This window comes from Mytilus californianus, unplaced genomic scaffold (genome assembly GCF_021869535.1).
Source record: "Mytilus californianus isolate M0D057914Y unplaced genomic scaffold, xbMytCali1.0.p SCAF_7, whole genome shotgun sequence".
Classification (NCBI taxonomy): domain Eukaryota; kingdom Metazoa; phylum Mollusca; class Bivalvia; order Mytilida; family Mytilidae; genus Mytilus; species Mytilus californianus.
Genome location: NW_026262723.1, coordinates 90,294,087 through 90,431,682, shown reverse-complemented (window position 1 = coordinate 90,431,682; position 137,596 = coordinate 90,294,087). Strand labels below are relative to the sequence as shown.

Here is a 137,596-nt window from a genome sequence, read left to right as displayed (position 1 = left end):
AAAAAGGGGGATTTTCCAGTTTTCTGACAGTAACTAAAAAATGCTTTCAGCAGTTCTCATGAAACTTTGGTGAATTGTTTATATCTGTTGATGTAAGCTCCCTTTAGAATTTTATAAATTTTAGATTTTAAATTTCTGAGTTATAGGATTTTATTCATTAAAAAAGGGGGGATTTTCCAGTTTTTCGACAATAACTCAAAAATGCTTTCATCAGTTCTCATGAAACTTTGGTGAATTATTTATAGCTATTGATGTAATCTCCCTATTGATTTTCATAAATTTCAAATATGACATTGAGAAGAAATTGAACTTTATTTGTTTAAAGTCTGACATCAGATTTACTTAGTATTGCACTACAGCACAGTGTATTGCACAACAGCAAGAAATCTTTAATTGAATATAAATTCAATTATTCGTCATGAAGGTACCCCCATACACCTTATTGCTATTTGGAAATCTGCGCCGGTTGACCCGACAATCTGCCCCCCTTGAACTTTTGATGTCATACAACAATCACTTTTCCATTGTGGCGTCAGATATTTTCTGTTGTGACGTCAAAATTTTACGGGAACCTTTGTGATGTCCAGTAATGGCAGACAAATAGCGATAAGGTGTTTTACAACCCTCGAGTATGGAACCAATAATTCGTTGCCGTCAATCATTCATGAAACATTTCAGAAAATGACCATTTGACGCCTGACGGAAAAGGGCATTCCTACCCTCGTACTTTTGTGTAAAAACATTAAATGAAAAACAAAATATTATTACCAACAGCAAATCAGTGGTTCACGATTTGGGTCAAGCACATACAGAAAATGAACGGGTTTGAAATGTTAACAAGTGCTCAAAACCCAATCCCTGACCTGAGACAAATCTGCATTGGATATATTCAGCATTTTTCAATATATGTTTATATCATATACAGTTATACCAAATATGGTATCAATAAGCTACAATGAACAAAGTGTCAATATAAAGCACCTGAACCTGATCTGGGTAAAAATAAAGATAAATCATAAAGAAAAAAAAATCAAATACATAATAAAATGTGGCTGGAACATGCTCTCTGCTTAAACTACATGCTAACTTAAACCTGGATGAAGTAACAAGGGGGGCAAATCTAGTACAAGGCGTTATCAATAAGGTACAATGAGAGTTGCCTCCCATTGTACGCAATTGACAACCAATAGTGTTTGGCAAAAGGTGCTTTATTATAATAATGCAATCATATACAGTTATACCAAACATGGTATCAATAAGCTACAATGAACAAAGTGTCAATATGAAGCACCTGAACCCATCACACATCGTTGTCAATATAATGGAATTTTATTCGACTGTCATACAAGTGAGAGGTTTAGCTAGCTATAAAACCAGGTTTAATCCACCATTTTTACATAAGAAAATGCCTGTACCAAGTCAGGAATATGACAGTTGTTATCAATTCGTTTGATGTGTTTGAGCTTTTGATTTTGCCATTTGATTATGAAACAAGAGAAGATGCTCTTGGTCCCTTGCTTTTTAATATTATGGTAAGCAATTTAATATGAGAAGTTCAATTTGAAAATTTATTTACAATAAAAGTTGGTAATGTTGAAGATAATATTTGAATGTATGCAGATGACATTATCATATTGTCAGAAAATAGTGAGAGACTTCAAAAATGCTTGGATAAATTATATAATGTTTGCTCTTCCTGAAATTTGCAAGTAAAAGAGGATAAATCAAATGTTGTTGTTTTCAACTCCAATGGAAAAACTTTCGTAAATGTTTTTTTTGTCTTGCCTGTGACAAAAGTCGCAGAATGTGAGACATAGGGATTACAATCTGGCGATGGCGTAAACTATTTTTTAAAGCTTTATATTTCAGAAGGTAGAAGACCTGGATGCTCTATACCTTGTATGCAGATGCCTTGTGTTACAAAGTTTCCATCTGTCATATGTCCATTGTCCTTGACCTCATTTTCATGGTTCAGCAACTGCTTGAAAAAAAAAAGTAGTTTTTTTTGTCATGTTAATTTCTCACTTATTATGGCTAATAGGATAACTATATTTGGAATATGGTTTCTTGCAAGGTCTGGCAAGGTCTGCATGTTTGTCAGACAGGGTTCACTTGACCTCAACCTCATTACTTGGATCAATGATCAAGGTTAAGGTGTTATACCACCAAATCATAGTACGTCACATCCGGTTGCATACGAAAAATTCCTTTGAATTTGACAGTTGTAGGAAATTAATCCTACATTTCATTGCAGTAAGAAAAATTTTATTTGGTGTTTCTATAGAAAATTTTTGGAAACTTGAGGTAACATGGTTACTAAAGCTTGTACACAGGAAAAAAAGGGGTGAAAATTTGATTGGTTAACTTCCAGTGATGGTTATTTTCTTATATGCAATAAAATGTTATGTGAAATTTTGTCTATAGTACTGGACAGGATAAAACTTTACTCATGCCAAGTATTTCTTTATTTGAAACAAAGATAAATTCTGCACAATTTTTTTGAAAAGTGCAAATTTAACAAAGACTTATAGGGGAAATCAATGGTGGTATTACACCTATTATGGGAAGCTGCACATGCACCTTTGACCTTATGTGTACTCTCATTTGTTAAAATTTCATGCTATTTAAGTGAAATATTACAAAAATGATATATTCTGAGTGGATTGAGACTCAAAAACACATTTTATGAGAAAATTGCCTTGAAATAGGACTCTACCATGAATATTAGTAGACAGAGCAAGCCATACTCAGTGTTTTGAGGAGCTTTTTCTGACTTTTTCTCCTAATTTCTTATGTGTTGCTATAATAGAAAACTTTTTCCCAAGTAATACTTTAATAAATATATAGTTATTAGAAAATGAAATTATTTTTGAAGCAGTAACAACAAATTATTCTCTAAAAGGGAAGCTTTTTATGTCCCTCTCTGGAACGCGGCATAAATTTAAGTTTTGCGTAAGGACTTATTGAAACCTCCATGGAGTCAGTAAACTTTTATATGGATAGTTCATTCAGCTTGAATACTTCAGTTACTCATTTATTATCACATTTCTTTCATAAATGAGTGAAAGTTACCCCAAAATTTTTATTTATTGGCCTAAAAAGTAGAAATTTTGAGGAAATAAGAGGTATAAATGGACCAAAAGGGTCCTTATAATGAAGACAAAGAGGTCCATTAGTGGTATTTATCATCCTAGAGTCACCTTTTGTATCATATTCAACTGTTTGTAGGCCGATGAGATAAATATTTCATCATTTATTGGTCCACACTATATTCTATCATGATGCGGCTTGATTTGGATTTTTCGAAGAAATTTTGCTCGAATCGCTGTAGATGTCGTCTTACATTATAATAGATTTTTCTCAAACTATTGAACTAATTATGACAAAACTTGACAGTAATGCTTAAAATAACAAGTATTACAAAGGAAAAAATCACATTCAGTTTATTCAACAAAAAAGTCTTCTTTAGGTGTAATACCACCAACTCATAGTACGTCACATTCGGTTGCATACGAAAAAGGGTCGAAAAAAATATTCCCTTGAATTTGACAGTTGTAGGAAATTAATCCTACATTTCATTGCAGTAAAAAATTTCTGAGTCATAAACATATATCTTGGGTGTTTCAAAGCACCCTTATTTTTTTATTTGGTGTTTCTATAGAATATTTTGGAAACTTGAGGTAATATGGTTACTAAAGCTTGTACACAGAAAAAAAAGGGGTGAAAATTTGATTGGTTAACTTCCAGTGATGGTTATTTTCTTATATGCAAAGAAATGTTATGTGAAATTTTGTCTATAGTACTGGACAGGATAAAACTTTACTCATGCCAAGTATTTCTTTATTTGAAATAAAGATAAATTCTCCACAATTTTTTGAAAAGTGCAAAGTTAACAAAGACTAATAGGGGAAAATCAATGGTGGTATTACATCTTAAGTCTATGTGGTCAAGTCTGTATTTCAGATATTATATGCAATAGGTCAACTATGATTGGCATATGGAATGATTGTAATAACTTCATATCTGACTGGCTGGTTTCATCTGACCTTGGCATCGTTTTCATGGTTCAATGGTGAATGTTAATTTTTCTGATTTTTTCTGTTTGTCAGATACTATAGCTATAAGCAATAGGTCAACTATATTTGGTGTATAGAATGATTGTAACATGTATATGTCTGTCTGGTAGGATTCATCTGACCTTGACCTCATTTTCATGGTTCATTGGTCAATGTTAAGTTTTCATGGTTTTGTCTGTTTTTTAGATACTGTAAAGCAATAGGTCTACTATATTTGGTGTATGGAATGATTGCATGGTGTAAATGTCTGTCGGACATGGTTCATCTGACCTTGACCTTGACCTCATTTGCATGATTCAAGTTATTAACATCAATTCCCTAATAATAAAAAAATAGCTTCCTCGTTAATAAAAAAAAATGCCTTGATGGAAGAACAAACTCAATGTAAAAGTTGTTGGAACTTATAGAAATTCTAAAAGAAAATGCCTTGATGGAAGAACAAACTCAATGTAAAAGTTGTTGGAACTTATAGAAATTCTAAAAGAAAATTGATGTATTTTTTTTTTATATTTTTATGCAAAAAATAAACATCAATTATAAGTTGCTCAAATATTATATTACAATGCAAGATCATGTAATTGATGAACTATTATCTATAAGATTTTATCAAGGAATTTAAATATACAATTCCTTGATTTTATGTACTATGTAATATTGTTATTTGAGGACCATTTCATTAAAAAAAAAATCATTCATTCAGGACCAGGGAGACAAATTGTTACTAATGAGCCACTTTAAATAAAGATTATTTATTTATACCATACTTTATGAGTTTTTGAGAGGGTGCAGCATAAACACAAACCACGCCCCCTTTTCGATAATACCACGTGGTGAAAGCATTGTTGTTGCTAACGATAACATCTTGAAAACGTCCGCGTATACTAATGAAACAATATAGTTCTAAAGATCTGTTTGACAACCCTTTTAATTTTGTGAAGTCAGAAATACGAGTAATAGTCATATAATATTTTTTTTATTCTGATTATAAAGACGAGCGCCTATACATAATGGAAAATACAGCATGACTTTTATTAAGAACGTAAACCGGAAGTTAAAGCGCAGTAATATTTCACACAACATGGTTTCCAGCGGTGTACACAAACTGGTCTAAGACAGAAAAAAAATGGAATAACTTCTAAACATGTAATTTTCTGTATGTGTCAGTGAGAAAATCAAAAAAGAAAATGCCTTCGACAAAGGTTAACCTTTCCCAAATGGTCGATCTGGCCTTGGGATCACCAGAAGTAGGGTCTGTAAATTTCAATGTTCTTCACACATTACTACATGCTATGCTTAAACGTCTAAATATTGTAGACGTACAAGCGGATATAAATGAATTTGATCGGGATTTTTTGTCAGCATCTAAAGCTAGAGAGTTATCAGTGCTAAGTGATGTCGATAGCGGTCGTGGAGAGGATACAGAAGACACTCTTAGTGAGAGGTCGTCCGCAATGCCTACTCCTAGTACAGGGAGAAAGACACCTTATCATCATCTGGAAGTCAAAGTTGCTAAATTACAGGAACAACTTGATAACATTACATCAGTTCCATCAAATCAAGACTTGTTTGAAAAGACAAAAACACAATATGCAGAAAAACCGATTGGTGAAATGTGGATGAATATGCAACTGATGAGCCGCGTGGAAACCAATGAAAAAGGAATAGCAAAGGTACACATGTATATGAACTTTTGAGAGTAAAAATATGGCTTCATTGTACAAAAAGGAAGGGTTTATATATAAATAAGAAGGTCTGGTATGATTGCCAATGAGGCAATTCTTCACCAGAGATCAAATGAAGTCAAAGGTTAGCAACTATGGGGGGGGGCGTACCTTTATCGGGACTCTGGGATCGGGTGTTTTTAAGCTCTGGATTTCGGGATTGATCCTTTCGGGATCCAGGAATTCTTTTTTCGAATTTCGGGATGTCGGGATTTAAATTTCTTTAAATTCGGGACCTCAGGATTTCATGTTTTTAAGCCGGGGATCAGGACCCCTCTGACCCCCCCCCCCCCCCCAAAAAAAAACTATAGCAAGGACACCTTACTGCCTTCAATAATGAACAAAACCCATGCTGCATACATGTAGCAAGCTATAAAATATAAAATGCCCAGAAATTATGTGTGTATCAATTCAAAAGAGAAAGTCTGATTTCTGTACAAAAACAAAAAAAAAACAAATATGATATACATGTACTGCAACATATGACAACCACTGAGTTACAGGCTCCAGACTTTTGTTCTATTTTCCTTGCATATAAATTAACAGTTTTTTGCTTATGCATTTCAAGAGCTGTAATTTACGAATTTCACATTCATGCATTTTCCCTAACATTTCCTATCAGAAAATTCAGACATTAGGGGATGATTGTTTTATGATGTCATTAACATTTACGCTGATTGACATCAGGTCAACTGGGAACTCATTCATAAAAAAAAATAATTTGAAATTGGTCCATTAAATAGGTACATATACACCAGCTTTTCTTGATAGACTATCATGACTATGAGAAAAAAGTAAAAAGGGAAATGAGTTTATGAAATATATGTACTGTTTTGTTTATCAATGTCATATAGACAAAAATTCACTTGACCTGTAGTTGATTTACAAATGTATAAGAAGAAAAACTAATCAAGAATGTCAGCAACTGAATTAAACATTTGATAAAACAATCCTAAAAAGTTGACTAGACTTTTTTAGATTTTGGTCATAAAGATGTTGCTGGGATTTGAAATAAAAATGTAATATTAGAAAATATACTTGTACATGTAACTGACAACCCATATTCACACTGGTATTAAACTGCATATACACGAAATTAGTTTTTAGTCTGTGGTTAGTAGTATATAAATGACTTAAAAGGCAACATTTCCTGCTACTGTTTGCTTTATGATTTATTTTTTTTTACCTATTTATTTGTCTTCTATTTTTGTACTCTGTTGCAACACAGTGCAGACTTCAGAGGACCTAGAAATACAAGGTTGGGAATTGCTTTTAAAATCTTACCTGCCATCTTTACAAATGTCTATATTTGTTTTGTAAAATGTGGGTTAAGATATTCTGATGGTAATTCAAAACTATGTGGTATGTTGTCAACTTCCAACTTGAGAATTAAATTTAAATTTTAGTGAAGGATTAATTTTATCTCTAAGTATTTTTTTTACTACCAGTACTTTAGTTTTATTAAAATCTAGTTTCACTCTTCAAATTTTGGTACTAAAAGATGCTAGTAGCTATTTTGCAATGACATAAAATCAAGAACTTAAAAGTATTTCATGCAAGATATGACCTTGCATTTCCCAAAAAATGTCAGAAATGGAATTTGAAAGAGAATGCAAAGCCTCATGTTATAGGTCGAAGTTAAATCTGAGGTGTAGCTTACAATTTTCTATTAACAAGTTCAAGTTATTATACCAAGAAATGTGTATTTACAACATTAATTTTACATGTGTGGTCTAATTAGATTGTCTAAATGAAGTAATTTGGGCCTTGTCATGCATGTCGTTTATTTCAGATATTTATCAGATTAAGTAATTTTACTTATTAACACATAAATAACACAACAAATTTATTTCTGCATGTTTGTAGATTTGTAATTATATAAAACTAAAATTGTCTTAAGATACCAAAAAAATAGACAGCATGCACCCATGTAAAATGATCCCTTACATGCTTTTGTACATGTAAAATGATCCCTTACATGCTTTTGTACATGTAAAATGATGCCTTACATGCTTTTGTACATGTTAAATGATCCCTTACATGCTTTTGCTTTAATGTAACTCCATTGATTTAAAAAAGTAAAAGGTTGTCCTGTGACAATTAAAGTAAACTGGGAAATTTTTACTTATTTTTTTGAATATACATTTAAAAAGATAAGTATGATTGCCAATGAAACTATTCATGATTTGTAACCTACATGCATGTACATAAAGGAGATGTACATGTATGTTCTCTCTGTAAATTGTAATAGTGAAATGGATTATATAATGTACATCATTCTCAAAACTCCATAGAGGGAAAAAGTTTGGACCTCATTTCCTTTGTGAAAGCGACATTCCTCTGTCTGTTGAATTACACATATATGATTGATCAGGTCTTTTAACTGAATGCCGGGTTAAATATATTGATATATAAAACATTGAATGTGTAGTCAGTGTGAATTTTTCATGTGAAATTGATAAATTGATAAACTTTTCTGATAGATTTTTTATAGTATGATAAAAGACTATTGTTCAGATGTGTCCAGTAGGATTGTTTTTCACAGACTGTTATTGTATATACCATACATTTGATTTTGTTTTTATCACATTTTAAAAGGATATCCAGTTTATGAAGTGATACACCCATAATGACTCAAATATTTACATAGATTTTACTGTACTTTGTTACAAAGCATGTGTGTGACATTTGATAATATTGGTAGATCTTTTTTAGATACTGCTTGAACTTGAAGACAGTTGGTATTACTGTTATTATATAAAAAAGCAACTACATGTACTTTAAATCTATCCTTTCTTTCATTGATATTCAAAATCTGAAAAAGAAGAATGAATGATTGAATGAATGTATGGGTTATCAATGAAAAATAGTCCAAAACACTAGCTTAAAAAAGGTCATTCCCCACATGCTTAGAGATCCCAGGTTTTCTTTTTTTTACCAATGTAAAACCAATGAAATGTATTTTTACATAATTTTTAGAATGACCACAAGGTTGTAATTTGTTATTCTTAATTTTGTCTTGTCAACCAAGCTGGACACTTTGATTTGAATTATTGATAAACTTACGTTACTTCATGTTTAATAGATTTAATTTTGACAAGAGGTTAAATGCTTACAGACTTTTTCTAATCTAATGAAAAAATTATTAGTAAATAATTATCAAATCTTTGTCAATTAATTTTTACTAGATTGTCCAGTTTCAAAAGTTCATGTATAGGATGAGTAGTTAATGAAATTTGAAATTTAACTAAAATGTATTTAAGCTTTAATTTATTTATATTTATAAGAATATTATATAGTTAGCATTACTGAAAATAGAAAATTTTATGAGAGAAAATGACTAAATTATTTATAAATTTTCAAAACTGTTTTATATATTAAATATAAACTGGAAATTTCAAAATATATATCTACATGTATAACATCTCCTAGATTTAACTGATAAATTTGAAATTTCCAATTTACAAAATAGATAAATACAAAATGAATAGTTTCAACTTATATTCTTCTTCAATTGTATTTAATATCATTTCAATGATAAAATATATTTATTTTCTATTGTTCAATCATAAAAGTATTGGAAATTATGAACAGGGTTTTTATATGAAGCTTTTACAAATACCATTGTATTCCAAGTTTCTTTAATTGGACCTTTAAATATTGACTGTAGACATATACCTATATGTCGCTATAGTTTAATCTCTAAAAAAGATTTTCACATAATGTTTATAAACACATGAATCTAAGGGTATTTTGTTTGACCATTGGGTTGTGTATAATACATATACAACAGGGTATAACAATGGACAAAATTACATGTATTACTGTAACAATGAATTGGCAATAATTACCATTTAGGGTTTAATTATGCATAAGTATTCTTAGACTGTCACTCTAGAAGGACATGAAGTGTAGTTCAACAAAGAAGATTTCTTTTTTGTGTCAAAGCCAGGCATGACAACGTTTAGTACTAACTGAATGCTTTTTGTGCAGTTGTCAGCTGGACTGTGGAACTAAAAGGAGAAGGAAACCAAATTATAATGTTTTTATTTACAGAATTTATTCTTATTAAAGTAGTAATAAAACATCTCTCCCTGTTGAAATAATTCCAAAAGGTCATGAATTTGGAATATTTTGATAAATCTTTTTAAATATCCCCTCTGCAAAGGCATCTGTCATTTTTCTTAAACTCGATATCACTACTACCATTCTATTTACATTCAGCATCAGTATAAAAATAACTCTCTTATTCATCACTCAAACAAACAAAAACTTTGTAGAGTTTTGATGGAGAGGGAATCAGATAAATAAAGGTTAAGATTCTAAATGAATTAGAACCAAAATATAAGGCTGAGGAAAGTAAGTTGCTATTCCATAGCAGCGTCAGTATAACTGTCATCACATCAGTTAGCTATTAATTAGAAAGAATGTAGCAATTTTGGAAATTGTCAGTAAATGCTGAAAACCGTTATAACAGAGGAATATGTACATATACAAATTCATCCACCAAATCTGCATGTTTCTCTTGTTGCAATGTACTAAATATTGCCCATGATATTTATGGGCTAAATTGTGTTAATCCAACATCAAAAGTTCAAAGAGAGCTAGCTTAATTTAGTTGTGATGTGTTATTGTAAATAAATAATGAAGATCAATTAATGCTGTTAACACCATTTTCATGTATCATGGAAAGACATAAATAGTCCATTGATCCACTGTGCTCAACAAGTCAACTCATGACAAATAATTGGTTTGACATATTAAAATTGAGAATGGAAATGGGGAATATGTCAAAGAGACACCAACCCTACCAAAAAGCAGGAAACAGCCCAAGGCCACTAATGGGTCTTCAATGCAGCGAGAAAATCCTGCACACGGAGGTGGTCCTCAGCTGGCCCCTAACTAAAATTGTGCGCTAGTTCAGTGAAAATGGACGTCACACTAAACTCCAAAACATATAAATGAACTAAAATTAAAAAACATACTAGACTAACAAAGGCCAGAGGCTCCTGACTTGGGACAGGCGCAAAAATGTGGCAGGGTTAAACATGTTTTGTGAGATCTCAACCCTCCCCCTATACCTCTAGCCAATGTAGAATAAAGAAACACATACTAGTAGCAATACGCACAGTAAAACTCAGTTTAAAAGAAGTCCCAGTCCGATGTCAAAATAGGTAACAAAAGAAATTAAGCAAAATGACAATGATACATAAATGAACAAAGGACTACTAGCAGTTACTGACATGCCAGCTCCAGACCTCAATTAAACTGATTGAAAGATTATGTCTTCATCATATTGTATAGACATCTGTCTGTTTTCGAAGACTATATGTTGTCCTGTACATGTTGATGTCTTTTTGTTATTCATTGTGTATACCCCACATCTCCTTAAATTCATATTCTATGGGCCGACTTTAAACACATGAATACAGTTTTACTCTTGTCCCTCTTACTGAAATATATCAATGGCTTAGACTAATGACAGACTAAGTTTAAGTTGTACCATTCACTTTTGAAAGAACTACTGTTCTTTGAATCTATTTTAATAAATTTAAAGAAAACTGAACTAGTTCATACTTTCAGTGCCATCCTTTTATTTCTAGTGCCATGAATTAGTACAAAAAAATGTATTCAGTTTTATCCAAAAGTATTAAATACAAGCTGTTAAGGTAGATAGGGTGTCTTCCTCCATCTTGGATTTTGAAATACCAAAAAACAATCGGTCTAGATCTTTAAGAAAATGTGCAAATTTTGAGAATAGTAGTTAATTCATGTGTAAGAATTTTCATTTCAATATAGAAAATGACATGTTTTATCATATTTATGGTTGTATTTTACAAAAAACAGAATACTTTTGTTTGATTCAATTTTTTCCAACTTTGCCACATAAGGGGAGGCAACTCAAATGTAAGGGCAGATAATTCAGATAAAGTTACTTTTACAATAGAATGTGTTAGGAATTTACCTATTTTATTATGTAGCAAGAAAAAGGGTCCCGTGACCCCATTTTTTCTTTTTCTTATCTGAAAGCATAAAAATAGAGCTATCTTCTCATATTTTATCTCAAAATTCTATGGTGTAGTTTTCGTTTTATAGCAGAAAATTGGGTTTTCCATGCATAATCTATACAAAATCTGTCAATTTTGTACAACCTGTAGTGTGAAAATAAGCCCCGTGACCCATTCTTTTTATTATTTTTTTTAAAAAAGCTTGATATTAACTACATTTTGGCAAATTATTAAAAAATTCTATGGATTATAATTTACACACCCCATCTACCTTAATAGTAAGCAATGAAATTGTTTTAAAATATTCCGTATTATTGGGCAAATTATATAAAGTTGATAAAGTATAAGTTTAAAGTGCTTTTCTTCCATTTAAGAAGACATTTCAGAATGGCAATATGAAATTTGGAAAGTAAGCAAGTGTATTTACTAGATATAAGAATAGTAATACTGTCTGTATAAACCCTGTACAACAGAAATTTTTGTTGGATTAATCTTATATAACCAAGAAATCTATATATTTTTTTAAAACAAAATTAAAGTATTAATTTTTTATATATTGTAAATTTGTTATTGCCATAAAACAAAAAATACAACACAGTCATTTGTATTTGAAAAATCTATTGACCCCACATTTAGTCCTCCTTTGATTGCTGTCGATACTATTAACATTTATATAAAGTACCTTTCATTTCCCATGGAGTTCTTATGAACTTTTTTTTATAATGTACGAATCAAATGTGATTTTTTTTCTAAATAATAATTACAAGCCATTTGGAACTGTGTGAAGTCCATAAAATATTTGCTGATGTTAAAAAAATAAAATGAAAGTTCTTTAAATAAAATGGTTTATAATAACTTCAAATCATTTGGAAAGAAGCACAAATAAATTTAATTATCCGTTACAAATTTTAACCACCTTAACATCTTTCAAGTTTTAACATTCTTCCCTAATGTGTAGATCAATTGAAAATTCTGGATACATTTATGGTATTATGCAATTATTTTTTTTAATTTTTTATGTATTTAACTATTTATGATTGTAAATTTATATAGAATTGTCATTTTGGTAAAAGCTCAAATGATCCTTTAAAATTTTTAATTTGGTAAAAGTATAAAATATGACAGTGTCGAATGTAAAATAGAAGATAAATACAATAATAACAGTCTGAAGAGCAACATATTTTTTGTTTGAAATAGGGTATTCAATAAAACAGTACTCTTTGTAGTATTGATCACAGTGATAGAAAGTGATTACTTATCTTTTGTCAATTCTATTGATTATAAGCATCAGCTCCAGAACTATTCTTCTAAAATCACCAGCAGAAATGATTCAATTTTATGACCTTGTCATCTTAAGCAAGAGTATACATGTATGAGAAATAGATTTATTAAGTCTGTGGTCTGCATGATCATATTTTAGTTTTTCCTAAGTTTGTCATAAAAAATGTGTCCATTTCATACTGAAAATCATAGTTATAAAAGAGAAAATATACTATGCAAAACAATGGATAGCTCTCTTATATGACAAGTCTAATGCATAGATTTGTGTACATAAATGTTTGACCCCACCAAATTGTGTGTCTGTACCAAGTCAGGCTATAGATCTGTACCTCATTTCTTCTTGTTTGTCTTTGTTGGTACATTTATTTATCAGAAGAATTGAGCGTTGTTGGGTTCTGATGTACTATGTAATATGTTTAGTGATTCCTATTATCATTATAATGTGTTCTAAGCATTCTACCTAAATGAACAATATAAATGTTAATATTCAGTTGAAAGCTACAAAATGTACATGTATGTGTATAATGGGAAGTTTTCACTTATTTTGCATGAGGTTTCCTTATGTGAACACTTCACTGTCCATTTAAAAGCATTGAACAAGGCCATGATACGCAAATAATGAACACAGCGTAAATTAAACTGTCCCATCTAAGGCCAAAACCTGTAAAATAACCTAATATAAGGTATTTAGCCAAATTGCAGCAGGGAATATGTTGAAATTTTTTTTTATTTATTCACAGTGTATGTCAATGATTGAAGATATGATGAAAGAAATGCAGTCATTGAAAGATGCTAACAAAAGTCTTATGGATAAAGTAAAAGGGGTGAGTAAAATTAGAACTAGAAAGATGTTATCTAAATGTACAAAGGGGATGAGTTAGATTTGAATTAGAAAGATACTAACAAAAGTCTTATGGATAAAGTTCAGGGGTGAGGAATATTAGAACCTAATAGATGCTGACAAAAGTCTTATGGATAAAGTACACAGGCTGAGTAAAATTGGAACCATGCTGATGTGACGTAGGTATTCTAAGGTTAAGGAGTAGTAGAACCTGACTGGAATCTGTGTTACTCAGGTATTTCAACTGAAAATAGTACAATTTACAAAAGAAAGTCGAAAGCTCTGAAATCTGTTACTCTGGTATTCACATTGAATATAATACATGTACTAAGAGTGAGTAGGACCATGCTGAAAATGTTACTCAGGAATTTAGAAAAGTTTTAGTGTGCAAGAAATGAGTATCATTAGAAATATACTGGTATCTGGTACACAGAAATTCTGAATGATTACAATACTAGGAGTAATGCTATTCTTTATCAGGGTCCATTAGCAAGAATGTATAAAGTTGGTTTTCCAAAGTTATGGTTTCCTTTCCTTTCTCATATATATGTTTTCTCCATTTCAGTTGAACCTTGATGATTTGATGAAGAGATTAAAAGATTTAGAATCCAAAATGGTAAGAAATTGTACATTAATTTTAAGATATATTTTAAATTAATTGTGGATTGTGTACTTTGTGACACCAGGTATGTAGTGTGGATTGCCATTGATGCAATGATAGCAAACATATTTTTAAAATAAAATTTTCAGCTAGGTTTTCAACTTTAAGATTGATAAACCACAACATCCACACAATTTTATATCCATGAATAGATGTTTTGAATGAAAGAAAAATAATGAAAACCAATTACAGTATTAAAAAAAAGGAAGGTACAGTTTCTGGTTTTTTTTTTATTTACATGTATGTCCTGAATATGAATAAAATATATCAATGTTTGAAAGAGTGCAAACTTGTTGATTGCATATATTTTTCCTTGATCTTGTCAAGGAAGTTTCTAGTTGCCAAAGTTCACAAAAATTTTTAATTGATTTTTTTAGAATGATGTGAATGACAGATTTAACTTGTTGCCTTCGCCTGATGACTTTGCCCAGTTTGTAACATGGGCAGGACTAGAGGATGCTCTTAGTGGTATTAAAAAAGACTGGGAAAACATGCAGCAACCAACAGAACGAGTTGTTATAGAAATGTCTAGTCAAACAGAAGCTGTAAGTATTTCCCCCGATCATATCTATAGTATACTCTGGGCAGAGACTCCACAGGTAGCTTCCTTGTTTGGATTTCCAATTAGTGTTACCCCCATCCTCCCCTCTCCAAAATTTTTTTTTTTATTTGTTAATATGATGAAAAGAGCAAAGATCTTCTGGTCACATGTAATACGATTGAAATTTAATTGTATATCTAATAGGTTTAATGTAAGTCATTTCTCATATTCTGTGCTTTATTTCTCAGTTCATTCCAACTTTGAAACTACTGATTTTAGATGAGGTCTGCAGGTATTGAGTCTAGTAATAAAAACAAATCAGTATATCAACAGAATCAGATGAAGGATTCAGACTATCATGATTTGCACACCAATGATCACAGTATTCAGACTATGGATTCACACCATAGTAATCAGTGTGAAGATTCACACTGTAATCAGTCCAAGGATTCACATTATAGTAATCAGTCACATGGTTCACACAGTGGTAATTGGTTTTCACCTAATAATAATAAGATGAAAGATGAACAATGCAATAATCAACCTGCTTCACAAAACAAGAGTCAGTCAAAAAGTTTAGACACCACTGATCAGTCTAGTCAAATGAAGTCTTCATCAAGTAGTCAAATGAAGGGGTTACACCATAATGACCTTCCCAAGGTCGTCCACTACAGCAATCAAACAAAACCATACAGTGAGGTTGCCAAGGTATACACTCTGGTGTCCTGTTTTGTTTTCACCTATCTTTTCCGGTATGGAAACATGCATGGATAGACACTTCCAATTATGATTTATTGGACTGAAGCAAATTTTGCATGGTGTGTCTTTTTGTTTGTTTGTCACTTATTTTATTGATGAAGTTATTTTGATAAAAAATATTGAAACCCCATTGACTTTTTAAGGTGAAGATATATTTAAAAATTAGTTAAAATGATACAATAAAAAGGTTTAATGAAAAGTTAGTACCTATTACCACAAAGACACCTAAATCAAATAAAAAAGTAAGCACAGAGGAAAAATACAAAAAAAATCACTAACATATAAATGTTGGTTGAAGACAATCATAAAAAAACTACCATTTTTTGTAATTTGGTTGAACTTGAGGACAAACAATCATTACAGCTCACAATTATTTTTTTAATATTATGTGCTGACAGTCAAACACAACGAGCCAGCCGTAAAATCATCAGGAAAACACTATCAATTCAATCGATTAATCTTACATACATATACACTGTTAAAATATATCATTACATCTGATCCATTCATAAGCCAGAAAGGGATTTTTGAATGTTTATTAAAATATTTCTCTTGACGTCTGTAAACAGAGAAATTTGATTGTCTGTTTATTTTTGTTTGTAAGACAATACACAGAACAGCTTTCATCATGAGATATTGGATATAAATCTTGTTTACTTTTTGATAAGGAGGTATTATTATTTGTAAATATAGGAGAGACAATATAAATAGTTTTATGATTTTGACATTTGATCAAGTGTAAATTCATTGCTGTTGTTTTAGTCAGTATATCATAGATCATATAAAGATTAGAAAAATCAAACAATGCACATTATATTGTAGATCTCCATTTCATGATGATTTGTGATTAGTTTTAAGGGTACATATGGAACACAGTTCTGTAAATTTTAACTCTTTGTGTAACCTTGTGTTACTTCAATAGGGAGTGGGGAATCTGTAATGTTTTCGAACGCTGCAATGATGTTATTTTAATCTTTATTTTTAAGCAATTAAGAATGGTTAGTATAACATATAATTGGTTAATGGATGCACATATATGCATAGAGGGGAGAAGCTAGAAGTTAACATATTTTGTGATTTGTTTTTATGTAGCTTTTTGTCAAATAACTGGTTAACCATTGCTTCATAAACGGTAAAAAAGGTTTCTGGTTTTTCGTTTTGTAAAACTTTATAATTATAAAGAAAACAGACAGCCATATGTACTGTAGATTTTTGTTTCATCCCTGTGTTAATGCTAAAGATCATATGGTTTCAAGGATGGAAGCCAAAATGACTTCAATAAATTGGTCCTATTCAAAAGAATATTGAGTAAAACATATTATAAAGTTCAAATTTGCTAGCAGCTGGTCCGAGTACACAGTTATCGTCCTTTGATTTTCGTTGTCCACGAATAAAGTCCCTAGTGTGGACAGTGTGTTGCTTGCCAATTTTTTTAGTACCCCTTCCAAATGTATTCCTTCATGTTTTATGCCTCAAATAGCAAGTAGGGGGATGAAATTACACTGTAAAAAAATTTGGGTCATGAATTGTAAAGTTAAGTAGTGATTTGGTCCAGCTGAAAAAGGTTAAAAATTAGCACTTCGGAAGCTGTCAAAAGATTTCAAGACCCCCTTAACATAGAATTGTCCATATTTTGAGTTAGAGCCGATGAAGTTTTCTATAATTTTGATATGATTTGTCCCAAAAGTAGTACAACACACTGTAAAAATATTATTGAGAAAGCGCAGGTGGGATTTTTTTTATTTTCATTTATTGTCTAAAAGAAATGCACTACGAAATAACTGTACTCGGACCAGCTCACCTACTTGTTAAAATGGCAATTACTGATTTTTTTGTACCAAACTATGAATAAATATAAATGTGAATACTATTGATTGCATGCATACATCACATTTTTTGGCAAGCCTTAGTTTTATTTATTCGATATCTCACAAATTCATCAAGGTTTATAAGTGATATTTTCCGTTTACAAACTTCTTTTAAAGTACATGACCTATATGATATGTTTTCTTATTTAGGCCTCCGTTTTAATTACCCATAGTGCCATTTGAAGGGTTTTGTCACTGCAGTATTATTTAAATAGCGAACATAGTTCATCAACATTTGAATCTTCCTGACCTACATTTTACAGATGAGTGACTCTAGTTATGTTTCATTTGTTGACAAGTGGTTGGTCTTTCAACGATTTTTATTGTTGAGCATCTTGCATGCAGACATATTTTCTACTTAGATCAAGAAATGATAGTAATGTTAGTTAATTTGATATTTAACCTGGCTACAATAATGCAGTTACTTATAAGTCCCGACCGTGCAAGGGCTGTATAGCCAGTCAAGGTCGTTAAAAACTTCCATTTGTACTTATAAGTCAGACAGACCTTGGCAAAAGTCCAGAAAAGTATGGCTCAGTTGTTAGATGACATGAATGACTAATATGGTTAGAATACCTTCACATTTTATTTATTAAAAGAATAGCCCTAAGTGTATTCAAGAACCTTTTGATCCAGATTAAACTGCTGCTTTCTCAGACCGAATTATGTTAAATTATGAGGACCTTTGTAATCTCATCAAAAATAGTATAAAATTTGTAATTTGAAAAGATAATTATTGAAATGAAAAATGAATATGTTGGCCATAACTGTTTGAATAGGAGTGTAATATACAAAGCAAACAAGATAGCAATTGTTAAAACACTTGAACAATATACCACATCAAGGTTATGTTTTTAAACAGATGACATTTTCTATGTTATAAATTTTAATTTTGGTTTTATAGTATCAAAAGAGAGCTTGTTTTAAACCTTTTCTTTGAGATAATTGAACATTGAAAACTTTAAAATTTGTTATATAAGGTGATAGTCTTGCCGTAAGTAAAATTTAAAATCACTTTGATGAGATGAAATATTTGATTTATAGACGTGCCGTTATTAAAAAGAAAATATGTTAAAGTCACAAAGTTCAGAAAATGAAAATAGGCTTTCAGTATTAGATTCAGGTAAAATAAACACTATCAATAAAGTTTATATTATATTGATGTGAACCTGATGGCAATTATATGGATACTCCCCAAACTTAATAGCCTAATATATAAGTCAGGCCTCAAATTGGATTAATGTCTATATAAACACATTATGTTAAATCTGTGTGCTGTCACCTTGGGGATTTAAAGAAGTTTCTTTTTACATGATTTGGTGCAAATAATTATAATTAAGGTGCAACATATAATTTTGTATGCAGGACAAGTTTTACTGAGATGATGCTTTATATTTGTGAATTTAAAATTGCATGTTTAAGTTTAATAGTTGATAAAATTTCCTCTTGTTACCTCACATTTAAGAAGTGGCTAAACTTATCAATTAAATGGACTAAACATGCATTATATTATGTGACTTAGGGAAAATTTTAAAAGCCTTTGTATTGTAATAAAATCCCCCTTGTTCAGACGGCTGTTTAAATTTTTAATTATATTATATATATATAAAAAGTTTTTTTCACAGATTAAACATTTGACAAGGTTAACAATCTATACACTTATGATTTGTGTTGGAAATCTTTCTGTTGCCAACAAAGTTCTTTTGGTACAGATATGATTGTCAGAATATAATTTATATATTGAGATCCTTGTATGGTTATTATTTTTTGAGAATATGACACATTTTTCTCTGTTGAGATATATTCATTGTGTTAAACTTTTAAAATGAAACTTTCAATTGTTACAATAAGAATGTTTTCATCAGTGTCTTGGTTTTGACGGCATTTCCCAAAATGAAAAGAGCTGTTATTCGCTTTGTTAAAGAATAAAGAAGTATTACTAAATCAAATATTATATCTATATGATATACATGTAATTAAATTTATTCACACAAGGTAACTTTGCTGACTTCATTGAGTCCCTTTTGTGTCTACATTTTAAAGAAGACTGGTTTTAATTCATAATCCAATCTCAGTTGTTTTCCGAACTTATCATGTCAGTCATATAGAATTATCCTTGCATTTGGCTGTCAATTTGTTGTCTCGCTTGACGGAGTCAAAAAGCGAGACATAGGTATGCTTTTTCCGGCATCGGCAGCGTCAACAATGTATTAGTTTGTGATAAGGTCTAGTTTGTGGTGAACCACAAGTTGTAGGTCAATCATATTTGGCATACAGTTGTATTAGCATTGGCACATCTCATTTCCATGGAGATTATTTGGCCCTGCCCCCTCAGTCATGGTCTATTGACTTTGAAACTTTTGCTTATTTTACATGTATTAGTTTGTGATTAGGTCAGTTTATGGAGAACTATTAGTGGTAGGTCAATGATATTTGGTATACAGTTGTATTAGCATTGGCACATCTCATTTCCATGAAGATTATTTGGCCCTGCCCCCTCAGTCATGGTCTATTGACTTTGAAACTTTTGCTTATTTTACATGTATTAGTTTGTGATTACATGTAGTTCAGTTTATGAGGAACCATTAGTGGTAGGTCAATGATATTTGGTATGCAGTTGTATAAGCATTGCATATCTCATTTCCATGGAGATTATTTAGCTCAGCCCCCTTAGTCATGGTCTATTGACTTTGAAAATTTTGCTTAGTTAACATGTATTAGTTTGTGATTAGGTCAGATCAAGGGGAACCATTAGTGGTAGGCCAATGTTAATTGGTATTCAATTGTATAAGCATTACCACATCTCATTTCAATGGAGAATATTTGGCCCCATCCCCTCAGTCATGGCCTATTGACTTTGAAGCTTTTGCTTAGTTTACATGTATTAGTTTGTGATAAGATCAGTTTAAGATGAACTGCTAATGTTAAGTCAATGATATTTGGTATGCAAATTTATTTGCATTTGTAAGTATCTTTTCCATGGAGATTATATAGCTCCACCCCCTCTTCATGGTTCATTGACTTTGAAACTTTTACATAGTTTACAAGTTAATGTTTGTGTTAAGTTTTTTAAAGGGAACAACTTAGAATAAGTCAATGATATTTGGTATGCAGTTGTATTAGCATTGGCACATCTCATTTACATGGAGATGGTTTAGCCATGTACCTCAGTCATGGTTCATTGACTTTGAATATTAGCCTAACTTGTTAAGTATTGCCATTTTAATTTCAAAATTTGCATAATCAAAATTATAAAAAAGCGAGACATATCTCTGTGATAACAGTTTATATAACAATTTGCATTTAGGTCTATTTTTAAAAATTAATAGTACTATATCAATTCAATTCAAAATTTTATTGGCATATAAATCAACTAATATGATTTTTGACAAAATAAACAAAACACAGAGGGGCGGAAGGACCTTTTTTCTGGACGTCAGGATAAGGTTTTTATTTTAGCAGGAAATCGAGATTGAGCCTTTATTTTTCCCAGAAATTCAGGATTTACCCTTATCAAGACTTTGGAATTAATAATTAATTTTTTGGGATCCAAGAAAAAATGCTTTATTTTTTTTGGGAATTCAATACCGTTAAGATTATGCTTTGATCAACATTTCAATTTAGATTTACCTGGATATTAAAAAGTTTGACATTTAATGAAACATAAAAAGGATATCAGGCTAAAAATATGTTGTGTTTTTTTTTCCTCAGTAATATATATTAGACAACACTGTACACTAATATTTAAGCTACCTCATAGATTTTATAGTTGGATCATGCATGTCTTACAGACATAGACCAGGTAACCAAGTAAAGTAAGGTTCTATTATTAATTTATATTAGTATTTGACAAACAGTAGGTAATTCTGAAAGTGAAAGAAAATGAAAGTAAAACACCCTTTGAATTGAAAATTAAACATCTGACCCTAAATAAGGTTCTTTTAACTTGTTAAATACTTCAACAAAAATTAAGCTTGAAGTTTGTTTTTACACTCCAAGTCTTGGACAAACAGAAAATATTTCCATTTTTTTACCTTTTACAGGTGAAGTGTACTTTTGCAGTGATGTTTAAATTGAAGAAATAATCAATTCATCCTTCACATATTTGACCAAACCCAAACATGTTTTAATTGTTCATACAAAATGTATATTTCATAGTTTAAACGCTTTCTGTCTGTTAAATATTTTAATATTTGTTTTTGACAGAAAGTTTCACCCACAAAACTGACGTCATTGTCATTCAACTTTTCTTGGACGTCATTTTTATCTTAAAGTATGAAAGTTATAATTACTTAGATAAGAGTACAAGTTAAATACAAAAATTATATTTCATTATGTTAGATCTATGACATTTGTATATTAAAAGTAGACCAAAAGTTTAAATCATTTTCTATTGTAAATATATCAAAATTAAAAAGTTTGTACTAAATAAATGTTTCATATGTTATATTTATGACTATTTGTCAGGGATATTAGAATATTATATTTTAAAATTGGTTGAAATTATTTTAAATGTCTAGTTAGCGATTCTAATTGATGTTATTTCAACATGACTTTTTTCCACAGAAACGACAATTTAAGGTTTGTACAACGCATGGTCAGACACCATATTTGCATGAGTGACTTTGTTTCCATGGCTTTCTGTTGCTATCAAGATGAATATTTGTTTATGATCTATCAGATGAGCTTGTCATTAAAGGATATATGTAATCAATATTTCTGCATCATTAATTGTAACCTATCTTATAGAAGTACAAGCGGAAATATCATATCTTTTTTGGCAAGATAATGTCACAGAAAGTCAATTTTTATTTCAAACTATATTATGCTTAAGTTCAACAGTACCTGGAAGTACAAAATGTATGGTGATGGTAATTATATACAGTGGTATGTGACAAATGTATGGCATGTTCTGAGGGATTCACAAAACATAATGCATTCACACAAGCTAATCCATAAATAACTAGCACAGCATACAGGTATAATGCATAGTTACGTCAGAAAAAATCTAATTTTGAATAGATACACTTGCTTGAATCTATCAACTCTCCAAACTTAAAGATTGGATATGTTACATAAAATATAGAATGTGTTAAGGCTGAATTTTACATGAGGTTTTACAAAGTTTGTTCTGTAGTGAGGACTGATTTTGATGTGAGCTGAAAACATCCCAGTGGTGTGTTTGTCTATGTTTTTAATTTTGTTATAGCTCACTAACCAAACCAGAAAGATTATTTGTTTTGTGAAGAGTTTATGTAGTATTTCATGGCTGTTATGTAAAAAATATGTTTGTATGAAATGTATCTTTTGTGATCTGTCCTATGTACTTAATTTGAAATGATATTTATGTATAAAAACATTGAACATTCCAATATCTTCGATCATCTAAGTTTGTTTGGATAGAAATTTTTACCGAACCAAATGACCATTTTAACAGTTAAGGAACTTGTTACATGTATTAACAAAAAGTGACTTTTCCAAGTGTCTTTCATAAAAGGAGTTTGCTATGATAAATTTCCTGGAATCTTTATATAGTCTTAAAATAACTGAAAGAGCATGGGCTCCCTTTTGATTTTCTCTTTTGCTATTCCAGAAATATGGGCCTTTATACTTTGTATATTTTACCTATTTGTTTTGACTATAAAATGATGCACAATCTTTAGATAGTTTGTTTAATCAATTTTCTCTGATAGGGACTACATTCCAACTTACAAGTATGTCCCATATATACAGGATATGTTCATAGAACTAACAAGTTATTTTCCTAATCGTTAAAAAAATCATAGAATCCCAATTGAATTGATGAAATTTTTTTTCCATATCGAACTTGTTTTGTACAGACTTCAATCACCTTGTTGAGGGATTACATAATGTTTAAAATATGGACCAAAGTCTTGAGATTATCAATTTTGGTTTTTTTTTGTTCTATATTTTTTTTTTTAAACTCCATTTATGAAACAAAATTTAAACTTATTTTTGGATTTTTAAAGAACAGGACCTAAAACTTAACATTGTCCACAACTTATCTGTTTAAAGTTAATCAATAAATTTCTAAATTTTATTTAAGATATGAATAGAAAATAGATAAAATAAAATTGTGACGGAGGTGTGAAAAAACAATTTAAAATTCCAGTTAACTTTTATGATAATTATCAGTTAATTTTTATTTATTCAAATTTTGTTTGTGGCTGTTTTCTCCAATCTTTTCTTTTTTCAAAATTGAAATTTTCATGTAAGCACATACATATTAGACAGAGCTGAAACCAATTCCATCCTACTCAATGGAATGTATAGGAATATCATTTTCTAAGGCAAATTTGACAACATGGTCATGTTACTTTTTATTAGATCAGTATAACAAGCTTTACATTCACACAATGTTTGATGGTTTATCAAATTAATTTTCATTGGGTCTTGCTGCAAAGTTGTTTTTTTTTTGTTTTTTTTTTGGTCTTCAACTCAGTCAACAACCATTTTTTAGATGGTAACAGTTTATTTTTCTAAGCTTTAATTGGTCAGAAGTTTCAGAATTTTTTTCTGTGGGAATGTTGAATTATCAAGTTTCCACACAATATGACATGACAAGATATTATTGATTTTATATGGAAAGAGTCAACATCAAAACATCAAATTTATATTCAACATTTCAAAATTACTCAAAATTACGTAACTTTAGTCAATGTTTTTCCATGTACAAAACTAAATTTGATAAGCTTCACAATATTATATGAATTTAAGGTGTGAAAGTGTAGATATATAGTTTATTATTGGACAATTCAAATAAATATTACAGTTTTATTATTTCCAAATGAAATTGTTACATTACCTTACACATTGTAATCATGAAAAAGAAATTGTTAAAACACAATGTGGTGACAAATTTAAGAACTTTCAATTATCTTCTGTCTGTGTTAGTTTTTAGATAAAAGTACAATAAAACCATGAAATTGGAATTTAATTCCATAATAAACTTTTGTAAAAGAATAAGAATTTCACACTGATGTCAAAAACATGGAAATATTGCACTTAGTGTACACATTTGAATAAGCTTATATAATAAAACCAGCTAATTATATTGTTACTTTAAGTGGACATTTTTTTTGTACTTAATAATGTCAATGGGAAAGTTTGAAATAATGTATGGAATCCTTGTTTGTACTTGTTAAACTTTTCCACATGCTCTTTTAAAAACAATATCTTTTACATTTATTTTCTCTTAGATTTGATAAAAACATTTGGTTAACAGTTAATAAGTTATTATAATTTAAAGCAGTGTATATTTGCTGTTTCTCATATTTGTTTTTCGTTTTTTGTTTTGCATAGTTTGTTCTTGGTTTGTGCCATTACACTACTGTCCCAGGTTAGGGGAGGGTTGGCACCTTCAAACTAGTTTAATCCCGTCACATTCTATATGTGCCTGTCCCAAGTCAGGAGCCTGTAGTTTAGTGGTTGTCGTTGGTTCATGTTTGTCATATTTGTTTTTTCGTAAATTGTTTTGTTATGAATATGCCGTTAGTTTTCTTATTTGAATTGTTTCATATTCTTCATGTCTAGGCCTTTTATGGCCAACTATACAGTATGAGTTTTTCTCATTGTTGAAGGCTGTACTATTGCCTATAATTGGTTACATCCACTTCATTTGAGCTTTGGTGGATAGTTGTCTCATCGGCAATCATACCACATCTCCTTATTTTTGTATTCTTTTTTTTTCCATTTTCAATTCAGACTACTAGGATTCTACTAGAATTTGACCTTTAGCAATATTTTTACAACTCTGGGTATACTTATAGCCCAGTTCAAACCTGTGATAATAAGTGAGGTTAGACAAATTATAATACATTTTTATGCCCTTAATCAAAACCAATGCTTGGGTTTAACCCTAGTTTCAACCTACAGTGCTCAATTGGACCTGGATTGATTGATAGATTGACATTGGAAGTCATGTCAATTTACTCAATCACTTTGTTCTTACCCAAAGCAGACCAGTGTTAGGACACTGTAACCTGCTTAATTTACCCTTAAGGTAATATACTAGTGTTAGGAGTTAAGTTCCAGGTGAAAATGAAACTGATGGTTCAAAGGTGTTCAGTGTATTGTTGAAAATTAATCCTGGTTATCATGAATACAGGAAATTGATAACACAGTTTGATAAGAGAAAATTAGAAAATTTGTCTAAGAGAATCAGGTTGTGGGGAAATGAGTAACTGTTTCTCATACTCATTTATTTAGAGCTCAATTATTTTGTTACTCCTTCTACCAATGTACATTGTTTTATTATTGTATTTAAATGGACGAAAATTGGTAAAAAAAATTCTGACTATTGTAAAAAGTTCAGAAAATGTTTTTGGTTACTATCAATAGATCATCCAAGAAGTTTGTAATTTCAATAAATCTGGTGTAATTAACACAGGAATCAATCCAAGCATAACTATAAAATAGTCATACAATAGTGTTATAATGAATAATAGCGGAATATAAATTCACAGAATCGATTACATCATAACATAAAAAATTTACAGTTCTAATTAAATCTCTGGTTAATGCTAGGCGTCAAATAAATAACACCTTTTTAGGGCAAATGAACTTGATATAACAATATCAACCTGGTACAAACTTTATATACTGCAGGTCTTGCCAAGTTAATTTTAATTCCCCATAAACTTAGTATCCTGTTTCCTTTATCTCAGGGATATGGAATAAGCAATCAGCTTCATTATATTTACTTAGATCTGAATATTTAAACTTCCTAAAGTAATTACCTAAACAGAGATGCATTAAGAAGTTATATACCATAAGTTACGAATAGAAACATCAAAGTATGGGTTTCAAATAATATCTAATCTAAATGTCTTCTATATTTTGCCAAGTTATATAATAAAGCCTTTTCTGTATAAGTCATTGGACTGAAAAGTTGTAAAATTGGTAATATTAGCAAGGCAACATCATCAGTATATTGCACATTCTGATTTAATGTATTTGGGCAGATTTTAACATATCTCAAAGCCTTTCAACATATTATTCAGTAAGGTTTGTTTTCAATATGTAGTAGTATTCCTCCCCCTTAAAAAGACCAGTAATGCATTGCACAATACAACAGATGTCCACTATGATTTAAACAGGGATTTTGGATTATTGCAATAATATAGACACAAAGATTAGGTAGCACTCCACAGTTAGAAAATAAAATTAAAATTGAACCACACAATGTTAAATCATCTTCTATTCCTGGCTCTCTAATACATTAAGCCAACTGTTTGTGTCATACATGTGCATATGTATGTAAGCAGTATCTTCTATAGATTTGATTTTCAAAAGTTAAAATAGTGAAAATAATTCCTATTTGTGTATCCATGGCAACATTCTGCATTTATTTATCATAAAATATTGCAAAAAGGGGCATGAAAATGTCACATATTCCCCCAAAATTTGGTTTAAACTAGAATTTCAATGCCCATGAGAGATACCTTTTCTGAAACTGTTGACATTAATCTACCAAATAATCAAATCAAAATTGGGTGTCTTTCGCCTCATTTTCGCTATATTAATCTTCAGCTATCCAAAAATGAATTTTATTGCACACTAGCTCTCATATTTGAAAAATCCACAGGGGCCAAAATGCGAAACTACACACCTAACTGTGGAGTGCTACCTTATTCATTTTGCCAATCAACGATAACTTTATAAATAGTAGAAACAATTAGCCGGTATTCAACATCATTCCATGCAGATCTGAATTTTGATATTTTAATCTTTAGATATAAGGCAATGTGTAAAAGCTTTTAACTTTTCTTTACCAACGTTCTTAAATTAAAAGATAAACTTTTATATTGTTAAATAATAACATAATTTTTGGAATCCGTGAAGTTTCATTTTATTTTAACAAGTGTGATTTTCTTTACAAGAATAGAAAGCCCATTTACTTGTAAGCTATTCATAATTGGCCCTTAAAATTATAAAACACAATTATATTTTAAGATCACTTAATTGTAAAATCTGCCAACATAGTACACTGTAGGTTTTCAATTGACGTGAATTGATTCTATATGGTGTGAATAATTGAAAGTTAGTCTGTTGTATGATTGTTAGATAAAAGATTAAATTTATGATTGAAACATTATCTCCTGTGTAATTGAATATGTGCATGTGAATATCTCCTTTTATGATTGACGTGAATGTATTACCCACCTGCAAAATTTTTATTGCAGTTGTTATAAACACTTCAAGCTACTTATGAAATCAAAAATATGATAATTTAAAAAAAAAAACACATTCCTGAATATAATTGTTTGCAATAAAGAGTTTTATACAGTTAGTTCAGAGAGAAAAAATTAAAATGTGAAGAGTCCTTTTTATGGCTATGTTAAAACTTTTACCCTGGAATTAAACAATCTCTCAATTCCAGTGAATGAAACAAGATGTTTGCAAAATAAGACTTTTCAGCAATCTTTTAGAGAATAAATAAGTTCAGATTTTGAACACTTTTTGAATTGACACAAGCATATGAATTAAGGAGTCAGTATGGCTGAAATGTCACCCTTCTTGACTAAGCAGGCTTGTTCAGATAAGAAGACGAAATTTCTCCTTGTTGAAATAATGCAAAATATATGTACTTTTCATTTATCATTCAATTCTCATTGATTTAACTGACAGCTTACATACTTAAAAAAATCCAGTTCCTCATAAATATTTTGTTTATTGCTGTCAGGATCCTTCTATAAGCTTCATTAGCTCTCGAAAACTGAATTAATTCTAATCTTTTGATGTATGATTTTTCAGCCATCCAGACCAGCATCTTCTCGTCCAGGTACTCGTATGAGCTCAGGATCCACAGGCCCATCGGAAACACTGCTGGAAATTTTGGAAAAACTAGGCAGACTAAGTGAGAGTCATGATTCATTGACCAAACGAGTGGAGATTTTAGAGGTACAATAAATTGTAATTTATTTGCATGTGTCAACTGACAACTTTAATCTTAAATACATGGGACATTGAATTGGACATAAATATTAAATCGGGACATTGAATTCAAACAGATTGCAAACACAAACAAGCTTCAGGTTTATAAGTCAGTTAGAAATTATTGCTCTGCATCCTATGGTACATTTAATACATTGATAATGAGAGACCTATAACAAATTAACTTGGTTATTATCATGATCAACTTTTCATGGTATTTGGCTGAGTGAGATTTGGAGGTATGTGTCAGTGAGTCATCAACCCAACAACAAGTATTGACTTACAAAACAGATGTTAATAGCCATCACAACAAACTGCACTAGACACCACCAATCATCCTTCAAGACAGAAGAAGAAAAAACAGTTTAAGACAAACAGTATATCCAGTGACATTCAATAAATGAGGTTTTGTACCATCTGTGTAAAGTATTTTTTTGCTAGTATCTTTAGAGTACCTGAACTATTTTGATGATGGTAGATAGTATTGTAAATGTATATTATCAACACAATGTTATAAATTGTTTTATATATGTTAACATTATATTATACTGTATTCAACTTATTAGTTGCTGGACTAATGTCTTGAAAATAGAGACAAATTTGGCTGAAGGATTGATTTTACTTTTTGACTTTTATCCTGATTACAATATTAATCCTGCAGTAAGTTAAAATAAAGATTCCATTAATGTCTTGTTTATGTATGCTTGATATTTGCTTTAATTTTTAGGAGGAAATAAAAAACAAATTAGACAAAGGTGCCTTGGATAACCTCAGTAAGTTTGAACAATTATATAATGTTAATAAGGGAGATTTAATAGCTGATCTCCTACAAATGATCATTTATCTGTCAGGAACCTTATCTTTGGTTGTCTTTTTTATATGTTAAATTTTTTAGTCATTTAGTAACTTTAGTATATGACAGATCTTGGGGAGACTTTTTTTATTTCTTAATTTTTTTTTACAGTCTTGGGAGATTTGGAGCTTGACATATCACATAGACATTTATCTATTGGTGTTTGTATTGTTGCTGTCTCTCATTTGCATATACTTCATATCCCGTTTTGTTCATAGTGTCTCCCAGTCATCTGTGAGTTAATTAGGGACAGAACAGTTCCACTCTATCTCATCTGAGATTTTATCAGGGAGGGTCAACAGTTTAACCCATTATGATCTATGTTGATTGGGGATGGTGAAGCATTCCACCTGATCTCATCTGATTGTTAATAAGGGAAAATGGACAGTTTCACCCAATCTGGTCCCTGTTGATGGGGGTTGTGAACAGTTTCATCTTATCTCATCTGAGTGCTAATCTGGGAAAGTGACCAATTTCACCCAATCTGGTCCCTGTTGATTGAGAATGGTTACCAGTTCCTATTAATTAAGGATAATGAACAGAAATATCAAATCCCATCTGTGTTAATTTGGGGTAGTAACTTCACCAATCAATCCCATTTGTATTAATTAGGGATAGTGACCACTATCCAATTCCAGATGTGTTAATAAGGGATAGTGACATCACCATGCGATCCCATTTGTGTTAATTAGGGATAGTAACTCCACCATCTTATACGTCTGTGTTATTTAGAGATAGTGACCACCATTAAATGACAACTGTGTTAATAAGGGTTGTTCACTCCAACATCCAAAACATGTGTTAATTAGGGATAATGACTCCACCATCCAATACATCTGTGTTAATTAGGGATAGTGACTCCACCATCAATACATCTGTGTTAATTAGGGACAGTGACTTCATCATCCAATCCCATCTTTGTTAATTAGAGATAGTGACTTCACCATGCATCTGCGTTTATTAGGGATAGTTACTTCACCATTCAATCCAACTGTCTTGATTAGGGATAGTGACTCCACCATCCAATGCCATCTGTGTTAATTAGGGATAATGACTTTACCATTCAATCCCATCTGTGTTTATCAGGGATAGTAAACTTTTCCATACAATCCATCTGTGTTAATTTTGGATAGTAAACTTTTCCATCCAATCACAAGGTTGAAGGTTTGGTGTCATCAAACTAAGGGTGTTTAATATTCTGTTAACTTGTGAAAATTGTAAACAGTAAAATTGCTCTTGCAAACATTGAATTATGCAATTAGTGGACACATCACTTCCAATATAGTACTGATATTTCTTAAATTTTCTTCATTTATTAAAATATAAATGATATGAGGTTATTTAACTTGAACGACAATATTCTTTTTTTTTTTATATAATACTGTTAAATGCACAGGATCTCTGAATAATTAGATGTTTTTTTTTCTACAGATGTTTCATCAGACCTTCTGGAACAACTTCAGCAATTAAAACAGGAAGTGGATGCTCTAGCAGCAGCAAGAGAAAAGGTAAAATGAAGATTTGGTTTTGAAAGAGTCACTGTTTGTTTAAGTAAAACATAGAAGTTGTCTAAATAGAAAGTAGTGCTTACTGATATATATAGTATATGCATGAACATTTGCTTATGCATTTTGACTGAAGCAATTGAAATATAATAGAAATATGCTAGTTTATATTTGCTTAAATACTTAAAATAAGCTAACACCTGTTAAAGTTATCCACATTTTACAATCTAGCCAACAGAGAAAGCTTTGTATGAAAATCATAAAGAGGTGATATATTTAATATATGATTCACAGTAGAGTACTGAGTCTTGAGGATAGTATCAAATAAACCAGATTTTAACTCAATTTTGGGTTAAAAATATACCTTTTGAAGAAAATAATAAATAATAAGATATATTTAGATGTTTTGACATTCATAGCCAAAACATAAAACGTTGGATTATTTCAGGATATCAACATAAATGAGGTATAAACATAGATAAGAATAATATCAAAATCTCTACTATTTCGGGGATCTTTTGTTTTTACATACTGATACTACATATTTCTGTCTCTTATGAAATCTTTCATAACCACAAATATATTTCTGACTGGTTCCTGTTGGTTGATTTTGATTGACCAATTAGTTGGTTTTCGTATGCACTCAATTTAAAATTCTTTAAAAAAAACAAAGTAAAAAATTGCAAGACTAAATAAAAAAGTTAACAATCTGAGTATATAGGTTTGTTGGTGGCTGATCTTCCTGTTGTTCCACAGCTTATTATCTTTCTGTTATGAAGCATGTTAAATCAACACATCATTAGAACAACATATTTATAGTGAATTTGTAGTACAGATCACCACATATTAAAAACTATCAAGTATAGCAGGTCAGGGCTAATGGTCATAAAACTTTACTCAGTACTCAGAGTAATAAATTTGTACTGGTAAAACCAATTCTAGTATTTTGATTGGTTGAATTCTGAGTCTGAGTACAATAATCTTACTAAAAAAATTCATGACCCCAATCTTTTTTAGCTCACCTGACCTGAAAGGTCAAGTGAGCTTTTCTCATCACTTTGCGTCCGTCGTCCGTAAACTTTTACAAAAATCTTCTCCTCTGAAACTACTGGGCCAAATGCACCCAAACTTAAACACAATCATCATTCAAGTATCTAGTTTAAAAAATGTGTCCGATGACCCCGCCAACCTACCAAGATGGTCGCCATTGCTAAAAATAGAACATAGGGGTAAAATGCAGTTTTTGGCTTATAACTCAAAAACCAAAGCATTAAGAGCAATCTGACGTGGGGTAAAATTGTTCATCAGGTCAAGATCTATCTGCCCTGAAATTTTCAGATGAATCGAACAACCTGTTATTGGGTTGCTGCCCCTGAATTGGTAATTTTAAGGAAATTTTGCTGTTTTTGGTTATTATCTTGAATATTATTATAGATAGAGATAAACTGTAAACAGCAATAATGTTCAGCAAAGTAAGATTTACAAATAAGTCAATATAACCGAAATGGTCAGTTGACCCCTTTAGGAGTAATTGCCCTTTATAGTCAATTTTTAACCATTTTTCGTAAATCTTAGTAATCTTTTACAAAAATCTTCTCCTCTGAAACAACTGGGCCAAATTAAACCAAACTTGGCCACAATCATCATTGGGGTATTTAGTTTAAAAAATGTGTGGCGTGACCCGGCCAACCAACCAAGATGGCCGCCACAGCTAAAAATAAAACATAGGGGTAAAATGCAGTTTTTGGCTTATAACTCAAAAACCAAAGCATTTCGAGCAAATCTGACATGAAGTAAAATTGTTTATCAGGTCATGATCTATCTGCCCTATAATTTTCAGATGAATCGAACAACCTGTTGTTGGGTTGCTGCCCCTGAATTGGTAATTTTAAGGAAATTTTGCTGTTTTTGGTTATTATCTTGAATATTATTATAGATAGAGATAAACTGTAAACAGCAATAATGTTCAGCAAAGTAAGATTAACAAATAAGTCAACATGACTGAAATGGTCAGTTGACCCCTTTAGGAGTTATTGCCCTTTATAGTCAATTTTTAACAATTTTTCGTAAATCTTAGTAATCTTTTACAAAAATCTTCTCCTCTGAAACTACGTGGCCAAATTAAACCAAACTTGGCCACAATCATCATTTGGTTATCTAGTTTTAAAAATGTGTGGCGTGACCTGGTCAACCTACCAAGATGGCCGCCACGGCTAAAAATAGAACATGGGGGTAAAATTCAGTTTTTGGCTTTTAATTCAAAAACCAAAGCATTTAAAGCAAATCTGACATGTAGTAAAATTGTTCATCATGTCAAGATCTATCTGCCCTGAAATTTTCAGATGAATCGGACAACCCGTTGTTGGGTTGCTGCCCCTGAATTGGTAATTTTAAGGTAATTTTGCTGTTTTTGGTTATTATCTTGAATATTATTATAGATAGAGATAAACTGTAAAAAGCAATAAATGTCGGCAAAATAAGATCTACAAATAAGTCAACATGACCGAAATTGTCAGTTGACCCCTTTAGGAGTTATTGCCCTTTATAGTCAATTTTTAACAATTTTTTCGTAAATCTTAGTAATCTTTTACAAAAATCTTCTCCTCTGAAACTACTGGGCCAAGTTAATTATAGATAGAGATAATTGTAAGCAGGAAAAATGTTCAGTAAATTAAGATGTACAAACACATCACCATCACCAAAACACAATTTTGTCATGAATCCATCTGCGTCCTTTGTTTAATATTCACATAGACCAAGGTGAGCAACACAGGCTCTTTAGAGCCTCTAGTTTTCTTTCTTTTTTTTTTTTCTTTTTTGGCAAAATGTTCCACAACTTCATTTTTATCTATTAATTTATTGTCATCAATTCATTAAAAAGTCCTTGGAATATTCTGTGTAAATCTATATGTATGTATTCATTATCATATTTTGAAAAATGCAATAGTCTCAATAAAACAACAAGGTGCTGGACCATTTACCTATAGTATTTGAGCCCCTGCAAGTCAAACATTGGTCTCTTTAAGTTACTGCATGCATTTAATCAAGGGTAAATTGAAATTAACTATTAGAAGTAGGACATTATATCATGATGTATATATATAAAGAGTAAATCTATGGATACATTTATGTTGTCAGTGATAACTTCAAAGTATTGAATCATAAACGACTTCTTTTCATATTTTCTGGACATTTAATAATGATTTTGTTTTTATTGAAATTTTTGACAATAGAGTCTGACATTAAGTGACTGGGTAACTAGAATATATCAAAATCAATACTGATATAACAATAACTTATGTGAATTGTTTATTTACTGTATTCCCAAAACATGAATGTATTCTATATTTCTCTGAAGAAACAGTAAATAAAAGTTTTAGTAACTCCAATTTGAAGAAATTTGAATGATGCTATTGATTTTAACAGGATTTTAAAAAGGCATTTGTGAAGTCATAAAAATTTGAAAGAAACTTGAATGCAATCATAAAAAGAGTATTGTTGATAAGGATTATTCTACTTCTGAAAGCTGGTTTTCATTTCTGTCTCATATCCTCAGTTAGGGTTTTCTCTTCTTCTCTGTTCTGGTTTTCATTTCTGTCTCATATCCTCAGTTAGGGTTACTCTACTTCTCTGTTCTGGTTTTCATTTCTGTCTCATATCCTCAGTTAGCAGTATATTCTGTTTTCACTGTTATTAGAATGTTAAGTAATCACATACATTATAACCAGAACTCATTGTTATATTAATAGTATGAAGTAAAATGAAGAAACAATAAAGGGATAAGCTTTGTCATGATTTCATTGTTCAACAAGTTAATCATACATTTATCCATTATCATATCTTGTAATAGTTTCCACTGAACAGACATAATCAGTTATCATTCATCAAAAAATGTCCACTCCATTTGTTCAAATCTGTAAAAAGTCATATAAATGCATTCATTTTCCATAATAGAACCAGTATCTGTTGAGCAGATAAGTTTCTATAGGTATCAGATTTTTTTCCACAAAATAGTGTACTGTTGATATGTCTGATGGAAGTATCTTGTATTGCTCAGTTACTAAGTATTCCAATAACCTCTATTCTAATATCTCTGTTAATATTCTATCCTCTATCATTATTCACTGTTTATATACTATCCTCTGTTAATACTGTTGTTACTCGAGTAAAAGTTGGTCCGACTATAAGTCGGATGCCCTTTTCAGCCTTAAAATCTAAGGATTCATTCTTCACCCACATATAATTAGGTCAAAATTTGGCCATTTTTTTTTTGCAGCAGAACTACTGTACTCTATTAATATACTATCCTTTAGTAGTATAATATCTTTTGTTATATACTATCATCTGTTAACATACTATCTTCTGTTAATATACTAACCTCTGTTAATATACTATCCTCTGTTAATATACTATCATCTGTTAATATACTATCCTCTGTTAATATACTATCCTCTATTAACATACTATCCTCTGTTTATATACTATCCTTGGTTAATATACTATCCTCTGTTAAAATACTAACTGCTGTTCCTTTCTTCTCTATTTCTTTTCTAACAATTAGCTCGGTGGAGAATCTGTTGCTAACACAATGTATGCCGTTGTAAAAGCAGCGAAAAAATTTAAAGAAAAAAGACGTGTATCATTTGCAACAGAGAGTAGTGAGGACTCTGGGCTAGAAGCAAAAGGAGCATCGAGTGCTGAACTGCTCTTGATACAACATGAAAAAGAAATGCAGGCAATAGCAATGGAAACACTACAGAGGAGGGTAGAAACATTAGAGGAGAGATTAAAATTGTTCCAGGATATGGTTATACCCGATCCATTAGAAGGTATAATGTCAGAGAGTTCAAGTGAACAACCATCAGTTGAAGCAATAACAAAGATGAGTAAAGAAGAAGAGGAGGATTTTGAACAAGATATGTTGGATATATTTACAAAGGATCCAGGCCATCGTGACAGCTCTGATGGTTCAACTATTATAGTAGGAGATTTAGTTATAAGTAACAACAAGCTGAGGATTTTAGCTTTCATCCTGAATGATCAGCTTCACAATGTTAGAGATAAAATATTCAATCTTGATCAAGAGTTAAAAAAAATGGCAAAGGGAGTAGAGTTTGCTCTTTTAAGAGCTAAAGTAGCAGGAATGGGTGAAATGGTAAGTAAGAAACAGCTGAATCTGAGATTACATTCTTACAGTCATTAGAACGTACATCGACAGCCTCTGGCCCTAATTAAGTTCTCAATTCATATATGTATTCTATATTATTACATTTTTCCTGAACCAAAGTTTTGTTGAATTTGGTTAAAATCTTCACTTTTATTATATGAGTTAGTACATGAGTAGCCTCCAGATTTTTGTAATTTGAATCTCTAGTGTTTTGCAGTTTATGCATTGAAACTCAATAAATGTTATATTTTTGTCATTGTATTATAATTTCTAAACAGTGCTACATCACAAAGGTATGTAATTTGAAAAACTGCACTTATCTGTGTACGAAAAACTTATGGATTTTTATTAATATATATATATATATATATATCGAGCCTAGGTAGTCGAGTGGTCTAGCGCGTAAGGCAATAGTGCAAGGCGATTTGGTGCCACGATATCTCAGTAGCATGAGTTCGAATCCCGGCCAGGGAAGAACAAAAAAATTTGCTTCCGCAAATTTACAGATCTAACATTGTTTGTTTAGACGAATTATTTATATATATATATATATATATTATTGAGAACTTAATTTAAGCCACATTCTATATACATTAACTCTTGTTTTCTCTCAGTAAGATATTGTCTTTTATTAATTTCTTTTCTATTATTACGCATTGCTACAATAAGGATTTGGAGTCAGTATTTTTTCAAAGTCCTCCAGTACTAAGACGATTATCAGAAGTAAACTTTGTTTTGGATCGCCATAGTAACAGGACTTCTAGACCAAACACAGTGCGAGAGGTGGGCGTACATAGATAGCTTTACCTGGCTTTACCTGGCTTCACCTTGATTCACCTTTTATTTCACCTGCATGTCAACCTATTTTTAACTTCCACATATTTACATCTCTAGATTAAATTGCTTCATCATTCGTTGCTTCTGTCCATGTTCAATGGAGAGTATTTAATTTATAATAACATCTTTATTTCATATTAAAACCTATATAATGATTCATAATTAAGACATTCTTTTTAAAGGTGTAACAAACATATACTTGAGTTTACTTAATCAGGTCGAGGAAAGTTTGTTTACTTTGTTACCTATGATATAACAAACATTGAAAGTTATTGATATTGTTGAGATTCACAAACTTGTTATTAAACTAAAGATAAAAAAATCATAACAATCAAAGGAATACAAATAATTTAGTTGTGCTTAATATTTTGAATTAAATTTTATTAATACCAGGCAGATAAAAGAATGTACCATATTTTTGCACTTATGATTTAATGCTAGCTTTTGTGGATGGTTGTACATAATATATTTACTTAGTTATAAGGCTTTTATGGTAGATATGTTATCAACCTAGAACATCATAAATGTTGACCAATGCAGTCATTTTTCCTGTAACTTTTACAGTTGCAACAAATAACATTCCTTGGTTATGCATTTCAGGTACATGTTTTATTGGAGTACTTTAAGGCTCTTTTACATAGTCGACTCACTTCTGTAATTAAAACTGCATTTTCACCAAATGTCATGCTTAATAAAACAGTAAAAAATATGTTGAAAATATACATATAGCAAATTTGCATGAATTTTTAAACGACTGTAAAATTTGTAATGAGGAATGTATAATGCATACTATACTGTATGTCCACATGAAACCTTGAATTTAATTTTAGTTGTTTATATCATTGTCCTTTGGTCTCAGATCAATAGAATTTAGTGTGAATTAATTTAGCTATGATGGGCCAATATAACTTAAATTGGAGAGCCAGCCCAAAAATATGAACTGGCCTTTCTTGTCTATGCAAAATTATGTTTTATTTTGTTAAAGAATACCCAATTCTATTAAAGTGAGTTTATTAGGAAAAAGTAACTTTTTGGTGCATATCTTTATTAATATTTAATATACTAGTAAAGTAAATACAAATGTAGCTCAGATTGTGTATTACTGGTATGATATTTCATGACAAGAAAAGAATGCCATAATAAGCTGCTATCCTATACCTATTCTGGAAAACTAATTTTATCCTATTGTATTTAAAAAAAAATCTAGTATATCCTAAATCCAGGCCGCAGAAGTCAGAAAACTTTCCTATACTATAAATATATAATATATCTTTCTATAGGACAGTGATGCCCTCGGCAGAGCACAGGCAGCAATCCAACAACTCCAGGCTGAAGTAGAGAAACTCCATGGAACAACCAAGGACATCCTTGAGGAAAATGCCAGCAGGGCTAAAGAAATTGAGGTATGTTTATATATCTTCACATTCACATTAGTAGCATACATTGAAGATTTTCCTCCACAAGGTGGGTCTGAAGATCTTCTAAGGTTGTTTGAAATTCCTTCACACAAGTAAAAGATTGCACAAAGCTTGAAGAGATGGATGATTTCTCAATTGATTTTTCTGTTTGTCCACATGAATCATACAAACTAACAAATATTTCAACAAATTTAGATAAAAATAATTCTCTTTGTGTGTGCCAGAAATTTATCTTTTCATTATAAAATATTAGAACACATCCAATTATAAAATTATAATCAAAGCATCAATATGATTTCTCTAATAAGTAAACATTATCTTTAAACACTATCATCAAAAATTGATCAGATGATTTCAGGTAATTTCAAAATCAACAAAAAGATGATAAAGTGCTAAGACTTCATTATATAAATGGGAAATTCAAGTTCAAGTACAAAAATTGTGTCCATAATTGACATTTTAAGTGTTAGTTCTAACAAGAATTCTCGCTTAATTTCACATCTTTATCATAATGAAAACACAAGTTTTATATTCTTCTACATTAGACAACACTTTGGACTTTACATTCATTTTTTTTTTATATTAATTAAAACATAACATAAATATAAATTGCTATACAGTTATGAACACTTATGGTCTTTATGGTCTCACATCCTGTTAATACTTATATTTTGGCATTGCACAAGGGCATGCTTTTCTCAGACTGTTTATGACATCTTTACACTAAATCTATTGGATGTGTACTGAATGATAATTTAGGATTTTTGGTTAACATTGTCTTTTCATGGAAATTGTGCGAAGAATTGCATTAATGACAGGTAGATGGCAAAATGGCACAACAGAATGCCCATTAACAACATAAACTTCTTGTCAAAGTAAAAAATATGGCACCCAACAAATAATATGTTGACAGCAGAATATCGTAAACATGGTAAACATGGAAAACATTTGCTCTGAGGTTACGTTGTTTATTTCTTGATCAAATTCAGTGTCCGAAAATATTGCCCATGCAAATAGTTTTTACAAATCAAGAATTTTAATGTGAAGGGTTATTTTTTTTTCCACTTTCCAATTATACCCATTGCAAAAAGTCTACATTGTAAATCAGGAAAAGAACAATCTGTGAAAATATCCATGGTTACCATATGTTATAGACAATTCATGATGCTTCATATTTTTTCTGTAGCAGGTTAGTTTTTATATGTGAACAACGTGGCCTGTTGTAATTCAATTGATCATATTTTCATATTACTAAATATTTTACAGAAACTGTTTGCCTATTGTGACAGACTTGAAGAGAACAAGGCTGACAAGGAATTTGTCCAATCAGAAATGGATGTTGTAAGTCATAATAGAATTTATTTGTTAATAGTACTCATGGACTGCACAATAAGCTTTTAATCATGCTAGCTAATATGATATTTATGTCCCATCGACCTTAGAAAGTGGGCAATATGATAATTAGTCTTAATCCAGCCATTTGTTCATCTCATGTTTATGAATATGTCAAAATTAATATGTATTCCTACTATTTTCAGAATTTTTTAAATGCAATATTAATTGAAGAATAGTTTTTAAGATTGTAAAGTGGAGTATATGCCGTGACTATAAGTTTGTTAAAGTTTTAACTAAATGGATAGGATACTTAAAATTTAATGACTGATGTTATTCATATTTTTTTTAACAGAAAGCAGACAAGAGGTCACTGGACAACAAGGTCAACCATTCTTTGTTTGATACAACAACTAATGACATCAACAAGATGATTAAAGAAATATTGGATAAACTTGCAGGAAATGTAAGGAGTATATCAAACTGTTCATTTATTACCAATCTTCATGCATCAAATGTTCATTTATGTTCAGGTTATGTAATTATAACTCCACATTGTTCAAATGTCAAATTTAAAGTACTACTAATATCAAAGACCAAAGTGTTCAAATTATAAATTTTTTTAATGGACTTAGTCCAATGTTAAGGCTAAATTATTTGTTATCTAAGTGGTTCAAATATTCAAATTATAGTACGAAGATGTATTACATGTAAAAATTCTTATGGTTAAAATGTTTGAAAACAACCAAAGGAACTTCATCTATCATCTGATTAGATAAGTTTCATAACTGATCATAGGTAGAAAAGAAATAAAGTCATTTAACAGATAACTGCCTTAAAACTGTGTTTTAATTTTTCCAAATCAAGTCTAGAATCAGATATATTTTATGTTGTAATATCTAAAGAGAAAAGGTGTGTTTGAATTAGATCTATTTGTTTATATTCCATAGGAGGAAGCTTGGAACCATCAATGTAAAGTGTTTACTGATGATATTGAAGGGAAACTAGATCGCTTAGAACTAGATCCACTTAAAGAATGGTTAGAAAGTCGTCTGAAGGCATTGAATGAAAAACTGAAGAAACAAAATCAAGCACCTGTAGAATGGTCTGAAGATGATGCTGCTGGAATTAGAAGGTTCGATTAAGTTAACAAATCTTAGCTGGAATTTTTCACACAAAGTATTGTATTTCCCTATATCTGAGTCGTTTGGCTAAGGACTATTCCTGAAAAAAATGTATGGGAAGTTTGGACGCCACATGACATCTTTTCTGTATATAATGGGGTGGAAGCAAATAGGGAGTGGTATCAATTAAAATAAAATTATGGGTGGTTGGGTATAAGAAAAAAAGTTGGGCTTATTCTGAAGGCTTTTGTCATTTTTACCTTGTTTTCACAAATGAGGATCAAATAAGGCACAGACAATTGTAGAACAAACTAAAATATTGCTTAAAGAAAGAGTGTATTTACCTTATTTCAATAGATCTGAGAATAAAGTTTTCTTCATGAGCAAGATATATATGCATCAGAATATAACGGATAAATTGATAAAAAAAAGATTACTATCCACAATCAAGTAACTTACATGTCCATCAGAATATAATTTTCCATTTGTTTGTTTCAGACAACTTATACAGAAATTCCATTGCATATCATGTGATCGGCCAGTAGATATTGTGCCAACAGGGTAAGGAACTCTTATAATGACAATTATGTTGCACTAGTATTGTATATTGTACATTTATCAATGAAATATAGTATGAGAAACATCTGTTTTTACTAGGATTTCAATGAAAATCTATAAGTAGTAATAATTGTCTATTTCAAAATGATGTCCTGTGTCAGAAAGCATTGGTTAACCGCCAAAATACATAACGCTTGGACACTCCATGAACTTAAATTGCATAGTTTACATTAGTATTTCTAATTAATTTCTGTGCCTAATACGAAAATGTGCAAGCAGGACCCTTGCTGATATGTCAGTTTTCTAGTAAGTTCTTTTAATATTTGAATTTGGACATTTAACATATGTTTTTTTGGCAGAGGCATTGACTTTTACCCTTGTCCGTCCGTACGTCCAGAAATTGGTTTCCGTTCTCCACCTTTAGTTTGCCTTAACCAAATTTTATGAAACTGATAAACAATGCTTATTACCACAAAATGCAGATCAAATTTGAATTTGGGTGGTGTCACTTTTACCTTTTATGAGTTTATACCCCTTTACAAATGGAAAAATTGCTCAATTTTTCGTTTCCGTTCTCTAACTTAAGGATGTATTCTTCTGACGTTTCAGTCTCGTTGAAATCTCATTCTGGAATTATTTCCAAAACATGTGATACAAGTGGAAAATAGCAATGAATTTGATAAATATCATAATCAAACTTAACTCTGTGAAAAAATTGTGTATTTACAATTAGTAGTTTTTGAGTAATAAATTTTTCAAATTTTATTACCAATCAAGTCAGTCTTTTTAGCCAAAATTTTGAGAAAAAGGGTGAGGGGTACAGGAAATGATTTTACCAGAAACATGTACATCCCATATCACTTTTTTCTATTTAAATTTCTTAGATATGTATTTTTTCAATCATTTAAACCAAAGAAGTTGAAATAATATGCATTTTGTTCTTAAAACAGAGAAAAATCTCAAATTTACAAAATTGACAGCATGGTGAATTTGACACGAAAAAGCATCAAAATATGATAAAACTTTCTTATATTAACACCTACCTATAGTTTTTTTAAATTGAATTTATTCAAATTGGTCCAATTCATCTTTATTGAAAGTATGAAAAAAAAATTAAGTGTGGAACTGTGATTTTTTTCACGATAATAGCCCAAAAATGGGTTTTATTCTTTGACTCATATGACTTAAGGGACATAGGAGATATAACTGTATTTGACAACTTATGCCATTACTATGAGATGACGATAGGACAGATGCAGCAAGTGATGGCTTTAACCCATTGTAAAGTCTCATTCTATCTTTCTGGTTTACCAATAATTATTCATATACTTTATTTTAGTTGATTCTTGTTTTAAGGTGTTCCTCGTGATTATTTGACTCATGATCATGTTGTTAGAGCTTTTATATCTAGGTGTTGTTTGAAATTCTTTTAGACCTTGTATTTGTAGCTCTCTTGTTTAGGTGTTCCATGTGATCTTTTAAAACCCTGTATTTGTAGCTCTCTTGTTTAGGTGTTCCATGTGATCTTTTAAAACCCTGTATTTGAAGTTCTCTTATTTAGATGTATGTGATGATTTATTTCCATATACCAAATCTGTACTTGAATCATTATTCTTATCATAGTTCTACGGTGTTGCCCAACTACTTGAATGAAATGACTAGACCTTTAGACATACAGTACATACTTTTATGTCACTTTATGGAACCAATACACCAATCCAAGCAACAAAAGGGGGAACTAGACAACCTTGACAATATATATATGACCATCAGATGATTTTTTTCACGATAATAGCCCAAAAAATGGGTAAAAATTGATGAAAAATGGGAAAATCATCAAAATTGGGTACTTTCAAAGGGCCGTAGCAAATAAAGAAGTGCACCACCATATGATTTTTTCTTCACCAATTATTTTTTTACAGTCTTATAAACCCAAAAATCAGGTTAAGAAAAAAAGTTTAATTCTAGAAATTTTTGGCTCCTCAGAGGTGTACATCCTTAAGTTTGCCTCAACCAAATGTTATGACTCTTATACACAATACTTAGTACCACAAAACTCAGATCAATTACGAATTTGGGTAGTATCACTTTTACCGTTCTTGAGTTATGTTCCTTTATAAAGTTATGTGCAAGCAGGGTCATCATTTGTGTCCCATGGACACATTCCCCATTTATTTTTAAAAATACTAATTTTGAAAACTCATCATGAAAATTTAGTTTTATCATCCTGTTCAATTTGATTTCTATTTTCAGGCCAGTACCATCATTACCAACTCATAATGGACTACACCCTACAAGATCACCTAGGCCTTACACTACTTTCGAATTAGACCAGATAAGACAACATGCAAAGAGGTATAAGGCTTTGCTAATATAATTATAATTTTTTGGTGTGAATTCTTTAGTTGCTAAGCTAGAAATTGCTGTGTATACAAATTCTCTAACTTTAATCAGTAAAAGTAGGGAATATAGTAAATTTTATCCTTCAAAATTTTTGAGAGATGTTTTCTTATTAAAAATCAATACAATACCTTTGCAGAGGCAATTGAACTTTGACTTTTTCTTTAAAATTTAAAGTCAAGAAAGATAATGGAATTTTTCTAATTTGCTGCTTATTCCCTACATTTCTGACAAAATACTGTTATAAGTATAATGTAAAACAATTTTCATGAATTGTTTTCTTTTATTTACAGATTATGATTAACACTGTAGTTTAGACCTATTTTATTTCAGTTTACTCCTTGAATATTTAATTAGAATAAAACAAGTAGGACTCACTCAGACACCCTTTTCTTATTTATTCTGTTTATATGATCAGAAACAATGTATGTGCACATCAATTAGATTAATATTATTTTCATTAAATGCATATCTATGGGTACTAAACCGAAAAAAGTACCAAAATGCAGAATGAAAATACCTTGGTTCTGTTCTTCCAGTTTACTATAATTTATGCAATGACAATGCAAAATTTTCTTCAGCATAAAAAAGGAGAGTTTCATATTTTTTCAATTTTGATATTTTGTATATATGTTTTGTCACTGGCAGAAATATTGATTTCAGATCCAAGATGAGTCCCACGTTAAAACGGTACTTAAGTCCTGCCCTGTTTCACCAATTAAATCCTTGCACCTTTTGTCTTGTAGTTCAAGCACATTTTCTTGTCATTAGGTGATTACATGTAACAAGTTAAAACAGAATTAAAAAAACTACAAACTTATTACCAAATAAATGCTGCTTAAGGTTTAATGGTATCTGGCCTCAACCATTTCCTCAAAAGTGCCAAAAGCTTTAAGTACATACATTTTTCCTCAAAATTTGTTTTTTTTATAAAAATCCCTATGTGAAATATGCCATTTAATTTAATGTAGTCTTTAATAGTTCCCATTACACAATAAATCCTTTTGAGGTAAATTCCAAATAGTTCAGATAGCTTTTGGTTGTATGTCAAAAAAATTTTCCTAAACACTTCAGTTTCCAAGCTTAAAGTGGCCCAACTTGAGTTATTTTGAAAAAATGATTTTTCATTGTTTTTTTTTTAATTCCTTATGAAAATCTCTGCTGTGGTTAGTCACTAAGTTTATAGCTCTTATACATTCAAACTTTAAAGGGAAAAAAAAGATGGAAAATATCAATTTCACCTGATACAAATATTTGTACTTTGATCTTTTTTTCGCATACTTCTGAAAGCTCAAATCGAGTTCCTCTCCATTTGAGCTTTCAGAAATAAGCGAAAAAAATACAGGGGATTTGAAAATTTCCGTAGTTGTTTTAAACTATAAAACACAAGTAATAATGTTGTTGAAACTATTCAAATGTTGCTGATGACAAGAAAATGGGCTGTTTTACTCATTACATTGATGAAGGCTAATTAATAAAATTCTTCAAAGAGTAAATCAGATATTAAGTTTTTAGAATAGCCGAAAACTTTCACAACCATGGCACCATATAGTTGGGAATGTTATCCTACACTAAAAATTCCTCTTTATTTGAAAGTAGAAAAAAAAACATTTTAAACACTTCATATTTACTTTAATCAATGTAATAAAAAAGTTAACTATTTTTTTAATTCTTATATTGGAATTTGAACATCTCATCAACCAACACAAACAGTCATTCATATGTAATCTATCTGCATGAATGAATGTTTGTTAGTCATATGTTGTTTAAATTTCCATGTTTGAATTGAAAGAGTGGTTTTTTCAATTATACCTGCATGGTGAATTCCTTTTAGAATCAGTAATATCAGTTATATTTATCAGTTGCCTGAAATCACAAAGACACTTTGAAAAACAGGAATATAGAATAGTAATATGATTTTATTAGCATGCAAACAAGGACTACATTTTTGGTTCTTAAACTGAAAATACAATGTATTCCCCATAAAAAATGTAGTTCTGTGAATGGCTAAATGCATTAATTAGATATTTGACCTGGGAAGCAATCTGTTTGGACCTTTTAAAGTTTATTGTACTGTACAATGTTAAGTCCATTAAGTATGATATTTTTTCCCAATTTTTTGTCTCACCTCAACCAAGTCACAGAAGTGTTAAAATTCAAAATTTGAATTATACTATCGAAATAACACACAGGCAAGACATTTCTCTGTGTCAACAGTTTATTCTAAGTTAAGGCATGTTTTGATAAAGATAAAGGTGTTTGGTATGCTTGTGTAGAATGGGTATGGTATTTATACATGCATGTCTCTTGTTCAGAATTTGATTCAATAGAAACTTGTTAAAAGCAGGTAACATAGTTGTTTAAAGCTCGAGCCAGAGCACATTTTCAATTAAATACCCAAGTTTTAATTTTTTTATATTTTCTTTGGTTTTTTTTTCTCATAATATTTTTGCTTGCAAATTTCTCACATTGATAAATTTACTTTTTAACACATTAATTCTTATTCTAATTTTTCTTGTGGTATTTTTTTTCTCACAATATCATAATTTGGTAGTTTAATATGTTAATTGCTTAATTAGATTAAAATTTGTATTCTTTTTTGTTTTTCTCCTTTAACAGAATGTATGCTGGTATTGACAGACCAGGGTCTCGGTAAATCTATATAAATTCCTTCACTTTTACTAATACTCTCTGCTTGTAGCACCAGCAAATATTAACTGAGTTATCTCCCTTTATAGTACACATCACATTTATCCGTGTTTATTGCAGGTGGTTTGGAGAAGAAACACATTCAGCATGATTTCCTTTAGCACTTTTCAAGTTTGAAATCTCACTCAATTGTGATTGTATTTCTTTCTTTGTAATTATTATTCATCTAAACTACAATACATTGCATGTTTAAGTTTGTTATTTGTGTAGGTTAAATAGGTATTTTATCATGTGACTCATACATCCTAGATGAATGAAAAGTATTTGAAGTTCATTTTCTTGAATTAAGCAATATAAAGTACATTAGTGTTTAAGGACTTTTGTTCGAATGGTTTGAAAAAATATGATGGTTATGTAAATTTCCCCCTAACAGATTTATTGTGTAACAGTAGAGTACATGTGTAACTTCATTTGTATAAAAGCACATTGTTATACAAAATACTCTAAATGAAATCTTTTGTGACAAATGAAACAATTTTATCATTTTTTAGGTTTGTGATCATTATTATTCCAGCCAATTTTTTATTTTCATATAATTTTGATATTTTTATTTTAAGATGTTTTAAGGTAAGCTATTTTATAGGTTTGTATAAAGAGGGAAAAAAGAAGGAAACAGGGTTTTATGTCTGTAAATTTAAAATGATTAACAAAATATTATAGTAATATAATGAAAAAATAGGTTTTACATACTAATTTGGAATGGAAAATTAAGTTATAATTCTGCCAGATAAATAAATGTATTAATCTTCTATTGAAAGGTAAAGAGTACTTTGATATAGACGCAGACATTCAGTAATCCTTAAAGCTAAAATTTAACCATGCATTATTCATGAAGTAAGAAATATGAATATCCTGATGTCTAGAGAACAATTTCATATAAAAAGTACAACTATCTATATTATACATTCATCTAGGAGTGGGGGCTATATTGCATTCACTTTGTCTGTCTGTTTGTCCTTCGGTCCGTTCTTTCAAAAAATTATTCCCTTCACACTTTTATCAGGTACTACTAACCATAATGAATTCATATATGGCCAGTAGCTTGACAGTGACAACTGTAATGTATGAGCACTTTTCAGATCTGTTACCCAGTTTTCTCTAAGACTTAGTTTGTATTGACTAAAATTTCTATTCTTTGTTTTACTCATCTATTTCACTTCTTCAGTTCACATATTTCTGCTCTCATTATCATCATTATTTTTCACTTTTTATTTGATTGTCCCCAAATTATCTTGAATTGCTCGGTGCACCAAAGCTCCACTACTTGTTGGCTCTATTCAAGTTTTTATGTTAATGCTAGTGTGTATTTATCACTACTTTTAAGACATTTATTAGAGCAAAAGTCAGTCCTTTGAAACACTTTTGTCTTCAATATTAAGTGATGATAAGCTTTCCAAGAAAAGTTCTGTTACCTGTAGTCAAATTGATAAAATGCTGTGCATTCTATACAAAAACTTAGCCAACTTCTTTGTAACACAATGATTTTTGGTGTGGTATACATTACACTTACCTGTTCCCTGTGCCTAATTTTCCTTAAGTTATTTGCTGAGTGAGAGAATGTACAAGATTTTAATTAAATTTACTGACTGTGTATTAACAATTTGGTTGTAATAGCAAATCTTTGGTAGACATGTTAGGTTTAGACTCAGGCTATATTACTTGACATAAAGTATGGGCATTTTCCATAGTATTGCTAGGTTGCTGTCTCATTTGAAATAAACCCCACATGTCATTTCATTCATATGATAATGACATTCATTCCCAATAATTCCAGGTCTAATTTCACTTTGTTATAAGCAATGCACAATCACTTTAATATACATAACTTATTGACCCAGTTTATGTAAATATTAATTATATTTTAGCAGTTGAATAATTGATTTAAGATAATAGTGGGGGTCATGCAAGGTTGACCATGTATACTTGTTTGATTTAATATGGTCATATTGATTTATCTTTTGTTTAAAGTCGGCAGATCTAAAGAAAGTATCTTTTTGAAATTATTTCAATGTTTGTTGAATTTTAGTACAAATATTTATGAACATTATTTATGATCTCAGTTTTTTAGTTTGTATATAAGTACATATTGACTGAGCATATTAGAAAAACACTTTAACAATCTAATAAATATTTTGATAAAAACCATAACAAAGGAATTGTCAAAACAGAAATTATAAGCACATTTCCATCAGGAATCTATATGCTTATATACTTCTTTACCTTGTTAAGGGTCCAAAATAGATACTATACAAAACTAAGAAAAAGTCTGCTCCTCCATCTATTTATTTACTTGGATATTTTTCTCTCCTTGGTGAGAAAATAAAGTTTTTGTTGAATGAATGTAGACATTGTATCTTTAAACTTTTGAATTTCTCTGTTCTATCAGTTAATGTTGTTTCAAAATAGATTTCTTTATTATACATCAACCTAAAATTTTGACTTTTTTTTAAAGTTAATTCATCAATTGCTGCTGATTTGTGGTTATGTGCTTCTTTTGACCAATCATCTTGAATTCTTTCCTGTGTTTCATTTGGTCTGGTGTAAATATTTCTTTTCAGTCGAGTGGTATTGCTGATATCTTCCCAAAAAGATTTAGAGTTGGACAAGATTTCTCTTTCATTATTTACATATATACTATTTCATACCTATCTTTTCTTTCTTTTCTCTGTCCTTCTGATCTGTAGACCTCCTGTAGGTAGAAACAACATTAATTTTGAACGTGCATTGGCTGAGAAACAGTTAGCCAGAATGCGTAAATCTGATCTGAAAGCATTTCTAGTTCATTTTGGCCAAGATCTTGAAGCCCTTCAACAACAGAAAGATGCCTTGCTGTGAGTATTTATAGAGAGAAAACCCACTCAGAATGGAAGTAACCAAGAACAAACTCACAGTGAAGAAATACTGTATTTTGAACAAATATACTGAAATTCATGTCATTTATTGAAGGCCTCACAGTGACCTATAGTTGCTAACTTCTACGTCATTTGGTCTCTGGTGGAGAGTTACCTCATTATTTTATACTATACAACCACCTACTGTTATCAGGAATTTTACATTTGTGTCAAATTCTTGAATTATTGATAAATGAAAGGCATTTATTAAAAGAGTAAGATTTTTTTTACCAGTATTCAAAGGTATAGTCAGTTGCCATTGGTTACATGAATACATGATATAACTTACACATTTTATTACTTTGATTACGATCAAAGTCTATCAAAATAAACTGGCATGTTTCATTGGTTATGGTTGCATGTTTCATTACTAACAAACAATGGTTTCATGTGTAGTCCATGCATGTTCATATAGTACATTTGTCCCTTGTAGCATGAAATATTAAAAAGTTGTTCAAAAATAAACATTCTCTTGTTCAAGCCCTGTCAGTTTGCTGTAGAATCTGTATATCAATTATGAAAGTTTCCCTTTTGCCACAAATGACTTAAGTAAAGTTAAGTATGAAGGGTTAAGGGAATTATATATTGTTAGAGGATGTTTATTTTGGAAGGCCTTTTGTTGACCTTAATTAGTAGTCTGATTGCTATCAGTGTTGGTCCTCAAATTATTATTTAAATGATTTTCAGTGCCTATTCTCTCAATGATTATTTTCGCATTTTTCAATCACTTCATTATGAATTCAACTTTTCATACAAGTATATAAAACATCTATGAAATGATGTCTTCATTTTAATTTTTTTCAATGAAATAATTCGTAATTCTTGTCATAAAAAAATTGTATTCATGTCTTTACAGTTATGCAAATTCTGAGATAGCTGACTACTATGCAACAACAAGATCATGTGGTGGTCAACACACAACTACATTCCCACAAAAACGCATTACAAAGTTGTCACACCTGAGGTAGGTAGCTTTGAACAAAGGTCATATGGAAGTCAAAACACAACTACATTCCCACAAAAATACATAACAAAGTTGTCTCATCTAAGGTATGTAACTCCCAAACAAAGTTCATGTGGAGGTCAACACACAACTACATTCCTACAAAAACGCATAACAAAGTTGTCACATCTAAGGTAGGTAATTCCTGAACAAAGGTCATGTGGAGGTCAACATACTACTACATTCCCACAAAAACCCATAACAAAGATCACATCTGAGGTAGGTTACTCTTGAACAAAGGTCATTTAGAGGTCAACACACAACTACATTCCCACAAAAAAATGCATAACAAAGTTGTCACATCTTGGGTAGGTAACTCCTGAACAAAAGTCATGTGAACGTCAACTCACTACAGTTGAAAACAGAATCAAATACCACAAATATTTACTGCTACATAAATGTATGCGGAAAGAAGCACCACAGTACCTACTTCAAAAGTTTCAACTTATATCTGTTAATAATCCTTATGCTTTAAGGGGTGTCACTCAAGGTAATTTGATAGTTCCTAAGCCAAAAACTGAACTGTTTAAAAAATCTTTTGCTTATTCTGGATCAGTATTATGGAACGGACTACCATATGAAATGCGTAAAGTGCAAAACACTTTTTCTTTTAAACAAATTATAAAACAATACTTGAGACAGTCCCAATATTCAGTCTTGAAATGATTGCAACTATTACTCTTTTTTTTTAGAATGTATGATTTTGATTTGTATATAATATCTATTCACTACATGCAATCTGTAACTGTTTTATATGTTCTAATTATGGTACATGTACATTGAACTATCATGTCTATAAGATTGTGTTAATATGTTTTTTCTTTTATTTTTATTTTTTACATGTATTGTATATGAGGGCCTCAGGGAAGATTAGTAATTGTAACTAACTGTGTTTACCCTCTTTAAATAAAGAATTTATTATTATTATTATTATTATTACTACATTCCCAGATTAACAAAGTTGTTATATCTGAAGTGGATGACTCTCAAACAATGGTCATTTGAAGTCAGACAACTACATTTGATTAAGTTGTCATATCGAAGGTAGGCAGTGTCCTTACAAACCAAAATAGAGGGGCAAAGCATGTGAAGGTCAACACACAACTACACTCCCACATTAAAAAGCATAACAAACTTGTTACATATGAGGTAGCTAGAGGTAATGTAAAGGTCACTAATATACATAACAAAAGTGTCACCTATGAGGTAGGTAACTCCAAAACAATGGTCATGTGGAGGTCAACACACAACTATATTCCCACATAAGAATATGACAAAAGAACACATTTGTGGAAGATAACTCCTAAAATTAAGTAAAAGTTACCTTACCAGGATATCACAGATTAAAATTATTATCTTTTCTGTTTAATACCAAACAAAGTCAATTAAAATTGATAGTGAGACATATGAACCAGGAGAATATTGATCAAAATTGGATTTACTTGTACAAGAATGATTTACAGGTTTATTACATTCAAATGAGAATCAGCTAATACAGACTTTATACCAACAGAAAAGCCTCTAACAGGAAGCTGTTCCTACAAAGACCGACTTACAGTGTAAAAATAAGAATAATCAAACTATCAGAGAAATTTTGTTTGTTGTATTTTAACTGTTTACCCTTTTTATTTTCAGCCATTTATTCAGAGAAGAAGAGCAATCTACCAATATTTATCCACTCTACAAGTAAGTTACACATGTATATTATAGTCTCTTAACAAATTGGTTGTTAAATTCACAGTAATATTGATAATGATACAGTGCTTAAAAGTATTCATCGAAGTTATATAGGGAAGTCCTTTACAGAACTATTTTGCCCCCTCACCTCGAGTGAAAGAGTTTGTGGGATCAATCTCCAATCAGATCTTACCAAAGACTGCTTCTCCGCTCAGCATGCAGCATTTAGGAGTAAGAGTACAGACTGGTTGGGCCATAAGCAAAATAGTATGTCCATAAAAGTGTGAAACGTCTTCCTTCAGACTATTACTGTGCATGTTGGTCTAGTACAAAGCAGAGTTCATATTTATATTACATTAACATAATCACATCCTGAATATGCCTTAAATTTGCCACTGGACATTAAAAACAGCCATCCATCATTATCATCATTAAGATGGCAAGTATAGTGCTGGTCATGTAGCCCCCTCCATCCACGTTACTGTTGTTTTCATTATAACTTTACTTGGATTTTTTTCTAGGGAAGAAGTAGATGTACAAGGTGCTGATGGAAACATATATAAAGGAAGGATGGGTCGTATTGAAGCTAAACTACCTGTAATGACAAAGGTTGGTACTATTAGACTAGTTCTATAACATTTATAAGGGAAGGATTAACCTTATTGAAGCTAAACTAAAAGTGAAAAATTTGTTTAAATACAAGACTACATTTTTATGCAACATTCGTAATAGAGAACAATATTTGTGAATTTAAAAGTCACTGTTTGTATATCTCTATTACAGTAAAGATTTCCATACTAACCATTAATTCATATTTAATATAATCATTGCCATATACTATCTAGTTGGGAGTGCTAATATTAATCACCATCTGTCCATCAGCATTTTATATTATAAAAACTGCAGTAAAAACTTCAGATTGTGTTAAAAAATCACAAACTTTCAGAAAGAAAATATTTTGCTAGGATTTCAATGAAAATTTATGTATATGGGTATAATATGCTATTCCAAATCGATTCCCAGGGTCAAAAATCATCCTTAGGCCATCTTTTTTTAAATTGTTGCTGTTCTAATTGTTTCAAATTTTTATGACAATAATATAAGTTATATGGTTCGCTACTGACCCCCTATGGATTCATAGAGGGTTAGTAAAATCCATAGGGGGTGAGGCCAAAGGCCGAATTTCCGGATTTTATTCACCCTCTATGGTCCGTAGGGAGTCAGTAGTGAACCGTATAAAGAATTATCGCACGCAGGACTTTTTCTGCTGCATTTTGTCGAAAAATAAACAATGAAACACAACAACATTAATAGATGACGTCACCATTAACAGTAGATGTGACGTCATGAACCCCCTATGAAATTTACTAACCCCCTACGGATCCATAGGGGGTCACCACGTGACGGCGTTAAACCAATCACAACGTAATAATTTACCCGCGGTGCGATAATAGTTTATAGATATTGAATCCTTAAATTTTGCTATGCAAAATACCTTTGCCTAGTGTTGTCTCACAAAATAAATGACTTAATAGCATCAGTAAATAATAAATATATTATTTAAAAAGCAATACAATAAATTACAGGCACAATAATAATATTTGATGGTGTTAGTAAGATGTTTTTGTATGTGAAAAATAATTACCTATAATATTAGCTAATGAGTTCAAATTCATTTTGCCAGTATCCTCTTTATCACGTCCAAGCACACATAAAATTGCGTGTAAGAAAATAAGTTGCTAATGTTCAAGGTTAATCGTGTATCACTGTCAACACGTACAAAAATATGGCATAACTTTGGAAGTAAGCAGGATTTCATCTGTCTTGACACCGATTAAGTAATATAAAGCAGGTAAATAGCAGTTACTAATGAAATGTAGGATTACCAATAAGTGTTAAAACAAAAGATGTCCTTTGAATGCCACAAGTTGGTGGAACTTCGTAACACAAAATCTTTAACTGTCATTTGCTGGGAACAACATTTTCAACCAAACAAAGCTATCAAAATATAATTAAACATTCATAACAGTCACCATTATGCATATAAACACTTTAAGTGCTCAGATTTCAACAAAACTTTATATCAAGGTAGAACACATTTTAACTTTTTTTTTTTTTTTTTTCTAAATTGATACCTGTTTACATCAGTATTAAATATTTGTTTCTGTACTTTATTCAAAAATGTTTAGGCACACCCCTTGTTGACTTCTAGTTCTGGAAAGAATTTGGTATGATTATGCATGTACCTCATAGTATAATACTATATTTTTTCAGGAGAGAAGCATAGTGCAGAGAATAGACAAAAGTCCACAACCAATGAGACAACAAATAACACGAGTAGTAAGACCAGTTTCTGCAAAACACTCTCCAAGGCCACCATCCAGCAAGGGTGGCTCACGCCCACAATCAGCACATCCATCAGCTTCACAGCATGAAGTACCAGCGAATGAGTCATCACACACCACTCCTGCCCCGTCCCAATCTCCTGTACCCCCAGAGGACATACCACAACAGCAGTCTATAGAAATTCCAGCTGAGAGCTGAAGTGACAAAAGATATTATAGAAGTGTAGTTAACTAATTAGTTATAACTGCTAATTATCATATCAGTTTTATAAGAACTTTTAGAATTTTAACTGAAATGTATGTTCTAATGTGAGTGATGTAGGTCTATGCAAAGTAATAAATTCTTCACCTTTTAGTAATAAACATTCTAGATATAAAAATTTTACAGCTTTTGAGTAAATTTATTATTGTTAAGCACCTTGTTCATTTAATTACTATTTATTTAGAAAATCATTTTAATGATAAGTAATTGACATAGTTTATGTTATGTATATTTTTCTACTATTTGTCTAGGTCTCTCTTGCTGTATTTTATCCTAACACTAAAAGAAGGGCATTCATGGTTATGTGATTACTTTGTTATCAGAGCAGAATCCACCATTGGTATTCAAAGAGTCGGCTAAATTTTGCTGGGTTTAGAGACAATGTCAGGTTTTATTATGGAAATTGATAGTTATTTGATATCATTTTTGAATATTTTCGTAAATTATTAAAATAACATTTTGTGATGAATGATTAAGTGAAGATTTAAGCGTGTGATATGTCGTAGGATTGTGACACAGTTAGGATAAAATACCAAGTCAGCACTCTCACCTATTTATGTGCAATGTGTATACACTGTTTAGCAATATGTATAATACTTTATAATGTCATATGTAGTTGTTATTGTACTATGTTATACTATGGGACATTTAATCGGGTTATGTAATTTTCTGTTGAGATATTGAGACTATATGAGATTTCTATATATATATATATATATATATATTGAAAATGGGAAATCAGTATATTGTAAACAAATGAACAGATAGGAAATCTGAAATTACATATTTCTCACAGAGCCAAACGAGATAGGTTACAGTATAATTTAAGCAGTATTATTAAGTAAATTTGATTTAATTGTTGTTGTAAATTTTTGTTAATTACTTATTAACCACGGTGCACTATTTTTTATTTTTATGTTGATGATCTTTTTCTTTTCAACAAAAAAAACAGATTTATTGTTTGTTTTAGCAAGTTTTCATGTAAAAATATTCTTGATGAAGTACTGTTTTGTGTCCTAAGTCCATAAAAGAAAGTATATTGTGTCTAAAAGTCTTGTTCAATACATTGTTGCCTGTTTTTTAGAAAGTCTATTTTACAAATTGCCTTGGATTTTGTACTATTTCATTTTCACTTAAAAGTATATTTTATAGTCTTTGATCAATTAAATGTAGCATGATATAATTATTTTCATTAAATTTATAAATTAATTTTATACAAACACCTATTTTAATAGAAATGTAAATTAGAAATATTCTCCATGCTGTTTTTTTTCTTGGTGTTTTTGTTTAAAGCTGGAATTTGATATGAAAGAGAAACTTTATTCTTTCAATTTTTAAATGTGATATTTTGTTTTGACCATTCCGTCCTGTTTTTGTTGATTTTGACAGTATATAAGATTTTACGAGATATTTATTGTTTTAATTGAACTGTGATAGTGTTTCAATATATGTAGTTACTGTTATCCTTTTGTTGAAGTTTCTCTGGGCTTTCCTTCTAAGGGAGATAATTACAAATGTACACAATTTTATTCTTTAAATATTTTTTCTTACATTATTAAAGTTAAAATGCTAAATCTGAAGACTAACAATTGTTTTAAAATTAGTTTTTTTTATATTTCAGTATTGAAATTATATAAAATTCATATGTTGTAGCCCTTTTACAGATTTCAATTGTATGAGTTATCTCCCTTCAAATACTCCCCTTTGCTCAAATTTCATGGTGCTGTAAGGATTTATTTTACATCAATGGTTTGTTTACCATTTCCAAGTAGTTCCGGCTACTCCTGCTAAGCGTTACAATTTAAAACTATTCACTACGAAAATTATACTATGTGTGCAGTATTTATACTTGAAACAAACGAACATTTACATCATTTTGTTTTTGGAGGATTGGTGCCACATTGGCAGTCTAAACACATCTCGTATTAATGTTTTTATTGAAGCAATCTTGGTAATGAATATTTATACCAGTAATATAATTTAATTACAATTTTTTCATACCGAAAAAAAACACACAAAAAAACAGAAATTATGATCAGTGTAAAAGAATTAGGGAAAATTTTGATACTGCACTACTTGCTTTTTTGTAGAATTTACACTTTATATACTTTTCATGTATCTTGAATGTTGTTGGTTAAAAGTTTAGTGAAAAGTAATTCTGTCTGTTTCCAGTTGAAAAATCAAAAAATTTAACTCTTTTCATTTTGTAATAAAAATATGCAAATTACAACAAGTGTATTTTACTGATCAGATGTGAAATGATAAATAATAGATCATTGTAGCATAGTGTGACCAAAATGCTATAGATAAAGATGTTTGCCTTACACAATATTATCTTGCACTACTGTTAGAATAGATCATCCTATGATTTGTTAAAATTTCCTGCAAATTAAAATTGATAAAAGCACTTTGATGTTCTGTTTTACTGGTGGCATCTTTTTGAAGTGCTTTCTGAATACCGGGCAATGGTAAAAATATTTTTTGGTAAAAAAATCATAATAGTGCTTGACCATTGCTGAGATCCATATAATCACATAGGTGTCTACTTTGGTTATCTCGTCCCACATCACTTAACTTAGGGTGTTAGACCATTGCTGAAAGCCATATAATCAAGTAGATGTCTACTTTGGTTATCTCGTCCCACATCACTTGACTTAGGGTGTTAGACCATTGCTGAAAGCCATATAATCAAGTAGATGTCTACTTTGGTTATCTCGTCCCACATCACTTGACCTAGGGTGTTAGACCATTGCTGAAAGCCATATAATCAAGTAGATGTCTACTTTGGTTATCTCGTCCCACATCACTTGACTTAGGGTGTTAGACCATTGCTGAAAGCCATATAATCAAGTAGATGTCTACTTTGGTTATCTCGTCCCACATCACTTGACTTAGGGTGTTAGACCATTGCTGAAAGCCATATAATCATGTAGATGTCTACTTTGGTTATCTCGTCCCACATCACTTGACTTAGGGTGTTAAGACCATTGCTGAAAGCCATATAATCAAGTAGATGTCTACTTTGGTTATCTCGTCCCACATCACTTGACCTAGGGTGTTAGACCATTGTTGAAAGCCATATAATCAAGTAGATGTCTACTTTGGTTATCTCGTCCCACATCACTTGACTTAGGGTGTTAGACCATTGCTGAAAGCCATATAATCAAGTAGATGTCTACTTTGGTTATCTTGTCTCATTTCGCTTAACTTAGGGTGTTAGACCATTGTTGAAAGCCATATAATCAAGTAGATGTCTACTTTGGTTATCTTGTCTCATATCACTTAACTTAGGGTGTTAGACCATTGCTGAAAGCCATATAATCAAGTAGATGTCTACTTTGGTTATCTTGTCTCATATCACTTAACTTAGGGTGTTAGACCATTGCTGAAAGCCATATAATCAAGTAGATGTCTACTTTGGTTATCTTGTCTCATATCACTTAACTTAGGGTGTAAGACCATTGCTGAAAGCCATATAATCAAGTAGATGTCTACTATAGTTATCTTGTCTCATTTAGGGTGTAAGACCATTGCTGAAAGCCATATAATCACATAGATATCTACTTTGGTTATCTTGTCTCATATCACTTTACGACTTAGGGTGTTAGACCATTGTTGAAAACTGTAGAATCACATCCAGGGATATTTAGGTTATCTTGTGCTATATCACTTGATATACTGCTGCTTGACCATTGGTGAAAGCCATATTATCATGTAGATGTCTACTTTGGTCTTTCGTCTAATATCACTTTACTTAAGAGTTTTGGACCATTGTCAAAAGCCATATTATCACATAGATGTCTAATTTGGTTATCTTGTGTTAATACCTGTGTCGCTTAAGGCGAGAGCAGATCTAGTAACTGTTCTAATCCACCCATCCATCCATCCTTGGATAGAAAACTTTTATTTTCTTGGCTTCTAATTGAAAGGAATGATTTTATTATTATACCCCCTCTTTAAAAAAGTGGGGATATACTGTTTTACCTCTGTCTATCCGTCCGTCCGTCCGTCAGTCCCATGAATATTTTACGTGGCATCTTTCTCAGTAACTACATCATAAGGATTTCGGAAATTTGGTTTCAGAGGTTATATAAGTCAGCTGTACCCTGTGATGCGTTTTCAGATTCATCACTCAACAACTTCCTGTTTACCGAACACTTACATCATTTTACACATGACATCCAAGTAGTTGAAAATTTTCGTCACATTTATCTCAGGAACTACATTACAAGGATTTCTGAAAATTGGTTTCAGGGTTTATATGAGTCAGCTATACTGTGTGATACATTTTCAGATTCATCACTCAACAACTTCCTGTTTACTGAAAACACTTACATTTGGGCGGGGGTATCATCAGTGAGCAGTAGCTCGCAGTTTCACTTGTTTTTGGTCTGCAACTTGATTATGATGAGTTGTACCTTGTTAGCACCTGTTTACATCTGCCATGCAGACACTTCCTGTTTGCAGATAGTTTGAAATTTTACAACACTCATTGTACAGGAAAACTTCTTCAACAGTTTTCTTGCCTTCAATGAAATGATCAGTTATGCATCAGTGTACATGCAACCTCAATCAACTACAATCAGCAATGCAGGTCCAGACCCAGTATTGGTCTTCTATCACTTAACTTGGACCATTATTGAAAAGCGTATAATCAAGTAGATGTCTACTTTGGTTATCTTGTCTCATTTCACTTTACTTAGGGTGTTAAGACCATTGTTGAAAACCGTATAATCAAGTAGATGTCTACTTTGGTTATCTTGTCTCATTTCACTTAACTTAGGGTGTTAAGACCATTGTTGAAAACCGTATAATGACATCCAGGGATACTAAGGTTATCTTGTCTCGTATCACTTGACTTGGGGTGTTAGACCATTGCTGAAAGCCATATAATCATGTAGATGTCTACTTTGGTTATCTTGTCTCATATCCCTTAACTTAGGGTGTTAGACCATTGCTGAAAGCCATATAATCAAGTAGATGTCTACTTTGGTTATCTCGTCCCACATCACTTGACTTAGGGTGTTAGACCATTGCTGAAAGCCATATAATCAAGTAGATGTCTACTTTGGTTATCTCGTCCCACATCACTTGACCTAGGGTGTTAGACCATTGATGAAAGCCATATAATCAAGTAGATGTCTACTTTGGTTATCTCGTCCCACATCACTTAACTTAGGGTGTTAGACCATTGCTGAAAGCCATATAATCAAGTAGATGTCTACTTTGGTTATCTCGTCCCACATCACTTGACTTAGGGTGTTAGACCATTGCTGAAAGCCATATAATCAAGTAGATGTCTACTTTGGTTATCTCGTCCCACATCACTTGACCTAGGGTGTTAGACCATTGCTGAAAGCCATATAATCAAGTAGATGTCTACTTTGGTTATCTCGTCCCACATCACTTGACTTAGGGTGTTAGACCATTGCTGAAAGCCATATAATCAAGTAGATGTCTACTTTGGTTATCTCGTCCCACATCACTTGACTTAGGGTGTTAGACCATTGCTGAAAGCCATATAATCATGTAGATGTCTACTTTGGTTATCTCGTCCCACATCACTTGACTTAGGGTGTTAAGACCATTGCTGAAAGCCATATAATCAAGTAGATGTCTACTTTGGTTATCTCGTCCCACATCACTTGACCTAGGGTGTTAGACCATTGTTGAAAGCCATATAATCAAGTAGATGTCTACTTTGGTTATCTCGTCCCACATCACTTGACTTAGGGTGTTAGACCATTGCTGAAAGCCATATAATCAAGTAGATGTCTACTTTGGTTATCTTGTCTCATTTCGCTTAACTTAGGGTGTTAGACCATTGTTGAAAGCCATATAATCAAGTAGATGTCTACTTTGGTTATCTTGTCTCATATCACTTAACTTAGGGTGTTAGACCATTGCTGAAAGCCATATAATCAAGTAGATGTCTACTTTGGTTATCTTGTCTCATATCACTTAACTTAGGGTGTTAGACCATTGCTGAAAGCCATATAATCAAGTAGATGTCTACTTTGGTTATCTTGTCTCATATCACTTAACTTAGGGTGTAAGACCATTGCTGAAAGCCATATAATCAAGTAGATGTCTACTATAGTTATCTTGTCTCATTTAGGGTGTAAGACCATTGCTGAAAGCCATATAATCACATAGATATCTACTTTGGTTATCTTGTCTCATATCACTTGACGACTTAGGGTGTTAGACCATTGTTGAAAACTGTAGAATCACATCCAGGGATATTTAGGTTATCTTGTGCTATATCACTTGATATACTGCTGCTTGACCATTGGTGAAAGCCATATTATCATGTAGATGTCTACTTTGGTCTTTCGTCTAATATCACTTTACTTAAGAGTTTTGGACCATTGTCAAAAGCCATATTATCACATAGATGTCTAATTGGTTATCTTGTGTTAATACCTGTGTCGCTTAAGGCGAGAGCAGATCTAGTAACTGTTCTAATCCACCCATCCATCCATCCTTGGATAGAAAACTTTTATTTTCTTGGCTTCTAATTGAAAGGAATGATTTTATTATTATACCCCCTCTTTAAAAAAGTGGGGATATACTGTTTTACCTCTGTCTATCCGTCCGTCCGTCCGTCAGTCCCATGAATATTTTACGTGGCATCTTTCTCAGTAACTACATCATAAGGATTTCGGAAATTTGGTTTCAGAGGTTATATAAGTCAGCTGTACCCTGTGATGCGTTTTCAGATTCATCACTCAACAACTTCCTGTTTACCGAACACTTACATCATTTTACACATGACATCCAAGTAGTTGAAAATTTTTCGTCACATTTATCTCAGGAACTACATTACAAGGATTTCTGAAAATTGGTTTCAGGGTTTATACGAGTCAGCTATACTGTGTGATACATTTTCAGATTCATCACTCAACAACTTCCTGTTTACTGAAAACACTTACATTTGGGCGGGGGTATCATCAGTGAGCAGTAGCTCGCAGTTTCACTTGTTTTTGGTCTGCAACTTGATTATGATGAGTTGTACCTTGTTAGCACCTGTTTACATCTGCCATGCAGACACTTCCTGTTTGCAGATAGTTTGAAATTTTACAACACTCATTGTACAGGAAAACTTCTTCAACAGTTTTCTTGCCTTCAATGAAATGATCAGTTATGCATCAGTGTACATGCAACCTCAATCAATTACAATCAGCAATGCAGGTCCAGACCCAGTATTGGTCTTCTATCACTTAACTTGGACCATTATTGAAAAGCGTATAATCAAGTAGATGTCTACTTTGGTTATCTTGTCTCATTTCACTTTACTTAGGGTGTTAAGACCATTGTTGAAAACCGTATAATCAAGTAGATGTCTACTTTGGTTATCTTGTCTCATTTCACTTAACTTAGGGTGTTAAGACCATTGTTGAAAACCGTATAATGACATCCAGGGATACTAAGGTTATCTTGTCTCGTATCACTTGACTTGGGGTGTTAGACCATTGCTGAAAGCCATATAATCATGTAGATGTCTACTTTGGTTATCTTGTCTCATATCCCTTAACTTAGGGTGTTAGACCATTGCTGAAAGCCATATAATCAAGTAGATGTCTACTTTGGTTTACTTGTCTCATATCACTTAACTTAGGGTGTTAGACCATTGCTGAAAGCCATATAATCAAGTAGATGTCTACTTTGGTTATCTTGTCTCTTATCACTTGACTTGGGGTGTTAGACCATTGTTGAAAACCGTGTAATCAAGTAGATGTCTACTTTGGTTATTTTGTCTCATATCACTTGACTTAGGGTGTTAGACCGTTGTTGAAAACTGTATAATCAAATCCAGGGATACTTAGGTTATTTTGTTTCATATTACTTGTTGTAAGGGTGCTTGACCATTATTGAAAACCATATAATCACATAGAAGTCTGGTTTTCTTATTTTATCTTACTTTTCCTCCTAGGGACTGCTTGTTATACTAAACTGACTGAAACCAGAAGAGCCTGAATTGTCAGAAAGGCTTTGTAAGGATATAAACAATGATTTATGCCGACTGATGACCTCGAAGGCTTCCTTCTTTTCATGAATGATCATGAAAAATTTACTGAGAAGTATCTTGGGTTGCCATTATATAGTACAATTTCACATTTCTACCTCCAAAGTCTAAATTGTCGGCTTACATGAATTGTTAATATAAATGTGTGTTTATCTGTTCACTTTCCTGAACATGTAAATTCTAAACAAATCTGTTTGGTATTCTTGTTAGATTGCTTTACCACTGACAATTAACTTGTTTACTTATATTCATAATAACCAGAAACCATACAAGTTCAACTCATTTGTATCTGTACACATCCAGTCTGCCTTTAAAGAGCATTAAGTTACTCTGTAGGAACACCATCTCTCCCTCATATCTTACTCAAGAGATCCTTTATTATCATTGCATCAATTTGTACCAGTACATGGCATAGACTGACTATCATTGCTTTACAAATTGTACCAGTACATGGCATAGATTGTCTATCATTCCTATACAAATTGTACCAGTACATGGCATAGATTGTCTATCATTGCTTTACAAATTGTACCAGTACATGGAGTAGATTGTCTATCACTGCTTTAAAAATTGTACCAGTACATGGTGTAGATTGTCTATCATTGATTTACGAGTTGTACCAGTACATGGATGGATGGATAGCTGTTTAGCATCCAGTGGCAAATTAAATACATATTCAGGACTAGAACATGATAATATCATATGACTATAGACCCTGCTTTGTACTAGATTGACAGATTGAGGAATTTGAGCTGGATTTTTAACGTGCTAGTTCGTCTTTGTACTAGATTGACATATTGAGGAATTTGAGCTGGATTTTTAACGTGCTAGTTCGTCTTTGTACTAGATTGACATATTGAGGAATTTGAGCTGGATTTTTAACGTGTTAGTTCACAAAGTAAAAGTTTGCAAGAAGACATGTCACCCCACCTGGACAAATTATTCCAACTCCATGCCAACCGTCTTTGCTCTTACTACTAAATGCAGTGTGCTAAGAAGAGAAGCAGAAAATATCTTCCCAAAAAAGAGATAATTGTAAAAGAAAAAATGTTCCATTATACAAGATCTACAAAGCAGTCAAATTTCAGAAATGGTTGGTGGACTCTTTATAAGTGTAGTTGGCCTTAAATGACAATTTTTACCAACATATTGTATTTTTTTGTCTTTTCTCTTAAAAACTGAAATAGATAGATCAAACTAAAAATAGCAAAAATGATCAGCAAGACAAGATATACATATAAGTCAAAGATAGCCCAAATTGTTGGTCGACTCCTTACAGGAGTTATTGCCCTTTAATGACAATTTTACCCATTTTTTTGGGGGGGTATTTTGGGCAACAATTAAAACACATGTAGATAGAAACTGTAAACAGTAAAAATGATCAGCGAGACATGAACAACAAAAAAGACTTTTTATGAATTATATTCTAGTCTACAATGTTGGAGAGTGACCATAGTTGATGATGCATATAGATCCAGGTGAGCAACACTGGCTCATTAGAGTTTTATCTGGTTTTTCCTTTTCCTGTTTTCTAAAGGATGCATTTAAATCGAAAGTCCGATATTGAAGTACTTAAATAGTTCTACGAATTTTCTTTATAACATCCATAACATAAACTCATTGAACAGCACTTACCTGCCGTCCTTCAATTAACCTTAGTTTTAATGGCAAATTATCTTAAATGAATGTGATCTTACATAGTCATTTTAAAAAAAGCATAAATGAAATTTTTTATGTGGTACAAATGAAAATTTTGATTTTTTTTTTCTTTCAAATTGGCGCAAATGCCATACGCCCTTGTTTATCAAATGTTAAGTTGTTATTTTGATTAGGTCATTCATTTCCCTTTCAAAATATACTAGAAAGATGATGCAAAACAAAGAAAACTTGTCGAATATGAAAATTAATTTTATTTTCTGAATTGCTTTTATGTTTGTCATGTTTGAAGCAAATTTAAAATCATGTATTCACTAGATTTCGAGCCAAATGTGGGCCTTATTCCCACTATTCTTAATGGACATTGAGAAAAGATTGATAAATCCTTTAGCAACGAATGCTTTTTATCTGAAAACTTAACAGTGAAAAGTTTTTATTCCACTGTTTAAACATATTGATAGTTTATTCAATATTTGATTGGTTGAGACTATCCCACGTGTCATTGAACAAATCTTCATATTCCATTCTGAGGATCATATTCCCCTCTGAAATGTCGGGATTACTTCGTGCGACGTTACGCGCGGTTAATGTACATAACGTTTCGAATTTCTTATTCTTCTTAAAATACTGGCGATAGCAAAAATCATTATCATGTTCAAAATTATTTCAGACGATAAAACAAAAAGACTTATAATTAAATTTTGATCCTTACTGTTTATCAATGGGTATGTCGTGTTTAGTTTGACTTACAAAAACAAGCGGATAAGAAAAAAATGTATGCAAAATAATATTTAATGTATTGATAGTAAACAAAGCATAGGCAGTGGAATAAAACATTCATTTCCCTTTGCCTCAGGAGATATGAAGATTTGTTCACCCTCGAAAAATCATATTTCCCTCGGGCAGAGCCCTTGTGAAATATGAATATTCTTGGGTGAACAAATCTTCATATCTCCCTCCGGCACGGGAAATAAATGTATAATATACAACTGGAATTACATATTTATTTTTTAAACATAAGGAATGATTAATAAGGCAGATGTTAGTTCCAAATTTTTATTATCAAGAATATTTTTTATATGTATAACCATAAATCACAACCAAGTAAAATAAAACCGAATTCATCCCAATATGGCACAAATAACATGGACGGATGATACTGTATATAAAAATATCTCAGAACAATATTAAAGTAATAGTGAATTGTCTATCACAGGACAGATTTCATAAACTGGCATATAACACATATTGTAATGCTTGTTTTACATCTATTGAATAATTACTGTTTTAAAGGACGGATATTGATTTACTATTTAATACTGGATTTTTATTTGCTTAATTTCACTTGAAATTTTACAATCTGATAAAAAAAAACATTTCATTTTTTTTTTACCAAAACAAAAAATCATAATGATCAGAAATATATCAGAAAAATCTTATAAAATAATTCACAACATAAATACACGGTAGCTACTATAAAAAATTCAAATAATTTTATTGGAATTTGTACATTGGTGGATAATAAGGCTACATTAATTTATAAATGCATGTAGCGCATGAAAGAATTATGTGTGGTGGACAAGTTAGTCTGTTCTTACACATAGATCCATGTTCTTTTATTTTGCATAAGATGGCAATTGCTACAGATCAATGTTCTTTTATTTTGCATAAGATGGCAATTGCTACAGATCCATGTTCTTTTATTTTGCATAAGATGGCAATTGCTACATATCCATGTTCTTTTATTTTGCATAAGATGGCAATTGCTACAAATATGTATTGGAACAAACTGAAGACCTGTTACAAAATAATCAAATTTATATCACCAAGAAAGCACAGTATAGTATACTACTCACAATGAAATGAATACAAAATATATGTCACAGATATACTGGTTAACATAAGTTTTCTCCCTTTATACAATGAGATTTTTCAAGATCATATCATACATAGTTTTCATACACAGTTTGACATCTCTAAGAATAAACCTATATATAAATAAATTTTGAGCAATACTAACAATAGTTTAGGAAAAAAGACCTTTTATATCAGTAGAAATAATTTCCTCAACTCTGACCTTTGACCATTTGCCAAATAAAATTACATCTGTTCAGTGTTTATTAACAGGTCATAATTTTGAGCTACAACCCTAATGTTTTTATAAGGACTACTTTATTTATAAACTTTTCATCTATCAAACAATTCAACACCACATTTGTTGTTACTGCTAACTTATTTTCTTGCTTTTGACCCCCATTCTCCCAAAAATAAATAAAAGTTACTTATAATAGTTTTCTTGGAAGAAAACCTAAACACACATAATTTGTTTAGCCTTATTATGAAACACAAGAACATTGAAAGACACAGGTGTAAATGAAAATATTCTCATAAAATTGTGTTATTTTTCTTAAAGGGTGGTGTAACTCTCACTACAGATCTTCTACCATGTGAAGTTTGTGATTTTTCCGGTAAATTTGTTTTAGTTAATTTCTTTTTCTCAGTGTCAACTGTGGGAGTGTCCATACTTCCTAATGAGAAGTCAAACTGTAAAAGTAGATCATCAGTCATGGCTGTGATTCCTCTTTCTAACATCTGCTGACTTAATGGAAGATTGGTAGGGAGGCAAGACTCATTTATGTCCTGAAAATAAATAAATATTATTATTATTCAGCAAATAATTAGTCTAACTGATCAAACCTATTAGGTGTAAAGTTTTTAATAATGTAAAAATTTTAACTTAAGAATGTGACATCACACCTTTGGAGTTTCCATCCAAGGAGATAATGGCCAAGGGTCTTCAGGAATTCAGCAATTTTTCCATTTGTAAAGCAGCATTACTCTAAAACAGTAAAAGTGACGCAACCCAAATTCAAACTTGATCTGTGCTTTGTGGTAATAAGCATTGTATATACGTTTCATAACATTTGGTTGAGGCAAACTAAATTTAGAGAACGAAAAACAAATTTTGGGACTTGAGACTGACAAGGGTAACACTTAATGCCCAGTCTGCTGGGGCTGGGGGATAAAAACACAGACCAGACGTGGCAGGGTATTTATACATTCCTAACAAAAAAACCACAAAGTACAGATCTGAGAGTACTCATAATAATTGACAGCTAGTTCAAAGCCAATAACAACTAATAAAAAAATCATGTATCTAAGACTAAAACTAAAACTAGACTGTTATAAATTCAGACACAATTGCAATTTGTTTTATCAAATCAAACTGTACAACTGGTTAGAAAATTGTGCAAACTCCTCATTTAGAGGGCCAGTAAAGTCATCAGTGTTGTAGTGCAAGAGCACTTTCAATCCTATCAGGACAGCATCTTTACTGTAATTTAGTGTAAGTTGGGGATGTTTAACGTCCTACACTGATACTTAATGCTCTGAGTCAATTGTAAAGCTCAATTTCTATATATATCAATCGTAGTCATATGAAAAAAAAGTAAGGTAGTAACAGTTGAATCACTATAAAACTGACAAATGTAGTCCTTTGAATTATACCATATGAAATATCATTTTTGTTTACAAGTTATAGAGTTCTCTTTAGAGTAAAATTTAAAATACTAAGTCAAATACATTTTTATCTAAAGTGTGTTATCATGAAGATGCAAAGGGAGATAACCCAGTCTAATATCTATTTCATATACAAAAAAGGGGGGTGTATAATTTCAAATTATCTCCCATGGAAACTTATATTTTATTGAATATTTCTGGTTTTAATTGAAATTAGGCCAATTTTTAATAAAGAAAGATGATATTTTACAAGTAAATAGTATTAAAGCTTAAATTTGACAGTTATAAAGCAATTAAAAAATTACTAAATTTTGAATTAATTACACCATTGCAATTGGGTCAGAATTCTAAAGGAACTGCAATTGTTGAATAGAAACACTTACAGTGAAGTCACAGTTATAATGATTAACACAATTTGCTATTACTTCAACAACATGGCACATAGTTATATTGAAAACTGAAGTAGATATAAGTAATACTTAAGCCAATAACTATTTCCCTAAATTAAATCACATACTATATAAAATCAATTTACTGCTTTTCCCAAGTATCCAGCAAGTTGTGAACCAAAAACACAGTATGGATGGAATGTAGTTAAAGACATAATACCTAGACTATTGGACATGTAATGCTTGTGTGGAAGGGAGCTCCAGTTGACTTTTGGATCACATGACTGGCAAGTTATAGAAAAATTGTATTGCAGATTATTTCTACTATGCAATCAATTAACAAACCTTCGTTTGAACTGCCTGGAAAGGAGAACAAATTTTGCCATATCTCATGGTAGATTTGAAATCAATTTCTTCTCCAAACTTTTTACGTCGTTCTTTCCTAGCTTCCTTGACATTTTGTAAGTGTTGTGTTACTCTTGCACCTAATATTGTCTGAAAAATATTTTTTTTTCCCTCATCAATATATTGTTGAATATAATTTGCAGTGGACTCTAGAGAAAACAGAGGTAATTGTGCTTAAAATACTGTTATACATAGGGCTATAAAAATAACTCAATGACTTTTCATTATCATATTGCATTTTCTTTTTCCATTTTAACCACTGGATTGTAATATGTATACTGGCAGGAAACTAATAAACAATGAAAATTTTACATACAAGGAACACTTGCCATTGAAATAAAGGGGCAACATTGCTATTCAAAAAAAAATTAAACAGCATATAAAAAATAATTTTATCATCGCCGTACAGTGTTGAATCATAAAATATTATTTGTCCTTTCAGAGTACAATGTATTGTTTTTGTCTAATGTGCAATGTGCATTTTGAAGATATATACAAATGATCTTTACAATATTGTGAAATATATGAGTCTCACTAAAATGTGGCAAAAACAAATATGTGACATATTCAAAATACCTTTGACCTTTCACCCAGTGCAAATGTCTGTGCCCTGATTTTAAGGTTAGGTGCTAAAATACTGCTATCTGTTGGGTCTTCAGTGATGTCACCATTAACAATGGACTGTGTGCATGTACAAAAAAGAAAACTGATGATCAAAAAGCTTATGACTATGACAAGAGGCCAACTACAGTATCTAATTAGTTTAAAGAAAATGTAAATTCAATCTACTGGTTTTCTAAAAATTCTGTTCTACATGGAAAGTGAAAATTCTGATAGTTAAATATCTGTAAAAAAATATTGTGACATCAAACTTGTGAAAGTCTTACTTGTTTACGGGATTCCTTCAAGATAAAATCAATAATCTAAATGACAAGTATTCTGAGAGTAATGCAGCTGCAAAAATGTATCCTGCTACAGTAGCTGCAGCAATATCATTTTTTTTCATTGTTGGGAGGGGGTAGGAAGGAGGAGTAATGGTGGAAACAGAACTTATACAGGCATAATTAATCAAAAACATCTGAAACTTCTCATAACATGCCATAGATAAAAAAAAAACTAACATCTCTATCATGTACAAAATTGTATGGAAAACTAAAGTGTAACAGACAGATCGCATGTAAAGAATTTTAAGTCCCATGTCATTGCTGGTAGGTGATAAAAACAATTTTATTTCTACTACTATAAAAATTATGTACTTATTGATAGTCTTAACATAAAGATAAGGAGATGTGGTATGATCACCAACGAGACAACTATCCACCAGTGACCAAATAATGAAGATACAAGAATTATAAGTTACCTTACAGCCTTCCACAATGAGGAAAACCCATACTGTATAGTTATTTATATAAGCCCCCTCCCCACTTAAAAACGATTCAAACAAGAAAACTAACGGCCTAATCTATAACAATACAATTTACGAAAAACAAATATGGCAGAAATGTATAAAAGTGTTGTTCGTTTGCTTTTTGTGTGTTTTATGCTGTGCATGTACTGATTTTGTGTCATGGATGGATACCCTTTATTCTTTGTTTTTCTATTATGAAACAAATTCAACCACTAAATTACAGGATCCTGACTTAGGACAGGCCCATAAAGAATGTGGCGGAGTTATGTTTTTTAGTTAATTGTTGCAATACATGATGCAGTTTTTCTTAAATTCCAAATTTTTAGTAAATATTTCAAATAGCTAACAGTGACTCCATTATTGAGATGCTCAATGTAATTCCTTTTTTTCCATTTCATTGTGGTGAATGATCCAATTTAGAACTTGGGTCACACTGACCTAAATTTTGTTCATTAATTGCCTGGGTCATGATTTGAAAAAATACAAATGAAGTCACCTTTGATTAATAACATCAACAGCTGAGAAAGTGGCAGTTTTCCAAAGTATTAAAAATAAATGGAGAATGTGTCCATGGGACACAGATGATGCTTGCGCTTGCATATAACATTATAAAGGGCATAACTCCAGAACGGTAAAAGTGACGCCCTCAAAATTGAACTTGATTTGAGTTTTGTGGTAATATTAAGCATTTGTGTATAAGTTTCATAATATTTGGTTGAGGCAAACTAAAGTTAGAGAATGGAAACCAATTTCGGGACGTACGTACAGGGGGGGCATAAAAAACTATGTAAACTATATGCATGTCTTACCTCTCTATCTTTCATGATAACATCTACATTCACATCTGCTTCAGCGTCTTTACTCAGTGTTTTACTCTTCTTCAGGTCAGTGTTAATAAAAGATTCATTGTCATTTATACTTTTCTTACTTTCTGTTTCACTTTTATCTGATATGTTGTCACTTTTATCTGGAATACATATGAATGAGAAGGTAAGTTTCATCTTTGGTTATTGAACAGGACAGGGGGTCTGGAATACAGATGAATGAGAAGTTAAGTTTCATCTTTGGTTACTGAACAGGACAAGGGGTCTGGAATACAGATGAATGAGAAGGTAAGTTTCATCTTTGGTTACTGAACAGGACAAGGGGTCTAGAATACAGATGAATGAGAAGTTAAGTTTCATCTTTGAATACTGAACAGGACAGGGGGTCTGGAATACAGATGAATGAGAAGTTAAGTTTCATCTTTGAATACTGAACAGGACAGGGGGTCTGGAATACAGATGAATGAGAAGGCAAGTTTCATCTTTGGTTACTGAACAGGACAGGGGGTCTGGAATACAGATGAATGAGAAGGCAAGTTTCATCTTTGGTTACTGAACAAGACAGGGGGTCTGGAATACAGATGAATGAGAAGGCAAGTTCCATCTTTGGTTACTGAACAGGACAGGGGGTCTGGAATACAGATGAATGAGAAGTTAAGTTTCATCTTTGAATACTGAACAGGACAGGGGTTCTGGAATACAGATGAATGAGAAGGCAAGTTTCATCTTTGGTTACTGAACAGGACAGGGGGTCTGGAATACAAATGAATGAGAAGGTAAGTTTCATCTTTGGTTATTGAACAGGACAGGGGGTCTGGAATACAGATGAATGAGAAGTTAAGTTTCATCTTTGATTACTGAACAGGACAGGGGGTCTGGAATACAGATGAATGAGAAGGTAAGTTTCATCTTTGGTTACTGAACAGGACAAGGGGTCTGGAATACAGATGAATGAGAAGTTAAGTTTCATCTTTGGTTACTGAACAGGACAAGGGGTCTGGAATACAGATGAATGAGAAGGTAAGTTTCATCTTTGGTTACTGAACAGGACAAGGGGTCTGGAATACAGATGAATGAGAAGGTAGGTTTCATCTTTGGTTACTGAACTGGACAGGGAGTCTGGAATACAGATGAATGAGAAGGCAAGTTTCATCTTTGGTAATTGAACAGGACAGGGGGTCTGGAATACAGATGAATGAGAAGGTAGGTTTCATCTTTGGTTACTGAACTGGACAGGGGGTCTGGAATATAGATGAATGAGAAGGCAATTTTCATCTTTGAATACTGAACACGACAGCGGGACTGGAATACAGATGAATGAGAAGGCAATTTTCATCTTTGAATACTGAACAGGACAGGGTGTCTGGAATACAGATGAAGAGTAGGCAAGTTTCATCTTTGGTTACTGAACAGGACAAGGGGTCTGGAATACAGATGAAGAGTAGGCAATTTTCATCTTTGAATACTGAACAGGACAGGGGGTCTGGAATACATATGAATGAGAAGGTAAGTTTCATCTTTGGTTATTGAACAGGACAGGGGGTCTGGAATACAGATGAATGAGAAGTTAAGTTTCATCTTTGGTTACTGAACAGGACAAGGGGTCTGGAATACAGATGAATGAGAAGGTAAGTTTCATCTTTGGTTACTGAACAGGACAAGGGGTCTGGAATACAGATGAATGAGAAGTTAAGTTTCATCTTTGAATACTGAACAGGACAGGGGGTCTGGAATACAGATGAATGAGAAGTTAAGTTTCATCTTTGAATACTGAACAGGACAGGGGGTCTGGAATACAGATGAAAGAGAAGGCAAGTTTCATCTTTGGTTACTGAACAGGACAGGGGGTCTGGAATACAGATGAATGAGAAGGCAAGTTTCATCTTTGGTTACTGAACAGGACAAGGGGTCTGGAATACAGATGAATGAGAAGTTAAGTTTCATCTTTGAATACTGAACAGGACAGGGGGTCTGGAATACAGATGAATGAGAAGTTAAGTTTCATCTTTGAATACTGAACAGGACAGGGGGTCTGGAATACAGATGAATGAGAAGGCAAGTTTCATCTTTGGTTACTGAACAAGACAGGGGGTCTGGAATACAGATGAATGAGAAGGCAAGTTTCATCTTTGGTTACTGAACAGGACAGGGGGTCTGGAATACAGATGAATGAGAAGTTAAGTTTCATCTTTGAATACTGAACAGGACAGGGGGTCTGGAATACAGATGAATGAGAAGTTAAGTTTCATCTTTGAATACTGAACAGGACAGGGGGTCTGGAATACAGATGAATGAGAAGGCAAGTTTCATCTTTGGTTACTGAACAGGACAGGGGGTCTGGAATACAGATGAATGAGAAGTTAAGTTTCATCTTTGAATACTGAACAGGACAGGGGGTCTGGAATACAGATGAATGAGAAGGCAAGTTTCATCTTTGGTTACTGAACAGGACAGGGGGTCTGGAATACAGATGAATGAGAAGGTAAGTTTCATCTTTGGTTACTGAACAGGACAAGGGGTCTGGAATACAGATGAATGAGAAGTTAAGTTTCATCTTTGTTTACTGAACAGGACAAGGGGTCTGGAATACAGATGAATGAGAAGGTAAGTTTCATCTTTGGTTACTGAACAGGACAAGGGGTCTGGAATACAGATGAATGAGAAGGTAGGTTTCATCTTTGGTTACTGAACTGGACAGGGAGTCTGGAATACAGATGAATGAGAAGGCAAGTTTCATCTTTGGTTACTGAACAGGACAAGGGGTCTGGAATACAGATGAATGAGAAGTTAAGTTTCATCTTTGTTTACTGAACAGGACAAGGGGTCTGGAATACAGATGAATGAGAAGGTAAGTTTCATCTTTGGTTACTGAACAGGACAAGGGGTCTGGAATACAGATGAATGAGAAGTTAAGTTTCATCTTTGTTTACTGAACAGGACAAGGGGTCTGGAATACAGATGAATGAGAAGGTAAGTTTCATCTTTGGTTACTGAACAGGACAAGGGGTCTGGAATACAGATGAATGAGAAGGTAGGTTTCATCTTTGGTTACTGAACTGGACAGGGAGTCTGGAATACAGATGAATGAGAAGGCAAGTTTCATCTTTGGTAATTGAACAGGACAGGGGGTCTGGAATACAGATGAATGAGAAGGTAGGTTTCATCTTTGGTTACTGAACTGGACAGGGGGTCTGGAATACAGATGAATGAGAAGGCAATTTTCATCTTTGAATACTGAACACGACAGCGGGACTGGAATACAGATGAATGAGAAGGCAATTTTCATCTTTGAATACTGAACAGGACAGGGTGTCTGGAATACAGATGAAGAGTAGGCAAGTTTCATCTTTGGTTACTGAACAGGACAAGGGGTCTGGAATACAGATGAAGAGTAGGCAATTTTCATCTTTGAATACTGAACAGGACAGGGGGTCTGGAATACAGATGAATGAGAAGGCAAGTTTCATCTTTGGTTACTGAACAGGACAGGGGGTCTGGAATACAGATGAATGAGAAGGCAAGTTTCATCTTTGGTTACTGAGCAGGACAGAGGAGAGGTAAGTTTCAATTCAGATGATGATATGTAAATAAGATGTATCACATGTGATTGGTCTTGCTATTTCTGACAGAAAATTTTAAATACATTTTGGTTTACTCATCACAGAAAAGGTACCATGAGATTATGTACAATAATATGAAGCTATATAATTTTTACCAATCTTTCCTTAAGTTCTATTAAAATTATGGTTTACTCCAATGCTATAGATTTCGAAAAACATGATTCTACTAGAATAAAATCTTGTTGTAAGCATGTTATGTGAAATTTCTGAGAAGACCACAGAGTGACATAAAAAAAGACTAAAAATTGTAAATTTGTTGTCTAAATTGGTTGTATTTAATGAGTTCAGAATCCTGGTTTTACTGAAGATGCAATAATTGATGAAAATACTTACAAAATTACACTTATTTCAAAAATATTTCTTACAAAGTGAGCGTTACTTTGCAAGCATTTAAAATCCTTTACTTCTGTAATTTATCATTGTTAGTGATATACTCCATCATAAACTTTTAAATAAACTCTTAGATCACTACTTTGAATTTTTGGTCATTTTGTTAGTTGTTTTTTGCTTATTTTTGATCTGTTGAGTCTAGCCCTTTTCAACTTATTTTCACAACTTTTTCTACATTTGTTTTATTCTGTTACACCACTGTTCCAGGTTAGATGAGGGTTAATTGCTCACCAACATGTCAAACCCTGTCACAAACTTTATGTCTCTTTCCAAAGCCTGTTGTTCAGCAGCTGCACTTGGTTACCGTCTACCATTTTTGCTTTGTTTTATGTTAATTTTAATCAGGGCATTAGTCCTTAAGGTGACCTGCAGTTGTTTACAACCTTGTCCTTCGGTTTTTGGTGGATATTTGTCTCATTGTCATTCATACTGCATTTCCTTATTTTAATATTAGCAATAAAGTCTGTCCAGGATACTGATTATATTTCCTAAAGAATGGCGTTACCTGAATTACTTGACGAGTTCGTAGTCCAAGGTGTCCTTGGGTGCATCCAAGTCATAGGGTTCTTTAAATTCCAGGATTTTTTCTAGAAAAAATAAATCAAACCATTATGAGAGAGATTGCAAGCTGATATATTTTTAGTAAGTCATTGCTGTTAAAATTGAAGCTGATAAATAAGTATAACAAAAATACAGAACTCCAAGGTAAATAAATAAAAAGGTGGAAGTTTATAAAAACTGACAAAATCAAATTTTAGACTTTATCAACCAACAGAACGAACGAAAAACAACTGTCATATCCCCGACTTGGTACAGACATTTTCCAAAGAAAATTGTGGGTTAAACCTCTGGTCATATTTTTATTCTATAAAAATTTAGTGTGAAATACAATTTTTCATAAAATATTTAAGAAAAGAAAAATTAATAATTGGCGAGGACAGGTAATCAAATTTGTCATAAAGATCCATGTGAGAAATTCTAATACCAATTTTTTTGGTATATTTTGAAAATTTAGATTTTTAGAGCAAATGACATATTCTGTCATATCAAGTGGTGTTTTGTTAAGTCTTAATGGAGATTAGGCGAATTTTTTACTGTCCCAGGCTGTAGAACTTGTGGTTAATCATGATATCGGTAAAGGAATAAATCTACAACATCAGGGTCATAGTTTTTTTTTATCAGAAATTAAATACATGTTTATGAATCGACATTTAACACTTAATTTATCTCCTAAACTAACACATTTTCAATTCAAAATATCAATCATTCCTAAATGTTTGCCTTTGAAAACAAACATATCTTAAGAAACTTTCAGTACATTGAATTACTAATTTAATTAGTTAAATGTATAAAGTTACCTGGCCAAAAGTACCAACATAATGTCCCTCAATTGTCCAAAGTCTGGCAGTTTTATCTGTTGATGCTGTGACTAAATATTCTCCAGTCTCATGGAGTATGTACTCTATACTGACAATTGGTGAATCATGTGCTTTCCACTGCTCTAGTAAGGGAGGTGGAGATTTAATTCTCTGTAATTCAAATACAAGCAAATTATAGTATTCATTGGGCTCATATAGCTAATCCTCAATTCATTGAAATTTTTCAAAATTATTTTCTACAAAGTGAAGTATTGAACCTCCAACCTATTTTTATCGCCCTTCGTCAATTTAGCAGGGAAAAAAAGACTGTTGTCAATTGGAGCACATTTTGGGGGGGATTTTAGAATTTTGTAATAGCAATAAACACCTTAAGTTATTATCCATTGATTTATGATTAATCACTACCAAGTTTTTGACCAAATATAAATAAATTCTGTTCAGAAGTACTTGAGAAATGTGTGACAAATATATTTTTAGACAAACAGATGCGATAACAGATGGACAGAAGGATAAACAAGTGCAATATAATTAAATTATTTACAGTACCCTTTCTTCTGCCTTTGTACAGTAATTCTTTATATCCCAAATTTTGATATTTCCTTGCGTATCACTGGTAAAAAGTCTGTCATTATCTTGATCTGTACACATGGATAAAACTGATTCATCTTTGTCATCAGGGGCATAAAAATAACCTGAAATAATAATAATAGGTCATATGACTTCTACATTTGTACACATGGATAAAACCGATTCATTCTTGTCATCAGGGGCATAAAAGTGACCTTAAATAATAAAAGTGCATGTGACCTCTGGATGACTCAATCTTCTTATCTGAAGAAAAGAATTAACTTTAAAATATAAACCTTGTTATCTAAACCATTGAGATAACCCCTGTCGATCAGTACATATGAACAAAACAGATACAGTTTTGTCCTTTGGAATATAGAAATAACCTGGATAATAATAACTAGAACTATGCATGAACTCACAAAAGCACATCCCAGTCCCCTAAATCCAATTATCTCCCCTTTTACATTTGGGACCAGGATTATATTCCTTTTAGCATAAGTTCAGAAAGTGTTCTACAACTGTGTGAAGTTTCATCAATATCCATCCAGCTGTCGAGAAACTATAACCATCTCCTCCTTAACACGAAGGACAATGATTATATTCCTCTATGGGTCATCAATGATATCTATGAGAATCAGAATATATATTGTTTATCAATGATATCCGAAAATAAAAGAAATATATATTGGTCATAAATGATATCTGATATTTTGAGACGTTGTAAAATTTATGACTAATCCATTTGTCATTTTGATCAATAAAATTTTAACTTATAATAAATAAGTAAATCAGAAATATATATTGGTCATCAAAGATATCTGAGAAAACCAGTCATTTTCAAGCTAATCTTGATTTTTGTGACCAAGCTTTGAGTATAAATGATATCTCAGAGAACTAGTCATTTTGAAGCAAAGTACTCCACATTTCAAAGACCTTTAAAGTCAGGAAACTGCCTTCCAGTAGTCTTCCTTCAGCAGAGAAAATGTGGTCTTAAGTTATGTAAATTAAGACGAAATACTGATACTGACCTATTTGTTGTTTTGTACCATATAATGACCACCAAAATATATTGCCTGCCTCACTAGATATCAGCTGTGCACCATCCGACTGTCTCAATGGTACTCTTGTCTTAAGGAACAATACCTTATCTACAGGAGCTGACTGTCTAAAATCATACAAATACAATAAGAATTGTACAAAGACATACATGCTAAAATTTTATGAAGCCAACTTAAATGAATAACACTAGAACCAAATGCATTCAAGTTAAGTGTTTAACCATTCAATCATAAAAAAGGTGTTTGTATTGACCAAATGAAAATGCTTCACTCAATGACAGATACCTGAACACTACAATCATTGAATTGATTTTATTTTTACCAATGATCACACAAATAAAATTAGCATTAATTACTCACTGTTACCATGAAATAATTTATGACTTGAATCAAATGAAATATCTACAAATATTTCAAAAATGTTCTACTCACCCTTGAGGAAGTCTGTGACCCCTTCGATGTCTTGAGTTTGGACGTGAATTTGGTCGTGATCGTGGAAGATGTCCATTTTGTGTTGATTGGTTACTACTTAAATTACTAGTTTGACTAGTTAAAAATTCTATTGCTTTAGAGCTGAAATATTAAATGTTAATCTATACTTTTACTTAGTTTACTTGAACAAATTCAGAGGGGAAGCAAAATTAAAAGATTATCTAAAGTTCCAAAAGAAGGTTTATTAATATCATTTTATTAGAATTGAGAATAGAAATTAGTCTATCTACAAATCACAATCTGTGCTTCATATTTTAAACATTAATTCTTATAATAATTTTGTATTTTTTTATAATTATCATAAGAATTTCAAATTTATACATTTAATCAAGATCAAAGATCAATCATAAAGAGAGCTTAAGAAATTAATTTCTGACACTATTCACACATACATGTCAGATGGCTGTCCTTGTCTTAAACGTAAATATATTTTCTCGGTTTCTAAATTCCACACACATAATTCCCCATCATATCCTGCCGATGCCATGAAATGTGGATGACAATGATCCAAGGTCAAAATGTCATCTTTGTGAATCTGTCCACCTTTCCAGTGGGAGTTAGGAGCAATGTAAGTGTTCTGAAAAATGACAGTGATTAAATTAGATAGTAAGTGTAGAATGGCATTATTTCTTATTAGTAGTTAAAACTACTTTGAGCTTGCCTTCAGTAACTTTAATCATTCTTTAATACTAAATATAATTGTTATTTATTTGTGTTATTGTTCTATATTATACTGTTATTTATTTGTGTTTGTGTACTATATTATACTGTTATTTATTTGTGTTTGTGTTCTATATTATACTGTTATTTATTTGTGTTGTTATTTATTTGTGTTTCTATACTATATTATACTGTTATTCATTTGTGTTTGTGTTCTATATTATACTGTTATTTATTTGTGTTGTTATTTATTTGTGTTTCTATACTATATTATACTGTTATTCATTTGTGTTTGTGTTCTATATTATACTGTTATTCATTTGTGTTTGTGTTCTATAATATACTGTTATTTATTTGTGTTGTTATTTATTTGTGTTTCTATACTATATTATACTGTTATTCATTTGTGTTTGTGTTCTATATTATACAGTTATTTATTTGTGTTTGTGTTCTATATTATACTGTTATTTATTTGTGTTTGTGTTCTATAATATACTGTTATTCATTTGTGTTTGTGTTCTATATTATACTGTTATTCATTTGTGTTTGTGTTCTATAATATACTGTTATTTATTTGTGTTTGTGTTCTATAATATACTGTTATTTATTTGTGTTTGTGTTCTATATTATACTGTTATTTATTTGTGTTTGTGTTCTATATTATACAGTTATTTATTTGTGTTTGTGTTCTATATTATACTGTTATTTATTTGTGTTTGTGTTCTATATTATACAGTTATTTATTTGTGTTTGTGTTCTATATTATACTGTTATTTATTTGTGTTTGTGTTCTATAATATACTGTTATTTATTTGTGTTTGTGTTCTATATTATACTGTTATTTATTTGTGTTTGTGTTCTATATTGTACTGTTATTTATTTGTGTTTGTGTTCTATATTATACTGTTATTTATTTGTGTTTGTGTTCTATATTATACTGTTATTTATTTGTGTTTGTGTTCTATAATATACTGTTATTTATTTGTGTTTGTGTTCTATATTATACTGTTATTTATTTGGGTTTGTGTTCTATATTATACTGTTATTTATTTGTGTTTGAGTACTATATCTGTTATTTATTTGTGTTTGAGTACTACATTATACTGTTATTTATTTGTGTTTGAGTACTACATTATACTGTTATTTATTTGTGTTTGAGTACTACATTATACTGTTATTTATTTGTGTTTGAGTACTACATTATACTGTTATTTATTTGGGTTTGTGTACTATATTACACTGTTATTTAAAAGATAAGTCCTTTATCTGTATTGCTTTATTGTATATTTGTAATGTAAGTTTTGTTAATCTACTAATATAAAAATAAGGAGATGTGGTATAATTGCCAATGAGACAACTATCCACCAAAGTTCAAATGGAAGTGGATGTAAGAAAGTATAGGCAACTGTACAGCCTTCAACAATGAGAAAGTCCATTGTTAATTTCAGAGTATACAAATGCTTAAACAAACTTACATCAGGATCTGAATCATCATATACTGTGATTTTCCTACTCCAACCAACAGCTATAATCATTTTCATGTCCACAAGGGGCAGAATCCCTGTCACCTCAGCCTCCTCCTCTGGTTCTAATTTATGTAAATTATGACCATTCTGAAAGTTCCAAACCTTATAAAAAGAAAAATTTTGGTAAGTACATGACATTCAGAATCTTTCAACAAATTAAAGTACAAATTCAACAGTTTTCGGTATTAAATGACCAATATTAAGACAGTAACTGAACAGTTCTTCAGTAATTTCCTTATAAATTACCTGAATTAACTTTTTCCTTTTTGCAGCAATATCCGTAAAGCATAAAACGTGAAATATTTCTCATCATATTCTTTATATTTACACTTTCATAATAAAATACATGTATGCTAAAGAAAATGCTATGGATAGCAAAGTGTTACATATCCAAACACAAATTAAAAAAAAAAAACTGGAGAAATGCTGTAGATCCCCATCCAAAGCACATGATAGGTCTGTTTGCAGAGTATCATGAAAAAGTATATTCCTATTTCCAGTCATTAGTTACCCTTATGACAATACAAACCTTAATGGTTCCATTCCTAGCTCCTGTTATCAGTCTTCTCCAGGATTCATCAAAAACCATACACGTAATCTCTTCATTGCCATGAGCATTGGAAAATACAATAGATTTATTACCACTCTCTAATTCCCATACAGCAACATGGGAGGAATCACATCCAGTTACAACCTGAGTAACAAACAGATAAATACAGAATTATTTCACAAATAAAGTTTATCATTTCTTTTGTTACTTATGGCTCTTTATATCCATGGACTATTCCATTTTCTCTTAGTTTTTTTCACAATATAATTCAAATTTTATTTCTGCTGTAATTCTTCAGAATGCTCTCATTCGTTTCTTAGTCAAATTGTGTAAAAAAAAATTACTGAACTCAAAACTCTTGCGTTTGATTACCTGTTTTTCTTCTGATGAAAGTATGTACATGTATTAAAGTATTAAATAATGACTTTTAGCCTTAATGTGCATAAACTATTGCTAGACAATTTACCTATATACACTAAAAATATGTTTTTTCCCATTGTAATTACAATAATTACACCTGAATAGTATGTGTATTGTGAGTGGTTAATTTGTACAATACCTGTTTAAAGAAAGGATTATAAATTGCTCCACAGAGCTGTGTATCATGAGTGACTGTGTGTGTTGTTGTCGGTTGACTTGAACGTCCAAGTTTCAACATGCCAATGTAATCATTACATGTGACGAGCAGAGCATCTTGGGGAGAACATTGAAGATGAATAGGAAACTCTCCATGTTCTGGCATTCTACCATGTATACTATTGGGAAACTTGAGGCCCACTGTCTGTAGACAGGACTGTTCCTTAATATCCCACACTTTTACTACCTACAATACATGAAATACACAGGTATTTAAAATGTCAAGTTAGAACTGAAATTATTTAAATTTTTTTGTAAAAAATTACAGAGGTATAGTTTTTACTTAAAAGACAATTAATCTTTCTCATTTTTGTTTTCAATTCACGTCAGTGGATGATTGTTTAAGATATACTGCAAATTTTTAAGTTATTGTGTTTTTCACTAATTTTTGTCAAACAATATGACAGGGTATTCATTGCATTTATAAACACTCCAATTTAAATCTATGTCAGTAATGATCTATTTTTGGCCAACATGCATTTAATGGTTAAAAAAAACAGTAAATTCCGGCAAACACCAGATAAGTTACTTACAGCATCTTTAGAATAACTGAAGACTTGCTCTAATGCTTCATGTATCTTGACCCCTATAACTCCGACAGCATGACCTTCCAATATTGACATGGGTTTGGTTGGTACATACTGGTTCCAAAGTCGAACAAGATGGTCTAAACTTCCAGTAACTAACAAGTTCAGGTTCTTATTAAAGTCAAAACACTCTACTCCCTACAATATAAACAAGTTCAGATTCAAGTAAAAACACTCTACTCCCTACAATATAAGCAAGTTCATGTTCTTGTTAAAGTTAAAACACTCTTCCCCAATTGTAGTCAAGAAAAAAAATCGAAAACACCAAATGCTGAAATATGAAGCAGGGTTATATTTTTCAACAAAATCCTTTTTTTTTTCTTTGAGAGATAATTATAATGATAAGTAATTAGAGGAGGATTTCAGTTGTTTTGTTTCATGATGCAGGGCAACATCTTTAAATACACAAAATAGTGCAGGAAAATCCAAAGATTTAAAAATTAAACTTTATATGGTCTAAAAGTTTTTGTTATCTTACAATGTGATTATTAACCAGTTACCATCAGAAATATTGCAACTGTCTGTATGAAGATTTTTACCAAAAAATATAACAAAAAAGAACTATAGGCTCTGTGTGGTTCATCTGGATCTATGTGCATCTTCAACATTGGCCACACTGCAACAATGTAGACTAGAATATAATTTATTTGTTGATCATGTCTTTGTTGACAATTTTTGCTTTCTTTTACAGTTACTCCCTATCTTCTATAATTTTTGCCCAAAAAGAAAAGAGTAAAAACAAATCTTCATTTAATAGCAAATTTCCTTTAAACAGTCCACTGAATTTCGGGTCAAGTAGGATAAATGGTACTGTAGTTCCATCGGAAGAACAGAGGATTAATTCGGTTTAAATTAAGAAGTAAATCGTTTTATATGTACATAAGTTGACAGACTAACAGGTCTACAGGTTGACACTAGAAAGGTTGACAAGTGTGAAAGTTGACAGGTTGACAAGTGTTAAGGTGGACAGGTTGACAGGTTGACATGTTGAAAGGTCGACAAGTGAAAAGGTCTACAGGTTGACAAGTGTTATGGTTAACAGGTTGACATGTTGACAGGTTGAATTTTACAATTCAGTTTCTTAACCTTTTTATTAAGTCTTGACTTATAACTGTCTACCTGTTGACCTGTCAGCCTGTCGACTGTCAACCTGTTAACCATTATTACAGTTTTCATTTCTCACCGTCAAATTGTCAACCTGTCGACTTGTCGACCTGTCTACCAGTCACCAATAATACTATTTTACACTATATAAATTCTTTCAAATAGTCAACCTGTCGACTTGTCAACAATAATTTCAATTTTAACTGTATTAAATTTTCAACTTGTCAACCTGTCAACCTGTCAACCTGTCAAATTTATTATAAAAGCCGGAACTATTGTACCGTATATCCTACTTGAGCCAAAATTTCAGCTATATTGACCTATTTGTAGATCTTGTCTTGATCATCATTTTTGCTGTGTACAGTTTTTTTTTATCCACCAAAGTTTTTCCCAACAATTTCAGCCATGATTACACATTTTTAGATCTTGTCCTGCTGGTCATTTTTGCTGTTTTAAGTTCCATTCATCTATTATTGTTTTCAAGATACTAGACAAATAAGCAAAAAAATTGCTTAAAATCTTCCTTTACGGGTAATAACTTCTACAAGCAGTCAACAGACAATTTTGGCCATGTTGATTTATTTGTAGATTTTGACTTGCTGATCATTTTTGCTATATAAATTCCTTTTTATCTATTCTAGCTTTCAAGAAAATAGGCAAACACCCCAAAAAATGTCATTTAAGATGACTTATCTACAGATCTTGGCTTGTGGATCATTTTTGCTATCTAAAATTTCATTTATAACAGTTTTCAAAACAATAGGTAATAGCACAAATTAAAATCATAAATTAAGGGCAATAACTTCTACAATGAGTCAACCGACAATTTCTGAAATGTGAACCTATTTATAGATCTTGCTAATCATTTTTGCTATTCAAAGTTTCTCTGTATCAATCATTATTTTCCGAAAAGGAAAAAATGAAAAAAATTGCAAAATTCATAATTAAAGGGAAAAAACTCCTATAAGAAGTTGTCTGACAGTTACTTACCTTGTCTATGTTAAACACATATTCCTTGAACACTTTATCTGTAAATTCTTTTGATTCGTTCTGATAACTAGTAACATTAGCAATGACGAGGGATCTATTAGAACTACTAGTTGATGAAATGATACTATTTTTATCTGGGATGTATCTGACTTGTCTGACAGCATTAGGAGGGACTCGTGGTTTCTCATGGTACATTTTATCATACAGTACATATTTCTTCATATCATCTTTATCTTTGTCCTCTCTGTCTTGATTGATGGCTACTTTCTGTCAATCAAATATCAGACAAAATTTTAGTTTTAAATCATTAATACATATAATGATTTGCTGAATAATATACTGTAAATTCAGAAATTATTGCCTGCATTTATTATTGCGATTTTTGAAAAATTAACAACAAAAATGAGAGTTTAACTATTGCGAATTTTGGAAAAGCAACATACAGATATATGTATTTGATATCAGAATGCGAGTTTTTATTATTGCGATACTCAAGTAGTTGCGTTATTCGCATTTATAAAAACCTCGCAATAATTTCTGAATTTACAGTAAATATTTTTCCTACTTTTGATAATGTTTTATGACTATATTTTATATTGTAAAGTCAGAAACTTATGCATGCATTTATTGTAGCAATTGTTGAACAATGGACAAAAATGTCAGATTAATAATTGCCATTTCAGAAAATGGTGTATACAAGCAATGCAAAAAATGAGAGTTTTGATTTTTTCTTAACTTATCCTGTCTCAATTTTCCCATAATAAAAACAAGATTTGAAAGTCAAGTATCATACATAATGTGATTTTGGTATAAACCAATCAAAACATGTTTCACATTTTTTTTCATAATGTGGTGATTTATAGCGGTTTACTCCTGGTTTGCCCACATTTAATTATACCAATTATCCATTAGTAAAGATAACAAAAAATACAAAAGGTTTAATGAGCATACAATTGTATAGTCTGTTTCAACTTAATAAGTTTATAGTTTATTTGTGTTTTCTATATGTTCAGGTATTTTTTCATTTTGTAGTTTTTATATCTATAAAAAAATAAATCAAACATTTTTTTTTCTCAATAATTTAATATCAATTCAATAGATTCATTTGACATACAACTAATAACAAAACAATGGCATTCATTTATAAAAGTGTCTTGATAATTCATCAGTTTCTAAATAATTATGATGTAAATACACCAACATATGATAAAATTTTCTTTTATTGCAAACATAATTTATATTATTTATGAATCAAATTTAAACATGCATGCATAAATAAGGCACTATGGTAAACATAAGTAATATGGGGCACTATATGTGACCAGCCATGATATTTTGAGTCCAGATGAGGTCCATGGTGCAAAATGAGATTTTTTTTATGCAATAAGTACTATGTGTAAGAGAAACATTGCTGCAAGTTTCAGAGTGATATGGGCTGTAGTTTTATAAGAAATGGCCTTTTGTTATGCCTCCTCCGCTACTATGCCCCGCCTTGGCGGAGGGGGCATTAAGTTTTACCCTTGTCCGTCTGTACGTCCGTCTGTACGTCCCAAAGTTGGTTTACATTCTCTAACTTTAGTTTGCCTCAACCAAATGTTATGAAACTTATACACAATGCTTATTACCACAAAACACAGATCGAGTTTGAATTCTGAATGGTGGCGTCACTATAACCGTTCTAGAGTTATGTCCCTTTACAAATGGAAAATTGCTCAATTTTTCGTTTCTGTTTTCTAACTTTAGTTTGCCTCAACCAAATGTTATGAAACGTATACACAATGCTTATTACCACATAATACAGATCAAGTTCGAAATTGGTTGGCGTCACTTTTACCGTTCTTGAGTTATGCCCCTTTATAAACATTAAACTACTGAATTTTTCGTTTCCGTTCTCTAATTTTAGTTCGCCTCAACCAAATGTTATGAAACTTATACACAATGCTAATTGCCACAAAATACAGATCAAGTTTGAATTTTAGTGTCACTTTTACCGTTCTAGAGTTATTAGATAAAAGAAGATGTGGTATGAGTGCCAATGAGACAACTCTCCATCCAAGTCAAAATCTATAAAAGTAAACCATTATAGGTCAAAGTACGGTCTTCAACACAGATCCTTGGCTCACACCGAACAACAAGCTATAAAGGGTCCCTAAAATTACTAGTGTTAAACCATTCTGTCCAATTTAAATGAAACACTGGCCTGTATTCCAAGTCAGTTTATGTATGTTAATAATCTTTATATCTAGGTTTAACAATTAACACAAAGAAATGATACCCTGTCAACATATCTCTTTGATAAATAATGAAGTAAAGGATTTGAAATTTATATTTAATAATTCTCATAATTTATTGTTAAGGCAATGCTGGGCATGTAATTTTCCCATTTTTTTATTTCCAATGTCAAATTAATTTACAGTGTCCACATTTCCTTTTTTTTGGCATTTTCTATTGCTGATTTAGCAAGTTCAGTTATGGGACTCTAGGCAATGGGCAAGCTTCTTTATAAATGCAGTATTGTGCTACTGAACTGTGTGTGAAATTACTAACAGCTTAGGTGTAAATTTCAGAACAAAATATTTCTTAAAATAAAAAAAATAAGTAAAAAGAATTTTAAATAACATTTATTTATTCTCAAGTTTCGATATTTAATTTTTACATAATTTTGTACGAGCAATTTTAAAAAAATGTCAATAATTTGTCAAACTAATAAAAAAAAATTTTTTTTTAATATTTGTCAATTTCAATACAATTCTCTAGTAAATTTATAAAATATCTTTGCACATTTTCCTTGATTTAATAGCAAACTTAAGTATCTTTTATAAAATTTTACAGGTAAAATAAAGGTAAAAATATGACTATAATTCAGAAATAAACTATAATTGTTAAAACAACAAAACACCCTATGTTTTTATAAACCTGCAATTAAATGTGGGCAAACCAGGATGACACCATTTATAGCTAACACCCGGTCTCCATCCCTTAGGAGTTCATGCAATAACATCAGTTTTTTTTTTGTTACCTTGATTTTTTTTCTTAATCGATTTATGAGATTTGAACATTGGTAATCTACGGTCACCTTAATTTACTGTACAGGTATGGTTTTCTGATCATTGTTGAAGGCCTTATGTTGACCCGTATTTGTCCACATCTTTGAGCATTGATCTTTATGTATAGCTGTCTCATTGGCAATCATACCACATTTCTATTTTATAATAAAAAAAAATATATACATTTGGAATCAATTTTAATGTAGTGTAAATGATGACTTCTATATAAAGACCACACAAGACTGGTTAGACTGTATCCAGGAAATACATTTGATTTTTGTAATTGACAGTATACTTACATTCCATGGAACCCTGACTACTCCACTTTCACTCTTATTTTGAGAGGCAAACAGTCTGGTGACAGGTCTTTGGAAGTATAGCAGATGTATTGCACCAGAGTCTACTCCAACCAGTAACAACGAGGGACTGTTAGGGAACTAAAATATAGTCATTAAAGTCATCATATTTATTTATTGAAAAGTGATTTTCTAATAGACAAAAATCTTTTGTAGCTCATTTCAGATAAATATTTAAATATTCCTTATCTGATAAATTTAATTTCTCTTATTCTTAGCCAATTTCTCCTTTCCAGGGATGTTTGAAATTGCCGAAGTAACTAACATCAAAAGATTAAAATTGTTTTCCAGAAAATAATAATTTTGAGAGACATACCTTATGATCATACCAATAATCTAAACAACTAGCTACATCTGTCATAGCTGAAAATATAACAAACCAATAGTAACTTTCAATGCAAATCAGTTGCTGAAAATGTTTTTTTTTCAATTGTTTAAACTATCTATTAGGGATGTCAACGAGTACTCGAGTACTCGAGTATCGCTCGGTAGTATCGAGTATCGATTACCAAAATGATACTCGACTAATCGGTTTCCTGTTAGAATGCTGTTGCTTTCTTAAGTTTAAACAAAATAAATTTTATTGAGAGCACTTCATGGGACTTTATATATTATTCAAAATTAATTAGAATATGATTCGAATGTTTGTGTTTAACTGTCACTTAAAATTCCTGAAAACATAGGTATATATGTAGGATATATGAACAAGAGCATTTTTCCAAGGCTGACACTTTTAGCTAATCTTAGTCACTCCCCCACCTCTGTACCGACAGAGCATATATTTTCATCAGCAGGACTGTTAGTTACCTAACAAATTTGTAAAATCGCTACGTCCCAGAAAAGTGACAAGACAATATTTTTTAATTAGAACAAATTCGTTGCACCCTGTATCAACCCTCAGAAAAGGATTAATGGCATCAGTAAGTTATAATTATCACCCCTTTGTTGTTCATTAAATGTGTTTTTTTACGGTTTCCAAATAATGTTGTTTGGGAAATAATTTTTCTAAAGATATCAATTAATTACTTGATTTTATAACCAGTTTACATAATTAGTATATGTAGTAAATGAGCTATTGATTATGGTATTAAATTCCTTGGACTCTTATCTAGTCCTAGGTAATAATGTTGAAGGTTTTACGATCATAAGACAACAAACAACCTACAATACATAAAATGGTAAAATTTTGTGTTTCTATTTTGTAAATGTTTTACTGAGCGAGTACTCGAGTATCGCTTGGTAAATCCAACGAGTAATCGATTAGTAAATCTTCACCGATTTGACATCCCTACTATCTATACATGTACATATATAGCTAAAAAATGGGGTTCCAGTCTCCCATGCCCCAGACTAGTAAAATTTCATTCGGACTAGTAAGTTTTTGCAAAACTTTGTTTAGACAAATAAGGAAAATGTTGGAACATTAGTCTTCAAACTAGTAGTTGGAAAGATTTTGGTGCAGACTGTGGGTTCCCTTAAACACTTTGTCTCAACTGCTCTAGTTGTTGTCAGTAAATTTAAGGATGTAATTTTTGCTTAAGGTGTAAAAGTTAAAAATAATACTGTATAAATTCATGACAATATGCCATACTGTAAATCACCAAGATCTAGAAAAGCTGTGAGTAAATATATCAATCTATCAAAGATTTAACACCAACACAGTCTCTTAAAGGATAACAACATTAAGACATATTTAAAGAGAACCACTGATGAGGTTTACGACTTGGGACAGTCACATGAACATGCATTATACTTTTAATATGTTACTGGTATTATTAACAAAGGCTGTCAATGATTCAGATCAGTTGTTCATCCCAAACAAGATGTAAATTATTTTATATTTTTCTATAACCAATATATACAAGATGACATTGTATGTTAAAGAAAGAAAAAAAATGCTGACACAAAAGTATCATAGAGTAGCCAAGTTCCACTCGAATCCAACTATTTTAAAATGACTGGTTGCATTCTATTAATATTTCATTCAATGACTGGGTGCACTCTAATACTTCATACAATACAAGTAGAACAATCAGATTACTAGTCAATCATGAATACCTACAAGTAATCTTGTCATTCCTTACCATGTAAATGAAATTCTAAATAATACTGATTTGTAGAACAATCATAGAATCTGATGTCTCGACTAGTTGTTGCTATAGCAATCTTGTTACAGTTTGGCATGTATACAGCATCTGTTATCCAAGTTTTGTAACGACGTTTTTGATTGGACTGTTCTGTACTTTCATCCATCATGACAACATGTTTTTCGGGATAACTCATATGTGGATGCCATATGTTGATCACTCCTTCCTGTAAACAAAACAAACAATCTATTTATAGAATCAAAATATTGTGAGGTTATTTATGGAAATACAACCTCTGAAGTGGCAGATCTCCCTCCCAGTTTTATCTATAAGTCAGAGAATCACCATACACTCTCTTGGGAGTTGTTGGTCATAATACATGTATTTCATTTTACATTTCAATTGAATATTAAAATGTTTCATGAATTATTACAAACAACACTCAAATATATCAAATCATTAACTATGTGTAACTGTTTTAATGGACTAAAACGTATGTCTTCTCTTCATCTATAGCATGTATATAAGTAACATCCTGGAAGGATAGAAATAACATTTTAGTACTGGAAAAGTATTTCTATGGCAAATAATAATAACACATATGGTAAATGAGTAAGGATCTTAACTGTTTTAGAAATATCTAACAATTTATGATATGAGGTGAGGGGTCATGATATGTGACACATTGTCTTAATATAATATCATAATTCAATGTCAAAGGATCAAAATTTTAGGCACAGATAAGGTTGTATGAGAAAAAGAACTAGAAGAACCAGAAAAGAAGAAGATATACTATGAAAAAATAATGGATGAAGGGAGATACAATGAGTTAATTAGCTTCATGTCAGGTACACTGGCCATGCATTAAAGTAAATAATGTTAAGATATAAACTTGTTAACTTTTGCAAAGCAACTATTATTTGCAGATTTTTTCATCGCTAATCATTTGCCTTTTGTATAAAAAAAATCCATATTTATGCCTGTTTGTACAGTATCTGACAACTCAATTAAAAGGATAATTGTTTATAATCAACGATTTCTGTCATACTTTTTTTCATGTTGGACATACCGTAGTAATTTTACTTTAATGAACCATAGTTTATCAATAACTTTACCTCCATTAACAAGAAACTAATAAAGATTTATAAAATATCACATTAAATACGTCTATTCTCCTCCACGCTGGGTTATAGGGTACAGTTATTGAACCCAGCATGTCAACATAGAATACATTGTTTAATTTTAACTGCTGCATAATCTTAATTAATGAAACCATTAACTATTACATGAATACAAGGAGTGATTCAGCTAACACAATTAACCAATACATAACTTTAATCCAATCATTTTTTTTCTTGGTGTGATATTAATATGAAATTAAATTTTTAACCACGATATTAAATTAATAAATGTATAAATGTTGTGGTTGTATTTAATTTTTAAAAGTACAAATATTTACACAATTTAGTCTGGAGACATACAATGTTTATTCTTGCTAACTAATCTGAATTAAATTTAAGGTTTAAACAAAGGTCATATCCTAGGCCTTATCATTTCTGTAATTGGTATAGATATTTATTTAATTCCAGAACAAAAACTTTGTCCAATTTACTCTTCATTATCTAAGGAGCTAGGTCTTTGTAGCCATCACTCATGCAATGTGTTAACTTATATGGTCCTAACATGCCATGTAATACTTTGTTATATGATTAAATGAAAGGAGTATAAAGAGAAACTATATCAATATGATGAATCTCTGCTGAATCAAAGACAAAATATTTATAGAATAATGGCATTTTGTTTTTGATACTGACTTCATCAGCAAGAATATCACGCAGCCACTTCAGTAAAGGATATATTTTGAAGGACTAACCTTAACTAATTTTGTAGGACTAACCTTACTAATAGAACATATCTTGTTAGACTTACCTTACTAAATCAGATATAGTCTTTAAAGACTTACCTTACTACTTACTGAAGATGCATGAAATATTTGCCACTGAACGTTAAGCTAACAAATCAATCAATCAACCTTACAAAATGAGATGTATCTTGAGGGACTTACCTTACTAAATTAGACATATTTTTTGAACTAACTGTACTAATAAGACATATGTTGTGGGACTAACCTTACTATAAAAGGCAATAAAAGAACAGAGTTCCAATGTTCCCCACATTGCACATATTTTATCTCTCCAAGGGCAATAACCAAAGAATGGAGAATGTGTCCATGGGACACAGATAATGCCCCCACTTGCATATAACATTTTAAAGGGACATAACTCAAGAATGGTAAAAGTGACGCCACCCAAATTGATTTGAGTTTTGTGGTAAGAAGCATTGTGTTTAAGTTTCATAACATTTGGTTGAGGCAAACTTAAGTAAGAGAACGGTTATGAAAAATTCAGCACAATTTTTTCCATTTGCAAAGGGCATAACTCTAGAATGGTAAAAGTGACACCACCAAATACGAACTTGAATTGTCTTTTGTGGTAATAAGTATTGTATACAGAGGGGGCATAAAAAAACTTCTTTTTTTTTTTGTTCTTTAAAATTTCTATAATTATCTTAGAAAAATGAAAGCTTAAGACCAAATGCAATGAATTTCCGATATAATCACTATTTCCAAGGGGCATAACTCTTTTTCAAATATTTGATCCATACTGATTTTTCAAAATTGTCCAAGACATTGCTGATGTTAACCTATGATATAAATTTGATAAAAATCTGGCAAAAATTGAACATGTGAGAGCGCTAACAAGGCAATTTTCCATAAAATCAATATTTCCAAGGGGCATAACTCTTTCAAAAATAATTAATCAGCACTAATTTTTCGAAAATAGTCCGAGACATAGCTTATATAAACCTATGATACAAGTTTTATAAAAATCTGTCAAGATTTGTTCACGTGAGAGCACTAACGAGACCGGATGGACAGATGCACAGATGGACAGACTTTTGGTATTTCTATGTTCCCCAAACGTGTCACGCTTGGGACAAAAAGGCATACTCTTGTGGTTCTTACCTTACTAAATGAGACATATCTTGTTGGATTATCCACTGTGATCATCTTAGTTGTTACTTCTTGCTGAAATTATTAGTTAATATTATTATCATCCTTGCTTGGTGATATAATGGTAATATACAGAAACTTGCAATATCAAATAAAATCTAAGAAAAAGACTCATTCAAAATCTGATGAGTTAAGCCCTTTTCAACTGATTTTTATAGTCTGTTCTTATGTTGTACTGTAACACAACTGTCCCAGGTTAGGGGGAGGGTTTGGCACCAACATACTAGTTTATCCTCATCACATTCCGTATGTGCATGTCCCAAGTTAGGAGCCTGTTATTCAGTGCTTGTCGTTTGTAGCTGTATATCATATTTGTTATTCATTCATTGTTTTGTACATTAATCAGGCCGCTCTCGTTTGATTTGTTTAACATTTGTCAGATCAGGCCTTTTAAAGATGACTATGCGGTGTGGGTTTTGCTCATTGTTGAAGACTATACAGTGACCTATAGTTGTAAACTTTTATGTCATTTGGTCTCTGGTGTAGAGTTGTCTCATTGGCAATCATACCACACCTTCTTATTCTTATATCATTCAAAAGCATACATTTATCACTTTTAAAAAATGACTATCCATCTCATAAGCAGTCATTTTCTGTACAAGAAATGATCTCGACCCATCTAATACCAACAATTTATGGCAAACATTTAACTTGGACTATCTGTTAGTTAAAAATACTTAGCCAGGAGAGATGTAGTTCAATAGACGTGTTGGTTGCCATCTATTATTAGTGCTTTTGTTTAATGTTTTTAGCTTAATTTTCTCTTTTGAATTGTTTCACATTTTGTGATCCAGAAGCCTTGCAGTTGTGAAAGTTATGATGAAACAGAAAATGACTGTGGCTGGAATATAAGTATTTTGGGTTTGTAATGTGTTATATTTTCCATGCCACTAGGTTGAGCTCTATTGATGAGTAAATTAAAGTATTTTTTCACCAAAAAATCATATGAAGAAAGTTAACTTGAAACTTGTATTGGAATCCTGTTTTTGTTTTGCTATAAAAGTTCTTTCTAGAATTACAAATTATTGTTCTATAATTAGATCTGATCTGACTAAAAAAACTTAGTTTAACTGCACAAGAACATTGCCTGTGTGAAACAATGAATACAACAATCCTTACCTATTTGTTTTATATGTCAATATGGTAAGTGTTGTCTTTTTCTTCAGATCTAATTCTTTTTTTAGCCAATGAATTTGATGTCTAATTTTCAAAATTACCTATCAGTTTTGTTAATTAGTTATGTCCTAATTTTGCACACGTTACATATAAAATGCATTTCGTTGCACCAAATTAAAGTTTATTCTATTCAGCTTAGAGTGAAATTAACTTTCTACCCAGGAACTATTATAATACTGCATATAAATAGAAACTTATTATACAATTAAATACTAAAATTATGTACTTAGATGTTTTTCACTGTCAAAAGTATTATCAATTTTTTTCCAATCATTTTTAAACGCCAGCTTATCATTCACAGCGATTATGCAACCAATTTTTGTATATTACATTTACTGGATATTTAAATTGACAATGGGCTTGATGTTAACACATCAGCAGGTAGCATACTATGCAAGCAATTTAAAGTTTAACAATGAACTTTGATCAAAACAGTATACTTTGTGGATAACAATGGGACTGTAGCTTTTTTATTTCTCTGTTGTGTTTCTATTAAATGCATGCTGACAAATCGGGAATTCACTTTTAAGAGCAAAAGAACTAAGGTTATTCTAAGAGAAACATTTTGTAGTTTAAACACACATCATTGTGAATGACATGTGAAATTTTGACTCACTTTATTATGAATGACATGTGTATTTTTGACTCAAACTATAGTGAATAACAAGTGCATTTTTGACTCAACTTATTGTGAATGACATGTGTAATTTTGACTCACCCTATTGTGAATGACATGTGTAATATTGACTCACCCTATTGTGAGAGACATGTAATATTGACTCACTCTATTGTGAATGACATGTGTAATATTGACTTGCCCTGTTGTGAAAGACATATGTAATTTTGACTAAACCTATTGTGAGAGACGTGTAATATTGACTCACCCTATTGTTAGACATGTGTTATATTGACTCACCCTATTGTGAATGACGTGTAATTTTGACTCACCCTATTGTGAGAGACATGTGTAATATTGACTCACCCTATTGTGAGACATGTGTAATATTGACTTACCCTATTGTGAACGACATGTGTAATATTGACTCAACCTTTTGTGAGAGACATGTGTAATATTGACTCACCATATTGTGAGAGACAGGTGTAATTTTGACTCATCCTATTGTGGGAGACATGTGTAATATTGACTCAACCTTTTGTGAGAGACATGTGTAATATTGACTCACCCTATTGTGAATGACATTTGTAATACTGACTGACCCTATTGTGAATGACATGTGTAATATTGACTAACCCTATTGTAAGAGACATGTGTAATACTAACTGACCCTATCGTGAATGACATTTGTAATATTGACTGACCCTATTGTGAGAGACGTGTAATATTGACTCAACCTTTTGTGAATGACGTGTAATTTTGACTCACCCTATTGTGAATGGCATGTGTAATTTTGACTCACCCTATTTTGAATGACATATGTAATTTTGACTCACCTTACTGTGAGAGACGTGTTTTATTGACACCCTATTGATAGAGACATGTGTAATATTGACTAAACCTATTGTGAGAGACATGTGTAATATTTACTTACCCTATTTTGAATGACGTGTTATTTTGACTTACCCTATTGTGAATGACATGTGTAATTTTAGCCTCAGCCAGGAATGGAATCTCTCTTTTTGTGCTCATGTAATCATTTTCTCTGTACAACAACAGTAGGTATGTACAGAATTCATTCCAGTCTACATACCCATCACATGTAGAATCAAGCTGCAAATAAATTGTAAGTCTTGTTTTGATTCAGTTTCTTATAAATAAACTATGGACACAGAAATATATCACTCATATAAGCTCATTCCAAATAATCGTTATAACTAAAAAGTACTAAATACAATGCAGATATTGAAATATACAAAAAATAAGTTGTGATGGTCTAGATATATGAGTAAAACCTTCTGCCTAAATTGGCATAAAAGGTTTGATTTGATTGGTTATTCAAAAACTTACTTAAATTATTTTTATTACATGAAAGTCTTTTACTACAAAGTCTGGAAGTGTTGTCTTGGTTTGGCTGAAAGATGTGAACTCATTCTTTCATTGATGATGACATTTCCCAATCTAGATGTCTTACCCTAACAATGTAGATCTTGCTACAAGATATGAACATGAAAGTAAGGACTGGCAATTACTGTTTCATTTTTTTTTAAAACTCTACTTTACAATTCTGTAATATAGCTATAAGGAGCAGCATATCATAGCAACTTGACTATGAATATCTAATGTGCAAGATTATTTTTATCCCCAGATTATACCTTCAAAAATAATTTCTCCAAATATTCATCATATTCATTTGTTTTTAAAACTCTGGACACAGTTGTTTTGAATTCCTCGAGGTTCATCATGCCCGGCGCCCGTTCCTTCACCTTTGGTGGGAAATAAGTTGATGCTTCCTGAATAACTACACCCTCTGGCTTATGGTTTACAAACTCTTTCATCAACTGTTGAAGGTGGTGAAGCTTCATCTGTTCCTCAAGTCTAGCATTTTTATCTTTGTCACTGAAACTAATAAAACAAAGACACTTACACAAATTAAGTTATGTCAGTCTTAATAACTTCTTAATATAACACCATCTAGAACTGGTAACTGCAAGACATACTTATATTTGGTGGATTATAAACCAAAATGTTTCAAATTCAGACAAACATGTCAAAATGTGTTTTCAGAAAAATCAGGTACATATTACATTTGATGAAAAGACATCTTTACAAATAAAACAACTCGTCATCAATGATAGGGTCTTAAACCAAAAAAGTGAAAAAAAATATCTAATTTTAAACACATTAATAATTCATTTTATCCTGCAATCAACCCTCTATTGTACAAATAACAGGTACACAAATAAATTTTTGCTTTATTTGTACAAATAAAGTCTCCTGTTACCCGCTTCCTTGTTGAGCAAGCGGTAATATGAATATTTCTTCCTGGATAACAGTTCATTTTGGGGTCCTCTTCGCGGTCCGCGTTTAAACTATGTTGATTTCTTTGAAAAATCAGAGACAACGATTGGGAATTAAACAACTAAAGCTCAAGTGCCGGATGTTGGTTGCAGGATAAAAACAATATATGTACATTGTCGGAAATATAAAATGTATTTGTACTCGCTAAAGCTCGTACAAATAAATTTTATATTTTCCGACGATGTACATATATTGTATATTTATCAAACTAAATTGGTTGTAAAACTAGAACGGAATCCTGAAGCTGTTTTACAATTTTAGGCTTAAAGAGAGATAAAAAACCCCTGACATTCTCATCTAAAGTCATATGTGACAAAGGAGCTGCTGCTTGCTTAGGCTCCATAATGTAATAAGTCTGGGAAGACACCATGACAGGAACTAATTCTTGCAGCTAACGAATATTCACGTTTTATCATTTAATTCCAAACCAAAGAATAACAATGCACAATGTCAGCATTACATTATGACTCTAACTGTATCTTTATGTCTGTATGTTCTTAATTCACAAAGTTTAAAACCAATATGTATACTAAATTTGAAAACAGACAATACTCAATTAACAGACAAAATTGTAGCAATACTCTAATTAAAATGACATTTCATAACCTGTAGCCATAAGTGACAGCTTTCACATTGATTACTATAAAAGATAACTATAATTACTCTTACATTTTCCCTTTACATTATTTTTCACACCTTTACTTATAGTATGAATTACGCATTAAAGTCTCTCATTTTAATTTCTGTAACTTCAAATTCACAAATGAATAAATCTGTCACAACTTTTTTAACATCCAATGTCACTAATTAAGATAACACATAGTTTGTCTTGACATGTAAATTTCTTTCTAAGTTTTTCTAAAAATTCAATTTCTAAATAATATGATAAAATAAAAATACAAGTCCAAATTAGCCGGGTGACACATATAATACATAATAAATAAAATTTCTTTAATTAGGTTCATATAAAATAGGAAAATGACCAATATAGAATATATCATTTATGTATCTCACCTTTTATATTGTTTTAACATTTCAACGTTTTAAGATAAATCCCCAAAACTAACTACAAATCTTTATGATGAACCATGTTTGTTCTGTTCATATTTGTTTTGTAATGTGACAATATATAATTGTTTTTTCTTTCCGTTGTTCGACATTTGTACTATTGATTCCCTATACAGTAAATATTGGATTCTAAGAGGTTCCATTGTGTAAAATCAATCCAACTTAACCATAGAACTTATCAAATGGCCGTTAACATATTTTTATTGCACATCTAACCAATTATGAAATAGTTAAATTACAAAACCATACCGGTACCATGCCTTTTATGTCTTGTAAAATATCAAACTTTATACAATATTGCTTTATTTTTGGCATAAACTTGAAAGAAAAGGGAACTGTGAAATAAATGAAGTTTATATATGAAACAGTGTTCAGTGTTCAGGAAAAAAAAAGATGAAAAAGGCTCTCAAGATTAAGACACTTTACATAATATCAAAAATTGATCAAAGACTCAAAGGCCCAGGTTGGGCCAGGTGAGCTAATAATAAGTGAATAAAAGGAAATGTGGGGTATATGTCAATGAGACAGCAATTCCAGAACAAAAGTAACCAAAAGCTAATCTAAAAGGAAACAAACAGACTTAAATATTAGATACTGTATATGTACTCTTTTTTGCATGTTCTTATTTTCGCAAATTTAGTATTGCAGATACATTCATGTGTATTTAAATTTGCAGTATTTCTGAAAATATCAAAACATAAATAATGGACTTAATATATTAATGTAACATATGATTAATTTAGTATTTCTTTGTTTAACAATTAACTGAAACAAGCTGCATTTCTTTCCAAGTCTATTTTGTGAAAATAAACCTGATGCAAAATTTGTGAAAATTAATACACCATGAAAAAAAGTAAAAATTCAGTAGGTGTCTTTACAATACGTTAATTTCTAAATTGTCTTCAGTCTATAAAGACTCATTAAAATGGGATTTCAAATTATCAAAACAGTTATGCAACTGGCTTCTTTTGAATAATTCATATATCTTGTAAAACATAAATTCTATACATCAATATATGGATGTTGGTTTTCTCTTTGAAATGTTTTACATTTTATCATGTCAGGGCCTTTTATAGCTTACTATATGGTCAGGGTTGTGCTCAGGTTGAAGGCCTTGAAGTGCCTTATAGTTGTCCTTTTGCCATTGGCTGATAGTTGTCTCATTGGCAATTATACTACATCTCCAGAGTCCTTAATTTTATAGAAACACCTCTTTGAAATCTTTTAGTCTTTTGTTATAAACATGTGGGTTTAATATCTCAAATAACAATCTGGCCTTAATTTAACTGCTTAGACAAGTTTCGGTAATATTTCTAAAGGATCAATTACTAGAATAAAATTTATCATGAAAAACTGTAATAAGTACAAACAACAAACAAATATCATAATTTAAATTATCTTCCTTAGTGCTGTTACATGACTTCTAAATAATAAAACTTGTCAATCCATCTAAAAAGCATCCTTATGCATTGGGTTGACAGTTGACCTTACTTTAGTTTTCAATCATTTCAGTGCATTATTTCCAGAATTTTATTGCCTTTAATCTTGCACAGATGATGTTAATTTTCTTAAGTGTTTACATTAGTTTAGTTTTAAAATACTGATGTAGACTGATAATTCAGTTATTAGGCCTACTTTTTTAAGAAATGCAAATACACCCACCTATCAATTATACTTTGAAGAATTGCCTTTTTATGCATGCAAAAACACCAAGTTCTACAAATACTAAACAAATTTTCTGTTTACCTAAGTCTTGTCAAAATGTGTTCGAACAATTTTATAATTACACTGTACCAATTCATCATTTTTACATTAGCGATTGCATTACAATCTATCACCATATTTACCAAAGTATAATAAGCCATAGAAAAGAGAAGACAAGACTATATGCCTATTATTTTGATATTAGATTTAATTTATGACGCTCGCTATTTAATATTTACATAAATATCTCTCAAGCATAAAACAAATATTGGCACAAAAGATCATTGCAATATTAATCTCTATATATCTGAAAATATGAAGTTTATTTTTTAAATATAATTCTATATGAAAAATTATAAACATTGCCCTGATTAATGTTGAAAATGAAGTAAAATAAACAAAAAAGTTCTTCATACTCGAAATATACACCTATATACAACATTTGGCACATGGCTTTATCAAGTTTTCACATTTGAATACTTGGAACAGTCTCTTGACAGGTTTTTTTTCTGGTATACAAGGTCATAACATATCATACTTGTCACAAGTTCTAATTTTGCAATGCAAACATCCACTGAATGTTATGGGATTAAACTTGAAATGTCTTGCTAAGATAACATGGAAAAAGCAGTTAAGAAGAAGCACTTTAATCAACCATATTGTTATAGCAGATGACAAAAACACAGGTACAAACTAGAGGTATTGCAAGCAAAGCCAAAAAATGATACCATCCTCCACATCAGAAAGTAATGCAAAGTCTGATTTTCTTAAGGAAACCACAAAAAAAGATTAGAAAAAAACAAAATATGAGATGCACAATGCATTATATGGTAAAAAATCTGAGTAAGTTTCAATAAATTCTAATAAGGGATGGATTAAGGAGGAGATGCTGATACAAAATGGGTAACTCTCCATATAAAGAAATGGCCAAAGTCCATTATTTGCTAAGAGGAAACCATAAAATAAAACAGATCAAAAAACAAAATAGAAGGTGCAAAATGGCACTAATGAACTTATATGTGTGCAATTCATTGATGAAGTTTCAAAAATCTGGTTTGAAAACTGTAATAGTTGATTTCATAAAAGAAGTACCCACTCTTCCCAATTTTCCCAATATCCCTATACTATAAGGTGGTTTTGCACTTCCTGCAACCTGGCTAAAAAGCTCTATACTATCATTATTACAGATGAAAAACAAAAGCACAAGTACATGTACAAGTAAAACCATACTAAATAATACCCTATCAATGAATGCTCAGTAACTTCTGTAAAACAATTTCAAAGTACCAATCTACTGATATACAATACTCAAATATCAGGGATTGTACTTCTACATGTTATAAGAAGACTTTATCAAATAGCTGAATTGCAAATAATAACAGCTCATTGTTATTTCAAAACTGTTCTATCACTTGTTGACAGCAATGTCAGATTTTATTGTAGGAACCATCTCCTTTTCACTTTCAATTGGTACAAATGTAGCAGCAACACAATACTATCATTTAACTAATTGACAAAACCCTAATCCTTTTCCCCTGAAAAACTGGCATTTTAAAAAACAATCTGGTATGCAATTTTGTATGCTGAATTGGAGTGTTTGGCAGGAAAAAAGTGTTATGGTAATATTTTATCCCTTATACCACTACTTTTTCCATGTTATGATAACATAAAAGTTTTCAATCTAAAGCACAACAAATGTTAATAGGGGTTGGTCAGAGTAACCTTTGTGTATAGCATATAAATATTTGATTTTGACTTTTATTTATATTGGAATGAATACTTAATATCAACATGGTTATCCTAAATTAAATACATTTTGTAAGACATTAATAAAGATCAAATACTGTGCAAAGGAGGGTATTTAAGTCAAACATATTCTAACTTTATATTCAAAATACACCCCTTTGCACAGTATTTGATCTTTATTAATTGCAGTATGACAATTTTTTTTTGTTTTACTTCCTCTGCAAAATATACACTGCAACAACAAAAAAACTGTGTTCTACTTTAAAAAAGGCCTTGCCTTGATAAAAAAAATATATAAAAGGATCAAACAAAAACCATAATGAGAAAGAAAAGTTTAGTTAATGATATTCACCAAAATCTATTTTGTCCTCAAATAAATGCAAAAGGCTTAAACACAATTATAAAAATCAGAAATTTGAAACACTTAATGAAGAGAGTTACTCTCAGGCTGGAAGAAGTAAAACATATCTTTGTGTTTGAGCTCATACAAAATTGTTATGGACTGTTAGTTCATAGGGAAATATCTCATGTTATCCTACTAAATTTATTTTCAGTTATGATTTAAAATCATTCTTTCAGTTCAACTGTTTCAATCTCAACTATATTTTCCATTGTCAAGTCTAAATATATAAATCTTAGTGGTATTCTGTCAAAATGAGTCTTAGTTGTAGCACTTAGTACATGTTGTAGGCAATTAGTATTGCTTAAGTCAATGTCTGAGGCTGTCTTGATCAAGCTGAGAAGTGTGAAAGTTCTTTCGATCCACGATTAAAACTTCTGTACTTGAAAACATGAGGAACAGCAATAACACGGTTCCTTTTATATAATCAGGAATTCTTATTTTACCTTTACAATGTCTTATATACATGTACCCTATACCCCTTTACCTCTAATGAAATATGGACAGCAACCAAGAAAGTGACGGTACACTGCTATGTATCATCACTAATTTTATACTTTTATTACCTACCCTGAGTTTTCAAATGCAACAGATTTCCTTTTCCCTTCAGCTGTAGGGGGTACCAATGCAATCGTTGCCATGTTATATCCTAAGTTACAATAAATCCTATATTTTTATCACAGAACTAAACTTTACATTATCTTTCCTATAATCATATTCCAATTGTTCTCTCTTTTCAGTAACTATTATCCAAAACTTCTATTAAAAAACAACAATGATCAGTGTTCATTTAAAAACCTCCACATCCAAGCAATACTATCTCTCTATTACATAAATAAACTAATCAGTACGTATAGGATTTAAATCCAACCAACTTTGTGCGAAAGTGAAATATTTAGTATGTTCTGAATAATTTATCCATTGTCATTATTAACAAACTCAGTAACAAATCAGCTAAACGATTCCTCTTACTTATTTACACGGTAACGGATCAATTTTTAATGTAGTTAAAAAACACCTTCCTGAACTAGAAAACTAGACTTTCTCATCACACAATTAACAAACAAATATCTTCTCATTTAAATAATATTAAATATGAGAATAATGTTTTAATTTAAGAGGTTAACAGATCGACATTTCTTTATTTCTTATCAAATGGTACCTAGCTTTAACAATTTATCTCAACCGTTCACTTTCTTTTGAATAGATCCATATTTATCACAGAAATAATTTGGCTAAGAGTTAAATGTCTTTTTAAAGTTCTATTTAACAATATTTCGTCTCCAGTGAATTGAACAAAAACTATTGTCTCGTTTGTTAAAGTGTTCCTCACAACAAGACATACAATGGTAATTTCAATAATCAGCAGGGACTCCTTTCATATCATAAAAGAAAATTACATGTAATATTACAAGTAATTGTGTGATAATGTCATTACATACATCATACTTGCAGTTATAAAATCTACAGGAATTACTTTTCACTAAAAATATTTAAAATGAGACATTAATATGACATTAATGATTGCTAAATTTTGTTTCACAGTCTCATGGTTTGTTTTTTACAAAAAATACAATGGTGATATTTGATACTAAGTGATATGTTATCTCTGATATGTAGAATCTTTGTTCAGCTCATCCTAGGTTTCTGCTGTTGGTATTAATAATTGAATCCTTGTGTAGTTCAACATATATTACCACAACTGACAATAAGAGATTATTTCTTGTGTTTGTCACCATATATAGACGGTAGTGTTGTTGGTAATAAAAAAAATCCTGGTGAAGTTCACAATCTGTTGATATTGAGTAGATCACCATATGCTGTCACTGGCATGGTGATCAGTTTAATTCTTGGGAAGTTCACCATATCTTACTGGTTTTGATAATGAGAGATAAATGCTTGTGTAGATCACCATATATCTTACTGGTTTTGATGATGAGAGATAAATGCTTGTGTAGATCACCATATCTTACTGGTTTTGATGATGAGAGATAAATGCTTGTGCAGATCACCATATCTTACTGGTTTTGGTGATGAGAGATAAATGCTTGTGTAGATCACCATATCTTACTGGTTTTGGTGATGAGAGATAAATGCTTGTGTAAATCACCATATCTTACTGGTTTTGATAATGAGAGATAAATGCTTGTGTAGATCACCAAATCTTACTGGTTTTGGTGATGAGATATAAATGCTTGTGTAGATCAACATATCTTACTGGTTTTGGTGATGAGATATAAATCCTTGTGTAGTTCACCATATCTTACTGGTTTTGGTGGTGAGAGATAAATCCTTGTGTCGATCACCATATCTAACTGGTTTTGGTGATGAGAGATAAATCCTTGTGTAAATCACCATGTCTTATTGGTTTTAGTGATGAGAGATAAATCCCTGTGTAGATCATCTTATCTTCTGGTATTGGTGGTGAGACATTAATATTTGAATACTTCACTATCAGTGGCATAGGAGCAGACCAAAAGTGGGGGTGACAAACTTCTGAAAGTGACTAGCAAAAGAAAGAAAAAGGCTTTTCTAAATTCTAAAGTCTAAAAGTCTTAAAGTTAGTCAGTGTCCTCTTTCATTTCCATTTTTTAATATTCAAATATTTTTTTTGCCAAATGAGTTGGGGGTGGGGGTGGGGGTGGGGGCAGTCATAGTTTTGCCCCATCTCCTGCCCCTGTTTTCAAAGTTTTTGGCCTGAATTGGCATACACTTCAGATATTTATATATTTCCTATATGTCCTGCAGTCAAGATTTGTACCCATCAACTACCAATTCCCATATCAATTCATGTTCAATTTATATCATCCATTTCATGTCAGTTGTCTATATAGTGTTTTATGGCTGCTTGCCATAACACCAACTTATCAAATCATCCAAAGCTAGCAATGGTGAAATTAAGGGACACAACTTAGCATTAATTTCACCATTGCTATCTTTGAATGATTTGATAAGTTGTGTCCCTTTTTTTAAAGTGAAACCAGTAAATATAATATTTATTTATAACAATATAACTTTTGCTATTAAATCTATAATGAAACATAATAAATTTAATAGCAAAAGGTAAGATAAAATGTTAAGAAAAATGTTAAATTAATTTAAGTACAAATCTACTCCTAAAAAGTTTTCACAAGAAGGAAGATTTTTTACTTTGGAGGTTTAAAAAGCTGACAAATATGTACGCCTATGTCTTAACCAAAGATTGCACTAAAAATATTCTATTCAATTTCTCAACTTCTCGCTGACATTGGTATTTTAGAATTTGACTCATACATTGAAATTTGCAATGTTCATTTAATAACTGAGTTAGATTTTTATTTTAAAGACATGCTGAAGTCAAGTCAACTACATGAATCGTACATCAGCATAAATATACATTAAATTCTTCTCTTTCTATTTACAAATGCCATTTCCTTCTGTTGAAGTAGTATATAATAAGAAAATGTCTGAAACTGATCATGAGTATGTGTGGACCCTTAAAATGCCCTAGTCTTCCAAGGAAGACATGTATCAAGTCGTCTTAATTATAAAAGCAGAAACGACAGTCTGTGTTTTGGTATGTAAATCCCCCAAAATCACTTATATCAGCAAATAGCAGGTTCACTAGTTCATGTCTCTGAGAAATTGTGGTTGAATTCTGTCCAGCTGTTTTTCAGCAGTTTGCATAAAGTGTGACCCGGACAGCAACGGAAAATGACAGAAGTGATCCAAATGTGTCACTACAGCTTCGCTGTCAGGAGAAGCAAATATTTGACATTGTCCAATCAAAATTAGCATTACAAACAACATTACATTAGAATTGATATTCCATACAGTTTACTATTTGATTATATTTTAGAATTTTGTATCACAGCTTGAAATTTGTTGATATTTGTATTGTATAATATAAAATGCACGAATGTTACGTAGGTCAATGGGTAGAAAAGATTATACAAGAACTTATCAATGAAAGATAAATACTTTTCTTTTTCTTTTATAATACAGTCCATGTTTACATAGCGGTAACATAACAGTACCAGTGATTAAAAACATTCACATTTCTTAAGTAAATCTTTGTGTGGTACTGATATAGAATCACAACTAGAGATTTAAATCTGTTATACTTTTGTAAAAATCGTCAACATAACTCCAAATTTGACATGTATTGGAAGAGAATTTTCTCAAAGAAAATCTTATAATAAGGCTAAATAAATTTTATATTAAAATCTATCATGCAATCCATCTTATATTCATAAAAATAAATTAAAAAGTCTATCCACCCATGCTGTACAATTTGAAAAGAAAAAGTCATTTAAATCACTATAAAATTTTCATATGAAAACCAATATGTTTGTGATGGGGAATTCAGAAAAGGTTTTATGATTTCAATAAAATTATAAGGACTTATTTTTTAAGAAAGAAAATACAAAAGTATATGACAGTAAAGAAAAGATTAAATATTTATAATATTGTCTTTATATGAAAGCTGAGTAAAATTGTCTGTGTTTTATCTTTGCCACTATATTTGATAATTAAAAGATTATGTACAATATCTGTCAAAACATTGACAACTGTCAATCACGTATTTACAGTATTGTAATTATTGGAAAACAGCTTAAAATGTATAGTTTAATTAATTATTGATGCATTATAAATGACAGCTATCATTGTGTGTATATGATTTTACTGTATTCATGAAAATGATATTGATTTTGAGCTGATGAACTCCTCATTACATCTGTTTCCTTTCAAAATAATAGCCATGTTGTATAGCAGTAACAAAATAAAGTGCTAGATTTTATGGATTCAGGGGATTTAAAACATTCAGTTTTTTTTTCTCGATTTTTTTATAAGAATATGTGTCAATTACCTCTCGAAATATCAGTGGGAGACCCCTAATATATTTTTCACAAAAACTAGCTCTAGGCTGAACACAAGTATTGTGAAATAAAACTTAAATAGAAACTACATAAGACAAACTTTGTTCTATAAAATGAGCATTCCAATTATTGTTATGGGAGATAACTCTAAATTAATCTTCCTATTTGAGCTATCTGATCACAAATTCCTATCACTGTCATAGGTGAGAAGACCAATTATCTGTAATCAATACATATCTTTACAGATCAAACATAACAATCAATTATAATATCTACACTGATAGGATTTAAATAAATACCACTAAAATTAAAATAATGTATTTGCAAGTAAAGATAAAATGACTAATTCTTCAAAAACGACTACAATTATTTCACTAACAGAAGAAAAAGAAAAACCTAACAAAAGGTTCAGAGGACCTTTTAGTTAAAACTCACATTTACTTTGTTCTTATGTCATTTGTGAGTGTAATTTGGACATAGACAGAAGTGTTGTAAAGATATGACAAAAATGCATATATTAGGCTTGCAAAAACATTTGCATTGGTTATCTAGGAATATGAAACAGTACATATATACTTGTTTTATGAGAATATCAACATACATATGCAAATATTTAAAGATTATCAATGTTTTTTTAGTGAGCATGTGTTTCTAAGTTACAATCTCATCAAGGGCGAGAAACATCCTCAAGTTTGAAAGACCATTAATAATCTGTTTATTGTTATTTTACCTATGACGTCAACAACACATGCCCCCTCAGTTTTTGCGATAATTTTCTATCTCAAGCAAGTAGCATGATATGAAAAATTATCACAAAATAAATAGAGAAAGTGTCCATGGAACACAGATGATGCCCCCGCTTGCATATAACATTATAAAGGGACATCACTCAAGAACGGTAAATGTGACGCCACCCAAATTCCAACTTGATCTGAGTTTTGTGGTAATAAGCATTGTGTATAAGTGTCATAACGTTTGGTAGGCAAACTCAAGTTGGAGAACATAAACGAAAAGTTCAGCAATTTTTCCATTTGTGAAGGGCATAACTCTAGAAAGGCAAAAGTGATGCCACTCAAATTCTAACGTGATCTGTGTTTTGTGAGAATAAGCATTGTGTATAAGTTTCATAACATTTGGTTGAGACAAACTAAAGTTAGAGAACCGAAACCAATTTCGGGACCTACATACGTAGGGACGTACAAACGAACAAAAGTAACACTTTCCGCTACGGCAGGGGCATAAAAAGATCAAAGGAAAATACACAAAATAGCGATAACAAAGTGTGTTTATGTATCTGAGAATATTTTCCTTCATTTGTACTGGTTATATGAGAATATCAAAGAGTATACATGTATTTGTTATCTGAGAATATCAAAGTACATTTGTACTGGTTATATGAAAATATCAAAGAGTATACATTTTTCAACTGATTTTTATAGTTTGTCCCCGGTTAGGGGGAGGGTTGAGCACTCACAAATATGTTTAACCACGCCACATTTTTTATGTGCTTGTCCCAAGTCAGGAGCCTGTAGTTCAGTGGTTGTCGTTGGTTCATGTCTGTCATATTTGTTTTTCGTTAATTGTTTAGTTATAAATTAGGCTGCTAGTTTTCTCAATTGAATTGTTTCATATTTTTCATGCCGGGGTCTTTTAAAGCCGACTATACGGTATGGGTTTTTCTCATTGTTGAAGGCCGTACAGTTGCCTATGATTGCTTAAATCCACTTTATTTGAACTTTGGTGGATAGTTGTCTCATTGACAATCATACCTCATTTCCTTATCTTTATAATGAACAAGTACTTGTTATCTGAAAATATCTACGTACATTTGTACTTGTTATCTGAAAATATCTACGTACATTTGTACTGGTTATATGCAAATATTAAAGAGTATATATATATGTAATTGTTATATGAGAGTAACAACTTACATTTGTACTAGTTATATGAGAATATCAACGTACATTTGTACAAGTTATATGAGAATATCAACGTACATTTGTACTGGTTATATGAGAATATCAACGTACATTTGTACAAGTTATATGAGAATATCGACATACATTTGTACTGTTTATATGAGAATATCAATGTACATTTGTACTGGTTATATGAGAATATCAACGTACATTTGTACAAGTTAAAGAGAATATCAACATATATTTGTACTGGTTATATGAGAATATCAATGTACATTTGTACTGTTTATATGAGAATATCAACATACATTTGTACTGGTTATATGAGAATATCAACATACATTTGTACTGGTTATATGAGAATATCAATGTACATTTGTACTGGTTATATGAGAATATCAGCGTACATTTGTACTGGTTATATGAGAATATCAATGTACATTTGTACTGGTTATATGAGAATATCAATGTACATTTGTACAAGTTATATGAGAATATCAACATACATTTGTACTGGTTATATGAGAATATCAATGTACATTTGTACTGGTTATATGAGAATATTAACATACATTTGTACAAGTTATATGAGAATATCAACGTACATTTGTACGGGTTATATGAGAATATCAACGTACATTTTTATTGGTTATATGAGAATATCAATGTTCATTTGTACTGGTTATATGAGAATATCAATGTACATTTTTATTGGTTATATGAGAATATCAACATACATTCATAAAAAAATAAATTGACTGATTTTATTTTCTTTAAGTCCAGTGACAAACATTGCATGCATGTTGAGGACGAGAACAATACATACAAAAAGTAGGTCCTGCAGTAGAGAGTCGATCAGGATGATGGGCAGATTTTAGAATGTCATTGGAAAAAAAGGGTGTATTTGATAGGGAAAAAAATTTGCCTTGCAACAGGTCCCGCAAATAGTTGTTCCATAGGTTCTTGTCAAGAAAAAAACTCCATCCCCCCAAAAAAAATGTCTGCCAGTTCTGAAAATCTATTTCTTCAATTATTTTGTCTTTTAGAAAAGGAGTTGGCTCACTAACTCATAAATTTGGCCAGAAATATCTGAAAATTTTACTTTAATATAGTGAAATTTGATGATAACATATGTTTTAGTTATTTCAAATAGAGGAAGATTTTCACCAATTGCTTCATTAGAGGTGTATTAGTGACATCGTAAATGCAGCTGAATTTCATTAAAACCTGATTTTTTGCATAATTTGGCAAAACTTATGACAGTTTTCTGAAATACTAACAATGGCGCCACACCTCTCCAACAAATATTTTTGCTGAAATATTCTTTACATTTGCAACTAGAGGCTCTTAAGAGCCTGTGTCGCTCACCTGTATTTACTGATGCTTTGGAAATCATGTAAAATAAGGTTAAAATCATAATTAATAGTATTAGATATTAGATATTATAATGATATCTAAGATAATAACAAAAAACTGCAAAATTTTTGTAAAATTACTAACTCAGGGGCAGCAACCCAACAACTGGTTGTCGGATTCGTCTGAAAATTTCAGGGCAGATAAATCTAAATCTGATGAACATTTTTGCCACCTGTCAGATTTGCTCTAAATGCTTTAGTTTCAGAGATATAAACCAAAACTGCATTTTACCCCTATGTTCTATTTTTAACCAAGTCGGCCATGATGGTTGGAAGGCGGGGTCATCAGACACTTTTTTTAAACTAGATACCCTAATAATGATTATGGCCCAGTATGGTTAAATTTGTCTCAGGAGTTTCAGAGAAGAAGATTTTTGTAAAAGATTACAAAAATTTACAAAAAATTGTTAAAAATTGACTATTAAGGGCAATAACTCCTAAAGGGGTCGACTGACAATTTTGGTCATGACAACTTATTTGTAGATCTTACTTTGCTGAACATTATTGCTGTTCACAGTTTATCTCTATCTATAATAATATTCAAGATATTAACCAAAAACGGCAAAATTTCCTTAAAATTACCAATTCAGGGGCAGCAACCCAACAACAGGTTGTCAGATTTGTCTGAAAATTTCAGGGCAGATAGATCTTGACCTGATAATCAGTTTTAACCTTTTGTCAGATTTACTCTAAATGCTTTGGTTTCAGAGATATAAGCCAAAATCTACATTTTACCCCTATGTTCTATTTTTAGCCATGGCGCCCATCTTGGTTGGTTGGCGGGGTCATCGGACACATTTTTTAAACTAGATACCCTAATGATGATTGTGGCCAAGTTTGGTTAAATTTGGCTAAGTGGTTTCAGTGGAGAAGATTTTTGTAAAAAGCTAACGACAACGACGACGGACGACGGACACCAAGTGATGAGAAATGCTCACTTGGCCCTTTGGGCCAGGTGAGCTAAAAATGACATAAAACCTGAATACATGTAAACTATGCAAAACATTCAAAGTCAATAGACCATAACTGAGGGGCCAGAGCCAAATAATTTCCATGGAAATGAGATGTGCCACTGCTAATGCTTCTACATACTAATATCATTGACCTACCACTAGTGGTTCCCCTTAAGCTGACCTAATCACAAAACAATACATGTAAAGTAAGCAAAAGTTTCAAAGTCAATAGTCCATGACTGGAGTGACGGGGTTGAATAATCTCCATGGAAATGAGATGATCCAATACTAATGCATCTACATACCAAATATCATTGACCTACCGCTATAGGTCCCTTTTAAACTGACCTAATCACAAACTAATACATGTAAAGTAAGCAAAAGTTTCAAAGTCAATAAACCATGACTGAGGGGGCAAGGCCAAAATGAGACGTGCCAATGGTAATACAACTGCAAACCAAATATTGTTGACCTACCACAAGTGGTTCCCCATAAACTGACCTAATCACAAACTAATACATTGTTGATGCCACCGCCGCCAATAACACCTCTAATGCCGTCAGAAACAGCATATAAGTCTTGATTTTTGACTCAAAAAAGGCGAGACAACCTGGTTACCAGAATGAGAATTAAAAATATTCTTACCACTCATCATCAGAATCAGTGGAGTAATCTCTCCTTAATTGACGGTTTTGTCTTTGTGCCACTAACTTATGAAATAGCAATGAGGTAATCATAACAAAATTGGAATCTTCCTCAGAACTACTATCACTTTCTTTAACATTGAGTGATGAAACATGTGGTGCTGTTTTGGCTCTTTGTTTGACTTTCAGAATACCTTTGTGGCTTATTTCCTGGTTACTAAGCTGTGATGATAGTTTCCTGGACAAACTTTGCGATGTATTTGGTTGAGATGTTGAAGTTCTGAATTTTGACAAACTTTTCCCAGTAGATTCTGAATATCTTCTTTCCATTTCTAAATTTTCTTTTAGAATTTTATGAATGAATTTTTCATTCATGAATACTAAGCAAATTCCACTTTTTCAAACCCAAATTTGGTCCAAACTGTTGTTTTCAACTTGTTACAGAAAATAGTATTATTTCCAGAAATATATTAGAAAAAATATACACATTAATCTGCAAATTAGCAACTTGTATATCTATGCCTGAGAAAAAGTAACTGTTAATGTTTTTATGAACTATATATCATGTGAACAGCCTTTACAAAAACCCTGTAATCAGTCGGAAAACTTTTAAAATTAAGTCTCTATGTGACTTCACTCACTGGCAACTAAATTTGGAACAAAATTCTCGTGTTACAAATAAATTTAAATGATGATGGTGGTTTATTACAAGTTGTTCACAGGTCTTCAGTGCTTACAATGAAGTTTACAATAAAAATAAAATGATTACACCTCCTTGCATTCAAATATGTCAATAATTAGGAACGGCTTGCTACACTGGTATTGTATTATTGTTGTATTTCACATCTACCACAATGACAAGTAAAAAAATCTCTTGTAATATCGTATAAATACAAAACTAAACAAAACTACTTAAAAAATTTAAATGAATAAGAATTTTAAATTTCTTGCAGTCAAAGTATTTAAAATTTCTCTTCAATATTTTTTATTCTTTTCCTCCTTATTCAATCTTCGTTTAAATTTTTAGTCACAAGAGTCTTCAATTTATATTATACTCAACTAAAAAAATATATTGTATTTGAAGATCCATTTAAAGTCCCAATATATATTATCCATGTCATAATGCTTATTTTTCTTCCAATTACCATAGATACAGTTTATGTCTGACATAGTAAATCTCGCAATTCAAAACTGTGGATTTTTCTCTCTATTTCTACAGATTTTGTTAATGTCACCATAAATCTTACATGAACATACTGTTTTTTTCTCTCTATTTCTCCAGATATAGTAAATGTCACAATAAATCTCACAAGAACATAAATTTTTTTTCTCTTTATTTCTACAGATTTGGTTAATGCCACAGTAAATATCTAAACTGCATATTTTTATTTTCCTCTTTCTATTTTTCCTGTATTTTGGTTAATAGATCTCATAAGTTTAATTTTCCGTCTTTATTTTGTTCATTTAGTATATAGACAGTTGGTGTTGCTATACATTCTACATTTTTGTGTTATAATTAATGATCACATGCATATTGTAAATTCACTACAACTGCAAGTACATAAAAATCAACAGAACCTTTGGTGAATCATGCCTTTTCAGAATATCCTAACAAATGTGCAAAGTTTACAGTCATAAACTTGATTATACCCATAGATTCAAAGTCCCAAAAGACAAAATCAAATAATTTAAAATCCCTACAAAAATTCACCAGAAATTAATAAGACTACAAACTTATCCCTATATTGACAACATGTGCCATAAATTTCAAAAGTCAGCTTATTTGGAAGCCATTAGGATCAACTTTTTCTACCAAACTTAAACATTGAAGATGATAGTGTTATGTTATCTAAATCCTTACATCTCAATCAGACGGGTTAACTCAACGTGTGTCGCTAGGTCGTGTTGCCAAAAGCACTTATTTCATAACATTTTTACTTTTTATTGAACATACAAAGCTTTAAAAGTTAATTCTAATTGAAATGTTTGTTAAAGATATGACAATTTTATTAAATATTTCTTAATTTGTAGCTTTTGTTTTTAGCAACAAAATCTAAGGAAACTATTTAAAGCTTGTCAGGATAGGTGAATTACTTAAGGCTAAATATTCTTAGCATCTATAGCTTAGTCACACACAAAAAAAGCTTTGTAGAGATTTTTCAGGATAACACCAAGTAACCATTCTTAACATTACTTACTTTTTGCAGGAATTTTTTGAATTGTTTCAAAAGAATATTGGTAAGAAAAAAATAAAAACTCAACTGATTTTCAAGTGATTCAAGTACATAAAACCCTGCAATTCTAAAAAAGATTTTACACAGTTAACTACTATATTTGGTGAACACATAATACACCCACCCCCTTATTTCAATCATTTAAGTCCTATAACTATACAATAAATCTGAAAAATTCAAAATCTAAAAGGGAGTAGCTCTTACTGATTGAAAGATTGTAATACAAAATAATGGAATTAGTTAAAAGAAAGAACAAAAAACAAATGACCTATCTTAAAACAAATAAAAGTCCAATAATTCTAAATGGACAATTTAAAATATCAAATAAAACAAATCTGTGTTATCATGAAACATGTTCAGACTGTCAACATGTTTTCAATCAAAATGTATTAATTAAATTAAAAATTGTAAAATTAAAAAAGGAAGGTTGTCTTCCTTTAACCAAACACAATTTAAAAATAACAGGAAGATCCAATGAAGCAAATTTGAGTAATAACAAGATATGTTCTTACTTATAAGAACAATTAAGATAGAGGTCCTGTGAATATTCAATGCTCTTACTTATAAGAACAATAGGGATAGAGGTCCTGTAAATATTAAATGCTCTAACTTATAAGAACAATTGGGATGAGGTCCTGTGAATATTCAATGATCTTACTTATAATAACAGTCAAGATGGAGGTCCTGTGAATATTCAATGCTCATATAATAAGAAAAGTCAGGATGAGGTCCGGTGAATATTCAATGCTCTAATTTTATAAGAACAATAGGGATAGAGGTCTTGTGAATATTCAATGCTCTAACTTATAAGAACAATTGGGATGGAGGTACTGTGAATATTCAATGATCTAACTTATAAGAACAGTCAGGATGGAGGTCCTGTGAATATTCAATGCTCTAACTTATAAGAACAATTGGGATGGAGGTACTGTGAATATTCAATGATCTAACTTATAAGAACAGTCAGGATGGAGATCCTGTGAATATTCAATGCTCTAACTTATAAGAACAGTCAGGATGAGGTCCTGTGAATATTCAATGATCTAACCTATAAGAACAATTGGGATGGAAGTACTGTGAATATTCAATGCTCTAACTTATAAGAACAATTGAGATGGAGGTACTGTGAATATTCACTGATCTAACGTAAAAGAACAATCAGGATGAGGTCCTGTGAGTATTCGATGTTCTAACTTATAAGAACAGTCAGGATGAGGTCCTGTGAATATTCAATGCTATTACTGATAAGTACAATCAGAATGGAGGTCCTGTGAATATTCAATGCTCTAACTTATAAGAACAATTGGGATGGAGGTACTGTGAATATTCAATGATCTAACTTATAAGAACAATCAGGATGAGGTCATGTGAGTATTCGATGTTCTAACTTATAAGAACAGTCAGGATGAGGTCCTGTGAATATTCAATGCTCTTACTTATAAGTACAATCAGAATGGAGATCCTGTGAATATTCAATGCTCTAACTTATAAGAACAATTGGGATGGAGGTACTGTGAATATTCAATGCTCCAACTTATAAGAACAATTGGGATGGAGGTACTGTGAATATTCAATGATCTAACTTATAAGAACAATCAGGATGAGGTCCTGTGAGTATTCGATGTTCTAACTTATAAGAACAGTCAGGATGAGGTCCTGTGAATATTCAATGCTCTTACTTATAAGTACAATCAGAATGGAGGTCCTGTGAATATTCAATGCTCTAACTTATAAGAACAATTGGGATGGAGGTACTGTGAATATTCAATGCTCTAACTTATAAGAACAGTCAGGATGAGGTCCAGTGAATATTCAATGATCTAACTTATAAGAACAATTGGGATGGAGGTACTGTGAATATTCAATGCTCTAACTTATAAGAACAGTCAGGATGAGGTCCTGTGAATATTCAATGCTCTAACTTATAAGAACAATTGGGATAGAGGTACTGTGAATATTCAATGATCTAACTTATAAGAACAGTCAGGATAGAGGTCCTGTGAATATTCAATGCTCTAACTTATAAGAACAGTCAGGATGAGGTCCTGTGAATATTCAATGCTCTTACTTATAAGTACAATCAGAATGGAGGTCCTGTGAATATTCAATGCTCTAACTTATAAGAACAATTGGGATGGAGGTACTGTGAATATTCAATGATCTAACTTATAAGAACAATCAGGATGAGGTCCTGTGAGTATTCAATGTTCTAACTTATAAGAACAGTCAGGATGAGGTCCTGTGAATATTCAATGCTCTAACTTATAAGAACAGTCAGGATGAGGTCCTGTGAATATTCAATGCTCTTACTTATAAGTACAATCAGAATGGAGGTCATGTGAATATTCAATGCTCTAACTTATAAGAACAATTGGGATGGAGGTACTGTGAATATTCAATGATCTAACTTATAAGAACAGTCAGGATGGAGGTCCTGTGAATATTCAATGCTCTAACTTATAAGAACAGTCAGGATGAGGTCCTGTGAATATTCAATGCTATTACTGATAAGTACAATCAGAATGGAGGTCCTGTGAATATTCAATGCTCTAACTTATAAGAACAATTGGGATGGAGGTACTGTGAATATTCAATGATCTAACTTATAAGAACAATCAGGATGAGGTCCTGTGAGTATTCGATGTTCTAACTTATAAGAACAGTCAGGATGAGGTCCTGTGAATATTCAATGCTCTTACTTATAAGTACAATCAGAATGGAGGTCCTGTGAATATTCAATGCTCTAACTTATAAGAACAATTGGGATTGAGGTACTGTGAATATTCAATGATCTAACTTATAAGAACAGTCAGGATGGGGGTCCTGTGAATATTTAATGCTCTAACTTATAAGAAAGGTCAGGATGAGGTCCTGTGAATATTCAATGATCTAACTTATAAGAACAATTGGGATGGAAGTTCTGTGAATATTCAATGATCTAACTTATAAGAACAGTCAGGATGGAGGTCCTGTGAATATTCAATGCTCTAACTTATAAGAACAATTGGGATGGAGGTACTGTGAATATTCAATGATCTAACTTATAAGAACAGTCAGGATGGAGGTCCTGTGAATATTCAATGCTCTAACTTATAAGAACAGTCAGGATGAGGTCCTGTGAATATTCAATGCTATTACTGATAAGTACAATCAGAATGGAGGTCCTGTGAATATTCAATGCTCTAACTTATAAGAACAATTGGGATGGAGGTACTGTGAATATTCAATGATCTAACTTATAAGAACAATCAGGATGAGGTCCTGTGAGTATTAGATGTTCTAACTTATAAGAACAGTCAGGATGAGGTCCTGTGAATATTCAATGCTCTTACTTATAAGTACAATCAGAATGGAGGTCCTGTGAATATTCAATGCTCTAACTTATAAGAACAATTGGGATGGAGGTACTGTGAATATTCAATGATCTAACTTATAAGAACAGTCAGGATGGGGGTCCTGTGAATATTTAATGCTCTAACTTATAAGAAAGGTCAGGATGAGGTCCTGTGAATATTCAATGATCTAACTTATAAGAACAATTGGGATGGAAGTTCTGTGAATATTCAATGATCTAACTTATAAGAACAATTGGGATGGAGGTACTGTGAATATTCAATGATCTAACTTATAAGAACAGTCAGGATGGAGGTCCTGTAAATATTCAATGCTCTAACTTATAAGAACAATTGGGATAGAAGTACTGTGAATATTCAATGCTCTAACTTATAAGAACAATTGGGATGGAGGTCCTGTGAATATTCAATGATCTAACTTATAAGAACAATCAGGATGAGGTCACTCTACTGTACCAATGTCTAAATAGAGTTGCTTCCCTTACAATATATGTTTGTTGTACAAATTTTACACCATACTGTACCCATGTCTAAATGTAAATAGAGTTGCTTCCCTTACAATATATATTGTTTGGAAAAGAATTTATCAATATTTTCCATCATCAAAGATTAAAAAGAGTCAATGTTTCTACCTTAACATCTTAATTATATTGTATTAACCTGTTCCTTTCAAAATACTGCAAAAGCCTATACACATTCATGGAATTATGAATCATAAGTAAACTTAAAAATAAGATGTGGTATGATTGCAAATGAGACAACGCTCCACCATAGACCAAATGAGGTTGAAGTTAGAAACTAAAGGTCAACGTATATCCTTCAACAGTGATCGAACCCCATACTGCATAGCAAACTATATAAGGCCCAAAATTAAATAATATTCAAATAATAAATAACTCTCTGCTTACTACTCAACAAAGCACTGCACCAAACAAGTACCTCCCCAAAGCTAGGGAGAATATCTTAATAAATAATGTGTGTTAGTTTTAAATTCTTTTCAATAAAGAAATATCTTATAGTTTCAGTCAAGATTCAGTTTCAGAAAAGATTTCATGGGAAAAGCTGTACATTCATCTTCAATACTTCCAAGTCTTAGAAAGTTGTCTTGAATTGATTCTTTTGTAAAAATGTTTATATAGGTTTGTCATGTTAATTTGAAGCGAATTTAAAATGGTTTTTTTACGAAGAAAAATTACCTTAAGCCTTTTTTAAAAGACAGAACGAAAATGAATCATTTTGTATGTTAAACAGATATAGAAAATTAATTGCATTCTAGCCAAAATATTTTTTTTTACATCATACCATACTGAAACAATGTTGGATACTGAAGCCCTGAGTTTAAACAGTCAGGAGCATCTAGGCCTTACTAAAGAAAATTCTTAATTCTATCTGTAATTCCACTTACTTTTCAATGTTTTCTGGGTTTTCAAAACTTTGTCTTCTTTTGTTCTCTGATGCCTGGCGTAACTGTTAAAATAAAACTAAAAGTATAAATATTAGTGAAGAGAAAATACTATCATTTTAGGTAAGTGGCACTGAAATACTGTATTTCTGTTTAAATCCAACCAACAAGTCTATCTACATGATCTAACTGGAGAAACATGCTAGAACTTCAAACATATTATGATTTGTAAATTTCAATCAACCCCATAGCCAGGTAGTTTCTCATGGGAGATATTTGGGGTCATGAGGTGATGACTATAACAATCAAAACTTCAATCTGAACATCAAGTTTAATCATATTTTTTTTGTTTTTAAGGGGGTTCAGGCCCAATTCCCCTGACTATAGGTGTGTCAATAGAATTTATTAGAATTCACATAAAATTATCAATATAAATTCAGCAATGAATCTTTTCAAACATGTAACTGTAAATTCAGAAATTATTGTGAGATTTTTATTAATGCGACTGGGTGAATAACGCAATAATAAGAACTCCCATTCGGATATCTGATACATATATATGTATTCAGCTTTTCCTGAAATCACAATAATAAATCACACATTTTTGCTCATTTTTCCAAAATCGCAACAAATAATAAATCTATAGTAACTGGGTCCAAATATAATAAAAAAAATTGTAAAAGATTCTACAGTGTCTCGCCTGCTATTGCTGCTATCAGTGTAAAAGTGTAATGTTGTTGCCAAGAACTAAGACCATTTAACTGTTAAATACAGAACAAAATCCCAAAAGTTCGAACTTTTTTCATCAAAAGCTATTTCTTGATATTGAAGAAGCTTATTTCAAAGTTTCAAAACATTCCATGAGTCTAAAATATGTTATCTGAGATTGTATGTTAATTCTAACTGCAAAAAAAAGAAGATATGGTATGATTGCCAATGAGAGAACTATCCACCAGAAAACAAATGACATAATCTCCTATAAGGGTGATCTCTGGCAAAATACAATCTGTATGGAAATGTTTTAATACCAACAAATTAATATGTGTGCACCAATGTTTAAACTGCTGTAGACCTAAACCATTGTAATGAATCAATGATTTTCATATCAATCTGTAATCTAGCTGCATAAATTCGCCTCAATTTATCTTTTTCTACCATTAAGTATTGACTTTATTTGGTGTGTGATGAGTGTTTGAAGAGGAATGGAAGTTACTACAAATGATTTTCAAAAGATTTACAACAATACTGAGTGTCTAATATCTGTCATCAAATGCTACTTGACGAGGATTTAAAAGTTGTATACCCAGTTATTACCAAACTAATAGCTTTCATATCAAATGATATGAGGACATTTATTACGTAATAAATCATGTTGTATATTCCCCCCTTCCACCAGACAAACTTCTTAAATGCTTGGAATCCAAAACAGAAAGTGTTACCCTGCTTTTTCATTACCTAGCAACGTCTGTGAAACAAGACAATGTCTAAGCATGATATAAATTAAAATGACCTCCTTTGATTCTACCCATGTACATTCTAGGAAGACAACCTTTTCTGTGCATCAGTACTTTTATCAACTGAAGTTACTATCTTTTCTATTTTCATATTTAGTATGTGCATATTAACAATACTTTCATTCAGCTGTAAAAAATGAATTACCCTAGTTTTGTATTTCATCTTTACACATATATGTTTTTTCAAATTGAAATAAGACTCATGAAAACCAGTCATGTAATTTTTACACTAGTGCATTTAATCCATTAGGAAAGACACTGCAGGAAAAGTGTTACTTTTAAACCTTTTGTTTTTTGTTCATTTTTCTTTAATTTCATCATTCTTGCTGAACACAGTGGCAAATATTTCAAGCATATTAAGAATAGGAAAAATTGATAAGACCTGAAGATTACTGGGATTAAGGTCAGAACTTAAAAGGAATGGAGAGCAAAAAAACAAAAAAATAGAGTTCTTCTGGTTAAAATTAGCAATATTTATAACAAAAAAAAATAAATGGGGAATGTATCCCCATGGACACAGATGATGCCCCCGCTTGCATACAACGTTATAATAGGACATAACATAAACGGTAAAAGTGACGCTACCTAAATTTGTACTTGATCTGAGTTCCCTGGGAATAAGCACTGTGCATAACTCTAGAACGGTAGATGTGACGCCACCGAAATTCAAACTCAATCTGTGTTTTTTTGGTAATAAGCATTGTGAATAAGTTTCATAACATTTGGTTGAGGCAAACTAAAGAAAGAGAACAGAAATGAAAAATTTCCCTTATTTTTCCATTTGTAAAGGGGCATAACTCTAGAACAGTAGACGTGATGCAACTGAAATTCCAACTCGATCTGTTTTTTTTTTTGGTAGTAAGCATAGTGTATATTAGTTTCATAACATTTGGTTGAGGCAAACTAAAGTTAGAGAATAGAAACCAAAAATTCAGCAATTTTTCAATTTGTAAAGGGCATAACTCTATAACGAATTAAGTGACGCAACCGAAATTCAAACTCGACCTGTGTTTTGTGGTAATAAGCATTGTGTATAAGTTTCATAACATTTGGTTGAGGCAAACTACAGTTAGAGAACGGAAACCAACTTTGGGACGTACGTACGGACGTACAGACGGACAAGGGTAAAACTTAATGCCCCCTCCGCTACAGGGTGGGCATAAAAATATTTGTTATAATTATTATTGGTTTTATAGTCAATTATCGTTCATAAACAAAATGAATGATTGGATTTTCTTGCTAACTTTTACTCTCATTAAATAAGTCTTGATTTATTCCACAATGTTTAACATTTTTAAAGCAGAAATTCAGTTATCTATAATAATTATTTTGACTGAGACAACTAGAAGAGTAACTAACTCCTCTACTTAATATACTTTTGGTAGCTATATTTCTACTCCAATGTGTGATATAATTTCTGTAGCTAATTCGAGAATACTAATTAGCAGTTCTAGAGTTTAAGATCTATTTTTTGCCAACCTAAGAAGTTCCCAAAACTCATTAAATGATTTGGTACTATTTCATATGATAGCTTTGGCAAATATGCTCATTAACAAATACAAATATCCCACATGATACTAATATAACTAGTTTAAACATTCATCGGGTTTCAAATTTTGGTTAAAACTCTCTAATGGCTTATTTTAAACTAGAGGCTCTAGTCGCTCACCTTGGTCTATGTGCATATTCAACAAAGGACACGCTCCAACATTGTAGACGAGAATAGAATTCATGACAAAAATCTCTGTTTTGTTGATCTTGTATTGCTGATCATTTAGTCTGTTTAGTTTCTCTCTATCTTCTTTAGTTTTTGCTCAAAACACAAAAGAGGATAAAAAAAATCCTCATTTTAGGGCAATCACTCCTATAAAGAGTCACAGTCTACTTAATTATATCGACAAAATTAGACTAGTTAGTAGATCTTGACTTGCTGATCATTTTTGTGATTTAAAGTGTATCTTTATCTATTATAATTTTCTATCATATATGACAAAACGCAAAAATAAAAGGTGAAAATCGTCTTTAAAGGGCAATAACTCCAATAAGGAGTCGTCTGACCATTTCCTCCATATTGTCTTCATTGTAGATTTTGTTTTGCTGATCATTTTTGCCTTGCTAAGATTCTATCTGTCTATTATAGTTTTAAGATATAAGGCAAAAATGCAAAAAAATGGTCAAAATCATCATCAAATGGCAATAACTCTAATAAGGAGTCAATTGACGATTTCAACCATGTTGGTCTATTTGAAGAACTTGTCTTGCTGATCATCTTTTTGGCAAAGTAGTTTCAGAGGAGAAGAATTTTGTACAAGATTACAAAAATTTACGAAAAGTTGTTAAAAATTGACTATAAAGGGCAACAACTCCTTAAGGAGTCAATTGACAATTTTGGTCATGTTGTAATGTTGACTTATTTGTAGATCTTACTTTGCTGAACATTAATGCTGTTTACAGTTTATCTCTATCTATAATAATATTCAAGATAATAACCAAAAACTGCAAAATTTCCTTAAAATTACCAATTCAGGGGCAGCAACCCAACAACAGGTTGTCAGATTTGTCTGAAAATTTCAGGGCAGATAGATCTTGACCTGATAATCAGTTTTACCCTATGTCAGATTTACTCTAAATGCTTTGGTTTCAGAGATATAAGCCAAAATCTACATTTTACCCCTATGTTTTATTTTTAGCCATGGCGGCCATCTTGGTTGGTTGGCGGGGTCATCGGACACATTTTTTAAACTAGATACCCTAAGGATGATTGTGGCCAAGTTTGGTTGAATTTGGCCCAGTGGTTTCAGAGAAGAAGATTTTTGTAAAAACCTAACGACGACGGACGACGACGACGACTGCGACGGACGACGGACGCCAAGTGATGAGAAAAGCTCACTTGGCCCTTCGGTCCAGGTGAGCTAATGGTTGCTGAACACGGTGGCAAATATTTCATGCATAGTGTCAGGATAAGAACAATTGTCTTAAGTCAGCCAATAAGACCTGATGGTGACTAGGATTAGGGGCAGAACTTAAAGGAGTGAAGACCATAAAACCAAATACATAAAGTACTTCGGTTCTGATTTAAATTAGCAATATTTATACACAATAAAAACAAGCATTTTGAGAGTATTGCCTAGCAATACATAGTTCCCTACCAGTTAAAAATTCATTGTACTGGAACAAAATGCTAACTAGATCTATAACTTGTCATGATATCAACTAAATAACAAATATCAAGTAAATATCTTCAAGCATGACGAAAAAAAATGAGGAAAACTGATTATTTAAATGAATTTTCTAAGTCCAAGGACCATACCTCTGCATAAAATCATCAGACCGGAACAAAATTCGAATTTGATCTGTAACTTGTCATGATAAAACTATATACCAATTATCATGACAATATCTTCAAGCATGACGAAAAAAAGTGAGGAAAACTGATTATATGAGTGAATTTTCTAAGTCCAAGGACCAGTACTCTGCACAAAATCATTAGACTGGACCAAAATTCGAACTTGATCTGTAACTTGTCATGATAAAACTATATACCAATTATCAAATCAATATCTTCAAGCATGATGAAAAAAAGTGAGGAAAACTGATTATATGAGTGAATTTTCTAAGTCCAAGGACCATTACTCTGCACAAAATCATTAGACTGGACCAAAATTTGAACTTGATCTGTAACTTGGCAAGATAAAACTATTTACCAATCATCAAATCAACATCTTCAAGCATGACAAAAAAAAGTGACGAAAACTGATTATTTGAGTGAATTTTCTAAGTTCAAGGACCATAACTCTGCACAAAATCGTCAGACCAGAACAAAATTCAAACTTGATCTGTAACTTGACATGGTTAAACAATACACCAAATATCAAATCAATATCTTCAAGTGCGAAGAAAAAAAGTGTGGAAAACTGATTTGCCGGACTGACGTATGGACAGACAGACAGACGGAGTGCAAACCTAAAGTCCCCTTCGACTTCGTCGGTAGGGGACTAATAAATATCTAAATCTAAATTATATCATGTATATCAAGTTTTATTTTGTTCTGAGGAAAACTGTCAGACTATTTGTACTTAAAAGATGTCTACATACAATTTTATAGATTAAAAAAGGGTCACAGCTCTAATAACTTTTAAATATTAAAAAAAAAGTTGGTTAATAATGTATCAAGTTTCATTTCATTCTGAAGAGAACAGTAGGAAACTTAGCACACATAATATTAATTAATTCTTTCAAAAGGACAATGTTCACTTTTGGCCAAATATGGCCTTGAATTTTATCATTTAACATTAAAAAAGCCATACTTTGTTTCTTAAATTGATCTATTTCAAAAGCTTTATTGCTCGATAAAACCTCATTTGAGTACATCTTAGAATCCAAAGTCAGCACATTTTGAATACATTGTCAAAATACCATGATTTTGTCTATTTCTGGACAAAAAAGCTTCTGGAAAACCGTGGCAGCAACCTATGATCAAATGTTCTTTAACCAAAAGATGCCAATTATTATATTGTATCCCTGGACACAAACATTTTCTGGATCAGGAGTTGCGGCCAAATTAATTATGCTAAAAACAGTAATAAATTTGGGAGAAATGGGACCAAAGCTGAAATTATAATACAAATTATGCATAATCAAAAGGTCATTACTTCGTTATTAATAATGTGATATGCCAAAAAGAAGTTATTCTGAATGATAGCAAAGTCACTACTATTTCTATGTGAAATTTGTAGTATTTTGACCAGATTTTAAACACAAAATCTAAAGGCTAATTTTAACCCTACATGAACCTACTCCTTTACCCTACATGAACCTACTCCTTTACTGATCTTGATGGAAAGAAATATCGGCAATTGTCCCTTTGATGGTAAGAAAGCAAAATGTGTCATATTTCAGTTTAATTTGAAGTATACAGTGGGAGAATTATAATCCACAAAAAATATAGATGCATGTCTATATGACTTGATCCTGCATAAAAGATGCAAATTCTTCATTCAATTTGAGCCTTTGAAGTCATAAATATATATCGTCCAAGATTCAAGTCATGATATTGTGTACATACCGATTGCTGGGCCTGCAGTAAAAAACCCAGACGTGTCGTAAAACGAACATTAACTAAAGTATTGTCATCATCTATGTACTGGAAAAATGTACTCTTTGGAACACCTCCCACACTATCAGGATATAGTCTGTTGCTAGCCATTGCTAATGACAGTAGTTTTTCTAACAAAAATGTATGGATGCAGATACTTTTATTCTATCCATGCTGCTATAGTAATCAGTTATGTTGTAGATCTAATAAAACCATGTGTCACTGGTAATTCTTTTATTTTGAGAAAACCAAAGAAAAACTTTGATTAATAGAACAATAAACAAAAATATTGTCTATAATAACAATACTTCCTGACAATCGCATTCATTCCAATTTTGATATATACCAAAAATATTTACTTTTCCAAGACAAACATAAAACATTCAATTTTTTCAATTGTTTTTCCATCACAACGAAAAAATTCAAACAATATTTTGGAGTGAAAATTTAATTTTGTCTAATCCAAGATTAATAACCTGAATGGTATTCAATTGTATACAAATTTATAACATCTTTACAACACCTGTCTCTTGATATAGAATCAACATATACTTCTATCTAGGGGCTGTATCAAAGTCATTTAGAAATTTTCAGGTAATGGTTATTTTGGCCTGGACTTTCAAAGAATCAAGGTACAAGTCCAATACACCCTGAAGTTTCTGCAGGAAACTAAATCAAGTAATCAAATATATATAGTGAAAGAACTGCTATACTGTTTGATTTATCAAACAATATTCTAAATCACTTTTTAACTGTTTAGTATATCTAAGATCTGTTAAAAAATGATTAACTAAATTTTACATCATTTCAAATTTATAGTGATAAGGGTTTATGCACATTCATGAACAAAAGTATCTGAGCCTTCATAAAAATTAAGATTTTCTTCTAGCTTATTGTATTAAACCACTATAAAACAACAAAATTGTTTTATCAAAGATGTATATACCTGGATTTATATATATCAAAAGAAACAAATATGAGTTATGTGTGGCCTTAGCATCACAGATTGAACAGAAAGAACACTGACAACTCCCCCGTTGTTCTAAAACACTTGACAAGTAATTTAAACACTTTGTAGTCTTCAAGTGCCCTAATAACACCACCTCAACTTCCTTATAACCACTTTCTATTGATATAAAAGGTATATTGTACAAAGTTACCCATTCCCAATGCAATGCAGTTAAATCTTAATAACTTATAAAAAAGCCATTATCTCAACATGATGCAATAAATCATCAAATAAAAGTAAAAAATCTGTTAAGGTAGAGTATAAGAAAGATACATTGAAATCAGAATAGCTTTGCTTCTTATTATTCCTTCTTGATACTGACTCATAATACTATAAAATATGCATTGATGAAGTTTGTAACAATGAGATACAGCATGTACATGTATACCAAGAAATTTTCGGATCAAATTTCAGTCCTTTTACATGGAATAAAAGATCTCTGTTCATGCTTTATACAGTATATTATAACGTGTATTTTAAACTTTTTTATAATTCGTGACAGCTAAATTTCTTCTGAAAACTGACAAAAGAAAATAATCTGACAAAAATATTTTCAACTTCACAGTTCCACTTCACAGTAAATAGATATATAATACCCTTACACTGTATCATAGTTTTAATTGATAAAGAAAAATAAAGATGAATAAAAAAAGATGTGGGGTAATATTTCTAAAATAATTCTAGAGTTTAACATACAATCTTCAACATTAGGGATGTGTCTATACCATCAGTAAAGCTTTAAATAATCCAGACTTGTGTTTTAAATATATATAACCAAGACTTAAAAAAAATCTGCCATGAAAACTAAATTTTTCATAGAAACAAAAATAACTAAGCTAATCACTAATAAGAAACCTGACAATGGGACATGTTCATTCATATATGGTAGGTTTAATCTCGTTTTTTAGTTAATACCATACATTAATCCACAAAACTTGTCCCGCCCAGATCCTCCCTTATTTGATGTTGATGAATAAGGCAAGTGGTACCAATAACCAGGTTGCTATCCCTTTGGTGCCGAAACCAAATGCTGAAGAGTTACAGTGCAGATAACGGCACTTGATTTACACTAATCAGAGTTAAATAAAGGGACTAAGACATATGCCAACTGGTTATTGTATAAAAGTACAAACTGAACAAACACAGGTTTGGGAGAGGAATCACAGTTTAACATTTTCTTTGCATATCAATAAGCAATAAACATATTTACAAAGAAAGCAAAATTAAGTTGAAAAACTGTGGTACTCCAAAATAATCCCAAACTTGTGGAAAGGTAGTAAATTAGGTTCATGCATCAGAAGGACGCTATTGACTTAGAGCGGATGCAAAGGCATTCATGACTTGCTGTTTATGAGAAAAGAAAGGGTCCAAGTAACCTTTGTATGCCTCACTTTTCCAGTCCCCCTGAGCCTTGATGAGGTCTGACAAAACTCCACATTCCAAAGCGAAGGTAGCCCCACCCCTGCGAAAGCTATGACCAGAGTAGCCACTGGTGTCCAATTTAAGTTGTGATAAAGAATGCTTAAGCATGTGAAGAAACGTGGCATATGTTAAAGGAACTGTTGTTCCCTTAGATATGTACAAGAAGGCAGGAGATGGACAGCTGACAGCTGGTATCATTTTAACATGTAATAGCAGTGCTTGTGAAGGACAAAGAGGGGAATTGAGGATTCTGGGAAGTGGAATTTCCAACAACCTGTTGGCAAACTGTATGGTCTTTGACTTTCGTATGCGAAGCTATGTGCCATTAGTATGAAAAACAATGTCTTGTCAGCTGAGGTGCTTACCAGCATCAAATTCAGCCAAAGTGGGGACAAATAAATTTGACTTTCTGAAAAAGGAAAAAAAGGCAACCAAGCATGCTGCTCAGAAACTAATATGATTTGGATTCTGAAGATCCAGGGTAGTTAAAATCTTTTGCAAAAGCTGAGCTGTGATAGGGAGTTTTCTTTGAACCATTGTACCTAATACACGTTTAGCCCATGCAAAACTGTATGAATATAATGAGAATCTATTGGCAATGGTTGACCTGCCTCCAAATGTATGCCGATTGGATAATAATCTGAACACTAGAGGGCCCCTGCATACCTTATGTACAGCATTCCAAAACGTATTGTGTCTTAATAATCTATTTATATAAAATAGTTCCTCTCTCTATCTCGATCTGTGGAATCAGAGAACAACGCACAATATAAATAAATCAAACTCAAATTAATAAATATCATATTGGTATTAAAGACAATGGAATCATGCTGCAAAGCAACAATTACAATGATTAATTGATTGATTGATTTTTGGTGTTCAACAACACTTTGAGCACAATTGGCTATTTCACAGCGGCCAGTTTTTTATTGGTGGAGGATGCTGGAGAAAACTACCGTCCTTGGAAGGAAAAAAATTAAATAACTGAAAGGTAGCTCAAAGTACTTAAAGGTCCATAAAATTAGTCAGGATTCCTCCCATACTAAACAAAATCTGACCAAAAATCTGGCCATGGTTCTGCAGATGATATACTGTCAGAATTATACAAGTGGATTTTTATCTTAATTTTGCCAAAATATGAATACTTTAAGTCAAACAAACCCAATACTCTAATAGCTAAGGCCAGGTGTTTTTTGTTTTTTTTTCTTTTATTCATTGTTATGTCTCTAAAAGCAACATATAATACAATTTTTTTTAATTTTTAAATCAGATCCTTGAAATAAAAAGTTAATAGTCGGGATTCCTGACATACAAAACAAAACTGACCAAAATCTGGCCATGGTTCTGCAGATAATAAATACACTGTTAGAAATATACAAGAGGATTTTCATCTTAATTTTTGCCAAAATATAAATAATCTAAGTCAAACAAACCCAATACTCCAATAGCTAAGACCAGATGTTTTTTCCTTCTATTCATTGTTATTTCTATATACAGTTAAACTTAAAAGCTTTACTTAAAACTTTTTCTATTTTTTAAATTGAATCCTTTAATAAAAAAAGTTTGTTACTAATAACCAAGATCATAAAAACAAGTTTATCAGTTTGATTTAAGTTCACTTTTTATTACATATAAAATTTTACAATAAACCCTGTGTCATGAAATATAGTTTTACCTATAACAACATTAAGATGTGAAGAATTTATGGATTTTAAGATCTAAAATAGGATGAAAGAATTTATTATATCATTTCAGATATATTTAATGCTTTCTTGATATATCTGGCCCTTCATTTAAAATTCAAGTCTGAGAAAATCACCGTTAAATGACCATATGGCATACAGATTCTTTTATATCATTTGAAATTGTCAACATTTTTTGACGATATCAGATCACTAACATCTTAATTTTTCCTATAAATATGTAACAAGTAAGTGGTGAGAGTAATTACAGTGGGACCTTACTATAACAAATATGAAATTTTTAAAGTTTACAGTTTTGAAATAGGAGATAAAAAAGTTTTTTTATTAAAAAAAAAAGAAAAAATTATGTTTCTTTTTTTTTTTACCATTAAATAATGCTTTGCGAAAACATGTCCTTGTATTTTTCAGTAACAGATTTTTTAATTCACAACTTAATATTTCATGGTTCTATTTTGGCAAACTTCATAAGGATTAAACAATTCTGGCAGTTCAATCGTTTTGATTGCCAGTTTATAATTCACATCGCCAAAGTCTTGTCTAGGGACAAATATCTCTTGCCTTGGCCTGTTGTAGTTTTGATTCTGTTGTAATAATACTATTGTGTCACTTAAACTAGGAATGACAGTATTTAAGTAGAAAGGTCTCAGCAGTTACTTATGTTATTTATCAAACTACATAAGCACCATCAAGACCATTTGCAATGATTATCCTTTAAATCAGAGAGCAAATAAAGTCACAAAAATATCTGAATTAACAGTAAATAATTAGCTGTTAAGAGATTGGTAACAGACCAATTCCTCAAATAAACTGTTGACACAAAGATATGTCTTGCCTGTCAGCAGAAAATTCTAGAAAAAGACAATCTGATGGAAGGCAACATTGCAACAATTCAAAGCCACTTGACCATAACCTAGGGGACAGGCCTCGAAACAGTCATCAAACTGATTTGTACTGATAGTAATGCCACTTTATAGAAAATATCATTGATCTATCACAAGTAGTTCCTATCAAACTGACTTAAGCAGAAGACTTAACATTGAAAATTGCTAATTAATTGAAAGTCGCAGGACCTTGACCTAGGTGGCAGGGCCTCGAAATAGTCGCAGGAGAGACAAGAAACCTTCTGTTTGTTGTTGACTTTCACTTTACACATGGTTCTACCTAAATAGATATTCTGGACATGACATGTAAATTTGGATTTGAAGTTATCAAGGATCAAATACTGTTACTATTATGACTCTACTCATGATATTGTCTTCAAGAAAGTGTAAACAATTCTGTACAAGTCTAATAGAAAATTGAGTATTTATTAGGTATCTTTAAGAGTTTCAGTGTTGTAGAAGAAAGCATGTTGTACAGTAGTCTGAGATTAACGTAGGTAAAATGTATGATAATGGTGAACTTTGTCTTAATCTTATTCAAGAACTATGGCATTGATTCAGTTATCTTTACTGAAAACATAGAGGTCACATAAAGATGGTAATGTTTTGGACATCTTTTCTATTGCTGGATTCCTGTCTAATGCACAGATAAATCATCTGTAGGAAGAATCAATGTCCATTATTTTTTACAGACAACTCAATAATTAGATTTCTGTCATGAAATATAATACAATTTTTCCTTTCAATTTGGTTAACAATTACAACAATGGTGGTGAAATTTTATTTTGAGTAAATGTCCATTTATTTATTAGTTTAATTGATGAGAAATATACAAAACTGACATCTAGTTAATTTAATTCCATTAATCTACTTGCAATCAATAACCAACACCTGAATTACTTGTAATTAACAACAGGTGTTGGTCTTTGTAAATCAATTTATCAAGATCAATTTCTGTAGGTGATTCTTTATCTTCCATATAAAGTAATGATTGAAATAAGAACACTTTCATCACAAATTATTTTAATGAACGGAAGATTAAATCGTAGATTTATTTGAAAGAGTTTGATGTATATTTACAAAATTTTAAATTAATCAAGTTTAAAAGGTCAGAAAATGCTTTTTAACTTTTCAATTTTCTTATACATGGAGGAGATAATTTCTTTTTCACTTTAATAGCTGGAGATTAATAGTTTCCCCCTGGCCTTTATAAATATCTCCATTGATATAAAAAACCCAGAACATATAGTTTCAAAAACTTTTGACCATACTTCAGTGGAACATGTTTCTCCTTACAGGGGGTTTCTTTAATTTCTAGTACAAGTCTTGATTTTTTTCTTTTTAAATGTGTTTTGTATTAATTACTTTCCAACCAAGATGTCTGAATTTAATTTTTGTATTTTCAAATATGAGAGATAAATCACCTGACATTAAATTATATCATATAAAATAATATCTCTATGACCAAAATCTCAAAGTAAAATAATTGTTTTGCCTATTCTAATTCCCAATATTACCATCTTGCCAAAATTCTAAATGAAATAATTTTTAGGGACTTAATTTTGCGGATACTATAAATTTCTGGAATCAGGATGTCCACCCAATAGCTGTATTTTTTTTCACAAGCTATTTCCTATACTGGAAAGTAATACAAGAGTGCACACGCTGAAATGTCTCGCCTGCTTTACTGACCATTGATTTTATGTTGATAGTCCTAAATATAAAGTTTTACTACAAGTATCACATAAACTTAACATGATCCAAGAAAATGAGGTCAAGGTCAGAAAAACCAAACTGGAAATACATGTACACCTTACAATCATTCAATATAGTTGACCTATTGATCATAGTTTCTAAGAAACAAATTAAACCATGAAAACTTAACATTGACCAATGAACCATGAAAATGAGGTCAAGGTCAGCCTGCTAGACAGATATGAACACTTTACAATCATTCCATGTATCAAATATAGTTGACCTATTGCTTATAGTATCTAAGAAACAAACTCAACCAGGAAAACTCAACACTGACCACTGAACCATGAAAATGAGGTCAAGGTCAGATGTTACCTGCCAGACAGACAAATACACCTTATACGCATTCCATACACCAAATATAGTTGACCTATTGCTTATATTTGAAGAAAAACAGACCAAAACACAAAAACTTAACATTGATCAATGAAGTCAATGTTAAATAAAACCTGCAAGACTGATATGTACATCGTAAAATATTTCCATAAACCAAATATAGTTGACCTATTGCAAAGAGTATTGGGAAAACAGACTGAAACACATAAACTAAACTTTAACCACTGAACCATGAAAATGAGGTCATGGTTAGATGACACATGCCAGTTGGACATGTACACCTTACAATTATTCCATAAATCAAATATAGTAGACCTATTGCTTATAGTATCTGAGATATGGACTTGACCACGAAAACCTAACCTTGATCACTGATCCATGTATTGAGGTCGAGGTCAAGGGAAAACTGTCTGACAGGCATGAGGACCTTGCAAGAGAAATTAACATTACATAAATCTTAACTTTTTTTTCAAGTAGGCACTAAACCATGAAAATGAGGTCAAGGACAATGGACATATGACAGAGGGAAACTTCCTAACATAAGGCATCTTTATACAAAGTATGAAGCATCCAGGTCTTCTACCTTCTGAAATATTAAGCTTTTAAGTAGTAAGTGAATGCCGCCATCGCCGCCGGATCACTATCCCTATGTCTCGCTTTCTGCGACAGAAATCGCAGGCTCGACAATAAAATAAGGAGACTGGGTAAGATTGCCAAAGAGACAACTATCCACCACAAACAATGACATAGATGTTAGCAATTATAGGTCACTGTAAGGCCTTCAACAATGAGCAAAACTGGAATGCATCAATGAGATTAAAATGTTATACGTAACAAAGTATTATAACATACAGATACTAATGGAATAATGATGTTTGCTGCTATCTTCCATCGATCAGATGTCTTTTGCTTGTTCTTTTTATTAAGAAGCTTCTGTATTGGAAAGGAAGATGTATGCTCCATAGTCTATTTACCCAATCACTATTTATCTGAAATTGAAAAAAAATGGGATATTGGATGATTGTAGGTGTGAATTCATTCACAAATACAGATTCATATAAACCTCAATATATGTCAATCCCAAGATATGTTTTGGACAAATTAAACTCAAGGTCAATATTGTATAAGAATAATACTTGCTTTTCTAGATTATTTCGCCACATGCATGCATATATTCTTTATCAAAGGGGTACATAAGGCAAATCTTATATATATCTTAATGTATTCAAGGTAGCCTAATCCTTGCATGAACCTTAATTACACAAATCTTTCCCCTCCCCCTGAATCCCACACTTGGTGGGGTACATACTCCCCTTTTAAAAGCACTTTTAATGTTTATTCAAAGTCAGAGTAATCTTTGAACATTCACTATGAAAATGGTTTAGAACTGCTACTTTAATCTATCCCTTGAACATTCACTATAAAAATGGTTTAGAACTGCTACTTTAATCTATCCCTTTAAAAGTTCCTAATTATTTTCTTCATATTTGTGACATTAGCAACCACAATTTGAAAATGGATTATTTTTGCTCAAATTTTGTCTAAGAAAGGAAGTTTGACAACAGATGCAGACAGTTACATAGCTATAATCCTTAAAGTTATGCAAGAAATAATTGTTAATATGGCTTTGAATCACAAGACAAAACTTGTAATCCTTGATATATTGAAGTTGGTTAAACATTTGATTTATCATAAGACTTAAGAATACAATACAGAACAGATCTCTCTTTCATTTTTCCTTCAAATTTTGACACAAAGTCAATGTTGATATGCACTATCAAATTATGTAACAAAATATAACTTCATGACTTACTTTTGAAATATTTCAGTTTTAAAGGAGTAGGCCCAGTAAGATCCCTTTTCGGCCCCAAAATATAGCATTTTCACAAATTTGTTAAAAAGTATAATTTCATCTATTTGTTAGAAAGTAGAATACTTTTGTTACATAAATATGGGCTGTTTTTTGAAGATTACAATGCACATTCATCAGTTACTAGCATCATTAATGTATGCTAAATTACTGAAATCTTCACAATTTTAGCATTTGTGCTAATTGTTAGACAGTTTTTGTCTAAAATGGAAGTGGCCAACAGTCTTGATATTCAAATGTATGTTGTATTTGATGATAATACATAACATATATAAAGGTTGAGACTGAACACAAATGCAGCCACTTACATTTTAGACAAAAACCATCTGTAAGGTGACGTTTTATGGCATATTTGATAAATTTTTCATATCTAAGCTTGAATATGAGCGCCTTAATGACCGAATCAGTTCAAATCTTTTACATAAACTAACTAAATCAACTGAAGTAGATACTGAAGTGTTTAAAAATGTCAAAAATCTTTCATCAGATGTACTTAAAATTGTAGGTCAAAATTAGCCCTTAACTGACCTTCTCCTTTGCATGTTTTATGTAAAAAAAACACACAAAATTCCATTTTAAAAACTTTTCTGAAAAAAAATCACAACTTGCAAACCGAAAGAGATATTTTCATAGGTTTTTTTTACGAATGTTCCTTTATCGATGGTTCTTTAAGGAAATCCCTTAAAGACTTAAATGCAATAAGTCTGAAGTTGTTGTATGTCATATCTTAATGTTTTCCCTTATTTTTAGAATTGTGTGTTGATCACAGATTTTCGATTGTTTCTGTTAAATTATAGACTCCTTACAATTTAGGGCTTGAAATATTGTATAAGACACCTGTCTAAAACTTAAAAAACTGTATGTCACCATCTATATGTGTTGGCTATTTTTGTTGTTGGGTTGCTGTCTCAATCATATTTACCCCACATTTCTTTATATCATAATTGTTGTTAAATACTTTGTATGATATACTATGAATCAGTTAGTCAAACAATGCAAAATGCTATTTATTTATACATCTTAGGCCTATTCCAGGTAAAATGTATGGGAGGGTCGATGCCACATGATATTTTTTTCTGTGGTTAAAAAAGGGTGTAAGAAAATGCAATTTGGTTACAAATGTAAATGAATATTATGAACAGGTGAGTATACCAAAATGTGTTTTAGCCTTTTACATTTTTTCTCTTATTCTATAATTGACTATTAATTACATAGGTTATGCTGTAAAATTGTTAATAAAAACCCTTTAGAATTAAAAATTGCTTGTATATATTCAATATTGTGATACATTCCTTAACTATATTTCCCCTTAAGTATACTTACATTTATTCTGCTTTTTTATGCTTTCTTCACATTAATGAGTACTGATAATCATTTTAGATTATTGAATTTTTTTCTCTCAATGTTCCATCTTTTCCCCGTCCACTTTTTGAATTTTTCTTACAAGTTCTTCCAATTTCTCAGTCTTCTTTTTGATTTTATCCTTTCAACTGTATCTCCCATCGACCATATTAAGTAAGTAGTAACTATAAAATATAAATATGTAGTTAACTCTAGCTTTGACACTTTTAACTTTAAATGTCCTTAATCCCTCTATTAAAGTAGCATCTACTCTTAACTATTGGATAAACAAGTCCAACAATTGCTCATATTGTATCAGATACCATTCATTCATCATTAATTCTATTTTCGTATCATTTTGAACTAATTTGTGTATTGAAAACTTAGATTTCATTTTCAAATAAACACTTGAAATTGTCAATAAAATTTGAAATATTATGGTAACAGTTTGTATACATCTTAAATTACAAAACATTTTCTAACTTTATTATATTTTCACTTTAACTGGTAGAACTAATGATCAGTTTAAAAGCTTTTCATCATCTTCCTGTTTTTAAATTGTAATTAACTTTTTAAAAATTTTCTTTCAGTCTGTCAGATATATTGTGATAAATTACATTTAATTTATGTAAAGAAATGGAGTGATAACTAACAGTTAAACCTCTCAGATCCTTCATATATGGCTACAACTACTGCCTGTCCCTGTTCCAACTTTAACTGAGGTTTCAATGTTATTCTCCCTGCTACAACCATTGCCAGTCCCTGTTCTAATGTTTCCAGAAGTTTCAATGTTCTGCACCCTGCTACAACCATTGCACATCCCTGTTCTAATATCTACGGAAGTTTCAATTTCTTCTCCCTGCCACAACCATTGCCAGTCCATGTTCTAATTTTGCCTGAAGTTTCAATGCTCTCCTTCCTGCTACAACCATTGCAGGTCCCTGTTCTAATGTCTACTGGAGTTTCAATGTTCTTCTTCCTGCTACAACCATTGCAGGTCCCTGTTCTAATGTCTAGTGAAGTTTCAATGTTCTTCTCCCTGCTACAACCATTGCAAGTCCCTGTTCTAATGTAGCCTGAAGTTTCAATGCTCTCCTCCCTGCTACAACCATTGCAGGTCCCTGTTCTAATGTCTACTGAAGTTTCAATGCTCTCATCCCTGCTTCAACCATTGCAGGTCCCTGTTCTAATGTCTACTGTAGTTTCAATGCTCAACTCGCTATTACAACCATTGCAGGTCCCTGCTCTAATGTCTACCGAAGTTTCAATGTTCTTCTCCCTGTTCAACCATTGCAGTTCCCTGTTCTAATTAGATATAAGCAGATGTGGTATGAGTGCCAATGAGACAACTCTCCATCCTGGTCACAATTTATAAAAGTAAACCATTATAGGTCAAAGTACAGTCTTCAACACAGATCCTTGGCTCACACCGCACAGCAAGCTATAAAGGGCCCCAAAAATTACTAGTGTAAAACAATTCAAACGGGAAAACCAACGGTCTAATCTATATAAAAAACGAGAAACGAGCAACACTTTTGAACCACATCAACAAACGACAGCTACTGAACATCAGATTCCTGAAGTTTCAATGTTAAACTTGCTGTTACAACCATTGCAGTCCCTTTTCTAATGTTGCCTGAAAATTCTGTTCTTTCTCTTAATATCTCATTAA

General features: G+C 31.4%; 2 protein-coding genes and 1 long non-coding RNA gene across 19 annotated transcripts; 2 read left to right on the top strand and 1 right to left on the bottom strand.

The window, feature by feature from the left end:
* Window positions 1–4,970: 4,970 nt before the first annotated feature.
* LOC127708654 (glutamine-rich protein 2-like) lies at window positions 4,971–57,201 on the top strand. 8 transcript variants are annotated; one of them, XM_052213718.1, is made up of 21 exons: window positions 4,993–5,746; window positions 13,827–13,910; window positions 14,493–14,543; window positions 14,966–15,133; window positions 22,323–22,337; window positions 28,533–28,679; window positions 29,440–29,485; window positions 30,997–31,073; window positions 35,632–36,225; window positions 38,355–38,477; window positions 39,759–39,833; window positions 40,180–40,290; window positions 40,775–40,959; window positions 41,447–41,509; window positions 43,760–43,861; window positions 44,570–44,596; window positions 46,526–46,558; window positions 50,363–50,470; window positions 52,145–52,195; window positions 52,708–52,795; window positions 54,461–57,201. In XM_052213718.1, the coding sequence occupies exons 1-21, from the start codon at window positions 5,261–5,263 to the stop codon at window positions 54,728–54,730; spliced, it is 2,904 nt and encodes a 967-aa protein (XP_052069678.1). In that variant the 5' UTR covers window positions 4,993–5,260; the 3' UTR covers window positions 54,731–57,201. The 8 variants fall into 8 exon arrangements, with proteins under 8 accessions (XP_052069683.1, XP_052069686.1, XP_052069678.1 ...); XM_052213724.1 differs by lacking the exon at window positions 35,632–36,225 and adding an exon at window positions 31,519–31,536 and having other exon boundaries at window positions 5,004–5,746; XM_052213719.1 differs by lacking the exon at window positions 22,323–22,337 and having other exon boundaries at window positions 4,994–5,746.
* Window positions 57,202–65,520: 8,319 nt separating this feature from the next.
* LOC127708648 (WD repeat-containing protein 49-like) lies at window positions 65,521–137,219 on the bottom strand. 10 transcript variants are annotated; one of them, XM_052213696.1, is made up of 25 exons: window positions 136,578–137,219; window positions 135,907–136,109; window positions 133,566–133,702; window positions 119,002–119,063; window positions 96,596–96,845; window positions 95,907–96,053; window positions 93,101–93,163; window positions 90,073–90,301; window positions 88,305–88,351; window positions 87,932–88,069; window positions 84,586–84,852; window positions 82,438–82,629; window positions 81,828–82,091; window positions 81,248–81,412; window positions 80,668–80,820; window positions 78,925–79,109; window positions 78,473–78,613; window positions 78,011–78,147; window positions 76,959–77,104; window positions 76,392–76,562; window positions 75,539–75,620; window positions 71,009–71,166; window positions 69,368–69,472; window positions 68,732–68,881; window positions 65,521–67,118 (listed from the first exon to the last, which is right to left on the bottom strand). In XM_052213696.1, exons 3-25 carry the CDS (start codon window positions 133,674–133,676, stop codon window positions 66,864–66,866), a joined length of 3,618 nt encoding a protein of 1,205 aa, XP_052069656.1. In that variant the 5' UTR covers window positions 133,677–133,702; window positions 135,907–136,109; window positions 136,578–137,219; the 3' UTR covers window positions 65,521–66,863. The 10 variants fall into 10 exon arrangements, with proteins under 10 accessions (XP_052069656.1, XP_052069657.1, XP_052069654.1 ...); XM_052213697.1 differs by lacking the exon at window positions 136,578–137,219 and having other exon boundaries at window positions 135,907–136,214; XM_052213694.1 differs by lacking the exons at window positions 119,002–119,063; window positions 133,566–133,702; window positions 135,907–136,109; window positions 136,578–137,219 and adding an exon at window positions 112,011–112,446.
* On the top strand, window positions 71,287–72,677 carry LOC127708760 (uncharacterized). The gene is made up of 3 exons (XR_007985366.1): window positions 71,287–71,311; window positions 71,800–72,104; window positions 72,530–72,677. It is a non-coding gene; the product is annotated as an uncharacterized LOC127708760 (long non-coding RNA).
* Window positions 137,220–137,596: the final 377 nt, after the last annotated feature.

Excerpts from the sequence above, each read along its gene's own strand:
- LOC127708654 (XM_052213718.1), top strand. The coding sequence starts at position 5,261 with ATGCCTTCGACAAAGGTTAACCTTTCCCAAATGGTCGATCTGGCCTTG. Across the intron at positions 29,486-30,996 it reads AGGTGCCTTGGATAACCTCA|ATGTTTCATCAGACCTTCTG; the intron begins GTAAGTTTGAAC and ends TTTTTTCTACAG. Across the intron at positions 44,597-46,525 it reads ATGAGTCCCACGTTAAAACG|AATGTATGCTGGTATTGACA; the intron begins GTACTTAAGTCC and ends CTCCTTTAACAG.
- LOC127708648 (XM_052213694.1), bottom strand. The coding sequence starts at position 112,384 with ATGAATGAAAAATTCATTCATAAAATTCTAAAAGAAAATTTAGAAATG. Across the intron at positions 88,352-90,072 it reads TTTAGAATTTCATTTACATG|CTATGACAGATGTAGCTAGT; the intron begins GTAAGGAATGAC and ends TTATATTTTCAG. Across the intron at positions 81,413-81,827 it reads ATAATCCTTTCTTTAAACAG|GTTGTAACTGGATGTGATTC; the intron begins GTATTGTACAAA and ends TTTGTTACTCAG.